Source organism: Scophthalmus maximus, chromosome 7, assembly GCF_022379125.1.
Source record: "Scophthalmus maximus strain ysfricsl-2021 chromosome 7, ASM2237912v1, whole genome shotgun sequence".
NCBI lineage: Eukaryota > Metazoa > Chordata > Actinopteri > Pleuronectiformes > Scophthalmidae > Scophthalmus > Scophthalmus maximus.
Genome location: NC_061521.1, coordinates 5,317,659 through 5,461,837, shown reverse-complemented (window position 1 = coordinate 5,461,837; position 144,179 = coordinate 5,317,659). Strand labels below are relative to the sequence as shown.

At 39.8% G+C, this 144,179-nt stretch overlaps 3 protein-coding genes and 1 long non-coding RNA gene across 8 annotated transcripts; 1 reads left to right on the top strand and 3 right to left on the bottom strand.

Moving 5' to 3' along the window:
• Positions 1 to 2,021: 2,021 nt before the first annotated feature.
• On the bottom strand, positions 2,022 to 8,422 carry LOC118315584 (olfactomedin). The gene is made up of 5 exons (XM_035642990.2): positions 8,266 to 8,422; positions 7,910 to 8,068; positions 7,564 to 7,776; positions 7,288 to 7,420; positions 2,022 to 3,293 (listed from the first exon to the last, which is right to left on the bottom strand). Exons 1-5 carry the CDS (start codon positions 8,299 to 8,301, stop codon positions 2,446 to 2,448), a joined length of 1,389 nt encoding a protein of 462 aa, XP_035498883.1. The 5' UTR covers positions 8,302 to 8,422; the 3' UTR covers positions 2,022 to 2,445.
• A 9,319-nt stretch (positions 8,423 to 17,741) lies between these two features.
• Positions 17,742 to 24,531, top strand: LOC118315315 (olfactomedin-4). 2 transcript variants are annotated; one of them, XM_047333239.1, is made up of 8 exons: positions 17,742 to 17,901; positions 18,012 to 18,134; positions 18,283 to 18,501; positions 19,686 to 19,839; positions 20,834 to 21,061; positions 23,424 to 23,592; positions 23,973 to 24,418; positions 24,457 to 24,531. In XM_047333239.1, exons 1-7 carry the CDS (start codon positions 17,848 to 17,850, stop codon positions 24,406 to 24,408), a joined length of 1,383 nt encoding a protein of 460 aa, XP_047189195.1. In that variant the 5' UTR covers positions 17,742 to 17,847; the 3' UTR covers positions 24,409 to 24,418; positions 24,457 to 24,531. The 2 variants fall into 2 exon arrangements, with proteins under 2 accessions (XP_047189195.1, XP_035498416.1); XM_035642523.2 differs by having other exon boundaries at positions 23,973 to 24,531.
• Positions 24,532 to 30,314: 5,783 nt separating this feature from the next.
• On the bottom strand, positions 30,315 to 107,578 carry LOC118315314 (anoctamin-1-like). 4 transcript variants are annotated; one of them, XM_047333236.1, is made up of 25 exons: positions 107,207 to 107,578; positions 88,241 to 88,621; positions 82,228 to 82,326; positions 81,008 to 81,159; positions 69,726 to 69,780; positions 69,308 to 69,356; positions 65,140 to 65,198; positions 64,696 to 64,734; positions 63,276 to 63,340; positions 61,526 to 61,660; positions 58,116 to 58,276; positions 54,001 to 54,083; positions 49,753 to 49,764; positions 44,285 to 44,359; positions 43,610 to 43,678; positions 43,315 to 43,516; positions 42,481 to 42,592; positions 42,303 to 42,360; positions 40,647 to 40,747; positions 39,386 to 39,528; positions 38,900 to 39,052; positions 38,621 to 38,673; positions 36,910 to 37,094; positions 35,900 to 36,005; positions 30,315 to 34,031 (listed from the first exon to the last, which is right to left on the bottom strand). In XM_047333236.1, the coding sequence occupies exons 1-25, from the start codon at positions 107,309 to 107,311 to the stop codon at positions 33,774 to 33,776; spliced, it is 2,910 nt and encodes a 969-aa protein (XP_047189192.1). In that variant the 5' UTR covers positions 107,312 to 107,578; the 3' UTR covers positions 30,315 to 33,773. The 4 variants fall into 4 exon arrangements, with proteins under 4 accessions (XP_047189192.1, XP_035498415.1, XP_047189193.1 ...); XM_035642522.1 differs by having other exon boundaries at positions 65,140 to 65,195; XM_047333237.1 differs by lacking the exon at positions 49,753 to 49,764.
• Positions 107,579 to 116,948: 9,370 nt separating this feature from the next.
• Positions 116,949 to 119,239, bottom strand: LOC118315529. Its single transcript, XR_004794876.1, has 3 exons — positions 118,940 to 119,239; positions 118,008 to 118,308; positions 116,949 to 117,714 (listed from the first exon to the last, which is right to left on the bottom strand). It is a non-coding gene; the product is annotated as an uncharacterized LOC118315529 (long non-coding RNA).
• Positions 119,240 to 144,179: the final 24,940 nt, after the last annotated feature.

Genomic DNA, 144,179 nt, shown 5'->3' with positions numbered 1-144,179 from the left:
GAGTCTGTAAAAGTAGAATGGGAGGCAGAGCCTTCAGCCACCAGGCTCCTCTCCTCTGGAGCCAGCTCCCAGTTTGTGTCAGGGATGCAGATACCCTGTCTACATTTAAAGTTAAACTTAAAACCTTCCTTTTTGATAAAGCTTATAGTTAGAACTGCTCAGGTGTTTAATAAACCATTTCTTTATTATGCTGTTATAGGCCTAGACTGCTGGGGGAACTTATATCATGAGCATCTTTCTCCCTCTCCTGTTCTCTCCTTCCCCCTCTTTCTCTCTCTTTATATCTCTCTCCTTCTCCCACTTTTTTCAATCTCTCTCTCGCTCTCTCTCTCTGCCCCCATGTATCTACATTACATGTCACTAACTCTGTTTTCTCTCTCCCCTAGTAGATCTGACCCCAGAGCTGCAGGATCCAAACCTTATTATTATTATTACTATTATTATTATTAATAACATCATTGTATTTATAAGTATCAGTTTTCACTAATTATAAGTATCAGTCTTGTAGAAATTAAAGCAACTGTTATACTACCCCCCCATCCCCCGATATGTTTACAATACATGTCACTAACCCTGTTTGTGTTTTCTATCTCTCCTAGTGTATCTCTGACCCCAGAGCTGCAGGACCCAAACCCGTCATTATTATTGTTATTATTAATATTAATATTAATATCATCACTAATAATAGCAACAACATAATTGTGTTTTTTAATTATAAGTATCAGTCTGGTAGAGATTACAGCGGCGGTTGTACAACTGTCCTCTCTCTTTCTTCTCTCCTACTGTCTCTCCTCCCACCCTCTTTCTGCCCACCTCTCCTCTCTTCCTCCTCTCTCTCCTTACCCCAACCGGTCGAGACAGATGACCGCCCACAACTGAGTCTGGTTCTGTCAGAGATTTCTTCCTGTTAAAAGGGAGTTTTTTCTCTCCACCGTCGCCAAGTGCTTTGCTCATTGTGGGATTTGTTGGGTTTTCCCTGTAATACTGTAATACTGACCTCACTATGTAAAGTGCCTTGAGACAATGTATGTTGTGATATGGCGCTATACAAATAAAATTGAATTGAATTGAATTGAATATTGTTTTATAATTGTTCTTACCAATATTTTCTGCTAACTTGGAGGGAATATTATTTGTGACTTATTTACTTACTTGGTAAGATGATTAATTAGTTATTGGGTTGGGTGGGTGTTTGTTTGTCTGTGTGCTGGGCTGCCCTGACGGCTTTTCACGCATGAACATGCACAGCAAAGCCTTATCAGGGAATTGACTGACGTACTGCGGTAACGTATTTTGTAATTTTCCGGTTGCTGGTGTAACCTGTGTTTATCCTCTGCTCATCCTCGTCTCTTTCAACACTATTGTTGTAGTTGTTTTATCTAACTAATGGGCTAAATATCCACCCACCCTTGTTAAGTCTAATCACTTACAGTTCTTTCTCTCTTTTAGCGACTTGCTCAGTAACTCATAGTGGGCTACTCGGACATTCACCCTCACAACACCTCATAGAAACTGTGTCTGCCCGACCACTTCAACTAATTAGAGGTGTGATACATTCAAACCCTATAAAAAATCCACACTAATACAATAAAAGAACCATAAAAATAGAACGATTAAATGTGGATTATTAAATAATAGGTCACTCCCATCTAAATCTTTTAGTGAATGATCTGATATCACTTTGATTTATTCTGTATGACTGAAACCTGGTTACAGCCAGAAGAATATGTTAGTTTAATTGAATTAACACCTCCCTCCTATAATAATTCTTATATTCCTCTGACCGCAGGCCGAGGAGGAGGGGTAGCAGTAATTTTCCAATCAGACTTATTAATCAACCCCCGACCCCGAAATAGCTTAAACTCATTTGAAAGCCTAACTCTTAGCCTCATACATCCAAGCTGGAAATGTCAAAAAACAGTCCTGATAGTTGTTGTATATCGTCCACCACGCCCTTACTCTTTCTGAGTTGGTGCTTAGCACAGATAAAGTCATTATAGTGGGTGATTTCAACATTTATATGGCTGTTGCAAACATGCTTTTATTAGACTCAATTGGTTTCATTCAACATGTAAATAAACCCACTTACCCTTTTTAATCAAACCCTCGACCTCGTTTTTACAGATGGAATAGAAATTGAAAAATCTAATAATATTTCCCCGAAACCCTCTGTTAGATCACTTCTTAGTCACATTTGAATTCTCAATTATTGACAACACTGAATTTGGAAAAAAAATTCTATTACAGCAGGTGTCTATCATAAAAACTCAAAAAACAAAAAACTTTACTCCCACACAAATTGACTTTCTTGTTGATAGGAGAGCAGCCTCATTGAGTACCACACTCAACACTGTCGCCCTTCTGAAAAAGAAGATAGTTAAACAGAGAAAGATAGCTCCATGGTTTAATGCACAAACAGGTGGCATGACAAGAAGCGAAGTCAGATCAGAAGTGGCCCTCAAAAGCCAGTAGATATCCATCGTTGTACATGTAGATTTGTCTGTTGGTAGGGTTGTAGCTCAGACTGGCCACTCCTTTTGCTACCTTCTCCAGTCGCAGTGCTAGTGAGTTGTCCTCATTGCCTGTTGCTGTGTCAAAGGCGTAGAAGACCTCCTCATGGTATTCGTCCAGATAACGAGTGGCATACAGCACGCCACACACCATGAAAGCATTGCTCACTGCCTTTTTGAACATTCTCGTCTCCCAAGTATGTGAGACATTGAGTGTCTCACTTTCACTGTCCCAAACTAGCTGGGTCGCCACTAGGTTACCATGATTACCAACGGTGGCATAGATGGCCCATAGTCCTGTCTCATCTGCTTCCACATCCACATCGCTATTGGAACGACAGTCATAGTAACAATACGGGAACTTGTTGTTAAAACCCACTCCAGTGCCTGGCAGTGTTACCCGTTTGACGCTGTTGGTTTTGAGGTCATAGCGGCAAACATCTGCAGAGCGGTAACAGTGATAGTACAGTGCTTCACCATATAGGACAGCGCTGGGACCCTCGATAGCATTGGCATGGGTGTGCGATGGAGCAAAGGTAAAGTCCTTGTGGTTGGCAGAGACCATGAAGTCGTCATAGTTTTGGTATACACGCAAAGTGTTTCCCCAGATGTGGCTGTTGATCAGAGGTTGAACCCAGTAGCTGGTCTTCTGCCCCTCGCTGTCCATCTGGGCCTGTTTGCCCCATGAACCAGAAATGTAGCTTTTTCCATGGGGACTGACCTTGGTCATGACAGGCTCGCTGATGTTGGTGACCAGACCCTTGAGGCAGTACCTGCCCTTGCCTGGAAACAGAGAGAGATGTAAGGGGTCTGAAGATTGAGAGAAGTGCAGTACAGCCTAGACTGTCATTACATCTTTCTTCCAAGGCCATAGGATTGTTTTCAGAATATAATATTTACAATATACCATTATACAATAAATGGTATATTGTAAATTTTATGGCATAGCATTTTTTTATTATAATTAAACAATAGAAACTGAATTTGAAATTTTGTATTGTTCTTTCCATAGTAACACATACAAAATAAAATTCTGCGTAAACCTTAAACCTTATATTGTTAATACACTAACCCCACTTAAAATCCTTAAGATTATGATTTTCTTTGACATAGACCTAAAATAAATGATAATACATGTATTTATCTATCTTTATATAAAGATCACTGTGCTTTACTGCTTGAACTCTAGCATAATCAACAAGCATAATCAACATTTTAAAAACACCTCTGTATTTTAGCAGAGGTAAAGGACACTGTTTAAGATAATTATGTATTAATCAACCCTTGACCTAAACATAATTTTAATTCATTTCAGAGCATAAGTCTTAGCCTCATACACCCAAGCTAGAAATCACCAAAAAACTGTTATTGTTATTGTATTGTATTGTTATTGTTGTATATCGACCTGGCCTCACAGCTAAAGTGATTATAGTGGGTGATTCGTGCTACATCTACATTCTTGTAGATGTTGCCAACAATGGTCTTAGTTCTGCATTATATTCACGAATAGACTCAATGGGTTTTATTCAACATGTAAATATACCCACTCACTGTTTTAATTACACCCTTGACCTTGTCCTGACATAAAATATTATTATATATTTCCTCAAGACCCTCTGTCAGGCATTTTTAAATTCGCAGTTATTTACCACACAAACATTCAGATAAAATTTCTTTTACAGCAGGGTTCACAGAAAACTGTTAGCAAATTAATGGAAGAAAATTCCATTGGTGTATGCTCCATTGCCATGCGTCAGTACAATTCAGCAATGCAATCAAAACTTTACTCCTACAAAATGATTTTGATAGTACAGGAGTCTCATTGAATAATACTTCGACTCAAGATAGTTAAACATAGGGGGATAGCTCCATGGCACAATGCACAAGCACATGCTTTAAAGACGATTTTACGTATGTTAGAAAGGAAGTGGCATTCCACGAGCGTAGAATATTTTCAACTAACCTATTAATCCTGTCACCCGGACGGTAGTTGGGGAGCAGGGAGATAGTTTCTCCGGGGCCGAAGCTGTCTGCTCCGGGACTAACCTCTTATTTTCCCTCCGACAGCGCAGTGAACAGACACACAGAGACTTCTGTGTGGAACCGAGGCTTTGCTGCATTTATTATTGGACATCAGCAGTAACATTAGCTGCACATCTGCTGCTAGCATGCACACTGGACTTCTAGCTGCTCTGCTCCTTTTCTCTCTCTCTCATGTCGCTCTCTCACTGCATGATTACTCACATACTCCATGCGCTGCCCCATTCACAACAGAAGTTACGTCACTCATACAACAAAAGCAATAGCGACCTACACTGAAAGCGTATCACCTCCAGTCTGGTCCGAGGGCAACGACGCACCGAGTTTGTTTTTTTTGATCAGCTTAAACTGATCCCAAACTTTGGACACTTTCTGACGTTTCCTTCCGCCTGTTTCATTGTTTTCACTCTCTTCATTCATTTTATGATCTTCACTGTAGCTTCCACAGCAGAAGCGGTGCGATGGTAAAAATTATCTTTGCGGAAACACAGTGAGCAATACAACCTTAAATTACATTGATTAAACAAAGCTTCATCGAGGCAAAATTATTTGCTTTTTAGTAGGGCTGTGACTTTATCGCGTTAATTACGATTAATTAATTACAGAAAAAATAACGCAACAAAAAAAATAACGCATTTAATTGCAAGTTATTTTTGCACTCCAAACAGCACGGAACGTTGCTCATTGCACGAGTTCCTGGCCCGTAATACTGATGCACATGACACAACATGAGAGAAATGGAAACCGATGAGAAGCATGATGAGAAGTTGTTGCTGGGTTCGGTGGGCGGACATTTTAGTTTTAAAAAACTACCGAGTGGAAACATGGATAAAAGCACAGTTGTGTGCAAATTGTGCAAGAAAGAATTTGCCTACCACCGGAGCACTTCCAGCCTCCGCTACCCCATCAATGCCAAACATGTTGCAGCTAGCACAGACAACACCCCCAGTTCGAGCAGACAGTGTCGCCAATCCACACTCGACAAGATGACAGTGTTCAGAGCCAAAATGAGTAAGTCCACGATTGAAAAATTAACAAACACACTGGCAAAGTGGATTGCAGTAGACTGTTGGCCACTCTCGGTGGTAGAAGATCAGGGGCTAGAAGCGGTGCTACAGATAGCGTCATCTGACCCAACTTATGAACTGCCATACAGAAAGACAATTTCAAACAAAATTCCTCGGCTTTATGACACTGAAAAGCAAGCGAAAGTAGATTTATTGGAGAAAGCCGAGTGTGTTGCTGTGACTGGGGATCATTGGACCTCGGTCAGCAATACAAATTACGTCGGTGTGACTGCACACATCATTGACGTCACTGACAGGGAATGGCATCTTAAGTCTTTCGCCCTAATCGTGCAGAAGACAACCACCAGGCACTATGCTGAAAACTGCGCGGAGCAGTTTCTCTCTGTGGCAAACTGCGCGAAGCAGCCCTCTCTGTGTTCCTTTTAAAAGCTTTTTGAATTGACTATTTTTTTTAAGATTAAGATCTAAAAAAAGGAAGAAAAAAAAAAGGATTTAATGAATTTGTACAGTAATAAAAAATAATCCTTTCTTTAACTGTCCATTGCAGATATGTGACTGAGCTTCTTGGAGGTGAGATTTATGTCTCATGTTCTGTGGTGTTATTTGCTCTCCGCCACCTGGACCGCACCATGGAGGTCTCTGATGAGGACCCAGCCTACATGGTGAGGTTTAAGACTGCCTTCTCAAAGGATCTATCCCAACGTCAAGCAACACTCAACCATGAATGGCTCAAGTTGGCTACAGTACTCGACCCACGCTTCAAGAACTTAAAGTGTCTACCTAAAGGAGAGCGAGTAGGAGTGTGGACCAGCCTTGAGGCACTGCTCCAAACAGAATCCAAAATTGCTACTCCACAGCCCACAGAGGAGCCAGCAAAGAAGAAGAGACTACTACTGTGTGCGTCAGAGTCTGATTCAGATGATGATGTGGGGCCTAACAGGGCCTTGAGCCACTACAGAGCAGAACCCACAATCAGCGAGACAGACTGCCCACTGCAGTGGTGGTCAACTCATGCAGGGGCCCATCCACAACTGTCTGTCCTGGGCCGCAAGTAATCGAAATTACTCAAGGGATCGTTTCAGCCCCTACTGCACTTGCAGTGCTATGTGGTGCGGTTTGATTTACAGAACCCACATTTTTTTCGGCACACACAAAAGCGACAGCTAACGGACAGTGAGGAAATATTTGCTGACTTTTACAAAACGAGTATTGCTTTAGAATTGCTTACTGCCCCTTTAACAGTCTACATACCAAAGGCCTTTAAGGTGGCAGTAGATAAACCTAAGATTAAATAGCAGACCCTAAAAAAAAAAAAAATCTGTCGCTAACTATGTGATTATTTGCACAGAAATAGTTTGCTTGAACACCATCGTGAAAGAAACAACACTGCTGAAGGTTACCAACAACCGTCTCATGGCCTCAGACAGTGGAAATGTCTGTGGTGATTTGGAGCTATACAAATAGAATTTAATTGAATTGAGAGAAAAAAAACATACAGACATTGTTATTTTTAAAAGCCAATACCATCAGTGGTACCGCATACAAGTTTTTTATTTTATTTTTTCCCATCAAGATTCATAAGTCATTACGTTCCTGGAGACAGTACAATATCCAAACTATTACTTGCCTCGCCTAACACTGAACCTTACCTAACCTAACTGTAACCTAAACTTAACCCTAATGCTAACCACTCACGCACACACACTTACCTCTGAAGTCTTTTGGGATTGACTTGCAGGACTCTGCAGTGTTCTTCAGGTAGCGGAGTTTCTCTTTGACAGTCTTGATGTTAATTGTGTCTGAAGTTGTCATCCTGTCAATATCTTTACGCAATTTACCCAACTAACAAACATGCGCACACACACACACACACAGAACATTATATTTCTTCATATTATTATTGTCATATCAAAAAATATCATTAAGGTGATATTTTTCTGTTTTAGATTCATGAAATGACACTATAACCACACATAATACTGTACCTCTTTGGAGAGTTTCTGTGTTTTGGCATTGTTAAACTGACTGTGGATGGCACTGACATCTGTTTCCAGCTGAACGAGCTCCTGTCCCAGCAGGCGCAAAGACAAGTCAGAATACAGGCCCTGGTAGTGCAGGTACTGGTAAGGCTGCAGCCGGGCCGTCACATTCTTAACCAGAACCTGGATCTGAGGGAGAACCTGATGGGACAACCTCACCTGTAAGGAGACAGAGGGAAACTGAATTTTTACACTTTCCCTACCTTCCCATAGTCACGACACATGCAGGTCATGTAAAGTGAGGAGTTTGAAATTTTGATAGTTATCATAATAATCACAGTTGTTGTTCTACCTGTTCCTGGAGGTTGCTCAGAGATCCTTCACAGGACATAACCTGCTGCAGCACAGCCTCGTACTTCACAGCAGGGAACGACCACATGTTGGAGTTTACCTCACACACACATGAACCGTTGGTCTTCCAGCCCGACACACGTTGAGCCTTGCCATCATCCTTTACTCACATATAGATGATATATAATATAACAATTAAAATATATAATAACACAAATGTTGTATACAGAGAAATGACAGTTGCAGAAGGATTGTAAAGAGACTGCAACAACAAAAAGAACCCCACGAAAGTCACAATGTCATAAAGTGCTATAATTTCCAATTGTATCCTTTGTAGAAGAAGAATATGTAACTCACAGTAAATGTCAGCAGCAGCAAGAGCAGGATCAGCATGTTTAGAGCTGGAGAAATGAACAGTAGATGGACAATGTCAGAAGCTGTTTGTACTGGAATGACCCTCTTTTCTCTCAAACACTCAATCACAGAAACACAAACTTTGATGAGTCAGCCTTAAAACCACTTACGTGGATGTGAAACTCAAAAAATGAGAAACTGGGGAGTTTCACAATCATTGACATTAACACAGGAGTGCCCCTTTCTTCATGCAATGTTATTATTCCCCCTTTGCAATATCCTCCTAGTACTGTTTCCTCTTTTAAAATGATTTGCAAGACCTCATGTTGACATTAGACATCAGGAACATTAATAAATATAAGCCCTTCCTGTTTTGTGAGTTTCGCCTCTCTGTCAGACCTGGATTCTGTGAACTGTGTGAAAGCATGAGCCCCGTGCTTCACTGTAGCAATCAAAGACTTCGATTCCCAGCATTCAAGTCAGGAGTGCCATAGATAGTTAGTGCTTGTGTGTTTCCTGCATACAAAGAATAAAGGTCATTACCAACTGTGCCAGTTTTCCGGTGTGCAGCATTTATAACCTCACCTGTAACAGTACAATCTGGCCAGTCATGGACCCAGCACACATCTTTTTGCCACAGAATCGTATCGAAAGGATTGAGGATGTTCTCCAGCAGCAGGCTAACCAGAATGCCGTCACCAACATCCAGCAGGCAGCAAATACCAACGCAGAGGTGCTTATTTCACTAACCAACCAGATGCAGCAGCTGACAGCCACCCTCACTCAGCCAGTGGTTCCGACTCCACTACCAGAACCTCCTGCTCCCCACCCCCACCACCCAGAGACTTTTCCCGATATTAGGGTGGGGACTATAGAAGGCTACGCTGGGGACACTGAGACTTTTGGCCCTTTTTTGAAAAACTGTTCATTGCTGTTTCACCTACAGCCCCATGCGTTTCTCTCAGAGGCAGCCAAGGTCGCCTTTGCCATCACCCACCTGACAGGAAGGGCTCGACTCTTGGATACCGCTGAGTGAGAAAGACGCTCTCTCTTCTCTTTCTTCCAGGCATTTTCTGAGGAGCACTGCAAGGTGTTTGGTATGGGGGCCTTTGGTGCATACGCAGGAAGAGACATGATAAGTACGCAGCAGGGACACCAGACAGTGGCAGTATTCCCCATTGTCTTTCACACCAGATCCTGCCAGATTGACTGGAATCCTCCTGCTCTCCGCGACGCTTTTCTCCATGGTCTGGCTGAGTACATCAAAGATGAGCTGGTATCGTACAACCTCCCGACTACGCTGGATGACCGAGCTAGCCACCAGAGTGGACCTCCGTTTCCAGGCTTGGAGACGGGAGAAGAAGAAGTAAAACCCTATCAGCCACCAAACTCATGTTCGACCATGTGGGTCCTTCTATGCTGGGCCGCAGTCTGAACCCATGCAGCTTGGCCGCATCAGTCTAACTCTACAAGAGAAGGATCGGCAATGACAGGCTAATCTGTGCCTATACTGCGGTCAGCCCTGCCACTATGCCTCCGGCTCATCCGCAGGGGCGGGCTTCTTTTTTGTTAAAAAGAAAGATGGGACTCTTCGATCATTCATAGACTACCAGGGCATGACATCACTATCAAGAACCACTACCCACTCCCTCTCATCTCCTATGCCTTTTAATTGCTCCAGGGGGCGACTATCTTCACGAAGCTTGACCCCCGTAGGGCCTATCATCTGGTCAGGATCCGAGAGGGCAAAGAGTGGAAAACCGCTTTCCATACCCCTGCTGGACACTATGAATTCATGGTCATGCCCAGGCCCGGGCTTACCATCGGGAGCACCGGGTGGCCTGATTTTTTTTTTTTAAGTAAATCTTGTGAACGCAACACTGTGGACTGCAGGACTGCCAACAGGGTGATGAGATGGATGGTGGGCAACAAGCGGAAAAAAAAAAAAAACGAGCGGCGGGCACAAACTGTCTAGTGATTTTCAGTGTACACGGATGGATTACAGTTGGAGCGGTCCTTCTCAGCTTGCCTCGGCAAGAGAAAGATGGACAGAGGAGCGACCAAGAAGAGGAAGAATGGAGCAGAGGGGGAGAGAGACAGGAAACAAAAGGTCCTCGCAGGCGATGCTATATAATAAATAATGATATAGCCTAATCTGTAACCATTAGTCCTCTAAATGGGCCGGTATGTCTACGTTTTACTCTTTGGCGTACCGTTACTTTTTCTTGCGTACCGGGGCTTCCCACAAGCTGCCGGTGCTCTGCATCTCTCGCTCTCTTTCTCCCTCTGTCACGCTGCCCTGCACGTACACATGTGAATAACAGTGAGGGGGAGGAGGACGAGGGGATTTGTTTATTCAAAGTTTGGTGAAGCTCGACTTAGTACATAGAACCCTCAATGGCTAAACTGGAGAATCAGCTGTGTCGCCATTGTCATGAACGCGCTGTTGTTGTGATGACAGTATGTCTTACGTTGCTGCCCCAAAGCACTGATCAAATGTTTATTGCAATCAATACTCAACATAACGTGTCCAAACTCAACACTGCACTTAACTGGACCCTTAACAACAAACATGTCAAGATGATTGGTTCTCAAGATATGACTGACTGACAGTCTGAAAATGAAGTTCATTTCTTTGAAGAACACAAAACATGATAGTGGAAATTAAAGGAAAATCATAATACAGACAGAATTATGGAAATAATGATGTTTCAAAATAAGCTACTTTCGCCTCTTTTATGTAATAATATGTGCGTGGGGCTCAGTGTCCATACAACACATATAGGTTGTAAGGATATGAATAGTGGTGATCATCATTCTCACCTATGTGTCTTAGATTTAATTATTTACTACAGCACACAATTGTTTACTAGTACAGTATCAATTTCTTATATATCTAGCCTCCTAAATTTATGTCAAAGTTCACCAGATTGATGGATTTAACTTTAAAATTTACTAAATTTTCTTCAGTGGTTACAGTGGTTCTCACATTGGACCGACATAATCAGCTGTTTTTGGGGGCCCCAGCTGTAACTTTCTCTCTCATGCACATTTATACCTTATCAAGCCTAGCCTCGGTCATAATAGTCTTGCTCTCAATTAGTTTGAAAAATGCAAACTTTGGCTGTTTCCTTCTTGACACTCCATGAGTTTGCTGATCTGCATCTCACGTCAGCCCTGAGCTCTCCAGAACTTTCCTAGCATCTTGTCTCTAAAAAAATTAAAGTACTTAAAAGGGAAAAATTAAAACAAAAATCCAATATTCACTAGCAGGTTATTTTCATTTCATCATATTATTATTTTTATTGAAAATATATTTAGGTTAACATAAAGTACTTGGGCACTTCTTATTTTAATCATTCAGTAATTGAGTTGTTGGCACTCACATTCAAACGATTAATAGTCTTTTCTTGTTGGACCACTTTTGTCATGTTCCACATGATTTTGACTTGTTAGCAGTTCCACCCACTAAACTATGTTTGAAGCCAAAATAGGTGAAATAATAAAACATCACACAAACCACAACAGGATGAGAAAAAAATGACAACAAGATAGTAGTAGTATACGTATGGTAATTTTTTTTTTTTTTATCCATTCTTGCAATAATGGAGAATTGCATGTACTACAGCTCTCACTATAAGCTTTATCAAAGAGGAAGGTTTTAAGTCTAACTTTAAATGTGGAGAGGGTGTCACAGACTGGGAGCTGGTTCCAGAGGAACCTGGTGGCTGAAAGCTTTGCCTCCAATTCTACTTTTACAGACTCTGGGAACCACAAGTAGTCCTGAGTTTACAGAGCAAAGTGATCTATTGAGACAATATATAGAACTATGAGCTCTGTAAGTTATGATGGAGCTTGATTATTAAGGGCTTTGTAGGATTTTGAATTATATTCTGAATTTTAGAGGAAGCCAATGCAGAGATAACTAACACTGGAGAAATATGATCTATTTTTCTAGTTCCTGTAAGAACATGTGCTGCAGCATTTTTTGAATTAACTAGAGGCTTTTCACAGACTTGTTGGGGAATCATAACAGTATTGACTTACAGTAGTCCAGTCTAGAAGTGACAAACGCATGGACTAGTTTTTCAGCATCCTTTTGAGATAGGATGTTTCTAATGTTCTTGATATTGCGCAGGTGAAAGAAGGACATGTCCTGGTCAGAAATAATTCCAAGGTTCCTCACAGTAGAGCTGGAGGCCCAAGGTTATGCCATATAAGTAATTATATCCTCAGATACTGCTTCTCTGAGGTGTTTAGGGCAGAGTACACTGACTTTGGTTTTTGTCTGAATTTAGAAGTAAAAAATAAAAACATATAAATCAAGTCAAGACAGTTCTTTAGTTTGTCTACCTGATTAGTTTAATCTGGCTTTATAGATAAATACAACTGGGCATCATCTGCGTAGCAATGCAAATTGATGTGGTGCTTTCTTATAATATTGCCTAAAGGAAGCATATATAAAGTGAAAAGTATTGGCCCCAGCACAGAACCTTGTAGAACTTCATGACAAACTTTTGTTTAAATAGAAGATTTGTTGTTAATGTAAACATACTGAAATCTATCAAAAAGGTGAGACCTAAATCATTATAGTGATGTTCCTTTAATCCCAATGTTTTCTAGTATCTGTAATAGAATCTTGTGATCAATGGTGTCAAATGCAGCACTAAGATCAAATAGGATGAAAATAGAAACATTTAACTACTACAACCTTAAAGGCCTGTGATACGTAGACTGTTAATATAGATACATTGATCTGATTTAATATGGAAATATTTATTAAAGGTAATACATCCTTAAATAGCCTTAAAATAACTGTTGCTAGCCAGTTATGTGACTATTTACACAGGAATAGTTTGCTTAAAGATTTTCAGTCAGGGTTTAGAAAACATCATATTACAGAAACAGCACTGCTGAGGGTGACCAATGAACTTCTCATGGCCTCAGATAGAAGACATGTTTCTATTCTTGTCCTATTAGATCTTAGTGCTGCATTTGACACCATTAGTCACAATATTCTATTACAGAGACTAGAAACCATTGGGATTAAAGGAACAGCACTAAAATGATTTAAGTCTTACTTATCTGATAGATTCCAGTTTGTTAACGTTAACAACAAATCCTCCACTCATACAAAAGTGAGTCATGGAGTTCCACAAGGTTCTGTGCTGAGACTGATACTTTTCACTCTATATATGCTTCCTTTAGGCAATATTATTAGAAAAAACACCACATCAATTTCCATTGCTACATAGATGATACCCGGCTGTATTTATCTATAAAGCCAGATGAAACTAATGAGGTAGACAAACTTCAGAACTCTCTTAAAGACATAAAGGCCTGGATGACTTAAATTTTTTACCTCTAAATTCAGACAAAACTGAGGACATTTTACTCAGCCCTAAACACCTCAGAGAAACATTATCTGATCATATAGCTACCTTGGATATAACCTTGGCCTCCAGCTCTACTGTGAAGAACCTTTGAGTTATTTTTGACCAGGACATGTCCTTTGAGTCGCACATAAAACAAGTCTCGGGGACAGCCTTCTTCCACCAGTGCAATATCAAGAACATTAGAAACATCCTATCTCAAAAGGATTTGTATTTGTCACTTCTAAATCCTACTACTGTAATTCATTACTGTGAAAAGCCTCCAGTTATCCAAAATGCTGCAGTACGAGTTCTGACAGGAACTACAAAAAGATATCCTATTTCTCCAGTGTTAGCATCTCTACATTGGCTTCCTGTAAAATTCAGAATAGATTTCAAAATCCTGCTACTAACCTACAAAGCCCTTTATAATCAGCCTCCATCATACCCTACAGAGCTCATAGTTCTATATTATCCCTATGGATCACTTTGCTCTGTAAACCCAGGACTACTTGTGGTTCCCAGAGTCTTTAAAAGTAGAACAGGAGGCAGAGCCTTCAGCCACCAGGCTCCTCTCCTCTGTAACCAGCTCCCAGTTTGTGTCAGGGTGGCAGACACCCTCTCCACATTTAAAGTTAAACTTAAAACCTTCCTCTTTGATAACGCTTATAGTTAGAGCTGCTCAGGTGTTTACTGAACCATTTCTTTATTATGTTGCCATAGGCCGAGACTGCTGGGGGAACATGAGCATCTCTCTCCCTCTCCCTCTCCCTCTGCCCCTCTCTCTCTTTCTGACCCCATGTATTTACATTACATGTCACTAACTCTGTTTTCTCTCTCTCCTTTTGTATCTCTGACCCCAGAGCTGCAGGATCCAAACCCATCATTATTATTATTATAAATAACATCATTGCATTTATAAGTGTCAGTATTTCCGTAATTATAAGTATCAGGTCTGGTAGAGATTAATATACAACTCCTCTTTCCCCCGATATGTTTACATTACATGTCACTAACCCAGTCTGTGTTTTCTTTCTCTCCTAGTGTATCTCTGACTTCAGAGCTGCAGGACCCAAACCCGTCACTACTATTATTATTACTATTATTATGACAATTATTATTATTGTTATTACTAATAATAACAGCAACATAATTGCATCTATAAGTGTCAGTATTATTTAACTATAAATATCAGTTTGGTAAAGATTAAAGCAGCAGTTGTACAACTGTCCTCTCTCTCTCTCTCCTCTCCTCCTGTCTCTTCTCTTCTCCTCTTCCTGCCCACTTCTCCTCTCTCCCCCATTTCTCTCTTCAACCCAACCGGTCTGAACAGATTGTCGCCCACAACTGAGTCCGGTTCTGACAGAGATTTCTTCCTGTTAAAAGGGATTTTTTTTCTCTGCACAGTCGCCAAATGCTTGCTCATTGTGAGATTTGTTGGGTTTTCCCTGTAATATTGTAATATTGACCTCACTATGTAAAGTGCCTTTAGACAATGTATATTGTGATCTGGCGCTATTCAAATAAAATTCAATTGAATTGAATTTTTCAGAGGAGCAGTAAATTTCTTCAGTGATAATTTTTGGTGCTCAGAACAATTTCACCACTTTCTCTTCCTGAATCCTGTCACCACAAATATTACACAAGTATCCCTCTAAGTTTAAAAAGCAAAGGAACAGATTAGTCACTGCTTTCCTTCCTCATCCATTCCTATCAACATGTCTCACCCCTGACCTCCACTGTGTATCAGCAGCACCACAGTTGTGACTGGTATCTGAAGGAAGCATTTGTTTCCAATGATGCACCAACTAGTAAAACATATCATAAGCCTGAATCAGTTTGATTGTCAGATGAACAGTAATGTATACTGTTCATTGCACACATTAGCTCAAGTTTTGAATGCAAATTGGTTTTATAATCCATCTACTATGAATTTGTGAAATGGCGAGTACCTGAATATTTTTCTTCACTAGATTCATGTTACAGCATTATTCACCAGTTAATCTTCAGATTACAATAGATATTACACATCGTGTGATCAACTCTCAAATGTCCATCTCGACTAGCTGTACCATACTAAAATACAACTTAAGGGTTAATACATCAGTTTTACACCCTCCCCCTCATACTATATTTATATTCTTAATTACCCTGCGTGTGTAGACAATATTTTGCCAAATTTGGAGCTAAACAGTCAATAAAAGGTCAAAGGTCAATACAAATATGGCAAAAAAACCCCTTCATTTTCACAAATTAAGAAGTCACATATAAATAAGTCAAAAATAATATCATTCATAGTTCGTAAATGTATTTTTCCCGGTATCTCTCCATCCTATAGGACTATGTACATGAGCTAACGCTCATATTATTATACTTCATTAGCATTGCGTAATTAGAGTTTAAAGCAGGGTATACACGCTAAATTAATCAAGTGAGTCAGTATATAGCTGAACAAGCTGAAGACAAAATATGGTATGGTATATTGTCAATTTATTAAGTTGGTTGCGGCTCACAGGTTAGCAAACAGACAAGGAGCAACATTAGCTTCCATGTGGTGTGTTTCTGGTTATTTTTATTATTACTAATAATAACAACCACATTATTGCATTTATAAGTGTCAGTTTTAATTTTGTAATTATAAGTATTAGGATGGTAGAGATTGAAGCTGCGGTTGTACAACTGTTCTCTCTCCCTCTCTTCTCTCCTCCTGTCTCTCCTCTCCCCCTCTTTTTGCCCACCTCTCCTCTCTCCCCCATTTTTCTCCTCACCCCAACCAGTCGAGACAGATGGCCGCCCACAACTGAGTCCGGTTCTGGATGCTGCCACACTGTTACTACCTTTAGCCTCCCTAAGCAGTGAAAACTAACATTTATTTTGCCAAAATGTTACATTTGATAAAAAAAACATGGCTATGATAAACGTTTGAGAGATATTTTGTTATATATATTTAGCTGTTAACTAAGCTTAGTAAGCTAATGCTAACTTGAGCCCGTGCTTCAGTTGTGGGATGACTGAATGGTCAAGGCAAATGATGAGCAACCATCTTGTAAGATTTCTTTAGGAATGCTTAAGCTTTTTGTAATATCAAAATAATGATTTTTGAGTGCTGCAGTTCTATGTAAAAAGTGTGAGGTGCAGGTTGATAAGACTGATAGAATAACTCTTTCTGCTTATGTAGTATGTTTTTTCTAAGTGTACTGTATTTGTGTAATTAAACCTAAAAGGAAACAGCCTCACTACATTCCTGGAGAAAATAGATTCAAGACGGCCCTTCCTCCTTTGCATTGAAAGTCTGCAAAATCATAACACATGAACTGAATGCTTTTATAGTAGGTTGTACTGGCAACACATTGTACTCTGACACATTCATGCATACTGTATAGAAAAGTGAAAAGTGAACATACTGTAATTTTCACAGACCAGCTCACATTTTTTAGACCCCTGATCAGCAATATTTCTACTGAGAGTGAGAGCATATATTGTTTCATTAATGTATTTCTAAGATGTTTGTGGTGCACATGTTTTAAAATAAATGTTGTCAACCAAACCTCTTTATTTCAGCAAACTTTATTTTGAAATTCATTAGAGCTATAGTTACACCTTGCAATGTTAAATATAGTAACACTTGAATAGTTAAAAAAGAGGCTCTGAGAGAGTTTATATCTACCACTACATACAGGTGCTGAGAACAAATAACACTGGTTGGTGTTGAAAAGTGTTAAATTTTGACTCCAAAAAGAATTACTAATTACACTAAATTAGTGTTAAGATACCAACACTCCAAAAAGAGTTAGAGTAACACTTTGTGGTGTGGACCCATATAAACAATTTTAAAGAGTTGAAATCAATTCTGACAGTGTTAATTTGGGTATGCTGATTTTGCTGTTTTTTACATTTTATTTCAGTAAAGAAGATGAATAAATATCATACCACTGACTTTACTGTAGTGTTAACAAGTTAATTACAAAAGGCTTTTTCCATAGTGATCGCATTTCCTTTCACAAAGTAAAAGAAATTCGCAGTTTCTGCAATCCCAACCACAAGGAGGAAGTGGTCAGGTGTCCTGAAGCATGATACGTCATGCCCACACGCACACACAACAAAAACACTGGCATGTTCACTCACATTCTGAGTTTAGTGGGATTGTTCTCAAGCTGCTGCAGTCAAACTGTGCTCAGGGCTAGTTTCCTTTACCTCTGCTCTTTGATCCATCATGATATTGTATGTGATTGTTCCCCTGTGTACTCTGTTCACCATCACCCAACAGGTAAGAAAATTTGTGATACTTATATTAATTTGTTAATCAATGAGTCAGATTTACTTATGATTTTTAGTCTTTCTTTTTTTTCATGCCATGTTAACTATTCTTGATTTCAGGTGACTTCAGCGGATAAGTGTGTGTGTGAGTTGACTAATACTGAGCAGGCATTCCCTCAAGACAAACTCAGTACGGTGGAGGACAATGCATTAAAATGCAACAGTGAGGTCACCGACCAGAAGGTAACTAGCCCTTTTTTCTAATCCAGAAAAAAGAAGTGATCCTCCCTCCGCAGCTGTAAAACTGCCTCAGGCTTGACTTTTGCTATGTGAGCAGTCATGCTAATAGTGTATCAAAGTAATCATAGGGTCTACCTGCTCTTCCCTGCAGACTCTGGAGTTGGAGAGTCTGCTGCTGGGTTTGGACCGACGTCTGCCCCAGCTGCAGGAAGACGTGTCATTGCTGGAGATGGAGGATGATGGAGAGCTTTATGGAGTTCTCAGCCTGCAGGTGATAGAGAATGAAATGAAGGACATCAGGCAGCTCATCGACAAACTCAACAGCACCACCTTGGGACACCAGCACCTCACTATTACCACTGCTAAAAAGGTAGATTTACTTAAATTTTATTTAACGCCAAATCACAAAATACATTATCTCAAGGCGCTTTACATAGTAAGGCCGAGACCTGACAATATTACACAGAAACACAATAGTTCCCACAATGAGCAAGCTCTTGGACCGAACTCAGTTGTAGGCAAAACATCTGCCGCGACTTGTTGGGGTGAGAGGAGAGACATGGGGGAGAGAGGAGAGGAGGGTAGAAAGAGATGGAAAGAAGAGAGAGAGGTAGAGAGTAGAGAGAGACCAGGGACATTTACCTAACATGCTGCTCAATGTTTTTGGTAGTTTGGACTTTTACTGCACTGTTTTACAGGATCTATGCAAATCTGTAGAAGTTAGGACAATGATTGTAACATTTCCATTCTCACAGACTTATGGAGGTGAAGAGCCTTTCTGATGTGTAGCAGTTTCATTGCCTCCTTAAGTCTCCATTCATCCATTATCTGCACTGCTTTATCCATTAAAGGCTGCGGGGGGTTGGAGCCAATCCCAGCTGACATTAGGCAAGAGGCGAGGTACACCCTGGACAGGTCGCCAGCCTATCACAGGACAAACATACACAGACAAACAACCATTCACTCTCCCATTCACACCTATGGTCAATTTAGAGTCTCCAATTAACCTAACCCCAATCTGCTTGTCTTTGGACTGTGGGAGGAAGCCGGAGTACCCAGAGAGTACCAATGCATACAAGGGGAAAACATGCAAACTCCACACAGAATGGTCCTGGTTGGTTCAAACCGGGATGCAAACCCAGAACCTTTTTCCTGTAAGGCGACAGCGCTAACCACCAAACAACCTTGCAGCCCCTCCTTTTTGTTGTTTGTGTCTTACAACTCATTGTGTTGCTATAACAGTTCAGAAATGTACTTTGGGGGAGGCTTTGAGAATGAAAAGCAGATCATCTACCAGTCATTCATCAACCTGATGTCAAAGTGAGATACTGAACTCTATATTGCCCCTGATGATGAACACTCAGTTTGTGAGCATGCGTGTGCTACAGAAGCGTGCAAAAGAGGAGCGCTGTTTGAATGTGTTGGTGTTGGTGTTTGGGTTCGGAATGTTCTCTCCTTTTCAATGTAATGGCCAGTCCAGTTTCTCAGATGACAGGTGATGCAGTTGGTGAAGTCAAAAAATTCTGTGACGTCTGCTGTGCTGCTATCTCTCAGCTGGAGGACCTGAAAGCAGAGATGAAGGAGCTGGAAAAGTACGACACCATGCAGGTGGTGAAAAGACAAGAAGCCAACCAACGTCTGAAGAGAGATCTGGACCAGTGTAGAAATGGACTTCACCCCATCATCCAACCCACTCAGCCCCAACACAGTAAGTCTCAAAACCATACAAAAGGAACATTAAGAGACAATACATAGTATAAAAGCCATAGTTTGTACTGGTATGTTCAATTTATGATAATTTACACCTTTTGTGTGACAGGGTCGACAAATGTTAATGTAGGGAGCTTAAAAGTCAAAAAAAGTCAAAGTCAAAACCAGGCTATACAATGCAGCTTGATGAGATTTCTTTTTACTTAATTTCAACTTCAGCGTAACCACAGAAATTAAAATAATAATAATAATAATAATAATTATGGGGCTGCACGGTGGTGTAGTGGTTAGCACTTTCGCCTCACAGCAAGAAGGTTCTGGGTTCGAAACCCGGTTCAAACCAACCAGGGCCTTTCTGTGTGGAGTTTGCATGTTCTCCCCGTGTATGCGTGGGTTCTCTCCGGGTTCTCCAGCTTCCTCCCACAGTCCAAAGACATGCAGAATGGGGTTAGGTTCATTGAAGACTCTAAATTGACCGTCGGTGTGAATGTGAGAGTGAATGATTGTTTGTCTCTGTATGTGGCCCTGCGATGGGCTGGCAACCTGTCCAGGGTGAACCCCGCCTCTCGCCCAATGTTAGCTGGCTCCAGCCCCCCCCCCCCCCCCCCCCCCCCCCGTGACCCTTAAATGGATAAAACGGTAGACGATGGATGGATTGATGGATAATAATAATAATAATGATACTCCAGAAAAATCTGATACAAATAGACCTTGACCTTGAGCATAATTACACCCAACCATTTTAGTTTTCTGTAACACAGGCCCCGTTCATACCTGGTATTAACATATGTCCTGAGTAATCAAATCATCAGTGGACAGCTCGAAAGGGGCATTCATACCGGACGCAATGACATTTTAGCTTCTTTTATTTTTAATTAATAAAATCTTTTTTCATTTTAGAGCTGTGTACACTGCATTGATTCACTCAGCCCCTCTTTACATACATTTCCATAATTTCTTTCTCTCTAATTCATTTTACATTTCCCATTCAGGTAACTGTCCACACGGTGTGTTTGTGAATATCACTGGGCCCAGGGTGTACACAGCAGGAGAGTTTCCTGGTTCTTACAAGTATGGCGCTTGGGGTCGGGATCCCAAACCAGAGACGGGGAAGGAGAGCTGGTATTGGCTGGTAATGATGACCTCCAGCAACAGATACTCCAACTACGTCCGCCTTTACTCCAGCCTTAGCTCTCTCATTGTTGGGGTGAGCATCCCAGGTAAAGAACTAGCCATAATGTCAGATAATGTGGGCCCTTGGGCAAGACACATAACCCCTTAATTGCCTCTGATGGTTGTACCGGCAGCGTATGAATGTCATACCAAAAGCGTGGTATATAGCAGCGCTGTATGAATGTGTGTGTGTGTGTGTTTGTGAATGGGTGAATGTGACTTGTACTGTAAAGCACTCTGAGTGGTCAATAAGACAAGCAAAGCGCTATGTAAATACAGTCCATTTACCATTCTAATGGACAAGAGCATGTATCAAAACCTTACAGGACAAAATATCGATTCACTGAAGTACAATTATTTTTTATAACATTTTAGAATCGCCATGATGATTCCAGAATCTTAATTTAATTCAATATTTAAATGGAGCTAGTCTTATAATGACAAGCAACTTACAGTTAGCTGACGAGTTTACCGCTTAGTCTGTTAGTATCAGCACATTAACCTGTAAGACGTGTGGTGAGATTTGTTGAGAATGTCTACTAATTGGCCCTGGACATTTCCAGCATCTGCTGAAATCAAAAATCCAACATGACTTCTGATATTGAATGTTTACTGCAGAATTGGCTTTTTTTAACCCAAAGCTGGGGCACCCCAAAAAATTACAAACCAAGGAATTTATAATATATTTCCTAACACAATTTTTACCAGGGGGGTGCAGCACATTTGGTGAGTATTTCAGGCAGAGGGACAGTATGTGGATAAAAATGTACAGTGGTTTACTAGTTTGGGGGGGGGGGGGGGGGGGGGGGGGGTTGGGTAATGTGTATAGGGAAAGTGACATCTGTTTGGCATTATATGTAAAATACCCCCCCCCCCCCCCCCAATTCAGTGGTAGGGGAAACACTGGTTATTCATTTTAATTGCATTTGTTGACTTTTCCTTTAAAAAAACATACTACTAATATGCTATACTATACTAATGATTACTTTAACTTAATGATGTTGTGCGTGGACATGGTAATAGTACCATTTGTCTAAGCAATATAGTTAATCAGTTATGGCTATCAAAATAATACCATATTAACATAAAAAATAATAATAATATTAACTTTAATTAATATCAAAGATCCTTTGGGCACCACCCTCAAAGGAAGGGAAATGATAGCCAATCAATTGATGCAGTCTCATTTACAATATACTAACTATCAATTTGGAATTCTGATTGATAATTAATTAATAATAATTACCACCAAAATCACCACCTTGGTAGTTGGCTGAGGTTGAAGGATTTGGAGTTCTACCGGTCAGAGGTTGGCAATACTCACACTTATGAAATATTAAATAGACCAGACTGCATATCGAATACCATTTATTTAAAAGACAAGTCAAATCAACAATATCTAATCCAACAAACAAAATATATACAAGTCTGAGAGTGTGTCTGTGTTTGTGTGTCTGTGAGTACACAGACTAAGTTGTACTAAAAACACAATTGCGGTGAACAAAGAAACTATAAAGTGGCGGCATCAGAGGTGTCGGCTCGGCCACATGCTGTGCTTCTTTGATAAGGCCAATTGTTGCAGTCAGTCTGTTAAAAGAGGGTGACTGACGTTAGCACCCTGTGACTAACCCTCTTTTAACCTGACACTTAAAAGAGGGTTAGTCACAGGGTGCTAACGTCAAAATAACCTATTAATAGATATTACAACAACATTAAGTGAACACATTGACTCAAATCAATACAGTACACATACAAGGTTAAACAGTCCTATGCTTAGCTGTGTTGCCAAGTCCATGAAAAGAAAAAGAAGAAAGGTCCTTTTGGGGTGCTGTTTGTGTGTCCAGAAAGATGCAGCAGTCGTGATTTTGTGGTTTCAGCTTCCTTTTGTGTCCTCCACAGAGTTAGAGCTCAACACTAACTCTGATTGGTGGTTTCAGATTTTGTGTCTGCCACTGATGTAAAACCAGACTGTCCAGACTTGGTTGGTCCTTTGGAAGGCTCTTGCGTCGCTGTCTGTGGAAGTTGCCACAGTCTGCTTCGGCAGGCCTGCATAGAGTTCAGGATCTTCAGAGAGCAGAGGCCTTTGGAGGTAGAAGAAGGAGATATTGTCTCCTTGAAGTTAGAGGCGAGAAGAGACTTTACCCTTCAAGGAGACATGAGGAAAGAGAGTGAGAGATGAGTGCGCTGGGGTTTTATGGGCTTGACGACCCTCTGGGGTCTGGGGCACATGGTGACCAATGGTGGCTGGAGCTTGGAGGAGAGTTCACACCCAAGGTTTGATAAGTGAAGCATTCTGGAAATCAGAGTTTTCCAGTCTATTCCTTTGTCTTTGGAACAAAGGACCAAATGGTTATGTCCTCCATTTTGTGAGGCACTACAATGATTACCCCTTTTTTTCCTTTCTTTTAGGCAATGTCCAGATCCACCCCACTAACCCAACCACCAACACCATCCAGGGCCCAAATGTTGTTTTGTACAGCGGGGCCTTGTACTACAACTGTTACAACCAAGATGCTATTTGTCAATTCAACCTCACCTCTAAAACTATTACCAACTTACAACTACCAAAAGGCACCAGGTTAGATGCACATCTTTGTCTTTCGGTTCATTCATAGTTGAGTCAATGTTTTATTGATTAGAGACCAAATACATTTTCCGTTGAATAACTTTTACAATTAACAATGCTAATAGGAATAGGAAAAAGCTTTATAGTTATGGGTGTACAATTGTAAATATGTAAAATCACAACAGAACAGTGAGTCCATGGAAGTGTAGTTTTGTCGTAAGAAGTAAGAATGATATTTTTTTTAAATTTTGCACTTAACATACATAGGCATATTATGCGTTGTATTTACATTTAAATTCCATACAGTATATATGTGCATATCTGTGTGTTGAGAAACCAAAAAATAAAGATCACCGACCCAACAACATGATTTCTTTCCTCTGTTTTGTCAGATTTAACTCAAAGGGGAACTTCTGCCACCTTGATGAATGCTACCCGTTCACAGACCTGGACCTGGCAACAGATGAATCTGGAGTCTGGGTGATCTATACCACCACCCAGGACTTTGGCAACCTGGTGCTGTCCAAGGTGGAGGAGGGTGAAGATCTGATGCTTGGCCAAACCTGGCACACCTCAGTGTACAAGCTGGGGGTGACCAACACCTTCATGGCCTGCGGCGTGCTCTATGCCACACGGTACATCAACAAAGAAATGGAAGAAATCTTCTACTTGTTAGACACCGTGACAGGGGTGGAGAATTTCAACGTTGGAATCTTCATCAAAAAGATGTCTCCCAACATTTATGCCCTCAACTACAGCCCTGTGGACCAGGAGCTACATGCCTACTGTGACTCCTACATGGTCTCATATAAGGTTTTGTTTGAGTAAATGGATAATAGTAATAGTAATTTTAGTAATAATAGTAATAGTAATAGTAATTTTCCATAATTCGGTACATAATGAATCCATCAATAGTGACTAGCACAAGCAAATAAAGGCTACTGAAACATGCTTGTGAAGACTCATCTGAACCTACCAGCTGCAACTTCCACTATCACACGCACAATACAGTCGAGTAACATAATTTTGACCTTACTCTCCACTTGACCTGGCTCCTTTAAAAGGTATTATTGTTTTCTCTGAACCCAAATGGGGGTTTCTTGCCAAGAGTTTTAGCAATCTTTGCTTCATCAAGACAAGAGGTTATAATCGTAGAGTGTTTAAAAATTGCCATGATGCCAAATACTTAAATAAAGAGATAAATACAAAGTTGCTTTGCAGAACACATAAAGCAGAGCACTTTTGCCCCGTGGCCTTAAATGAAAACAACCTTCAAGTCTGGTGTTTAAATAAAATCTTAATTGATTTGCATAAGCCTCCTGGGACTTCAGGCCTAGGTGGAAACGCAGACAACAATGGGCCACAGGATCATTTTAGTTTCTGGAAGAGTAGTTCCAGGAACTAGATCCATTGGTGGAAACGCAGCATAAATTCACATTCACGTTTTAAAGTATATAAGAATATAAGAATCTTTTTGCAATAGTTTCCATTTTATGTGACCTAGTGACTCCGAATACATACTACATATTATTACTACGCTGCCTATTGTATGACTATTTGTTATGGTTTTCCTATGGAGTAATTGGTGGTGATAATGCACCTGAACTTGAATGACAATACCTTAGAAATGAGAAAGAAGAGGGAGATAGAGAGCTTATAGATAAACAGAGCACATGGAATAGGGGTTTGTTATTTAAGATATATTCACACCGAAAGTCCCGACCAAGGTGCGAACCAAGGCACAAATTCTTTGCTAAATTGTATACATTTGATTCAGTTAGTTAGGGGTTCACATTGCAATTTAGGGAGACCACTAAAGTTTGTGTATCTGACGTAAGTGTGTTGTCAGTTCAGCGGGTAGTAGTCTTTCCAATGAATGGAGAAAATTAATGAGCTGGTTAATTTGGTAAATTTTCGTTGCTGCTATCATATGATAGTTTTACTACCAGGATCACCAACTTCATGTACAGTCCTCAACCCTAGTTGAAATGGATCAAATGAACTTCATCGTTCAAACATTACATCCGAATGCAAAGATTGTAAGCAATCCTGCAAAAATTGCAATGAAATAATTTGTCTAGGAGTCTAGACAGAGGTGCTTCATACAGGTGCCTTTTGAAATGAGCTTTAAAATGTGAGCCTATTTTTTGTTAGGCTAAATCAAAAATCAATTTGCATGAAATGAAGGGGGCTCTTGTCAACTTTGATGGATTCCCTGATATTTCTTGTTAATGACAGTGGATCTATTGCCATATAGTCATTTATGCTGCGTTTCCACCAATGGATCTAGTTCCTGGAACTACTCTTCCAGAAACTAAAATGATCCTGTGGCCCATTGTTGTCTGCGTTTCCACCTAGGCCTGAAGTCCCAGGAAGCTTATGCAAATCAATTAAGATTTTATTTAAACACCAGACTTGAAGGTTGTTTTCATTTAAGGCCACGGGGCAAAAGTGCTCTGCTTTATGTGTTCTGCAAAGCAACTTTGTATTTATCTCTTTTTGTTGTCGACGTTGCTGGCATCCGTATCCAGGATAAATGGCAGGGGGGGGTTGGGGGGAGTGAGAATGGGGGTCTCCGTCAATCCCTCCTGGAGAAAGCTGAAGGCCTGCTAGCACTCTGGCGTCCAAATGAAGCCACTGTCCTTCTGGAGCAGGTGGTACAGCAAGGCAGCTGTGCAGGAGAACCCGCGCACAAACATCCTATAGAACTAGGCTAGGCCAAGAAAGCTTTTCAGCTGACGCTGGTCAGTGGGTGTGGGCCAGTCTCTCACTGCCTGCACATTCTCCTCCAGGGTGCTGATGCCATATCTCCCCAGTCTGTGCCCCCCAAAAGTGGCACTTTTCGGGGTTGAGCTTCAGACCCGCTGCCGCCACTCTCTGTAGCACCAGCCGTAGCGCTCCCAGGTTCGCATGGAAGGACCTCCCGTGAGCCAGAATGTTGTCCAAGTAAACAAGACATTCTTGGCGGTGGATGCCAACCAGCACCTTGTCCATTAGTCTCTCAAATGTGGCTGGGGCGTTGCACAGGCCAAAACTAAGGACACGAAACTGCCACAACCCCCCACTTGTAGAGAAAGTAGTCTTTGGTGAGGCCGAGGGGCACCTGCCAGTAGCCACTGCGCAAGTCGAGTGAGGAGAACCATGATGTGAACCAGCCACCAGATCCAGTGACTCCTTTATGCGGGGCAACGGGTACGAGTCTTTCCTGGTCACAAAAGTGTCCTTGAATTCACACAGAACCCGCCACAGCTCCTCCTGTTGCCATTTCTCCAGTCCATCATAGTTGCACTCCCATATCTCCCTCACCGCCGACACTCTATCCACCTCCTCCATTGTGGAAGGCTGGACCATGGGGAGGGGGTTGCAAAGAGCTGAAAGGGTGGGGGAGCTACTCCGTTGAGCACCTGAGCCCAGCAGTGAGGGGCTATTGCTCTTGGCTGGTGTGGTTGAAGTGCACTCTCGAGTCTCAGTGTTTTTCACAGCCAGTTAGTGGGGTCTTGGTGTTTGTGTGGGGGATGTCATTTTAACAGTGGGGTCTCCAGGGAAGCTCAGCGTGTTATCCCCTAGGTCCAGCAGGCAGCGTACAAACCTCAGGAAGTCTAATCTCAATATACAGGAGTCCTGCACCTCTGCAACCCACACAGGAAAGGTCACGGACAAACCCCCCACATTTAGAGTCACTCTCCCCTTCCCTCGCATAGGGGCGAGATCCCCAGTAACTGTCCGCAGCTGCACTGTAGTCTTTTCCCATTGTGTCCCTACCAGAACAACATCAGGCCTCATCAGAGTTGCTGTGGAACCTGTGTCCACGAGGGCAGTACACAAGGTTCCAGCGAGGGTGGTTGGGACATGACAAATCCCCAACATGAGTCCAGCCCACCACTCCATGGTGTGATCTGCTTTCAAGGGGAAGTAGAGCCCAGCTCCCCCGTCTGTGCTGTTGGGCTCCTCCTGTAGGTTATGATGCAGCATGGGACACCACGCCAAGGGTCCATATCGCCCCAGTTTTACGGACCCCTCACCATTTCCCTGGTCTCTTGCGTGTTTGCCTGAAGATATGCCCGGGTTGGCCACACCCCCAACAGACCAGGGGGCGTTGGCGGGGTTGTGTGGCACTGCGGGGTGGTTGCAGTGCCACAGCCTGTATCAGTTCAGTCACTTCATCCACCCATGCATGCCTCTTACGATCCGGTCTGCTTTCCACTGCAGTTCTCATCACAGGGCCGCTGTCTCTCAGACCGTGCTCTGTTGTTCCCACTCCCACGATCTCTCTTTCCAAGGCCAGCTGCAGTGCCTCTCACAGGGTACAGGGGTCCACTAGTTGGGTCTGAATGCGCGGCTCTCTGGGGGTTATAGCCTGCACAAACTAGTCCCTGGCCAACTCACTCTGCACTGCGAGGGGCATGTGGGCATATGCCCTCCTTGAAAGCGTTACAATGTCATTGGCCAACACACATAGCCACTCTCCCGGTTGTCTGAGCCTGCCACACAGCCCACCACTGGAGCTAGCTGCTAGCACACCAGCTAGCTCTTCTACTTCTGATACCAATTGTAGCATCCCGTCCAGGACCGCTGTGTGAACAGTAAATAGGCGAGATGGTTTCCTTGCAATGCAAATTGAAAAGCCTTTTTATGGTTACTGTCAGACGTAACCAAGCTGTACAACAGCTCTCGAGTTTCTTGTCCAGCATGAATCCGGGACCAAAACAACAGCGTCAACCCCTTGGCGTCACTTCCTTAACTCTGCTGATAACCAACCACAGGCACAAGCACATTGCACATTTAAAAACCTTACATCCACGCATTCCTTGAATGTAGCTGAATCAGATGACCAAAGCCACGCCCATTTCCGTAAAAAAGAAAATCACAATCACGACATGCGCAAAACCTACTTTTTAAACTCCTCGTAGGGTTTTCTGCCCGATCTACATCACTATTTTTCGCCACAAAAATCAGTATTTATCAATAAACTACTGTTTCTAATTTATCCTAGGCCGTGCGTTCGATCTGCATGAAACTTGGCACATAGCATCTCCAGACAGAGCTCACAAGAAGTTATTAACAGAATTTTGCTCCATTCAAATATGCGGAAATTACTCACAAACAAATTTGTGTAGCTAGCTGCCAAAACAGCAACTTAAGCATATCTCGCCCAAAATGAAAAGCTATCAACTCAAAACTTTAGATTCTTGTTTGGCATGACACTGAGGTTGGCCAACAAATTTACCGAAGATTGGAATCTAAGGCATGCTACAAATATAAAATTGTGAATATCGCATTAAGGGCTTGTGCAATTTTTATGAAACTTAGAGGGTACGATCTAGGGCCACTCCTGAGGCCACGCCTACAATGGTGTACTGATTGGTCAAATGGCCGTGGCCTATTGCACCCCAAAAAATGCTTTTTTTAGATTCACCTCTTACACTAACCTAAACGACTTCAAATGTCCAGGGTACATTTACAATGTGCCATACACCTGACATACCAATAATAATGCATGTGGACCACTAGGTGGAGCTATAATCAACGCAGACGCGTTTTGGACTATAACTCCCATATTACACATTGCACATTTAAAAACCTTACATTCACATGTTCCTTGATTAAGCTCAATCACATGACATAGGCCACGCCAATTTTCTGCAAAGGATTTTTTCACATAATTGCAACATGTAGAAAAATTAATTTTTCAAACTACTCCTAGGGTTCCTGCCAAATATGCCTGAAACTAGGAAAATAGCATCTCCATTTGGCAGTGACAAAAACTTATCAAAGGAATTTTGCTTGGTTAAAAAATGCGCAAATTACGGACAAACACATTTTTGTAGCTAGCGAATGAACACGAACTTTAGCATATGTAGGCCAAAGTAAATGTTATCGATGCAAAACTTTGGAACCAAACTCTTGACCAAATTTGGCAAAGATCGTCCATTAGGGGGCGCTACAAATACGAAAAGATTATATTTTCATGAAATTTTTACGAAACTTGGAGGGTTTCTTTCGCCAGGGGAGGGGACTCGCCAGGGGAGGGGACTCGCCAGAGCTTGGACCTTGTCATACACTGCTCACAGTTCTAATTTGACTTTTTCTCATGACCAGAACATGACGCGGATGTGACTACATGAACTTTTAAATACAAAGACTTCACTAAGTCTACTTTTTTAATTGATGAGACAAGAAAGCACGCTTCACCTCCGCTGCTGCAACTCCTTCCTATAGGGGAAACACTGTAAATACAACACATTTTGTTTACAGCATTCTTGTTTTTCCACATTCTGATAGATATTAATTACACAATTCACCCTGGATAAACTAATGAAATACCTGTTACATCATTCATTTCATGAAACTGATTGGCAGTTTTTAGTACAAAATCTTTACCAGATGTGATTGGCTATTTTGCTCTTTGATATTCATTGTGGATGGTAGAGCTCTTCCACTGCGAGGCAACTCCATTCACTCAGGTTAACAAATTATCAGAAATCCCCCCCCAAAAAATGGCCAATGTCACAGAAAATATACCATGAGACAGTCAATCTTTAACTACAGAAACTCAATTTTTTTTCTTTAGGCCTGCATCCACTAAAAATATTTTTATAGGTTGGTTATTCAGTGATATCAGTGTCTGTACCATGTGGGAAAACATGCCTGCCTTGCCACATTTTGTGCTGCATTATGGTAAAAAGTGTGTTTGTGGTGGGCCTACATGCATTAGGAAATTACACTATCCTGAGTAAAGATGCAATACAAATACTATATTTATTCAGAGTTAACATGGAAACTCCATTATTACTTTAAGCAGGAGAGACAGGGTCATAGCTTTATCACAGTACAAGATGATGTATTACAAGCGGCATCACAGCAATTACAATTCAAAATAGTTTTCAAAGTCATAAATACCTAGTTACAGATGCAGGCAAACCATATACTTCCCAGAATTGAGAGCTACTACAAAGATACAGTTTAAAGCTTGATAATGCATGTATTACAAAACTAACTAATGAAGTAATTCTTCTAATAATGAGACATTGTATGAAGCTAAGGCACTGTAATACACTGTGCCAATTCCCTTCATACTTCTGTTGCACTGCTGTGACAATACCAGCATTTATTTAGTGGGTTTCATCTTTGTGGAGCCAAATATGAAGCAAAAATGGAAGTAAGAATCTTTATGCATATTTTTTTATTCTACAATTAATAAACAAAAGTCTACCAACTTGTATGTATGCTGTATCATGACAATAAAATAAATAAGACATTATCTGGATGCCTTAAAAACATGATCAAAATAATTACGAACACTAACCGTTTCAAATGGTGGCCTAATTGTCAACTCAACTACTTAGGGTCATGCAAAACATACAGGCTAAATGAGCACTGTGGCTTTGGTACACAACTCAAGTGAGCCCAGAAGCCTGCAAGCTGGTTTGATTTCATTGGCTGCAATTCAAAATGTGTGGGTAGTGTCAAAGGCAGTGACTGTATACAAAAACTGATATCGGCAGGTGCCAATCTGCATTGAATTTAGTACTGTACTGTTTCAGCAGTGAGTTCATACAGTCCTGATAAGCCACGAGGAAAAGGTGTCAGTCAGTCGTGCCCTATACTACTTAACTTGGTTGCATGTAGCGGTAGCAGACTGCAGAAATGCAAAGACTTCATTTAATCCTTAATGGAGGAAAGAGCATGGATTCCTCACATAAAGCAGAAAGGACAACATGTGTCATAGACCGACATGCTAGCAAAGTATCATTCTCACCTGTTGTTTAAGATAATGTTGTTTCCCACTACAGCTTTCTGTATATCCCTCTGAATACAGCACAGAAAAGTGTAAGTGATCACTACAGTAATACATTGGCATGAGTTTCAACTACTGTGCTCCAGGTGCAAAGTTACTTTTACTGTATTTTTTCCCAGTATTCAACAGATGCTGTTTTCATTGCCCCAGTGACTTCAGCATATGGAGCTTACAAATGGGTGACAACTGGATGAAGGAGACAATGTCACAACATGCAGTGAATGAGGATTAATCTGGTGCAGGTTACAATCCTTACATTGCTGCCACTAAAAAACACATTTTCATAATAAAAAATGCTGGCTCTAATGTTTCATACACATATGCTTAAAGAAAGAGGAATAGGCCTACTGCTAGCTGATTTTTAACAATAAATACACAACATGGGAATCTACTGTGATGTATACTTAACTTCAATTCATAGAAATAAGTTTTCACCTAATGTTGTAGATTTTGTAAGAAAAAACCCTTGAACAATGGTGATTTGTTAACAGTATTATGTTTTAGCCATTTCTAGATAGACGAAACAGTTACTCAAAAAAAGTAAAGTTATCACTCCTACCAAGCTGGAAAGTTGTGAAAATGTGGCTATGCCTGTTTCTGCTGTTAGTTATTGTACAGTGATCTTTGTAGCTCCACAGCACCATGTGTATCATTGTTTTGGATGCTCCCCCTGTTTCACTGCAGGAAAAAGGTCACGCTGGCACTGTGGGACCAAGAGCTTTGAGTCAGGGCAAAGAAAACCTCAGCATAATGCTCAGGTATGGCAGCAGTGTAGCACAAGACACGTCAGATGACAGTCAAGTGACAATGGAGCTCACAAATTATTTTTTTTCCAGCTCCAGCATAAAACTGTGTTTACTATAGAACTTTACCAATAGTGCTAGGAGATTTTGAGTGTTTCTTCCCTCTGCATATACTGTAGTATTTTTGAGTTTTCCATTATTTTGTCTTGTGCACCTTTAGTGCATGGCGCACTAAAATGATGTGATATATATCTAGTTTAAGTAAAACAACCAGCATTATTTTCCTCCCAGATATTAAGCTCCAGGGTACATATAACTATTGAACTCAAGTGTTGATTCACTTAGCTTACTCTCCATTGGCTGAAGCATTAGTGTCCAGGCTGCCTGCCTCTCTCTATCTTAACACTCAGTGTTGTTGAAATCATTTTTTTTTTTTAAATTTCTTTATTTGTTTCCATCGATCCCACATCCTTGACTACACATTTTCTTTGATTTCTTAAACAGAATGATTAATGGTGTGACACCAGACACGACGTGAATAACTCTTTTATTTGGGGTGTGACACCTTCTTAAGTCCGTAAATCGTTATTCCAAAGATGTAAGATCTCTGGCAGTCTCAACCTCAATGTATGTCAAAAATCATGTTGTGCTTCATCTTTAAAAATGTAGGGTCTATTTGGGAATAATTTTTTTTAGCTGTGTCTCTGTTAGGTGTTGGCACGGTGGTCCAGTGGTTTACACTGTCGAGTCACAGTAAGAAGGTTCTAAGTTTAAATTCTGGGATTTAGACTTCCTGTGTGAAGTTTGTGTGCTCTCCCTGTGCTTGTTTGGGTTTATCTGGGTGTGGTAGCTTCCTCCCACAGTCCAAAGACATGCAGGTTAATTTTAAGTGTGAATGTGAGCATGATTGGCTTAGTCTCTATGTGTCAGCCCATGAGGGTATTCCTACCTTTCGACCAATGCCATCTGGGATTGACAGTTTAAAGGATGAGCAGGATAGTGAATGGATGGATGGTTCTGTTTTACGTCATGCTACCATGATATAATGTCTACCATTATGGTTTTAACATCGACAGCCTTGTCCAATGATTCCCATCTGCTAGTGAGGTTGATAAAATTCCGTGCTAATGGAAATGATCAATTTCACATGTTTACTAGCAAGACATCATATTTCCCTACATTGAAAATCTCCTCACCCTCAGTGGCTCAGAGATACTGTGAACCCCCCTCCAACTTTGTGCGTGGGTGCATGCATATGTGTGTTTTCAAGTTCTTGAGGTTTTGTCCTTTTGTTTTTCTCTCTTTTGCTTTTCCTTATGTTATGTGTACAGTGTCCCATAATGCCATTATTTCTACTGCTTTGTTGTCTAATGCTGTTTTTAAGAAAATAATATATTTCATCCCCACCAAAAAAATACACATTTAAAGATTCCTGTACACGTTCATATTTCGGACTACACATTTAGATATTGTTCTACACAATTACAAATATGTACAGTGTTCCATTGCTCTCCACACACACTGCAACACATTTGGCCCCACTTTTACTTTCCTCCCACTTGTCAGCTCTCCCAGTTGTTGGAATGTTCTGAGCAAGAACACAAACACAGTTTAGGATTTAAGACTGAACCAAGAAATCACTGGTACGAGCATTAGAAGCTCTTGGTGCTGTTGTTGTTCAGTCCTGAGCGTGGGTGGGCCATTGTGCAGTTATTGTTGTTGTTGCTCCTACTGCATTTCTCCTTGCCTCCTGTAGTGACTCTGCTCTCAAGGATATGGACCTTGCCTTGCTCCTCCTTCATGAAGAGATCCACCAGTAGAATCTTCTCTTTGTGCATCTGGAGGCTGATGTCCTTAGGGATGTCTGGAATTAGCCAGTCTACAATGTCGTTCATCAGCAACACAACATTCTAGTGAAGATAAATGAAAGATAATTATTTTTTTGGGCTTTGTGTTGTTAAAATGAGCCACAGTAAGTTATGGATTAAATGTGATTTCAAATGCAGTCGCCAAAGCTACACTATATATAGTAACATATGTAATGTACTTTGTACTATGGAATATGTGAAGTTACAGAAAATGTTAAATAACCAAAGTTTGTGGATGGTAAGATGCCAGAATAGTACGTGTGGTATGTCACATTTAGATACAAAATGAATCCAAAAATGTGAAAATGTTTCTTTGGTATTACACAATAACATCGCACACACTTAAGTTAAAAGATACTATATTTTTGACTAAGGCTGCGTTCACACTATTACTTTTCATTTGAAAATGAAAATTATCCCTGTCAAAGCATTTTGGCTTCATATCAGAAATAATCTCTGTCCATTCTCAGAGAGTGAGATGAGAAACAGCAATGAAGGAAAATGAGAAGAGATTTCTTTTTTTGGATCAATGACGAGATGGAACTGTTTTCACATCGTTTTGCTCTCACCGCTGGTAGTTTATTCATGATTGATGACAACCAGTCAGGAGGCGAATGTGGGTGTCTATATCATTGAGCCAGCTGCGTTTTTTTTCATTTTTAGGCTATTCAAAGCTCTAGAGTGGTGTGGACATCAGGTGTTAACTTGGCAAAAGTGATGTGTTCAAATTAAAATGTATTAGTGTGGACATGCCTTCAATGTCCATAACTGAAAATAATGAAAAGCAACATCTGCATCATTAATGAGCAGTAGGGGGGCTACCAGGTTCTTCCTAACGAGTCACTGCCACTAACACCCCTCTGTTGAATTCACATGTTCACACAAAAATCTGAAATTAATTTACAGCTAAGTTTAATTAAGTCATAAAAATAATAATGGAAGGAATGATTAGAAAAAAATAAAGCACAACAGTGGTAGTTTTCATTAAATTTCCTAAAATGATATTGTAGCAAAGCCAATTAAAACAAGTTAAAGCGCGTGTGCTCACTCGATCATGATTGGACCAAAATAATCATGTGACACATGCAGTTGGAAGACAATGAATTGTAGCGAACAATATTGTGATTTATATGTGTTATATTGTTGACAGTGCAATGTAAAATGTGTGAGTGAATGAATTCTTACATTTGTAAAGTAATGACAGTTCAACAGGCTGCACCTGCAGCAGGTCAGGGTTGGGGTTACATGGTTGTGTCATCCCGTATCATGATACCAATTTGTGGATGTTAGCATGGTTTGTTTCAGAATCACTCAAGATGTGTAGTGTCCGTTTTTGGCCATTGTGCTGTTTAAAGGATGTTTTTAGATTGTATTCAGACAAATATTGAAATTTCCGTTATGATTCCATTTCACTACTACCACATACAATTTGAAATGTGATAAGGGAGGTCACTAGATGGCAGCAAAGCATCAGCATACTGCGAGTAGTCTGATTCCCTGTATAGTGATATCATGACTACATTCTCTTAACCAAGTTGTATTTGCTGCCTTGACCCTATTGTATCATTAATGGCCAATCTGTTCTGAAATCTTGTTTCTGTGGCTGACATTACAAAAGTGTATGAAGTCTTCACTGCATGCTCAATGACAGAGTTGACACTGAATGTGCTGTCTGGAGGTTCAGTCTGGTAGCCAACAGTGCTTGGACCGGGATGGGAGGTTGATAAGCAATGATCTGACTGCAGAACCATCCACAACAATTACACACAGATACAAAGCAACACGTGAATGTAGCGCATGACCCAGATCAGCATAGTTGGGGCCTCATGGCCTCACTGACCAGGGCAGAGCTGCACACATATATTTAAATACATAACAATTAAATAAATCTCTATTATTTGCTGCCTTACCTGGAAAACAATGACAAAGGCCAGTCGCACTGCCAGCACTGCCCAGAATTCCTTGGAGATCTCATATGGAGTGGCTGACCAAGGAGGTTCTCTGTAGTCCTTATACCTTTTAGAGAAGATAAAAATGTTTTCAAACTTTGGTTCCAAGTCTTCATAGGGTTCAGAATGCTGGAGCTAGAATTTTTACTAAATACAAAAAATGTGGACCACAGCCATGTGCAGTTACATCTGCTTGCAGTGCATCAATTTAGAACAGGACATAGTTTTCACCAACAGTAATGATTCTTTCTGTGACAGATTTCCCTGATAACAGAAAGTGGGATCACTGCGGCCATGCAGTGGTGAGTGAAGAATATGTCCTGTGCCATTTTTGCCCTTTCTCTTTTCAAATAAATAGTTTTTTGTTGTTGTTGTGTTTAAAAAAAAAATCATTATGACATTTTTGAGTGCCTGATATTGTTGTATTTCTTTCCGCTTTAAAGTATCGTCAATAAGACCAAAAAAGCGCTATATAACTACAGTCCATTTACCATTCTGTTGAGTGTCAGAGAGGCAGGGTTCCTCCAACAGGATTTTGGTGCACAAAAAGGAAAAGGGACCAAGAATAAATGAGAAGAAAAACATTGGACCGTTCAGAAGTGGTCTGAAACTGAACAGGGAAGAGTTGAAACTCCCCATTAAACCTGAGAGAACTGGAGCAGTTTGCACAGGAGGAGTTTTGCCAAAGTTCCAGCTGAGAAGTGTAGGTCTCTCTAAGAGCTACTAAAAGTGCCTCATTATGTTTGTATAATTATGTAAAATGTATAATATTTTGTCCATGCCCATTCATTTGTTGTATTGTTTACAATAATGTTAGAATGAAAAACAAGAGTAAATAGTGTGTTCTATTAAGATGAGATTATTATTATTATTATAAGAGGAAGGGTAAAATCGTTTAGACCATGTCTTGATTGATATTTAAAATGTTTCCTGATGAAATTGAAAACTGTGAACTGAAATTGATTCCCCACCTGCAAATCTCAACGGGGTAGCCAAGTTGCAAAGGATCCATGGTTTCTTTGCCGTCCTGGAAGTGACTGACATTAAAATAGGACAGCGTATGGTTGACAAATCCATGCATGGAGCCATCTGGGCTGTACATGTACTGGTAGACCATCCGAGGTATGAAGTCTGACGTGAAGGAGATGACAAATGCCTAAGAATTGTGGTTGGGGACATAGTGGTTGGGTGGGGGTTCAGAGATCAGAGAGAAAAATGAAAGTGAGAGGAATGTGAATAAATATTTCTTGTACTGTATGTGAAAAAAAAAGAAGTAACAATTTAAGTTGTGTCCCAATTCAGGGGCCACATCCCTCAAAGGCTGAATTTGAAAAGCGATTGCATCACAGCAACAGAACTGAGACTACAAAGGATCCAGGGAGTGTATCCTTTTTTGCCCCACATATTCCAGGATTCATTGTGCTAATGAAAAATCACTTTTCTAAAAGAGCACAATCCAAGGAGTACACTTTTAAATTTAGGTATCAGACTACTCGATCAAACGATAACAGTACAAATGTTGAAAAACTAAGGGGCCTTAAAACCTCAAATTTTTGTGAATATATTTACGTGTTTAGTTATGTGACGGATAATGTAAATAGATATTCTGTATCTCCATCGTTCAGTTTGGCCTCTGCAGTGTGAAGGTTGTGGCGCCTGATTTTGGATAAAGCCATAGTGTAGAGTGTAACTGAAACCACCTGGACAACTGGACTAAAGTGTTTGAGTTGAAGACGTTCTATCACTCATACCGAGGCTTCTACTGGCTGGATTCTCAGTAAGTGAAACTCTCTGCTCTTAGCATTGTCCATTCATTGCTGAGACAATGAATCAACGGAAGTAAATGAGTTCACAGTCATCATGGCAGATTCAACAGAGCCACATGAACACAGGTGTGAATTGAAGTAAAGCCAACTGAGAATGGCGCTGTGAATAGGTGGGCTCAGCACACTTGAAAAAAGCTAGTTCATATGCGTATTGTTCAACTCAGTTCCTATGTTCAAAATGAAAAGGCAACATTAGATGACCTGACAAACAATTTGAATCTGATTCAGGCCCGTGCACCATGTCTACACTGCCTACTGTACGTTCCCTTTAACTCTTCTAGAATACAGTGATAGTAGCACTTTAAAATCTAGGCATGCAATATATCCAGCCTCATGAAATTCAACATACTCTTCCTGCCACCAGGAAATGCAAATGCTGAATTTTATGAGGTTGGATGATACTCTGTATGTTTACAGTGAGGGGTCCCAAGTGCCAAGGCCTGTGAATGATCTTACTGTGTTTCACTTCACACAGTGGCTGCACAGGATAAGAAATTATAAGCTGTCACACACAGGACTGCAGATATTTTGTGGCTTCATTTTTGTAAAGTGGGACAAAGTAGGGATACGTCATCCATTTATATTTATAGTCATTGGTGTAAACAACTAACTAATATTACACAGTTTCAATTGAAACGTTTCACCCTGGCTCTGAAGCTAAACTGTTGGGATTTGGCGTCCCGGGTGTTAGTGGGTATTCACATCCATATTTGAACAGTGTGGGATTCATGGACCCTTTTGTCTGCCCATCACAGCAATATTTCAAACCCAGTGCCCTTGAGTACTTAGCCAAAAAAAAAACGGAATACCTACAGACATGTTTGATCATAAATCAATACATTCATGTGTTACTTACATTAATGATGACAGCCACTTTTGCTACTCCTCGTAGTATGTTGTACCATATACCTGTAGATATAACAGTATGCATCAATTACTGAATATCAGAAACAAGTCTGGTTTCTTTTCGTACAGTGAAAAGAAGATATGTCTTCACAGCTTGTTGGTCTTAAGGAGCAACTTTATAGGACAACAGCAATGAGATTTCACCAAGATCTCCCTGAATCCCACACTATCGAGTATGTCAGTGCATTTCATGCCTTTAATTAGCTGCAGTATGATGAATGTAACTCACCAATGTCTTTGGCTCTTGCTGCCACAGGTCTTCGCAACTCGGCCACAAATTTCTTAGCATCAAGCCGTATTTCAATGATGTTGTTGAGCAGAGCAAAGAGTGGAGCCAGTGGGAAGGATGCCACAAACAACGTAACAAAACCAAACTGGATGACTGGACACAGAGAAGGACAGATGAAAATATTAAGTTATCGACACCAACTGTTAGCTTCATATTGGCTGCTAACTAGTGAGGTGCATTTGATTTATACTTGATGCAGGCGATAACAGGAATCCCACAACAGATACTGAAAGGTTCTCTAAAGGTGGAATAATCTATTGATACTATGCATTTCTTATCATATTCAGTGTATATATCCTCAGGGTTTGTATGTGTGCTGGAAATGTAAATAGAAAATAAACAAGGTGGCTCGGACTGAACCAAAAAACACTATTTCACCCATGGAATGTGTGTGTGTGTGTGTGTGTGGTACTGTGTGGTACTGACTCATTTCCATATATTCAGGTGTTAACCCAGCAAATGGTTCCAGAAAGTGGTCCGTTTCATATCTCATTAGCTTCTTCTGTCTCTCTTCTTCTTGAAAAGTACCTTGCTTTGACCGAACGTAGCGAATCAGCTTCTTCAGCTTGCTGAGGAACACACAACACACACACACACGGGAAAACACAAGGATGCACACATTTCTCTCTTCCTTGTCGTGGTATTCTAATGCTGGACAGGAAAACATAAAGTGGCTTCAGTAGGTATTCAGACACTTTTTCCTCAAATGTATTGTTTTACAGATTTAAATTTGACAGTTTGGTTGAACCATTGATGTTAGAGACTTGTATTGAAGTGACTCCAGTGTTGTCTTGGCAGTTAGCCTCGGGTCAAGTAAATGGACTCTATTTATTAGGGATGGGACAATACCACTTTTTGTGTCCAATCCAATAGTGATCCTGCAACCTTCAGTATCTGCCGATACCGATCAGACACTAGTCCAATATCTTTTCCCCAGTCGTAAAATAAAATATTAATAATGCATTGTTCAGGATGCATTTTGCGGAATGTAAGCATCTAAAACATACATAGCCAGCAACATGACTGGGTTATGGAATACTGCTGTTTTATTTCTCACAGAATTTTTTGCAGAATTCTTTACGGTTAGCACCATTCAAACAAGCAAAAACAAATTGAACTGTAAACTGTTAATTGAAAAATAATAAATTAACATAGAATTGATGCCGGAATGTATAGGATCAGATTTTACTTCTTATTTTATATATATATATATGTATATATATATACATATATATACATATATATATATATATATCTGGCATGTATTTTGGAACGTCATGGGGATGGAGGTTGTAGAGCAATTTAAGGTGCAGGTGTATGTTTTCTATTATTTCACAGCATCTTTTACTCTACTCAAATTGCTAAATGGGGAAAAATATGCATATTATTTACTTAATTTATATAAATACATTTTATTTTTCTTTATTATTATTCATTGCTTTACCTGTGGCTGAATAACAAAAGGGATACTGTCATAAAGAGCATCGTGTAAATCTAGGCCATGTCTTGGTTGCAAGTTGCGTCACATAAAATTGTCTGAAATTTGCACAGAATTTATGAAGAAAGTTGCTCTGTTTCAGGACTGTGATGAATATGAAACATTTTAGTGCTTAAGCCTTTGTTCGTTAAAAATGTAGCAGTGATTTTCACATTAATGCTTCATGATTTTTAAGTCATGCGTACTTACGGTACTCCAATCTCAAAGAGGTTGTTCTGAATTAGCTGCTTTCCCAACATGGTGATACTCAGCTGGATGCACAGCTCCATCAGACAGCCTCCATGAGTACACTGTAAAACAGTCCAAGTTGTGTTATAGTGTGTCCTACAGGGAGCATAGTACTTGAGACGACAAAGTACTATGCTCCCTGCTATTCTGTGGATGCATATCCTGCATAATACACATAGTGCATGCATAGTGTGTGTTGTAGCAAAAGACCCTAATGCTGCTGCACCAGCTAAGTGTTATTTAGTTTCACACAAGCCAGTTACAATCTTAATAGCCAATCGTACTTCGGTGCAAATCAATACACTACTTAAAAATGTTTCAAAAACAAAGATACTGTGTTCTCAATCAGGACTTGATTTTTGTGTGGTTGTTTATTTGTTTGTTTATTTCAAATGCAACGATACAAACAAATATGGTTCACATAGGAAGAACTTCAGTTATTCACAATCTAGCAGCTGGAGCTCTGGCTGACTGTGTATGCATTCCCATGCAAGTGTTATTCAAATTTATTAAAAACTCCAGACATGTTTAGGCTTATATGGAAATCCATAAAGGAATTTTCTTATTGTTCACCTCTCTCATTCCTGCCCACCATCTTCTTTACAAGTATAAATAAACATGATTTGTGTTGACTGCAGTGGCACCCAGAATCCATATGGAAAATCATTATAAACTTTGTAGCTGACATATCACAGTCTGATTTTCTATGTAGAAAATGTACAATTATATTTCAACAAGTATGAGGAAAACAAGCAACTCTCTTGTTGCTTGTTTTCCTCATACATATATTAATTAAACAATAGAATAGTGTAAAAATACCCTTTCCCACATATCTGAATATAGACTAAAAAAAAAAAATGTTTCTCATTGATTGAATCGAACAGTACCCTGACATAACAAACCCCTTCATACAATAAAGGTAGAGATACGGGCTACAGTGACTACTGCTGGCCATTTATCTTAATGACTTGTCAGAAAGTCTTCCAACTCATATGATGAACTCATATGTGGTAAAAAAAAAAAGACCAAAATCGACCTAAAATAGCGGCCCACCACAACTTTTTCCCTCAGAAGATCTTGGGGTTCAAACACATGGTTAATGAGCTTGTAAAGGTAAGGGTGATGGTTAGGGTGACGACATGGCAGAAAATCAGCACAATTACTTTACAGAATATAAGGAAATCCATTTAAATATACAAACTTGATGGACTTACCAGGCCCACCGCTTACCGCTAGTGGCCATGTACATGACTACCACTAGAGGTCTACTGTTTTTATAACGACCACATACGTCGTAATACGCTGTTTCAAAAATGACATAGCTTGTCGTATGAGTTGGAGGACAGGCTGAAATTGATGTGTCTCAGTGCACGATTATTTTTTAGGAAAAATGCATAATTTCTTTAGCAGTTTATATTCATGAAATATTTCTAAGATTGTTCCAGAATAACAATATAAACAATGTAAAATACCTTGTTGCCACAAACCTATTCCCCAAAGTAAGATTGAGCATTGTAAATGTCAATAAAGTGGACGACAAGGATGTTTAGCTCAATTCCCATTGTGTGGTTGAAAAGGATTTTGTTTGCAGATAATTTGTAGAAGTATAAACTTTACCTCTTCCATTCTGTAGGACTCAAACACATACAGGTAGCTGCCTGGTCTGCCTACCAGTCTAGAGTGGAAAACGAATGAAAGGCTTTGAAGTGGATATCAAGTTATGAAATATTTTTGCATATATTTAAACTATATGAGCGGTTAAACATATTCAAATGAGATATATTATGTTACTTACCTTCCCCTGAAGAAAGCGATGTAGATGATGGGGGTGAAGGCATTGAAAAACTTGAGGATGAAGGTCTTGAAGATGAGTCGTTCCTCAAAACTTTTGTCTGTTTTAGGAACCTCTAAAAGTGAACAGTGAATTTATTTTTCCGATTATTTTAACTTTCAATAAAAAATAGTTACCTCTGAACTAAGGCCCTCTGCCATCAAGCCCAACAAATCACACACTTCTCTCAAAGATAAGAACAAGTGAGACGAGATGTTTGCAAGTTATTCAGCTGTGATTGGACTGTCTACGGAAGCCATTAGAAGGTAGTGAGAATTTAATTTTTGGCTAGGATCATTTGTTTATTTGTTTTTGGAATACTCGGGACTCCTATTAAGAGTCTGAAGTGCACCACTATCTAAGTCTGAATGGTACAAAAAGCATTCATGTCTTTTTCCAGGTTTTATTCTCTGTTATTTTTTATCAGTGAAGGTTTTCTGCCAAAGATGATAAAATAATGTTGTAATAACCGAGACAATAAACACACTATCTGAAACAAACTAATAACAAGAAATTTGAGTTTCCATTCAGGAACTCATTGGATATGGGCCATAAGTCAACATTTGTCCTTTGTGCAGCTCCATAAAGTAACCTTCCTAACAAAATCAACATAAACCAAATTTCATGTACTGTATGCCCCTTTTTGCTGTTGCCTCAGATTTGGACAAAAATGCAGACGGTTGTTTCATTCAGGGACTGTTGGGCCATGTCGATGTTATAGGTACAGTATGCACTCCATTCTCGTGATATGACAAATGACCTGTTTTCCCAGTTAATTGTCAGAGCCGCTTAACTTACCTAACACAGTGAGCCATCGTGCCACAGCGCCGTACACCTCGTCCAGTATGAGGATGACCACCAGGTTGATGATGGCTGCTGTGGTTTTAACTGTCAATTGGACATGGTTCCGTGTGATGGGATTGGAGCTCATATGGAGAGCGGCTTTGGTGGAGATCCGGTAGAGGATCACACCGAACACAATGGCAAATGTAACACCAATCTGACAGTGAAAAGGTTTGCATCATTATAAAGTGAATGTGGGACTGAGGGAAAAGGAAAAGTGATTCATCAGTGAGGTACAATATTTTTTCACCATTAACAGCATCATGACAATGTTAGTCATGTAGGCAGGAAGGCGGTCTTGAAAGGTGAGCTTTTCCACCTAAAACAGACATACAAACATGTTCACAACAATTGCAGCATACAGATTTATTGAAGTGTTTGTGTGTGTGTTTGTGTGTGTGAATTATGTTATTTCAAGGGTACTTCTAAGGAGAAAACACACCTGTGTTTTAAAGGGAATGGGAGATGGTACTATGATTGGATTATTGCAGGTCACGCCCAAAACACACCCATTAATTAATTAATGGACTAAGTACAACCCCTTTGAATCATGAGCCTGCTGCAGTGATGTTTTTTCATAATGTGGATCTGTGTCTGTCATGTTCCATTAGATCTTGAATGGAAATCACAGATACATGGAAAAATGCAAACCACTGCTAGAGGTTAAGTTGTATTTGTACAATTTATCAATCCCTTTATCATCAATACCAGCTCAGCTTTTAAATGGCAATGAGGGGCTGGACCCTGTTGCAGCTATTCACACTACTGTATATGTAAATTGCAAATTAAAATTGGTCAGATGTATACAACCAAGTAACCAAACATGTAAGACTGAAGAACACGCAAAAATAATGTATCTGATGTAATATAAATGACCAAACACAACGTGATGGATGCAAATATGTGGAGCCTAACATGTAATTACCTTGTGCTGTGATTTCTGATCTTTGCACATGGACTTCTGCATCACCCTGAACTCATATTCAGCCCTGGGGTGGTCCTGTGGTGGTGACACAGACAGAAACGACAGGTGAAAGTGAAACATATAGAAAAGCTGTTGAACTGAAGTGGGATTAGCAGATGGCTAAGCGTACAAGGGCTGCCCCCTGAAAGTCGTCTGAGCATTAGTCGATGAGAAGAATCTTACAACCAGGTACTGATTGGTCGGTTGGTGGAAGTAAAAAAAACTAATAAATGGCAAGTTTTCATCAGGATACTTTCATGTATAACCTCTACAAACAAGTGTGTTTATAATATTGTAATGCCTTTCAGGGGGACTGGAGGCTAATTTTGAGGAATGTGTTGTGCCTCAGAACTGTGGTCTTGTGTCATCTGTAGGTCCTACTGGCATTGTGGACAGTTTATTTTTCTTTCTTTTTAACTGCCTTGACTTACTTGGACTGGAAATTCCAATCTTTAGTCTGATGAGTTTGACATTCCACATCAACAAATTGAGATTACATAAGAGATTTAAATTAGTAAGCAATGTTCATATTGTAAACAGCAGACCTAAGATCTGCTGTCCAAGGGCCTCATTGAGAAGCACAAAATGTGCATTGAGTTCCAAATGTGTCCTCCATGCTACCAGTTCTCCTTCTGTTCGCCAGCTGTGATGACTCGTGGCTGTCCCAGTATCAGCCTATCAGGGACAGATCCAGTGACTCTGTCTCTGTCCTGCAAGTGGCTTGCTGTGCTGTGATGACATCACATCCAATGCACTTCACTTCAGCTGAAGTCAGCCTGCAAAAAGTCCAAAGCCCGTCCTCTTTGATTGATTGAAAGTGGCAGCAAACTGTCATCTCCATTTTTGTGGATGTAATCTTAGCTTTAATTAAGCAATGAGCCACACCCCAAATTCTCTAATTGTAACTCTCGGATCAGCAATACCAATTCTGACGAATGAGCAACACATTTGGATACAACTAGTCTAGACTAAAAATTAGTCGCTGAAACAATATGAGCCATAATCTATACTTAAGCCTTAGATCAATAACATAACCATTTTGTTCAACAAGAGTATTTTTGTCATAATTATTAAATAGAAAATGACTTGTCCTTTTTTAATGGCACTTAGTACTGTATATAATAGGGAAAAATGTAATGTAAAAGCATACACAATCATTATACAAGTAAAGATATCTGGGTCATCACCATCACCAAATTCTCTAAGGACATTTTTCTTTCTGTGGGTTAGGGAACGGTTATTAGTAGTGTTGGGAAAGTTACCTAAAATTAGTTATTAGTCACTAGTTATTAGTAATTAGATACTTTACCAATTATTAGTTTGTTGGTTTCAAATGTCGCCTCCACACACTGCTAAAAACCCTCCTACCCCTGAAGAGTGGCAGCTGTTTTCTCCCACAGCTCCAACAGTCTAGTACAGTTATACTCACCACCCGAACCACTGCAAGTTTTTTATCAAACAGATTTTATAATAAACATCAAGGTGATTGACTGTAATACAGTGAAGGGAAGATTCAGCTGGAGTTAAAGTGAACAGAGGAAAAGCTTGAGGTGAAAGCTGGTTGATAGAAGCTGCAGTCTGTGGAACCTGGGATTTTTCACTAATGAATTATGTAGTGAAAATGTGTTAACACTAGTTAATGGATCAATCAAAGTTTTGGATAAACATTGACATGTTTGCACAATTTCTGACTTTTTGACTTTTTCAGAAAGTGTTGCTTCATCATTCTCCAATACATTTTTGACACTGCAATTTGTGTTGTTGTACTGGACAGAAATGTACAATATATTTGTACATTGCATACGTTTGATCATCTATGGATGAATTATAGATTTTGTTGATTTTTGTAGTGAAAGCAGTTAATACTAACCCTGCAGCATAAACATAAAAGACATGCCTTTATTTCTATGTTAATGCCCTGTCAATTTTTTATGTCATAAACTTAAAAAAATGGAGAGATGTGCACAATACTAAGTCAGTACTAAGTAACCCCCCTTTGGCTGTGATGAAGTCGCAGGTAAGGTTTCCTTCACATTTAGACCTTGTTTGTTCACCACCACTCCTGAACATGCTACACCTTCCTGCAGCTCCTCTTTAATAACATGGGGAATTGTCTTTGCCTTTCAGCTCAGCAGACCTCTTGTCTCTAGCCCTTTAACTGTCATGTCTTAATGACACGAACAGTGCTGGAGTCACTTTGACATATTTTTTATTGGCCTGCTTCGTTGCATCAGTTAACCTTTATTTTCAGACCATCAGCCAGTTGCTTGGAGGAGGTAATGATTGTTGAATTTCACCACATAGAGTAAATTTATCAACTCTACAAAATGTGGCCAGCTGACAGTTTGTAATGACGGTTCTTGAACTGCCTTAAAGCTCCTAACAGGCGATTTAAGCCTAATGAGTTAATAAAGTTCGAATTGTTTCAGAGGGGGTTATAATTAAATCTTTTCACTTCATAAATCAACAGAATGTGTCAGAATATATACAAGGGTATTATTATATTATACCATTCTCCTTATTTTGTGTCTCTTGTAAAGGCATGTGGTTTGCTTGCGTCTGTCCCAGGCTCCAGTCAGTGTGGCTGTGTGAGAGAGAGAAGCAGCAGCGATCATGTGAGCAAAGTGACTCTGATATGAAGCACACATGAAACTCCTCATTCCAAAGTATAACCTTTCGCAGCTGAGGTGTGATAGAGTGTTTCACAGTAAAACACAACAGTGTTGTGGGAGAATTTGCACTTATGTGTGTACACATCATTTTTACATGTAACCCCCCATACATTGGGATGCTTTTTCAATGTAAAAAAGCACCAAATATAATGTTTAAATCCAACAGTAGTTTAGTTTTCCTTATAACATCTTACCTTATAAGGTAGTGTACACATGGTTTTCTAGTGTGATGTACAATGGTTCAGATGAGAAAATAAGGTGAGAGACAGAATCTAATTAGAAAACAATAAAGGTTTGTTAATTTTCCAGTTCATGATCAATCTTTCTGATTCCTGATTGTTACGTGTCACAGCACAGGTTGTGATCAGAGCAAATCATTTACTGTCAGGTCTACAGGATTTAATCACCACTGAGTCTGACTGTATCCACCATCTAGCTACTCACACAGAGCTCCAGACTAACCTTTTACATTGGTTGCACCGTTGCGCATCACTTTTTCATTTGGGTGAACCAACACATAATTTAGGTACACCCAAAAAATTTCTCTACGCCTTTTGGCTCCGCAATAATACACCTTTAATACCTTTTTCTTGACAGTTCCCATATAAATTTGTAAATTTATAGACACATTTTGTAAATGACTGTAAAGGAATAAAGGTGCTTTTTCAAGAGGATGATTTGGGATCAAAATTTTGTAAATGGTAGCTTATCTTTTGCGATGTTATAAGCAGTGTTAAATTTTATTAACATTTCTGACTCGAAGCAGTGAGGAGAATAATGGACAAATGTTTTGTTTTCCGGACTGTACACACAGTACATAGTTGAACATTGTTGAACACTGAACAGGTCTATTTTGAACTATTAACTAATATAAAGTACATGATGTTGTGTGTTGAGGGATGGGACTAACATAAAGCCCATTAAATAAATAAAATAATCCAACTCAATATGTACAGACAGACTGACCTGGTTCATAGTGAAAAACCTACAACTCTTTACAACAGTAGAGTCAAGGGCTTTAGGTATCACAGTGAGTTGACTTTCAGTTTCACAAATTTTTGTGTCGCTGCCTTTATTTGCAAAACATTAGTTACACTAATAGCAACGAGTAACGATTTTTTGATCGGTTCACTCACTGCGCCATCGCCAAATGGAGCAGGTTTGCGTGTGACAGATGGTGGGAGCTGGCGCCAGTGCTGCCACCGCTCAGACGCTGCTAACGTGGCAGTGGTGCTAATGCTCTGACGCTGCTAACTCTTTCAGCACCGATAACATCTGAGCTTATCGGTTCTACGGTCTTTCATAATATTGCCACAAAAAAAAGGGATGTAGTTCCCTGGTAAACGAAACACTATTTTTCCAATCTTTTTTCTCGTAAATTTGCGATTTTAATCTCAGAGAATATCCAAGTTTTTTCTCGTAGATTTGTGACTGTAATTTCATAGATTTGTGAGTTTTTTCTCATAGATTTGCAACTTTATCAAGTAAATTTACCATTTTAATCTCATAGAATATCCGAGTTTGTATTCTCGTAAATTAACGATTTTAATGTAAGAGACTCAGTTTTTTTGTGGAATCCTGCTGAAAATTAAATAAACCAACAGAAAGGGGCAAAAACATAACCTCTTTGGCGGAGGTTATAAAGGCATTACCCACAACACAGGTGCGCTCAGCTAGCTTTCAACCAGAACTCTGCTCCTGGTGTGGTTACGTATGGAACAATGCACACTGAGCTCCATGGGTTTCAATTTTAACCAGCTAGCTCATTTGGTAGTGCCGGCTCCCCATGTTCTCAGGCTTAAGTCCTCCTGCAGCGGCCACAAGTTCAGTTCCGTCCCCGCCCCTTTATTGCGTGTCTTCCCCACTCGCTCTCCCTTTCACACTAACAGCTATCCTGTCACCTGTTTTTTTATCTAAGTATCCAATTACATTTGGGTCCTTGAAATTTGGACACTATGTATTAAAAGGGAAATATCTCCAACACAGTTCTCTGACTGATGTAAAACTACTCATATCAAAGCTGAGACTCTGCACTTTAATGTAGTGTCCATTATTGTATCTCAAACTGAATGGGCTGAACCTCAGAGCCTGAACAACATAAAATGTACAACTGTCCAAATATTTATGGACTGTACCAGACATTTTTACCTTGTGCATACGCATAGCTCTAATGTTGAATCTGCACTAAGGTGTATGCATGGAAGAAAACCCGATCGACTATTACTGTTTATAACAAATTACCTTATGAGGTCAACTTTGTGTGCTCTGTGTTGAATTTTTTTCTCTTTGTGCACTGTCCTTAAGAAGAAGTGGAATAAATTAAGAGATATAAATGTGTTGTTGTTTTTTAAGTGCAGTGGTGATATAAATCACAGTTTTGTGAAGCTGATGATAAAGATTTGATGAAGTCTGGCACAAAAATATTCTTATTCTGTTCTGTTTACCTCCAGTATTCCTACACTGAGCTTTGAATCACAATCACTTTTGCACTTGTTTTCCAGATTTGATATTGGGCGTCATATTTTTGTTTAGAAGTAAAAATTTTGTTCACTTATTGATCTGTTTTTTTAATGTCAGATGACATTCTGATAGTGTAAAACCTCAGCTACAGTGTGTTGTACACTGCATTTGCAAAGACCATTTATAGTAATGTATGTATTTTGTGTGAGTTGTTATGAGAGGTTGGCAGCAGCAGCAGCAGAAATTCAACAAAGAGTTAAGAAAGAAGTTTATCTAGAAATAGGAATTCATCCAAACCTTGAGAGCTTCCTGTAAGAAATCATCCAGAGAGACAGAAACAAAGGAGGGTGGGGTAGGGGATGTCTTTGTTAGTAAAACAACAAATCAGATTACAACATTGTTTTCACAGCATTTTATTAGTATTGAGGAAGAATTGATCCCTCTGGTGATGGAGTCTGGAGATGCCAGGCTACAACAGGATTGGAATGACACAGCACTGTTATGCCACTGGTAATCTCACTGAATTTCCAATTGAACATCCAAATAAAGTAGGTGTGTCTCTTGCTCTCTAAGATGTTGTTGTTTCTTTATCCCCAGACCTCACCAAGTGTATGAAATATATGACCTCATCCACAATATGATAATGTGAGCTTAAATTTAAAAAAATGACCATTCAAACATTAGTAACACTGCAAAGCATCAAAATTGCAACACAAATAATGATAACAGAGACAGCACAAAAAAGACATTAATGGGTTAAAAAGGATATGTTGGGTGAGATGAAAGAAAAATAAATAAAATAAAATGTAAACATCTAACAACAAAGGAATGAAACAATGACAACTACCACTACATTTTATCAAGAGTTCTTTTTTGTTGGGACCCATGTTGTATACCAACATACACAAGTTTTTATTGTGTTTTGCTGTATGTTCTATATGGAGGACCCCATCTATTTAATGGATTAATACATTATTGTAAAATAAAAATATGCATTAATACATTTATTTACAAAAGTATCTATCAAACTATAAATCAATCAACTATGTTGCAAAGTAATTTATTATTTGACATTTCAATGGGGAATTAAAAGAGGAATGATTAAAAATAATTTACTAATGAAATCCATAAATAAATAGTTGAAATTAATTAGGCATTTACAAGTACAGAGAATTATCCCATTGAATCTATTGCTGCCTTTGTCTTCTTTAAGCTATATGGTGACTTATTTTCTTTGAAGGAGCCAATCCCAGCTGACATTGGGCGAGAGGTGGGGTACACCCTGGACAGGTCGCCAGCCTACCGCAGGGCTTCATACAGAGACAGATGTGTAAATGTTGTGTTTACTTGTTTCTGCTGCCCCCAAATTGCAACACTGTGTAACACTTGGTTATGGCCACAAGTGTTTCCTCAAATTCAAATTGTAAGATTATAATACGGAGAGTTGTCATATTCCCTCAAAATATTTTTGGCCAATGTATTTATTCATTATTATTATGAATCTATTGTTTCCAGATTCTATAATTCTGGTTGCATTAGCCTTTATCGATGCAAGGGTTTTCAGAATGTCACCAAGCAAGAATATTTGGAAGGTTGATATAATTGTAGCATGTTTTTATTTGCATGCAGTGCAGTGAGACTTGACTTTTAGCTCCCTTGCTAGAGTGCCCATCCCCCAAGCTTCAGGAGTTCGAAGCCAACCGTGATACATGATAGTGTATGATGGGCCGTTAGGGACATTATCCAGAATTACCTCACACACAAAACTGAAACACTCTCATGCACACAACTGAAACGCTGTCACGCACACAACTGAAACACCTTCCTGTTCAACTGAAATGCCTTCCTGTTCAACTGAAACGCCTTCCTGTTCAACTGAAATGCTCTCACACACACAACTGAAGCACTCTCACACAAACACACACACAACTGAAATGCTCTCTCACATACACAAATGAAACACTCTCACATACACAACTGAAATACTCACATACACAACTGAAACATTCTCACACACACAAATGAAACAGTCTCACATAAACAACTTCAACTACTGAATTCAGCTAGAAGGTCCTGGCACACATGCCAGACTTTTATTTTTGGATTTTTTATCTGCATTTAACACTATCCAGCCACATGTTTTAGTGAGGAATTTGCTTGTTGATTTTAATTTTGACATAAGCCTTTCAGGGCTCCAGACAAAAAAATGTCCTATAGTCTGCACAATGTATTCTTTACACAGCATGTGCCATGTCCAATATGCTCCAATGTCGTTACCATAAATACATAAATGTCAAAAAATTGCTCTCACACAGTTCTCAAATACAAAACCTTGTATCAAAGAATGAATTTATAAATTACAATAATGACATGAAAACAAATAAATGATAAACAAACTTAATATTGCATATCTTCTGTGATAAATGAGGAGGATTTGGTTCACTTTAAAATTATAAAAGAGCTAAAAGGAACAACTGGAACAAGAAGAACTATAACGGATGGCCAACCAGTCCAGCATAAAGAGCCAAAAAAATCCCACACCATTGCAAAGAGCCTCATGCAACTTTCAAAAAGAATCTTTGTAGGGTTCAGTGTTTCCTACAGGATTTTGAGAGACTATTGTGGTTGGACATCAGACCCTGTAGAGGGATCCGGGTTCAATCTCCCCCAGAAGAAAATTTTGTACAGTCCAAAGTTAAATCTTTGATAGCAATTTAGGAGGCTAGATCATACATTTTCACTATTGTAAACAGCTGTGTGCTGTAGTAAGGAATTTAATCAGAAATCCAGCCCACAAAGCAGGGCTCCAGATGGCGACCAAAACAGTCCCCAATGGGACAAACTTTTTGATTATACTACCTGTTTTTTTCTGCTAGTCGCCAGTGGCGACCATCCACAGACAAATATACAATACATACAAATAAATAATTAAAATAGAATCGGCCACATGTTTCATTTGTGTTACCGGCTAAACTATCATCTCCTCGCACCTGCATCTACCTGCCCTTCGTGAACGGGTTTGGTTTTGGTTTCACATACATTACCGTTGGTCTGTAACGTTACCAGCATTAAATCAGGAAAATAGCGGGAGTGCTGGTGTCAGAAGAGGAGAAGGAAGCGGTTAGGAAACTGCAGCAAATATTAAAAAAACTAAATAAGGCAAAGACACTGCCACATAAAGTTTAACTTCACCGGTATAAAAACTCCAGATCATCCAGCAATACAGACAGCGGCGGCTCTACGTTGGCTTCTCCGCTGCCGTGTTTGTCTCCTGTCGCTATTGCGCATTCCTGGGAGGACGGTTTAAAATCCTCTTTCATTTTAAACTTTGAAGTGGTATCATGTGTTTTATTTAGGCTATTTCGATGTAATTTTGTTTGACAGAGTTTTAATTTATAAGTTAAATGTAGCTAACCACATAGTTGGATAACGTTGGCCATAAAAAGAAATGCGTAAACGAAAATCATTAGATTACAATAATTTAGCAGACGCTTTTGTCCAGAGCGACTTGCACTAAGTGCATTCAACCATGAAGATATTACCCAAAAGTGCAAGAATCCATATAGAGGACATAGACATTTGTCAAATAGGCAGAAACAGCTTCAAGTGCTCAATTTAGGGTTGTTGTTTTTTTACATACATGTGTTTATGGTAACAAGATTGAAGCATAATGGCCATGGCACATACTGTGCAAAGAATACATTGTGCACACTATGGATGCAGGGCAGACAAAGGCAGACAGTACAAAGGATTGTAAGGGAGACATTAGACATTGTACTCTGACATCAATTTAATGTGGTTCCTAGATATTTTTTTTGTGTGGAGCCCTGCAAGGCTTATGTCAAGATTAAAATCAACAAGCAATTTATTTGCTAAAAACATGTGGCTGGATAGTGTTTCAATGCAGATGAAAAATCCAAAATTAAAAGTCTGGCATTGTGCCAGGACCTTCTTTACAGGAAAGTCACATTCACCCATTCACACAGCGCTGCTATTTACAGCGCATTTTTCTGTCACATTCATTCACATTCATCGTCAGAGGCAATTTAGGCTTAACTGTCTTGCCCAGGGACACAATGACATGTGGACTGGCGGAAGCTGGGATGGAACTGCCAACCTTCGGGTTGGTGGACGAACGACTCTATCTGCTGAGCCAGAGCTGCCCAGAAATGTATGCATGTATCAGGTGTATGTTAGAGTGTTTCAATTGTGTGTATGAGATCATTTCAGTTGTGTGTGAGAGTGTTTCAGTTGTGTGTGAGAGCATTTCAGTTGAACAGGAAGGCGTTTCATTTGAACAGGAAGGCATTTCAGTTGAACAGGAAGGCGTTTCAGTTGAACAGGAAGTTGGTTCAGTTGTGTGTGTGAGAGCATTTCAGTTGTGTAGGTGAGAGCATTTGTGTGTATGAGAGTGTTTCAATTGTGTGTATGAGAGGTATTTCTGGATAATGTCCCTAACGGCCCCTCATAACCCCACCCCCCACCTCTGCTTTTTTCACAATCATTGTCATTGTCAGTGCTGTCTGTGATTTCAGCTCCACTCACCTCTTCATCTTCAAACCCAGTCAGGTCCCACTCATAGTTCAGTCTCATCTGCCTCCTCTTCCAGTGCTCCATGAACATGGCAGCTTTGAAGCAGAGACAAAGATCAGACAAATACACAGAGGCACTCAGACACTGAAATTCATTTCAGAGAGCATGATTCGACTAGAGATACTGACACCTGGGTCATAGGTGCAATTTATGATGGGTGCTCTAAACATTTGAATCCCCCATGCCCACAAATACGAAAATTGTTACCATATGGATTTGTAAGAAGTAGTCAAATGCATACATTTCAGCATCTTAGGAAATTAACAGCATCATATATAGGCCAAGTGCACAATCCAACTCAAATCTGACACCACAATGCCTGTGGGACACCATGACAGGCCGCATTAATCGGCCAAACAAGTTATAATTGTGTATCTATTTTTATTGTTACACACAGAAAGAAAGCAGTCAGGTCCATGCAGTAAAATACAGTAGATCACCACATAGGTCCACAAAGCCACTTAATTAGGGCCCAAGCAACGACAGTCTGGAGGCTGGCAAAGGCCCTATTGGAATGGTTCCGATTATTATTAGGGCCCGAGCACTGACAGTCTGGAGGCTGGCAAAGGCCCTATTGGAATAGCAATTAATCGCGATTTTTTAAAATTTGCTTAAAGTTTGATTCTTTGCCAGAGGGTGTGGCCGCGACGGCGCATCAAATTTTGATGTTTTGCCATGAATAAGGAAGTTGATCTTGATCAAAGGTACATGGTCCAATCTGAACCACACTTCTCAGGCATGATAAGAGTCTCCCCTCAACACATCTACATGTAAATATTGACCGAACGCCATAGCGCTACCTGATTGGAACAGGAAGTGACATGTTTTATACTTGTACCTCCTCTGCCTTGCAGGTTGACCAGATCCACACCAAACTTGCTCAGACAAGCTACAACATGTTGATGATGTGATGTAGAGAAATATGTGACTTTTTGTCAGACGCCCTCCCCGTGGGGTAGCAGCAAATTTTGATGTGCTGCCATGAAGCATCAGACTGTCATAACTCATCCATATATGTTCATATCTTCACCAAATTTCTCAAAAATGATAACAGTCCCACCCCCCTCAACACATTTACATGTCAATAATAAACCATGGAAATAGCGCCACATACTGGCAAGAGAAAGTTACAAGTTTTGTACTTTTATGTCCTCTGCCTCGCAGGTTCCGCAATCCATTCCTAATTTGGTCAGCTTATTTTTGAGACGTTGATGATGTTTTGTCATGAAACTTTTGAAGATTTAATGAACGCTGTTACCTTGGCGATGCATTGTTTGCCATCAAATACAAATAAGACACTTGGCAGACATGTTGAGTGGCAATTCCTGATGTATTAAATGGCTTTTTAGTCTAATTATGTCAAAATGGTTCCATACAACATTTCAAAGTCAAGGCCCCAAGCTTTAAATATGATGTAGATTGACGAAATTTTGTAGGCACGTTTAGCATGTTAGGACAAAAAAGCCTATGGCAGCCATTACCCCAGACCAACAGGAAGTTGGCCATTTTGAATTTAGTGTGCGAATTTTGTCCAGTTTAAGTCTAATTGAAGGGGTCATACTTTAACAAACCCCTCCTAGGTCGTTAATCAGATCTCCCTCAAACTTGGCTACGAAAAGACCTCACCGATTAAACACTATTCAAGGTTTGAGTCTAAGTCGAAAGGCGCGACTGTGGCGACACGATTCACCATGAAACAGGAAGTTGGTTTTTAACGGGTTAGCCAGACCCATCTCAAACTTGCTCAGAAAAGCTTCAACACTTTAATGTGATGTAGACAAATCTGGGAGTTTTTGTCTGACATCCTCCCCGTGGCAGCGAATTCAAAGTTTCCCGCCATGAATATCAGAATGCTAACTCCACTCCAAGTGGTCATATCTTCACCAACTTTCTCAGGAATGATAACAGTCCCACCCGTCAACACATTTGCATGTCAATAACGTCACCTATTGACAACAGAATGTATTACTTATGTGACAAACATCATTTGATTTATATGTTGCACTGAATGCATTATGTATGCAGGCACGGGATGTGAAACTTGCAACAAATCCCGACTTGCGACACGTACGTGAGGGCCTGCTTTACACTGCTTGCAGTTTGAAAAACTAGTATTACATTTGGATTTGTTTGCACTCACCATTGTCAGAAAGTGGCCAAAATAAATACTAGATTGAACCCCCTTCACGCGACGCTCTGATTGGAGGTTAGGGTTTGGTAACAGGGGACTGACAGCGAAATAAGAAATCACAGACCCTTCAGTTGATCCAATCTTAGCATCAACCGTGAAGTTTCAGTTTACATTTAGCCCATACTGTATGCTGGCACACGTGTGTGCTTGTCAATGTCTTTGGCCGATCGAGCCCCAGAGCACCCATGGAATCGGCGCCTATGACCTGGGTGACCAGGTGCAGGACAGACAGGTGGTAAGGACAACAGGTACAAGACTGGTTGGTTAAAGTGAGGTTGAAAAAAAAGGACAACAAACACTGGATGTTCAGGATCACTCGTATTGAGGGACTGGTATCTTGGTCCTGGGTGAGCCCAATGTTTTCTTTTCTGATTTTTTCTAATTTCAAGGAGGATCCCATTATCATTGATATTGCAAATTACAAATTACAATTACTTACAACGAATAGAAAATAAAATGAATGAGATACAGTGTGCAGGGTTACAGCATATGGTCAATAATTGGTGTAGTATAACTTAGTGTTGCTTCATTCTGCTATTACTTCTTCTCAAAAAGGATTGACTGCATTGGTCAGAAAAGAAATGAGTCGTTTCAATCTGGATCCAAGTGAGTTATTTGTATGCCACTGTATCATACACCAAGAGAGATTGTGTGCACCATCATTGAAGCTCAATGCTGTGATGAAAATTGTTGTTTCTGCCATTTGCTTTAGCAAAGGCAGAGGACTAAATAGCAGCCAGTTTAGGAAGCTACTGGGTGAGCTGGAGTAGCAGAGCTGAATGTCGAGCTCAAAGGTCCTAACCAGCTTCTCAGCTCTCTTTTTTCAAATGTTAAATCATTTGAAGCTAAGCTAAAGCTGTGGCTAGTGCAACTGGAAAGGGGAATCACTGCGCACTTTCCAACTCTGCAAGAACAAAAAACAGCTGTGACACCTGAATATGCTGATGAATGTCCAAAACTCCTTCAGGCCTTTGTAGAGAGAAAAATTCAAATTGGCCACAAAGGTGGCATGATCTTGATGTTATTTCAATTAATTTAAAAAGGCCATAAAAATACATTGTGACCTGTGTGTCTTAAAATTTCAATGAGAGGTTATGTATTAATAATTTAGTATGGCCCCAAAACGGCCCTTGATAGGAAAAAGGTTCCCCACCCTGGCTGTAATAGAACAGTAAAAGAAGTAGATGTTGCAAACTGAAAATGAAACAACAGATTATTTGGCAACATACCCACACGACATGCTGTATGCTTGGCAATGGAGAGATAAAACATGTTGTTGTTATCATAGTACTCTCAATTCAGTTGACATTAGCAATGTGAATGCTGTCCAGAGACAAAGACAGAGAAATGCTCTTCTGATGCACGTAGAGACAGCAAGGGAGGGCATAAGACGACGGGTCTTAACAGGCATCAAAGACAAGATGTTTACAAGATCAGAGATTGAAGTTCTGCTAACAGAGATCCTGAAATGAAGGTCTTTATTTTAGTAGCATCAGCAGTGGAATTAAGTGACAGACTAAAGCAGAGCTGTTAATACTGTACTCACTGAAATAAAGAAGAAATGGTTCGATATGAAAATGACTTAAAAAAACAAACACTCATCACAGCAAGGTGATCGATGGCTGCAAGGAGGTCAAGGTGAAGTCTAGATCACTGATATGCATTAAAAAATACATGACATAACCGGCGATGTTGAACAGACATGTTTTATGCTTTTGCTGATGCTGGATCAGTACACCGTTGTTCATGCAATATTATACAATAAGTAGCATGTTAGAATTATTTGACATGTCTTATCTGTTGTAAAGCAGGTTACCACCAGTTGAATTGAGGCACGTCAACATATTTTTGAGTGAGCTGCCGTGTGTCCACTCACCCCAAAGAGCCATGAATATAGAGAAGAAAACAGTGGCTGGGTTGTCAAACAGGTGGCTCGCCCGAGCTGTTCCACAGGCAGTGCTGAGTTTCCAGTAGCTGCACACTCTATCACACAGAGGACACATGGTGATGTTGTTCTTTGGGTGGCAGATCTCCATGCTGGAAAACAACACACACACACACACACACACACACACTCATTGACATAATGTGTTCCCATGCCCCTTAGCCTAACCTTGACCATCACAATTAAATACCTAACCATACGCCTACACCAGTGCAGTCATTTAAATTAGTATAGTCTTCTGTGTTTGTCATTTTTATGACCTGTGTGGAATGGTGACGTATGCATTTTAAATTTTTGTGGCTGTTTGGACATCTTGAGGGTATTCATTTCAAACTCCTTCATGAATATAGAGAGGTCTGACAAAATAAACTGGTTAATTCTTTTTTAATAGGTGTAATTTGCAGTGCTAATTTGCTCCGTTGTCCTTATTCATCCATAATTGCGTGTGTAAATACCCATGAAGAACAACTGCAGCTTAGTATCAGTGTGAGATGAATGCAGAATTGGGTCTGTGCCTTCCACGTAATGCAAACTCTCAGTTCCATGATTACAATGCTGCACTATTAGCTTCACATTCAAATAATTGACAAAAGATTTGATTTAAAATTTTTTTTAAATAAAATGAAAAATTGGAAATGAAGCACTATACGATGTATGATTCACCAAACATAAAATGCACAGATTTATGAATATGATGTTCTTGGCACACATGCTCATGGATAAAACATCACTTTTGGACTTATGTAAAAGGTTTTCACTGTAAAGGGAAGAGCAGAGGAATTCATCAAATTAATTGAACTGGAATGGACAACACGTGTCATCCAATGTACTGAAAACCTCTCTCTCCTTTCCACCCGCCTCTACTCTTTCCCCCATTTCTCTCTCACCCCAACCAGTCGCTGAGTCCGGTTTTGCTCGAGGTTTCTTCCTGTTAAATTGCAATTGTTAAAAGGGAGTTTTTCTCTCCACGGTCGCAAAGTGCTTGCTCATTGTGGAAACAATTGAACCTCACTATGTAAAGTGCCTTGATATGATGTATGTTGTGATTCAGCACTATACAAATACAATTGAATTGAATTGAACATTGGTAGTTCATGTAAACAGAGCACCACTTTTTATAACATTGAAACAATTCATGTTAGATTGTTTTTGATAACTTGATTCATTTCTATAACTACGTTTGTTGCTAGAAACATTGAGAGGTTTGAACAATTTATGATACCTAAAAGCAGTCATCATTGAGGGCTTATTTACTTTTTATTCATCCATGCTGGAATGTGAATGTCACTCCATGCTATCTTAGAGGGAACTTGCTTAATTTTGTACCAGCCATCAGTTGACCCTTATCATTTCATACAATACAAAAATTTACCTTTTTCTGCAATGCAGATCAACAATATAGATTCAGGACACAAGTACATTGTAGAATTAATTGAAATCCTTTTGGGGAATTTTGGGGGACTGTACAATTTTAAAAGGTTTAGTAAAAGTCTAATTAATCTGTTTTTAGCAATTAAAAAAAAAGAGAAAGGATCTTGCTGTTGACCATTCTATTTCTAATTTCTAATTAACGTTGTTTTGTCTCTTTTTTTAAAATTTCAAAATACTTATTACTCATTTGCCCTCTAGGTTTCGTTTAATTTTAATACAGTGTCAAGCTTGAAAATGGTTAAGCTGAGCTGTTAGATTGTGTTACAAACACATAATGTCATTGATTCTTGAAACATGATTTGTTATTTAACAAATCATGTTTAAAGAATGCTTAATGAATTGATTTGTTTTTGGCGATTCATTTAAACAGAAAAGAAAGGATCCTAATGCTGACCATTTTATTTCTCACATTATCATGGATGTTTTTCTATTTTTGCTCCTTTTTTTGATTCTAAAACACTCATTACCCTAATGCTTTCTGTGGCCCAATAGTTCTATACAGTGATGAGCTCAAAACTTAAAACAAAAGCTGAGCTTATATATTGTTTTACTAAAACATGATAACAGGAAAGCATGTTTTAAGTGGTTTCTTCACAAAGCCTGTTTAATAGCTCCTCTACAGTGTGTGCATGAGTGGTTTAAGTCCCTGTTCCAGTCATTAGGGGCACTGCTGAGTATAGATCTACACTCACAAACTTTCTGGTCCCGTCTACATTTTAGCAATTGTTGAGAACAAAATGACGTTCAATGACGGTCAATGGAAACCAAAATCATCAACCCATTGATGGTAGGATTCAACATCACACCAAAAATCAAAGTAGAAAAATTTGAATCACAGGCATATCCAACTTGAGTGAAATTTATCAAGGCAACTCATAATGTGAGTCAGTAGTGACTATGGCTCCTGCATGCCTGTATGCACTGCCAACAAAGTGTGGGCATGCTCCCGATGAGTCGGCGGATTGTGTCCTGGGGGATTGCCTCCCAGACCTGAATCAGGGCATCAGTGAGCTCCTGGACAGTCCGTGTGAAATTACTGACCTGTGTTCTCTGATGCAGACAGGCGGTCTGCTTTGGCTTACTATGTGGTTGTGTGCTACGGTAATACTCTGATATTAACACTCCGTGTCTGCAGCAAGTGCAAATATGTACCGGCAAGTGTGTCATAATATCCTGTGGATGATGAGAAACAGGTAGAGGAAGGAGAGGAGGCCCTGTAGTTTCTCAACTCTGGTTCTGAGTCTGGTTCTGTCAGAGATTTCTTCCTATTAAAAGGGAGTTTTTTCTCTCCACCGTCGCCAAGTGCTTTGCTCATTGTGGGATTTGTTGGGTTTTCCCTGTAATATTGTAATATTGACCTCACTATGTAAAGTGCCTTGAGACAATGTATGTTGTGATATGGCGCTATACAAATAAAATTGAATTGAATTGAACTCATTAATCAAACTGTTTCCTTCCCCCTCTCTGTTTTCATTTCATTTCATCATTCATGTTGATTTCATTCAACTTTTAGAATATTAAAGTTTACAAAAGTGACTTCTTCTGTCCACTATTGAGTTTTAATATCTAATTTACTTCAAAAAGTAATAATTATATCATCTATCATTACACCAATATTGGATCAGGCCCTATGGTTGTTGTTTTTAAAAAAAAATCTTATAAGGATGTAAAACAATTCTATTGACGTCTTTTCATTTCATATTAGATTTCTTTGCAAATCTTCCGATCACCAGGGTTGGCTTGCAAAATACTACAATAACCAATGAGAAGTGCTGCCCAGTTTTCTGCACATCAAGCAAAGGCAAGACACAATCAGTACAGTGACAATCAATTTGTCCAATCAAAACAACTCAAAGACTTCACTTATTTTCTGTGCCCTTAAAATAAAGTTTGTGTGTGTGTTTGTTTACCTTGGTATGTTATCATCGACTGTTGCGCATCCATACAGAAAGACAATGACCCCCACTAGAGAGGCAGGAATTAGCATCTGGGTATACAGGCCCAGCCAGGCAAAGTACAGACCAATCTTCTCCCCAAAATACTTCCTACACAACACACACACGCGATACAAATTTGTTCAGTTTTTAAGACAGAACTTCCCAGTTGACAAATGAGTTACACTGATGTGCTTGTCCAGTAAAATGATTCAGATTAAAACAGTGTTGCAGTGAAACACTGCAGGGGCTAAGCTGGTGTTGTTCCAGCTCATGTTGATACAAGTAAATAAAATCAAGGAAGTCCAGGTGGAGGAACATTAAAAATGTAAAGGCTTATTAAATCAAATGATCAAATCTAATCAAATGTATTTATAGAACACATTTAAAAACAACAACAATTGACAAAAGTGCTGCACATTAAAAATATCCCAAAACCCAAGAACAAACAACACAAAACAAAAAATACAATGACTAGTTTAACAGATAAAAGACAGGGAAGAACAATCGCTAAACTGAGTTAAAAGCCAAGGTTTTAAAGACAGTTAGTGTAGGGGCCAGTCTAACGTGCAGAGGCAACTTGTTTCAGAGTTTGGGGGCTACAACCACAAAGGCACAATCTCCCCTTTGCTTCAACCTTGACCAGGGGATGACCAGGTCAGCAGATCTGAGTGACCTTGATGGGATGTGGGGTTTTAAGAGTTCAGATAGATATGTCTGAGCTAGCCCATTTAGTGACTTAAAAGCAATCATTAAAATCAATCCTAAAACATAAAGGGAGCCATAAAAGGGAGGCCAGTATGGGGGAAATGTGCTCACGCTTGCGTGTACCTGTTAAAAGACGAGCTCCAGCATTCTGGATCTGGCTAATGCCAGCATAAAGGGCATTACAATAGTCAAATTAGGATGTAATAGAAGCATGTATAACCCTTTAAAAAATCCTTTAAAAAACGACTTGACCTTGGATAAATATCTCAGCCTAAAAAAAACTGGATTTAGAGTTAATCTGTTTGTCCAATTTAAAATCACTGTCAATTATCACATCCAGATTTTTAACAATGGGTTTTACATTTGTTCCAGGGAACACAGATCCGTATGAGGGGGCACCAAAGACATCACTTCATACAAACATTAGTACTTCAGTTTTACTCTCATTTAAGTTTTAAGAGTTTAGGGCCAATTACATTCATGCATCCATATCATATTTTGCATTGTTGAGGAAAAGTTCTGTGGAGAAATACTGCTGCACAACTGTAGGGTTTTTCTTTGAAGATTGAATTGTTCATGTTGACATTGATAATACATATCACGTATTTAAAGGGGCATTATAGTTTTGCCCACTAATTTAATATGTTACAAGTTTTTGGCACCATTTGCATAATGGCAGACCGCAGTCTTTAGCTCCCATTTCCTTGTGTAAATTCTGTTATGTCTGGATACCTGTAATGAATATGTAAACTCTTAGTCCCTACATATAATACAAACACTAAAATTTAAAACATGACACCCAGACAACTTAATCATCACATATTCAAGGCCATGTGCAATGACATAACCCATTAACTAATGGAAATTGTTAAAAAAAAATGAAATGATTTACATTTAAAATATGTACAATTTGATGTGCTGGAACTACAGTTCTTAAAAATAAACACCCTTTAGGAAGGTTATTTTTACAATACAATGACCGATGACTGATCATTTACCTGCAGCAAAACGTACTTACCGCACAAGTCCGATGGGCTGGTACTTGTAGAAGACACCGTAGTTTGCCCACTCCTCATACAGAAGCTGAAGAAAACAATCATCAGTGTCTCTGCTAACTCATTAATTCAAACGTTTGGTAGAGTTCCTTTTCCTTTTCCCTGACAGTGAACTTGTGATCAGATCTGCAATGACTGACTATTTTTGGCCAATTGTATAAGCCCTATTTTAACAATCTAACTTCATGGTCTGAAATGTTGTAATTATAAATGTGCTTGATATTTAGTTTGTGTGAAAGTCCACCTCTTTTAGTTTCATGGTGGAAAAAACATCCCTGAGCAATCACTCCTCTGCTGCTTCAAGATGTCAATTCCCCCAAATGTGCCTGACCACACTACATTTTAAGACTAATACTATTTGCTATTTAAAAAATGTGGGAGCTGGATGAGAATTGATACCTGTGTCGGTCTGAAACTAGCAAAGACATTTGCATCTCCCTTAGTGCTGCTGGGAGTAATATAGGACCATATAAGTCAAAAAACTTAAATTGCTCTACATGTAATTAAAATATTTTGTGAATTTTCTTGTGAAAATTCTACGCTTTGGTGAGTAGATCCCACATCAGTGGTTGTGGTATTTAGATTTTGTTTTTGACAACAATGGCACAGACTGTAAATAAAAAATGGACGCGTCTCCATTTCCTACCATGATAATTGTAAATGGACTGTATTTATATAGAGCTTTTCTGGTCTTACTGACCACCCAAAACGCTTTACAGTACAGGCCACATTCATACAGCTTTTTTCTATCACACATTTATACATTGCTGGCACAGCCGCCAGGGGCAATTTAGGGTCTCAACCAAAGACACCTTGGCACATTTGCGAGGAGCCGGAGATCGAATCATCTACCTTCTGGTGGTTAGTGGACAACCTACTCTACTGCTACGCTAGTCAGCTACTGTGCAGTAGTGATCATGGTATGGTATCTTGGTCATGCTAATACACATGCTCGACCTATTGCACGTCAGTATCAGCAGTCAATCATGACCATTTGCCTCGTTTTCATGGCCTCAAATAATTTAAAGTTAGAAAGAAACATATCAGAAAAACAAACATACATCCGTGTGATAACAACTACATGAAATAACAGAAAACATTATTTAGAAATATAGACCAAATGATTACTTTGACTTTTTAGTTTGGTCCATATCCATTCCACTAACATCGGGCAGGCAAAGTTTATGATCTATACTGCAGCCAGTACCCAGGAGACGATTGAGATGATTTGGCTTAACTTTTGGGAAATGTCATCCAGCTTTATACAGTGAATGGTACAGAGGAATAAGACACTGTATATCTGCCACTGGAAACCCACACACAGTACTTAGTACATAGTACTTAGTATTGTTTTCTGAGTAGACTAAGAGAAAACTCTCTTACCTTTCTGTCATTCGACTCTGCAGTCTCCTTAATATCACCCTGAAAGGAGGAAGTACAGAAGCGTGATGCTTTCAGAATAACAGCTCAGAAATTTCAGAGGAAAACTACTTTTTTCCTCTGAAAAAACTCTTCATATAATAAACTCCTTAATTCACAGCAAAACCCTTTTTCTCCCTCAAGGAATGTATTTGCTTTTATAGGGAAGATAATCGGTTCTGCTAGTTAATGCACACTATAACAGGAGACTACGTGCCAGGATTTGATCATGTAGTATGGTTTGTTTGTTTTTTAAAGAAAAAGCTACCTACTTAGTGCCACCATCTTTTCATTCCAGTGATTACAAAATATGAGCCAGATTACAGCAGCTCCAAAACAGAGTATATGGACATGATGTGGAACTACCACCTGGGATAATCTATTAGTATCATGGTTGGTATTACTCACATCATGAAGAGGGTAAGCTGCTGTGTAAACACCGCTACCCAGAAGACTGGTGATACCTGCTGAGACAAAACAGAGGCATGTGTTAATATGTGATATATATCTTTTTTGTGATTAAGTTTCCATACAATTAGATAGGTGATTATATATTTGGATACTGAAACAGAGTTTAACAACTGGAATGAGCACATACATCTGCCAAGGCCCACTAGTCCCCTCATGTGTTTTATACAGATCTGCAAAAAAATGCACACACTACTAGATATCAGTTCCCTATATATTACTTTTTTATGCATCATTTCGTCTACCAAGGAGGATAAGTCTGTTTATTTAATTATTTTTTGAGGGGTTGTTTGTTTGTCAACAGAATTGAACAAAATCTACTGAACGGATTTCTACAAAACTTGGTGGAAGGATGATAAGTGGGCCAGGAAAGAAGCCATGAAAACTGGGCGTGGCATTTTTTAAATCTCTTTCTTTAACATTGCGAGATGGTGACATTTTTAAATGTTTTTTTACATTTTCACCAATTTCCCAGGGAACAATGAAGGACAGTGTGTAACAAAATGGAATTGTTTAGGCTGCATCCTAAACTGGTGGGGGCTCCATGTTGAGCAGTCCCCAAACCCGGCAGGATGGAGCTTGTCCACTGGGTTTTAGGATGTACTGTGATGACAACTCCCTTCATCATCATCATCATCATCATCATCATCATATCACCTCCCAGTTCCAGCTCATTTGTGTAGTTCCACATTTCGGGCAACCCTTAATGGATAAAGCAGTGTAGATAATGGATGGATGGATAAGGTCTTAGCTCAAATAGTCACTAATACAGTCGTTTTCAAAGTCGTAAGATCGCTGTACTGGTTATACTACACAATGTGCTGTCTTCTAATTGCAGGCTTTCAGTCGTTGTGCTGTTCACACAATGTGACTCATCAGAGATTGGGGGCCACACACTATGTGATCCTTCACCAGGAGTAATGTCTCCAAAGTACTTTTTGTCACGAAAATACACGAGAAGTGACACTGGAAAATATGCAATACACGTGCAAAACAGGAAATAATGATTGGCCGTTAGGGACATTATCGAGAATTACGTATCATGCACACAACTGAAACACTCTCACATACACAACTGAAATGCTCTCACACACACAACTGAAACACTCTGTGTTACACACACTCACACACACACACACACACACACAAGCACACACACAACTGAAACGCTCTCACACAGACAACTGAAATGCTCTCACACACAACTGAAACTACTGAATTCAGCTAGAAGGTCCTGGCACACATTCCAGACTTTTATTTTTGGATCATCTGCATTTAACACTATCCAGCCACGTTTTAGCGAGGAAATTGCTTGTTCATTTTAATCTTGACTTAAGCCTTGCAGGGCTCCAGACAAAAGAATGTCCTAGTGTGCACAATGTATTCTTTGCACAGTATGTGCCATGTCCAATATGCTTCAATCTCATTACCATAAAAAAAATACTCTCACACAGTTCTCAAATACAAAACCTTGTAAAAAAAGAATGAATGATTAAATTACAATGACAAAATGAAACAAATATATGATAAACAAACTTAATATTGCAAATATTTTGTGATAAATGGGGAGGATAAGAGAAAGCTATGAGGAAATCATTCTTAAAGACAACTCTGTGCTGCTTTTCACATTTGGTTCACTGTACAATTATAGAAGAACTAAAAGGAACAACTGGAACAGGAAGAACTATAACAGGGATACATAAAGAGCATAAAGCATAAAGAGCCAAAAAAACCCACACCATTGCAAAGAGCCACATGCAACTTTCAATAAGAACCTTTGTAGGGTTCAGTGTTTCCCATCGGATTTTGAGAGAGTGGACATCAGACCCTGTAGGGTGGTCTGGGTTCATGCTCCCCCAAAAGAAAATTTTGTACATTTCAAAGTTAAATCTTTGATAGCAATTTAGAAGGCTAGATCTATGGATAACTTTACACTAATGTAAACAGTGGTGTGCTGTAGTAAATAATTAAACACAGGTTGTATGGATATGAATGATGATCACCAACATTAATATCCTGAACGGGTTTGGTTTCGGTTTCACATACATCACGGACGGTCTGTAACGTTACCAGCATGATATCAGGAAGACAGCGGGAGTGCTTGTGTCAGAGGAGGAGAAGGAAGCGGTTAGGAATCCGCAGCAAACATAAAAAAAAACAAGGCAAAGAAGTTAAACTTCACTGGGAAAAAAACTCCAGATTATCCAGCAGCACAGACAGCAGCCACTCTACTTTGGCTTCTCCGCCATCGTGTTTGTCTCCCGTTGCCGAGAGGACGGTTTAAAATCCTGTTTCATTTTACAACTTTGAAGTGGTATCATGTGTTTTACCTAGGCTATTTCGATGTTATTTAGTGAGACAGAGTTTTAATTCATAAGTTAATGTAGCTAACCACATAGTTGGATAACGTTGGCCATAAAAGGAAATGTGTAAACGGAAATTATTAGATTACATTAATTTAGCAGACGCTTTAGTCCAAAGCGACTTACAATAAGTGCATTCAACCATGAAGATATTACCCAAAAGAATCAATAGAGTACATATACTGTACATTTATCAAATAGGCAAAAACTGCTTCAAGTGCTGATTTTAGGGTTGTTGTTTATTTACATTTATGTATTCATGGTAACAAGATTGAAGCATATTGGACATGGCACATAAGAATGCATTGTGCACACTATGGGATGCAGGGCAGACAAAGGCAGACAGTACAGAGGGGAAAGAAAGATAAGGGAGAGATTAGACATTGTAAATAATTATATTATGGCTCCTGAAAATTTCATTTTGTCACATCCAGTTCCCGCTCTGTTTGTTTGTTTCCCTGACTTCCTGTCTGTCTCTTTTTCAGGTCACTGGTCTTCCTGTCTTTGTCTGCTTTCCCGCCTGCGTGATTAGCCTCCCTTCCCTAATGTGGGTCACCTGGGTGTAATTGTCTTCCCCTGTCCCAGTGTACATATACTCACCTGGTGTCCTTCAGCAGTTGCCAGATTGTTGTAGTACCTTATGTGTCTCACTCTCCCGCGTTATCCGTGTTACCTTCCCAGTGTGTTTTTGTAGTATCTAGCCCGGATTTTGACCACGTCTTTTGCCTGCTGATTTTGTTACCTTCGTCTGTGATTGTACTCGGTACAATAAAACTCCATTACCTTTTACCCTCTGCTCTGAGTCGTGCTTTTGGGTCCACTGAACTCCATGACACATTTGGCTCCTAGATTTGTTTTTATCTGTAGCCCTGAAAGGCTTATGTCAAGATTAAAATCAACAAAAATTTCCTCGCTAAAACATGTGGCTGGACAGTGTTAAATGCAGATGAATAATCCAAAAATAAAAGTCTGGCATGTGTTCCAGGCCCTTCTAGCTAAATTCAGTAGTTTCAGTTGTGTATGGGAGAGTGTTACAGTTGTGTGTGTGAGAACGTTTTAGTTGTGTTCGTGAGAGTATTTCAGTTATATGTGTGAGTGTTTCAATTGTGTGTGAGAGTATTTCAGTTGTGTGTAAGAGTGTTTCAGTTGTGTCTGTGAGAGCTTTTCAGTTGTGTGCGTGAGTGTTTCAGTTGTGTGTGTGTGAGAGCGTTTCAGTTGAACAGGAAGGCATTTCAGTTGTGTAAAAAATATCAATAAATTATATTTGTACGACTTAACTTAAAGGGGGCTGAAACAAACCCTGCAAATAGTCAGCGCGATGATTTGTTCAGAAACATAGAAAAGGCAATGGCAATGGCATGGTTAATAATGTTTTCACATAACAGCTCACACTACAGGAGATGGGCTCACAGACACATCCAGATATTTATCCTGCTAGATATCTGGCAGAGGTCAACGGGGCATCGCCATGTCACTTTGATTGCGTTGCTGGTACCTCACACAGGATTTGTTGGCGAGTGAAAAATCGTGCTTAGAATTGTGTAGTGTGAACTCGACACAGGCAGCACAATGAGGAAATGAATTAGCTGAGGGACTGTGAGAGGGGTTTGGACTGGATAATATATTATTAAATATTAACATCTGTTCCAGAAGATACCATCATCAAGCACTACACAGGGAGTATATTTAGTACTTGAAAGACTCAATATTGTTGAGCAGTAGGAGAGGCTGAGATCCAGACTTACCCATGCTGTACTTGGCCTTGCATTTTGTTCTTTTAAGGATTTCAAAAACCTAAGATGGGAACAAAGAACATGACATGCAAATTGTAATCACCATACGGTGGAAGTGGAGGAATTACTCAAAATATCCAAGTGTAATTTTTAACCATTAGAATAACCATGGCAAAGCCAACATAATTCCCCATTGCTTCTGTTAAAATTAAGTGATAAAGCTAATATTTTAAAAAAGTGCTGTAAATGCATATGTAGGGACTGAAATAAACCTCCTATACCATAACTGCAGAGTACCATACTGTCGACTGTGTAATCTTACTTTTATTGGGAAACTGAAAAGTAGTGAATGATGATATGTGAGTGATGATACATGTCTTCCTTCAGTGGAAACGTTGGATAAATCACAAAGAAGCTTCAGGGGACTTACTATTGAACTCCTGGTTTTGCTGTCAAAGAAGTAATCTTTGTCTGAGAGGTCAAACCTGTTAAAACAAACACACACACACACACTTATTAGTCTTTCTCATTACTATTCAGATATGTATCTAAATAATAACTAAGATGTTCAGTTGTTGTTGTTAAACTGTTGTTACCCTGAGCTGGATATTGTTTTCACCTGTGTGTGTGGTGCGCGTGTGTGTGTGTGTGTTCAAAATAACTGTCATAGTTGGAATTTTCCCCAATTCAGTGGGAATTGTGCGTTGGTGGATCTTTAACCTCCTTCCTTAACTTTAGGAGCTGATCAGCCTTGGGGGGTAGACACATTCACACGACTGGTGTTGAGATGCGATTTGCCTGCTGTTGAGAATTGTACGCTTAACGCATGAATACAAAGCAAAAGTTGTATATACTGTGTTTATGAATCCTGCCTGTCTGCAGGGGATGGTGAAAATGTAATGCCTGTTATAAGGGGCCACAGATTAAAACCAATTAAGGTTTAAGGATTTCTCCTGGTGCTGCTGATGGTCGGTCTGACCTGTTACAGGAAGTCAATGTGTTTGCGTGAGAGAGGGAGATAGAAAGAGAGCAAGTGACAGCAGGGCAAAGAGCACAACGTTATACAATGAAGCAATGGTTCAATATAATGAATAAGGGATCTTGTATGTTGTGTAAAAAAAATTGTATCATAATGAAAATGTTCTTTACGTATAATGACCGTATAATTTAAAGTTGTTTTCAGACACGCACACAAGTTTGACTTTTACAGAATACAGCAGGAGTTTGTCTGAGTCAGATGCATTCACAATAGCAGGACATTTTCCAGAACATTCAGGTGAGGGGTAGAGTCTGGGTAGAGGGCCCACTTGCTCACCTTAAAATTCGGAAATCTTTATCACTAACAAGGACCACACCTCTCAGTTAGGAATAACAATGTTTATTTAAGTGTACGAATATTGAGACGATGTAAAAGAGAAGAAGGAGGGGGGAGGACAGGATGAAAGGTCGAGGGATGAAATGATGAAGGGTCAAGAGAATCAAGGGATGAAATAACGAAGGGTCGAAAGTATCGAGGGACGAAATGACGAAGGGTCAAATGAATCGAGGGATGAAATGATGAAGGGTTGAAAGCATCGAGGGATTAAATGATGACGGGTATAAAGAATCGAGGGATGAAATGACAAATGGTCAAAAAGGACTGAGGGATGAAATTACGAAAGGATCGAAAGCATCAAGGGCTGAGGAGATGAGATGTGGTTGAAAGGATGAAGGGATGAGGATGTAGGATATGGGTTAAGGATGAATGATTATGTTCTGTGGTGGTGAGACTCTGGATGGGGGTGGTGTCTCTTTGTTCTACGTGTTCACAATGGTACCCCCAAAAAAGCTTTGATTATGAGGGACTGCCCAGAATATGACTCGGGGGGAATCCGGATCTGAATAGAATCTGGCGGAGGTGGTGAAGGAACCAGAAACGAGTGGCCACTTTGCCTGACTCTGAGTCGAACAGTGTTTTGTGGGGTGAGGCTAGGCTGGCTGGTCTCAGGTTGAGATACATAGTTTCTAAGGTTTTCTCCATAGCTATGATAGGGGTCAGGTAGCCTGAGCATAGGGTTATGATGCATCCTGAGAGGAGGCCTGAGGAGTAAGTGGTGAGCGTATTGGTGCGGGACGTGGTTCGGCTTTGCAAAGACCTTTGAGGTGCATGCTGATGTGTGAGTGGGAGGTAGCTGGACATGGTACACCTGTAGACAGTTTTACTAGGAAGTTTATTCCACTGAGGTAAACTTGTACGGTCAAAGTTTTAATCTTGAGATGTGGATGTGCGTGATGAAGCTGGAGAAGGTCAGTACGTCAAGTGACGGAATGGGATGTTGAGGGAGGTGTGGAAAGCTTTTAAGCAGTTCCAACTGGTCATATAAGATGAGAGCGTACGGGGAGCGATGCTACTGAGGATGGTGGCCAGGAAAACTATTTGCGGAGTTAGTTGAAGAGGCTGGTGCCAATTGCCTATATTGGCTGAAAACGGTGGAACTGGAGTTGAAGGGGGTCAGAGGCTGGTGCCAATTGCCTGAATTTCTGGAAGGAGAAGCGAGAGAGTGAGTCAGCAATGGAATTTTTATGACCTGGGATGTGGCTAGCTCTAACGAACTGGTTCTGTGCAGAAATCAGAGTGAGCTTCCACATTAACTGCATGATGTCGAGGCAGTGCAACTGTCCTTTGTTTATGATGTTGACTGCTGCACTGTTTTTGGAGTAGATTGCGATGGTCTTTTTGGACCTTCATGCCCCAAAAGAAGGGCTGCAATGATGACTTGGTGCTGTCAGGGAATTTTACACTGTGAACCTGTTGATCTGGGTAGCTTCGGACAGGGAGTCGAAGATTTTTGGGCTGCTCTGGCACCTAAAAGTCAAGCGCACACTAAAGTAGTATGCGCCATTCCAGAGGATGCCGAAAAGGTGCCAGTAATCGAGGTGAATGGGGAGGACCTTGCAGGAGCTGGTGATTTACACTTTGGATAGCCAGGCTCCTTGGCCTGCGATGCGAATGAGGATGGTGGCGTGGTCTTTGGTCATGTATTGCATGGAGAATTCTGGGCTGAGGATGAGGCTATTAATGCTGGGGACTGGGGAACCTTGGGGCACTGAAAGAACTATTATGAGTCTCTTTTCTCGTGAGTATGTCCTAGTTGCTATGAAGATGGGGCTGACCCTGAAAGTGGGGCGGGAGAACAGACCAATACAATGAAGGATTCTTCGACTTCCTTATTTAGGAGTGTGTCTACAGTGTCTGGGTCGGATGTGGCTGATTGCAGGATGTGGCATGCGTATTAAGTATCTGGCATGCCTTGGTGAAAGCCATGAGTAAAGCCGTGTATAAGAAAATTAAGGAATTGCCGATCGGGGTGTTTTGTTTAGAGAGGTGGCTAATGTAGTACTGTTAATGGGGGTTTATGCTGTACTAACAAGGGTTGAGCTTGGTGTGGTTGATGGAGCAGGTATACCTGGCGTGGGCTCCACCGCAGAAGGAGCAAGTTAGCAGGTCGAGACGCTGCACCCAAGTAGTTAAAATTGTCTCGCTTTGGTAGAGGACTGGTCTTCCTTTCCTGTCTACCCTTTCAGGAAGTGGGCCGAGAATGGTGGGGGTGCTGCGGAATTTGTGCTAAAAGAAACTACTGGGGTTCTGATGTTTGGAGCTGTGGTGCGAGGAAGGGGAGTGGTGAGGGTGCATACTGAAGCTGGGTGGGATAGAGTTTGAGGAGGATGTGATACAACCTGGCCCATGAGAGGGGCTGCAGTAGAAGGCTGGACGTCGTGGAGAGGAGACTGAGGCGTTACGTGTACGTTGTATTTCATGTGGCGCACTGAACCCGGAAGTGCTCTGGAGGGTTGGAGAGGCATGATGTCGTCTGGCTAAGAATCGGAAAAGAGCTTCAAGAGCTTGGCTTTTCTGTCAGAGCGGTGGAATGGGGTTTTTTACTGGCAGAGTGCATTCATCAAACGCTTGATGGTCCAGTCTGCTATATTTAGCGGCAAGGGATGACTGGAGTGTTGTCGAGCCCGTGCTATGGTTGCTTTGCCTGTCATGCTGGGTCGAGATGTGTCTGAGCGGGATCTTCCCCTGCTGCACGGAGTTGATGGGCAGACAACGTTTGAGTTGCGGGAGGATGAATGTTGACTCCCGAGCTTGCTCGTGTGTCACTAGTCATGTTAGAACTGAATCAAAGAGCATGTATTGCATGGAGAATTCTGGGCTGAGGATGAGGCTATTAATGCTGGGGACTGGGGAACCTTGGGGCACTGAAAGAACTATTATGAGTCTCTTTTCTCGTGAGTATGTCCTAGTTGCTATGAAGATGGGGCTGACCCTGAAAGTGGGGCGGGAGAACAGACCAATACAATGAAGGATTCTTCGACTTCCTTATTTAGGAGTGTGTCTACAGTGTCTGGGTCGGATGTGGCTGATTGCAGGATGTGGCATGCGTATTAAGTATCTGGCATGCCTTGGTGAAAGCCATGAGTAAAGCCGTGTATAAGAAAATTAAGGAATTGCCGATCGGGGTGTTTTGTTTAGAGAGGTGGCTAATGTAGTACTGTTAATGGGGGTTTATGCTGTACTAACAAGGGTTGAGCTTGGTGTGGTTGATGGAGCAGGTATACCTGGCGTGGGCTCCACCGCAGAAGGAGCAAGTTAGCAGGTCGAGACGCTGCACCCAAGTAGTTAAAATTGTCTCGCTTTGGTAGAGGACTGGTCTTCCTTTCCTGTCTACCCTTTCAGGAAGTGGGCCGAGAATGGTGGGGGTGCTGCGGAATTTGTGCTAAAAGAAACTACTGGGGTTCTGATGTTTGGAGCTGTGGTGCGAGGAAGGGGAGTGGTGAGGGTGCATACTGAAGCTGGGTGGGATAGAGTTTGAGGAGGATGTGATACAACCTGGCCCATGAGAGGGGCTGCAGTAGAAGGCTGGACGTCGTGGAGAGGAGACTGAGGCGTTACGTGTACGTTGTATTTCATGTGGCGCACTGAACCCGGAAGTGCTCTGGAGGGTTGGAGAGGCATGATGTCGTCTGGCTAAGAATCGGAAAAGAGCTTCAAGAGCTTGGCTTTTCTGTCAGAGCGGTGGAATGGGGTTTTTTACTGGCAGAGTGCATTCATCAAACGCTTGATGGTCCAGTCTGCTATATTTAGCGGCAAGGGATGACTGGAGTGTTGTCGAGCCCGTGCTATGGTTGCTTTGCCTGTCATGCTGGGTCGAGATGTGTCTGAGCGGGATCTTCCCCTGCTGCACGGAGTTGATGGGCAGACAACGTTTGAGTTGCGGGAGGATGAATGTTGACTCCCGAGCTTGCTCGTGTGTCACTAGTCATGTTAGAACTGAATCAAAGAGGGAGGAAACGGAACAAGGGAGCTTAGGTACTTTCCGTGCAGTAATGAGGTGTGTTTGAGGCATTGTCCCTGTTCCCGAACTTAGTTATTAAACTTCATTAAGTGGGTTGGAAGGAAAAGTTCCATCCGAGAAGTTCAGGAAAATGTCCGGACCTCAGCGCATGTCAGAAAGAGATTAAGAGTCATTCATATTTTTAAACATTTAAAAGTAAGAAATACTTCTGTATTAACAGCAGTCTGTCTATCAATATATTGTGTAAATGTTTTAGAGACTTTACCCATAAAAGACTACAGTTGATTGAAGCACTGTGAAACTTAATAAGTAATTGATATGGGATCATTCAACAAAGTATCTAATACCAAAGCAAACAGAGTGAAATTGACATACATTATCAGAGGTATCAGAGTTATAATCAGAAACAGCACTACTGAAGGTTACCAACGACCTTCTCATGGCCTCAGACAGTGGATATGTTTCTATTCTCGTCCTTTTAGATCTTAGTGCTGCATTTGATACCATTGATCATACAATTCTGTTACAGAGACTAGAACACATTGGGAATAAAGGAACAGCACTAGAATGGTTTAAGTCCTACTAATCTGATAGATTTCAGTTTGTTAACGTTAATAACAAATCTTCCATTCATACAAAAGTGAGACATGGAGTACCACAAGGTTCTGTACTGGGACCGATACTTTTCACTTTATATATGCTTCCTTTAGGCAATATTATAAGAAAACGCCACATCAATTTCCATTGCTACGCTGATGATACCCAGCTGTATTTATCTATAAAGCCAGATGAAACTAATCAGGTAGACATACTTCAGGATTGTCTTAAAGACATAAAGGCCTGGATGACTTATAATTTTTTACTTCTAAATTCAGAAAAAACTGAGGTCATTATACTCGGCCCTAAACACCTCAGAGAAACATTATCTGATCATATAGTTACTTTGGATGGCATTACCTTGGCCTCCAGCTCTAATGTGAGAAACCTTGGAGTTACCTTTGACCAGGACATGTCCTTTGACTCACACATAAAACAAGTCTCTAGGACAGCCTTCTTTCACCTGCGCAATATCAAGAACATTAGAAACATCCTATCTCAAAAGGATGCTGAAAAACTAGTCCATGCTTTTGTTACTTCTAGACTGGACTATTGTAATTCATTGCTGCTAGGATGCCCCAATAAGTCTGTGAAAAGCCTCCAGCTAATCCAAAATGCAGCAGCACGAGTTCTGACAGGAACTAGAAAAAGAGATCATATTTCTCCAGTGTTAGAATCTCTGCATTGGCTTCCTGTAAAATTCAGAATAGAATTCAAAATACTGCTCCTAACCTACAAAGCCCTTAATAATCAAGCTCCATCATATCTTACAGAGCTCCTAGTTTCATATTATCCCAATAGATCACTTCGCTCTGTAAATGCAGGATTACTTGTGGTTCCCAGAGTCTGTAAAAGTAGAATGGGAGGCAGAGCCTTCAGCCACCAGGCTCCTCTCCTCTGGAACCAGCTCCCAGTTTGTGTCAGGGATGCAGATACCCTGTCTACATTTAAAGTTAAACTTAAAACCTTCCTTTTTGATAAAGCTTATAGTTAGAACTGCTCAGGTGTTCAATAAACCATTTCTTTATTATACTGTTATAGGCCTAGACTGCTGGGGGAACTTATATCATGAGCATCTTTCTCCCTCTCCCGTTCTCTCCTTCCCCCTCTTTCTCTCTCTTTATATCTCTCTCCTTCTCCCACTTTTTTCAATCTCTCTCTCTCTCTCTCTGCCCCCATGTATCTACATTACATGTCACTAACTCTGTTTTCTCTCTCCCCTAGTAGATCTGACCCCAGAGCTGCAGGATCCAAACCTTATTATTATTATTACTATTATTATTATTAATAACATCATTGTATTTATAAGTATCAGTTTTCACTAATTATAAGTATCAGTCTTGTAGAAATTAAAGCAACTGTTATACTAGCCCCCCATCCCCCGATATGTTTACAGTACATGTCACTAACCCTGTTTGTGTTTTCTATCTCTCCTAGTGTATCTCTGACCCCAGAGCTGCAGGACCCAAACCCGTCATTATTATTGTTATTATTAATCTTAATATTAATATCATCACTAATAATAACAACAACATAATTGTATTTTTTAATTATAAGTATCAGTCTGGTAGAGATTACAGCGGCGGTTGTACAACTGTCCTCTCTCTCTCTTCTCTCCTACTGTCTCTCCTCCCACCCTCTTTCCGCCCACCTCTCCTCTCTTCCTCATTTCTCTCCTCACCCCAACCGGTCGAGACAGATGACCGCCCACAACTGAGTCTGGTTCTGTCAGAGATTTCTTCCTGTTAAAAGGGAGTTTTTTCTCTCCACCGTCGCCAAGTGCTTTGCTCATTGTGGGATTTGTTACAGGGTTTTCCCTGTAATACTGTAATATTGACCTCACTATGTAAAGTGCCTTGAGACAATGTATGTTGTGATATGGCGCTATACAAATAAAATTGAATTGAATTGAATTATACTGTATGTTTGTTTGTTTTTCAACACCTGGACCATAAATACTAGAAACATCACCATGTCTTATCAACACAAAAAATAAAAGACCTCCCATAATCCAATATTTGTTACAATCATTATACGGGAAAGATTTTTGGAAAAACCAGGAGAATTTTGTTCGTTAAAAAACTCTAATTGATCAACAAAGTCTAATTTCAAAACAAAAACGGTTGTGAACACTGACAAATTTCTCTCTGATTGTCTAATCATAACGTTAACAGCATATTCAGAATACAAAAGCAGTTATAACACACGCTCTCACACACTCACACAACATGAAGATAATTTTCAGAATACAGAAAAACGGTTACAACACACACTCACACACACTGACAAACATACAGAACGTAAATGGCATTTTCAGAATACAGAAGCAGTTATAACACTCACTAGCTCACACACTCACAGACACACACACACACACACATAGAGAGAGAGGGGGACAACTCTATTCAAGGTTATATTTGATACTTTAAAGTCATTTAATGTCAAGTTTCATGTTAAACATTTAGTATGTTTATCTTCAATTCTCGCATCACAGAGGAATCTCATATTACCCTCACTCGTCTAAAACGTCACATGACATGATGACACTTGCAAAAAGGGGGAAGTGGCAACATATGATACTGATATTGATGTTCTGTTTTTTGTCACATGGCTGACTGGTGGCGTTGAAAATAGCTGATGTGGAAATTGTTGGTCCTGCAGAGGCTGATACACATTGTTAGATGTAGTCAGAGCTCAAACAACAACCCACATATTGATTTCACAACTGTAAAGACCTCTGCATCACTCATCATAATCTGCAAGGATTGATTGCAACAAACAAGGACAGGGTTCTTTCATGGGAACTCATGCAGTCACTCATGAATCTCATGGCTTTATTGGTTGTAGGGCCCTGTCTTCTGAGCTTCTCACTCTCACACCCATTTACTTGACATGCAGTGGCTTTAGAAAGTATTCACCCCCCTTCACTTATTGCACAGTGAGTTTTAGAATGGATATGAAATAGATAATCTTAATCTTATAAAACAAATATAGTGCCTCACAAAATGGAGGACTTGACCATTTGGTCCTTTGTTCCAAAGTCAAAGGAACAGACTGGAAAACTCTGATTCCCAGAATGCTTCACTTATCACACCTTTGGTGTGAACTCTCCTCCATGCTCCAGCTACCTTTGGTCACTGTGTGCCCCAGACCCCAGAGGGTCATCAGGCCCATAAAACCCCTGCGCGTCTGTCTTTCACTCTCTATCCTCATGCCTCCTTGAGGGGTAAACTCTCTTCCTGCCTCTAACTCCAAGGAGACAACATGTCCTTCTCCTACCTCCCTCAGGGGAGCAAAGGCCTCCGCTCTATGAAGATCCTGAACTCCATGCAGGCCTGCCTAAGCAGACTGCTGCTACTTCCACAGGCAGCGACGCCAGAGCCTGCCAAAGGACCAACCAAAGCTGGAAAGTCTGGTTTTACATCAGTGGCAGACACAACGTCTGGTCAACTGATCAAGTTCAGGAACCACCAAGCAGAGTTCGTGTTGAGCTCTAACTCTGTGGAGGACACAAAAGGACACCAAAACCACACAGCATTATAGCTGCATCTTTCTGGACACACAAACTGCATCCCAAAAGGACCTTTCTTCTTCTTCTTTTCCATGGACTTGGTCACGTAACTTGGGCATACAGCATAGCATAATGCAGCACGGCTAAGCATAGGAATGTTTAACCTTGTAAGTGTACTGTATTGATTTGAGTCAATGTGTTCACTTTAGGTTAATGGGACTTTTGACTTAACCCTCTTTTAACCTGACCCTCTTTGTCCAGCAACAAATGGCCTTATCAAAGAAGCACAGCATGTGGAAGATGCCACGTGGAAGATGCCACACACACACAAACACACACACACACATTTTGTTTGTGAGATTAGGTGTTGTTTTTTCAACTGATCTTTTAAATAGAGATTTAATGTTATTAAATATGTAGTCTGGTCTATTAAATATTCCATACGCGTGAGTATTGCCAATCTCTGACCAGTAGAACTCCAAATCCTTTAACCTCTGCTAACTACCAAGGTGGTGATTCTGGTGGTAATTATTAATTTAATTATCAATCAGAATTCCAAAATGATAGTTAGCATATTGTAAATGAGACTGAATCAATTGATTGGCTATCATTTCCCTTCCTTTGAAGGGTGGTGCCCCGAGGAACTTTGATATTAATTAAAGTTATTATTTAGTATTAATACTTTTTATGTTAATATTTTATTATTTTGATAGCCATAACTGATCAACTATATTGCTTAGACAAATGGTACTATTGCCAATGTCAATGCACAACACACATGTTGTGATTTTTTTCCACATTATCTAAACTCTCTTAAACAGAGAGAGCTGATGCTGATCTGTTCTAAGAAAACTCTCATTTACAGAATGATTTGGACCCTTCATTCAAAATTTTGTAGAAGCCCCTTTGACAAGCACAGCTTTAAGTCTTCTTTTGCCTGTTTTTCCCAGTTGGGCAGTTTATCTAATTCTTCCTGACAGATCCTCTCAAGCTCCATCAGACCAGATTTGAAGTGTCTGTGAACAATTAACCCCAGTTCTCCACAGATGTACTAATGTTCTATGGATTTTAAGTCTGGATCACTCGGGTACAATTGGAGAAATGGCCAATAACCACTCCAGTCCCATGTCACATAGACTCTGGAGCCGGTTTTCTTCAGAAGCTGCATTCATCCTCCCATCTATTCTGACCAGTCCAGGCATGAATACTTATCTAAATTTGCACAATTTCATAAAGTGTTTGTTTTTTCACTTTGTCATTATGGGTTAATGAGTTTAGACTTATGGGCAACATTGGCAAGGTAAATGGACTGTATTTATATAGCGCTTTTCTAGTCTGATCAGCCACTCAAGTCACATTCACCCATTCCCACACACTCATACAGAACTTCTAGATGCAGAACTTTTACTATCACACATTCACACACTGACTGTCTGGTGCAATTTGGAGGACACTTCTGCTTACTGACTGGGGGAGCAGGGGATCGAACCTTCTGGATAGTGGAAGACCCGCTCTTTATCCCATTTTATCCATTTACTATTAAATCTACAAAACTGTGCAAAGGTGAATTGGTCTGAATTCATTCTGAAGCCACTGTAGATGGAGGCAGGATCGGTAGGATGCTAGTGTTCACTTGGATCCCATTACATTACATACTGTACTGTACAGTAACTGTGAGGTGCTACACATGCTCTCTCGTTTTACCAGTTCTTGAACCTGAATCTGATGAGATTGATGTTAGGGCTGGGTTATAAAAAAAAATAGAAATTCATTACATATGAATTTTGTATTATGTAATATATATATAGATATATATATCTATATATATATTGGTTATGTATTGCGCAGGCACTGTGACACGGTATAATATTTAATTGGTTTTAATGTTCTACCTCAGATTTGTAAAATGTTTAAGCTGTTTAGTAAGTGTTTATCATTGACTGCCCTTAAACTTGAAAGAAATAATAATGTAATATTTGTTGTGATAATTATCAATATCAACTGATATGAAACTTTTTATCTTCGTAAAATATTTGGCCATATCGCCCATCCCCAATTGATGCTGATCTGTTCTAAGAAACTGAATCCTGGTTCAGCTTTTATGTTATTTTAATTTGTTCTCAATCAAGTAAAGCCTGCTCAGCGTAAATCTCCCTTATGAAACACTGTCTTTAGAATCACAATTTGTATACTTTATTTATTGACAATCACATTACAAGTGTCCACTTTTTTCCATAAAATTGTGACAGGTTAAAGTGCACTTACAGGTGTTGTTTTTCCCTGGAGAAAGTATGTGACAGATGTTTGATGTTCTTGGGCTGACGTTCCTCAACATGAGGGTGGAGAGGCTCCAGAGCTTTACTGACCAGAGAGCTGATCTTTTCCATGACCCCGCTCGACTGCTTGACTTCATACACCTAGAAATCCCCACAAAACAGACACTTCAATCAAGATCAAGATTACATCAAACCTGTGTATGTGGTTACTTATGCAATGAGTTTGAGTTATTTTTTCTGGGAAATGTGAAAATGTCCAATAATATGCTATTTTGCAATGTTTAAGAAAGTGATAGGCATTTTGTTTAATGGGTTTCTTTCTTGGCCAATGTCGCATCCTTCCACCAAGGTTCATGAAAATCCATTCAGTAGTTTATTTTGTAATCCTGCTGACAAACAAACAATCAAACCAACCAACCGTCAAACAAACGGGTGAAAATGGAAGCTCCTTGGAGGAGGAAAAAATACAAAAGAAAGGCTACCTCCTTTCATGATACTCTGATTAGTGGTGAAACAATGCAAATGTAATAAAGTCACAATGCTTTCCTGCCTCTTTGTCATGAAGTAATTCAGCATCCAATTAATTTATTAATCTAGGTAATACAAGTGTAAATTGTAATAGCCTTGCAGGTGGAGATCATGCAGATGCAGCAACATGAGGAAGACTCTCTTCCCATGACTATGCACTCAAAAATAAAACGTGCTCCATCAAAGTGGACACATTGTTTGTGCACGACGAAAATGAAGAAATCACCTCAAAAAACGCAGAATTTGGAAACAGGGTAAAACCACAAGAGGCCTTAAGCCTTATAGTTTAACCTGGAATCAATTTCAGGCCAAAAGGATCCTTGCTCAGAGGTAAACAATGATACAAGTATAGCACGAGAAACAGCAAGTCAACAATCTACAGCAAAACTATTTAGGTACACTGAAGGCGTGTGCGTGTGTGTGTGTGTGTGTGTGTGTGTGTGCATGTGTCCGTTTGTTGTCACTGGTCAAGGTAAGGGGAAGTCTGTATGTAATAAATGTAAGTCAATGTTAAGTTCTGAAGGATGACCTGCGAAAACACAAGTGACACCCCCTGAACACTGAATATGAATGGTTAATGATACTGTTTTGGTGCAGTGCACATACATGCAGGCAGTAAAAAAGTTGTGTAAGTTGACAGACGGACAGACAGAGAAGATGGAGAGAGGTCGGGGGTACAACCTTCTTGGTGGGCATTTTCAGCTTCATGAGCTCAGCCTCTCGACAGAGAATGTTCCAGGGAGCATGAATCTTCACAAAGCCTACCCCTGGGATCTTGGCCTGTAAAACATATATAACATACAGATGAAGCTCAGTTGTATACGACATACTGTATGTTTAATCATCAGCAATACAAGACAGAAAGTTTAAAAATGAAAATGTCAAAGACTCAATTTACAATTTAAAAAAGTGTGCCCTGTGTTCAGAAATAGTCCTAATATCCAACACAAACCCAAATTTGTAAAGTGAACATTATTACATCTGTGAATTTAAAAATCTGTACAAAAAATATTAATATTTATTAATTTTGTTATGTGTGTATTTGTAAAAACTGTTGAACAGAACTTGCACAAATTGCTTCATATTTGTGTGTGGAATTGAACATGGATTTGTGAGTACCTTACATGTTAAATGTTACTTGTTAAATTTAACATGTTAACTGTCACATGTTGTATGTTAAATGTAACATGCAAACAAGGTGTAACAGTCTCTTCAGGATTAGAGTTTTCTGTGGGAGAGATAAACAGTTTTTGCTGTGGCCTTGTAACTTAGCAGAAATTGTAAATGCAAAAAAAGATACATGTGCACAGTAAAAGAAAGGGATAACCCAAAAAGCAGTTAGTTTATTATTTAACATCCAGAATTAACATTTTACTGCTTACACTCAGAATTAATGAATGTGACAGTGTAGACTGAGTCATGTTTCCACCTGCTGATACTGAATTCTTCCTCGTAAAAATGTATTAAGCCTCTCTACAGCACTAATTTGTTCTGCCAGTGGTCACCAAAATGTCATGGGCCTCATGCAAGACCATGTTCGTATTCTTATCCTAACTATCTTGTACATCTGTTCGTACGAACAGGCCACAAACATAGCAAATTAGCACAATCAACACCCCAAAAATACCATACCCTATAATGTTTTGCTTCCTGCCCAATCCCAGGAAGATTTAATTCATGAAAACTTCATTAAAGAGTGAAAAGAAGTTCATGAGATACGAGTTTGAAGTTCTGTTGTCAGAGATCCATAAATGAAAGTTTATATTTTAGTGACTAAAGCAGAGCTGTTAATACTGATTCACCTATGAGTCACACTGTCACAGAAATAAAGAGGAAATGCATTGATATGAAAATGGCTTATTGAAAATAAAAAAACACGATTGATTGATGAATGCAGGGAGGTCAAACTGGGGTTTATAAAAATATGTGCCATAATCGATGATGTTGCACATGTTTTAGCTTGTGCTGGATCGTTAATTGCAATATTATACAATATGCAGCATTTTATAATTATTGAACCTTTCTTTTCGGGCGTGAAGAGCAGCTCACCACCAGCTGTGTAAAGGCAGACATCAGCTGTCTGATTTCTGCCTTAACACGTCTGAACAAGTCTCTTCATAAGAACGGTTCTTGCATGAGGCTTCACACGTGTTTGCAATGGGAGTTTGTTTGTCCCCCTTGTGGCAAGGAAAATAGGAATTAATCTATCCATCTTTTAGATAGTGGCATCCTCAGGTCAGCCATTTCAAGTCACTGCTGTAGACAGTCTTATTTTCTATTTATACGCTGGCATCAGGACATCTTATACATAGGCAGAATATCAGTTTACAATTTTACGTGGCTGATACTCAGATATATCTAAGCTGCAACCCTGCAAATAGTTTTACAGAATCTGTCTGCCCCCTAAATTGTTGAAGACATTGAGAAGTGGATGCCTCCACACTTCTAATAGATAAATATAAACAAAGCCAGAGTCATGCCCAAACGTGTCTGGCAGTTCTGTTTACTTGTGAAAATGACCTCAGTCTATGTCACTCTTGTAAAATATAAAACTTATAAAACATGTTATACTTAACAGACTTATGTATCTTCCACAACCTAAAACTGTTACAGCAGGTATAATAAAGAAGACAATTTCCTTGTTTTTCTCAGGTGTTGCAGCTCTTGAATTAATGCCAGTCTAATAGAATATATTAATAATTGTAAGAGGGCAATATAGGGTAATATATCTGCTTGTTCAGTTGAAATTATCTTGTGACACTGTAAAGTCAAGTCAAGTAGAACTTTATTCACAAGAGGCAATTGTTAGTGCAGCAGTAATCCAAAAAACACAAGACACACAACACAATTAATTAGAGTATATAGTCTGTGTTAAACTGCTAAAAAGTATCATTAAATACAATTAATAGAATAAACCAGCCAAGCCATATTTACCAGTAACGTTAGGAGGTGAGGCTGGTATTACCTTTGTTTCTTATTGGAGTTTAGCATTGAGATGGCTGAGGGTATAAAGGAGTGTTTATATCTGTTGGTTTTAGTTAGTGCAGTGATCCTCATTTTTCCAAGTGAGACGCCCTAGCAGAAAAAAGTCAACAGGCGAGCCTCCACAAAAACAAAATCCACTCCTGCCTAATTTGTTATCACCCTAATATTTGGGATGAGCGGAAAGCATGCATTTAAGTAGAAAATTGGGGTGTAACGGTTCACAAAATTCAAGGTTCGGTTCGATACGGCACAGTGGCGTCACGGCTCGGTATGTTTTCGATACAGCAGAAAAGAAATTTCCTTGATTTAAATTTTTTTTAATTTATTAAAACTAATTAAGTTTTTTTACTTCATACAATGATGGAGCTACAGTATACGTGACCCATCTGGGTTGTCTTCTTAGCAGCATACAAAATAAAAGCAGCTCCTTCTAAAAAATAATGTGTAGTATTGTAGTAGTTATGAACAAATACAAACAAAAGAAAAGTACAAAAGAAACATCTTTTTATAAATGGAACTCACTTTTTTTGACTAAATTTCAAGTCTTTTCAAAAGAAAGATGAGAATGTCCACATTTTCTGTAGCTACACAGATCTACTTGATGTGACAATGTCACCTTCAGTGGAAAATACCCTCTCACTAGGGACAGACGTTCACAGCCAAATAACAGTTACTTATTACTATAGTTTGTAACGTGTGTATTGCTCCTTGTTTTCGTCTAATTCCACCTATTGACACGGTGATGTCGGCGTAAATGAGTTAACATGTCTGAAGTAGTCCCACCAATGTAACCTCTTGTGTAACAGATGTGACAAAGAAGTTGTTTTAATTGCATTACTTACCATGTTGCAACGAGCTGGCTTAGCGCAGCGTGCCTCCCGGCATGCCTTACTGGAGAGCAATGTTTTGCTTTGGGGAGGGGAGGAGCAGACAGCACGCTGCAGCTGCCTTATGTAGTGTGGGCTGCCTTGTTGAGCGCAATGGCTCTGAGAACATTATATTTTTGTATTTAGGACAACAATGAATCGTTGGGTTTGTAGCGTGTGCTGAACCGAAAGCCCCATATCAAAGGGTTCAATATAAATGCATGTATTGTTACACCACTATTGAAAATATCTTTGTACTCATTCATATCACTGAATCTTGATTTAAACTCCCCCCTTAGCACCCTCTCCTCAGTCATCCGCCCACTAGCTGCAGCTGTGAAGGGGCTTTGGATCCGTCTGTGACTTGGACCAGCAGAAGTAGAGTGTACTTTCACTTTTACTAAATGTTTCGACGAAATGGTCGTGTTACTGCCTTTACTAACAATTTTTTTTTTTACATTTGTGGCAATGAGCATTGTCTCCATTGATTTTGGTGAAGTACAAAGGAACTTTAGACCACTCTCTGCTATCGTATGTCTGCGTCTCTGTATGTGCTCTGTATCTCCCCTTTTCTGCCTCTGATTGGCTCAGACTGTGGTATACTGAGTTATAGGCCTATATACCTTAGCATTGGGTTGTTTCGGTCATTGGGTTGTAATATTATTATTACTATTAAAATTACTTCCAAAAAAGATTATACGCGCGCCCTTCACACGCTCTCATAAAGGCCACTCCATCTCAAAGTCCCTAATTTTTGTCCCAGTACATCCCACATGACAGCATGCCTAGGAAAGAGCGACGGCTGGCAGCATATTTGGGAGCAGAGGCCTGTGTAATGTCTTGTAAGTGTTCTATCAGGTCTGATGCCATTTGCTGTCACCATACAGCCCAGGAACTTTAAGCTGGCTTGTCCAGGTAGTTTTGCACATTTGGCACACCCCTCAACACTGTCGCCATCATCTTTTGGAATGCTGCCTGGGCTGAAGCAAGGCCGTAGGGGACTCTACAAAACCGAAACAGCCCTTCATGTAATATGAAAGCTGCTAAATCCCGACTGTCAGGATGCAGCAGCACTTGATAATAATCACTCTCTGGATCAACAGTCGAGAATACAGTAGCCCTTGACAGTGAGGAGAGCAATTTCTCCATGTGAGGAAGAGGGTGGCAGTCAACTATGATTGGTTTGTTGGGCTCTCTAAGGTCTATACACATTTGAATTCCTCACAATTTCTTCTGTGTGACCACTAACTTTTGATGCGCAGGAACAGCTGTCAGGGAAACTTTCACCTGATGCATGAAACCTATAGCACATCTAACAGTTACAGGTGAAGCTGGCTGTGTGGTAACATACCTCACTGATGCTTCAGAGGACAGGGAAGAAGGTGATGCAGATGGCGGGTACACAGTGTTGCCCTCGATTCGCAGATGAAGAGCATCTTTTAAATCCCTTGCCATAAGTGCAGTCCCTGAGTCCATGACATAGAAGATGTCACAGACTTAACTGTCTTTGCTGCTTGAATGTCCACTGTGCAGTGTAGTTTGTCTGGAATTTTTGTGCCATCAACTACCAGGAGTGTGTATTCAGGCATTTCAACCTCTCACACTGAATGAGTTTGCAGAGACTGACTCACTCGTCGAAAATTAATTTTTTTTACTGCAATTTTTGCATGTTGCTTACACTACTGGACATTCACAAGAATTGGAAAGGTCTTTTTCTGAATTACAGCGGAAGCAGGTACACGTAGCAGAGGCTGGGGCATGTTTATGAACTGATCTTGCTGTCTTGACGTGTCTGCACAACATGTACAGGCTTAGCATGCTCACTAGCTGATTCAACCTGAGTAGCTATTGTAATAGCTTCGGCTAACGTCAGTGATGGTTTTAATAGCAGTCTCTCCCTTGGGGGGGTTGTACCTGACCTTTCAAGAAAGGTCAGGATTTAGATGACTGTTCATTTAGATGATGTGTGCTGTTCAATTCATGTGATATAGGATTTTTGCAATTTAGTTTTATTTGTGTTTTGTCAATATCATTCATTCATTCATCGTCTACCGCTTTATCCATTTAAGGGTCGCAGGGGGTCGCTGGAGCCAATCCCAGCTAACACTGGGCGAGAGGCGGGGTACACCCTGGACAGGTCGCCAGCCTATCACAGGGCCACACACAGAGACGGACAACCATTCACTCTCACATTCACACCTACGGTCAATTTTAGAGTCTCCAATGAACCTAACCCCATTCTGCATGTCTTTGGACTGTGGGAGGAAGCCGGAGAACCCGGAGAGAACCCACGCATACACGGGGAGAACATGCAAACTCCACACAGAAAGGCCCTGGTTGAACCGGGATTCGAACCCAGAACCTTCTTGCTGTGAGGCGAAGGTGCTAACCACTACACCACCGTGCAGCCCTGTCAGCAATATGTTATAATTAAATTTGTATAGGTAGTCATTTGATTCTGTATTTTATTTGTATCTATATGCTACAATTTTATAGTTTTTTTTTACTTTTAGTGTTGGGGGGGTGTCATATATAACAGGAAATGTGTACTGTGCAGCGCAGTGTAAGAAGGACTGCAAACACTGTGACCCGTGACACAGCAATAGTTTCTCCATGTTCACAATGTCCCTCCCTCATTATCCATTTCGCTTAGCTTACTTCTTATTAGATTCTACTTTATATCATCAATCTATCATAACATAAGTAACTGTAATAACAATATAATAATGCAGTGTTAGCTTTTCAACAGAATGGAAACAGTATTCGAATAACAGACACAATGAGAAATAGATTTCAGGTGAAGTGTTTCTAGAAAGACTAAATGGATAAAGATGTAAACTCACGTCTTCGTCTTTCTCCAGCTCCAGCCCCATGTCTCTCAGTTTGCCCTCAAATTCCTCCCTCCTGAACGCCTTGTGATCTTCGTGGCCATTGACGGTCTCTCCAGGACAGCCCAGCTCCACGTCGGCCACCGCTGATGTTGAGCCTTTCCCCCTTTGTGCTTGGTGATGTCGAAGACGTTCGTCACGGCCCTGGGGGCCACGGCGTAGGCTGCGGGCAACAGCATTCTCCGTCAACAGGTGCGCTGAGTGTCGACAGGAGCGCCCCCCACCTGGCTTCTTTACAGGGTAGGTGAGGACATAGTCAACACGCCGCTGACCATCCTGGAAGTAGAGGCCGTGCTGGCACTGGGTGTTTTCCTCTGGGGTTAGAGCCTTCAGGAGCTGGGAGAAAGCACAGGGGGACACATGTAATGACAGTCATGTATCATGTTTCATGGATGCAAAATTTTGATTAATTAGTTTTTTGTTAAGAGTAGTGTTTCCCCTATATGCATCCAGTTGCGGCGGTATGAAAGATCGTAGTATCAATAAGCTCCGACGTTATCGATGCTGCTAACGGTATTGGAGAAATGAATGCATGCGACTGTGATGAATTATCGCTATTCCCAATCCCGAGGAAAGGTCTGTGTCCGTGTACTGTGCAGGGGGCATGGCCAGCTGCGCTGACACATGGAGCACTGACAGACACATACTACTCTGTGTGACGATGCAGAGTTAAAGTCTATTTGTAATTCACCAAAATCAATAGAGAAAACGCTCGTTGACAGAAGTGTCACGATTATATTGCAAGTAAAGACGTAACACTAGCGATCTGTCGAAACATTAATTAAAAGTAAAACTGCACGCGTGCTTCACCTCCACTACTACAACTTCAACTCCAAACACTGAAGATCGTAAAAAATATCAAGAAGACAAAGTAAAACTTTCCACCTGCAGATAATGTAACACATAAACGCTGCCTTAAAATAGGGTCGTGTTTAACTGAAAGAGTCCACATGAACACCTCCCTCTCATGGAATACAACACCTCAGGACTTAAAAGTTCTAAATTCACAAGTTGTGATATTTTGGCGCATTCCATGGAAATGGGGCGCTGTAGCTCAGGATGTATAGTGTCGGTCTTCCACTAACCCGAAGGTTGATGGTTGGAACCCAGATTCCCCCAGGAGGCAGGTGTCTTTGGGCAAGACATTTGTACATTTGCCTCTGACAACTCAGAGGCAAATGTACAAATGTAACAGAAAAAGTGTGGTGTGAATGTGACTTGTCCTGTAAAGCGTTTTGAGTGGTCAATAAGACCATGAAAGCGCTATATAAATATTGTCCATTTACAAACAACTGACAGCTGCAACTGTTCCAGCTTTCTAAATCTGTTTGTATGAACGGTCCAAGCCTACAAACCCCTGTATGTGCAGGGGAAAGAAAGAAAAGAAAAAAAAAGCATTATTATTGAAATTTTAGCCGCAATTCAAAAGAAGGGCCTTAGATTTGGAGCAATGACATGTATATATATATATATATATATTATAATTAATAATATATATTTTAATTAATAACTAATAAATTACGTCGACCACTTTGATTTACTTCAAATGTTCACTACTGAGATAAAGATGTTCACGTTTCCTGTAATGTTTTAAACCTCTCAGAGATTTTTCAATTAGCGGATGCTCATTCACTTTGTCTCATAGGCAGCGGGAAATGTAAAGTACAATTCTACCAATGGTGTTGCACTATTCCACAGATGAGCAGGTGCTGGTGGCTAGACAAGACAAGATAATTTCCACGAGATAACCAACTGAAGGAAAGGGAGAAACTATAAAAGCATAATATGTCTTCTTTAAGGATTTCATTCACAGCTCTATTAATATCCCTCGTAACATTCTATTCTGCCTCTTTCACATGAACAAGCTTGTAGCTTGGAAAGGAAAATTCAGAGTTAATTGAACCCAGTTGAGAACCAGCTTCATGATACAGGTTATCCAGGACGGATAGTTGTTAAGTTTCCATTCAAATGCAACTGAATTTGAAGAAGTAAGAAAAATCAGATTACTGCACATTTCCCTTCTCTGTTCCAACGCAAATATAAGGAGTTGTTTTGTGAAGATAAAGAGACGTTAGCACTAATTCTTCAGTCATATGCCATTAAAGCCATTGCAGAAGAAGAGGGTGCAACAAGATGACCCTATTAAAAGAAAACCAGTCGAAGAATGAGGAACCATGTCAAAAATAGAGGCAAACCAATAAAGATTTTCAGTGATGCCAACACTGATGAAAATGGGGGGGGGGGCATTTTATAGTGACATATCAGACTGTCAAACCCTGATGACAAAAAAAAATGTAATGGCTTGATATTTTCTTGATACTTTACATTTTAACCATAATAACTATGAATGGCAAGCATAAACATTGAAACCGATATGTCTGTGAAAGGCTCATATCAGCCAATCTTTATCCGCCAACTGACAAAACAGTTGGCTCAAATAGAAAACATGATGAAAATAATGCTTCCATGTATTGATTTAAGAAAAGAAGATGTATGTTGTTACTCAACATAGATATTATTTTCGTAAGGATTATTAGGGCCCAAGCTCCACTGACAAAGTCAGGGCGAGGACCTATTGTAATTGAGTGAATTATTATTATTATTATTATTATTATTGAGACACTTAATGTGCTCTCCGACCTGCCCGAAAATTTGCACACGCATCAGAAAAGGTGAATTATTTGATAAATTTGATATTTTACAGATTTCTGGCATGGGCATGTTTAAATAAGTCAATAAAGCCCATTACCCCATTCCCCCTGGCTTAACATTTGATGTAGATAAACAAAATTTGGTAGGGACGTGTATCATATCAAGACCTACAAAAATAAAAGGTTGCCATTACCTCCCAACAACATGAAATTATTTCACTGTGCAAATTTGGACATTTCCGCACGTCATACTTTAACTAATTCTTCTGACACACTTCACACCAGCAACTTCAAGTTTGGTGTGTGTCATCTCAAGACCTATGGGATCAAACAATACTCAAAGCTTAAGATTTTTTATGTCAATGAGTGTTTTACCTGGCATATATATCTTCTATGAATCGAAGATACATGGTCCGATCTGTGCCAAACTTCTCAGGCATGATAACAGCCCTCAACACAATATGTCAATAGTGACCGAAGGTCATAGCACCACCTGCTGGAAGAGGAAGTGACACTTTTATGTCCTGTGCCTTGCAGGTTGACATAACTCGACCATTTGTAATCATATCTTCATCAAATTTCAGAGGAAGGATAACAATCCTGCTGTCAACGCATTGGCATGTCAATATTTAGCCACAGTTATAGCCACCTACTGGCAACAGGATGTTACAATTCCTTTTCTTTTATGTCAACTGCCTTGCAGGTTCTCCAGATCCACCTCAAATTTGGTCAGTTAAAGGGGCAGTAAACAATTCTAAAGTAATACACGTGCTCTGAAAATCAGCAAATATTTCCTCATGGTTGCTGGCTGTCGGTTCTGTGTGTCTGCCGAAAAATAATCTGGGTTTTCGGCTCAGCCCTTACTCTGTAAATCGAAAACAAAAAAAATGGTGCGGACCGAACCACACAAAGCAACACTGTGAGCGCAGTTTGTAAACATCACTCTTCGACGCTTTAAGAGACGTGTTACTGAAACTCTGTGGTTTTGGCCTTGTGGTTTTTGCGTCGGTCTCCCGTACCGGAGATTGCCGGTTCACTGCCCGGCCAGAGCAGTTAAACCACAACAACAACAAAGAGAGACAAGTTTTCTCCAAAATCGCTTACTGCCCCTATAAGTTGTGAGATGTTGATGATGTAATACTGTGAAACATTTGTTGATGTATTAAACACTGTTGCCATGGCGACGCATTGTTTGCCATTAGAAACAAATATGTTTCAGGGACTTGGCAGACATGTTAAGAGTGGCAATTCCTGATGTCTTGCTTTTAGCAATGAAAAGTGCTCTATAAATGAAATTTATTATTATTATTATTATTATGTCGGAAATGGCTTTTTATTGTAATTGTGTCAAAATGGCTCGATAGCGCCCCCTAAAACTTTTCAAAGTCAAGATCCCCACCTTTAAATTTGATGTAGATTAACAAAATTTGGTGGGCACGTGGAACATGTCAGGACCTAAAAAAAAGGCCAACCGGAAGTCGTCCATTTTGAATTTAGCCTGCAAATATGCTTGGTCTAGTGTTACACTTTAACTATCTCCTCCTAGAGGATTAATAGTGGCAACCCCATATTCGGTCGCTGTCATCTAAAGAGCTTGTTGATTAAAATATATTTGTATTCCATGGAACGCCATGGGTGTGGCTTTGTGGCAAAGATTGATGTTGCTCCATGACAGCGGACGTTCCTCTGCCTTGCAGGTTTACCTTATCCACCTCAAATTGGCTCAAAAAAGCAATACACTTTGATGATGTGATATTTTGCCGCCATGAAACATCAGAATGCATCACATTGTCATATCTTCACCAAATTTCTAATGAACAAATAACAGTCCATGTCAATATTGAGCCATGGTCATAGTGCCACCTACCGACCACAGGAATTCAGACTTATGTGACCAACATAATTTATGGAATATCAAGTGAACATAGTCAATGTAACTTAACAATTATGGTAATGTTAGTAACTTCCTGCAACTGAAAATTTCAGCAAACATTAGCCCAACTAGCCAACTTATAAAGGCTGCACAATAGCAAAGTTGTCATCGATCATAACTTTATATTTTCATGTGTTTTAAAATCTGCAGTTTTTCTCAAGTCTTAACTTGGTTTTTTGGGGAACACCAGTGGGTTTGACTAATACCTGGAAGAATCCTCATCCTTCCTGAAGTTCTTGTGCTATGTATATGTGGAAGAGATGCAGAGTTGATAATGTAGCTGGTATGGTATACCCACATATGCAATGCTCTACTCCAGTAGACACATATAATGTAATGAAAATAAATAAAAAAGCACAATTTCTCTTTAAAAGAATATCAGGCAAGTTGTGCACCGTCAAACTCTTCTGACCTGGAATAAAGTGTCAGCTGCAGTCGTTTGGCTTAAAGTGTCTCCTACTCAGTGCTACTCTCCATGCCTGTCTTACTGTACCATGAAGATATTAAACATTTTAAAGGTGATCATTTAGGGCTATTTTTGATGTTATTTAGGAAAGATGTATCAATATCTGATGAGAAGACTTCTAAATCAAGGTTTGTTTCAAGCACACAAGCAACGTATCAACAGCACAGCTACAAACACGTCAACAACCAGCAGTGTAGAGAGTGGCAGTGCAGTGGAAGCAGCCACTGAAGTAGCAACAGGAGTTGCCCCTCTACCATCCACATGGTTCTCTAATCCATAACAAACAACCAGCAACACATCAAGCACAATTAAATATTTTTTAGCTCTAATCCAACACTTAAAGTAGAAGTAGATGTATGCATATAATGAAACTTTTGACCTAATCTGGGTGCAACATTTTGCACTATTTTGTGGTGTCAATGCTGTCTGTTTGTCAACTCAAGTTGTTTTGTTTTGATTTGCACAATACGGTCAATGAGCTGATTGACTTCCTACCCCACAGATGAATGTTCTTATTTTTCTAATTTTCTGTAAAGAATTTGTTGAAAGTGGATATTTGTCGAGTGATTTTTTTGGGGGAGGTAATTGTTTTATATTGATTCAGTCAGGTTAGATACAAAAGCAAAGTCTACTTACAGACAGTTGTCACTTTAAACAATATAACTTATTTGTTTACTTCACTTTATCCTTCTGCTATTATGAAACATGACTTTTTTCTTTTTTTAAATGTATGTATTGGTTGAAATATGTAATTTAACACATCTGTAAGGTGCTGGAACATCTTGAAAAAACAACCTTGAAAATGCATGAAAGCAGCAACATTCACCCCGTTGTTCCCTTGGTTGCCCGAGGGAAGCCAAACACTGTTCATGTAAACACACTGCATTGAAACAGATCTGGATTCAAATCAGCATAATATCTCTAAGTTTCTAAAGAGTTGATGTTAAAAATAAGAAAACCAGCTGCTCTGCTCTGCGAGGAGCTCCGTGCACGGTGCATTGGCGCAACCGAGGGGACTACATTTTGAATGTTGCTGCTCCATAGCCCCTGCAGCCTCTCGGAGTAGCAGCGCTACGGACTTCGCCATCATGCATGACGTGAGTCAGGTAACAGGTTCCACTTAGCGCTATGGAGCTTGTCGGCCTCTGGCAACAGATTCCCAAAAGGTAGCCTATGGTGTGTCGCGTCCTAACTGAAGACCTGCCTTGGTGAGAGGACTGACAGATTTCATTTTCAAATCCAAGTTCTAAGAGCGTAGTAAATTGTAAATTGTAAATTCAAATGACTGGGGGCGGACACACCTATTTCATTTACATATTGTCCACCGAAGCCAGGTTAAGTCTTTGAAAATGAAAAGTCAAATGGAGTTTGCAATTTTATTTTCAAATGGTTAGAAATGCTTTTAAATTTTAATTGTGACCTACATATTGCTTGCTTAAATTGAAAATCAGGCTGCATTGTTTATATAACATTTAGATTTGAATCAAATGGAGTTTTCATTTAAATTTTCATATTGCTAACAAATTGCATTATCAAAGACATTAAAAAGGCAAATTTTTGGAAAATTATAATAATATTCTGGCATAACATATTAATTTAATTAATTAAGTCCCCTATAGGCTTCCATACATTCCTAAAGTTATATGATGCAGCTTAGCTTTTTTTGAATGTATGCAAAAGCATTACACTTTACTTAGCACCAACAATGAAACATTATAATAAAGAATGAATCATTATAGATACATGAATATGTACTTCACTTTACTTAACGCATACAATGAGGACCTATGATACTGCATAGAGTATTATAGCGTACTATGAGTCCTTACTACAGTGGATATTTGAGGTGTGTATAGGTAGCCATAATGTATTATAAACCCATCAGTCAACCTCTCGTTTATAACTAGTCAAAAACATCCATAAGACACTTGAATTTATAATTCATTATAGGTAGCATCTATAGTGTTGTGACTGCATCAGAATCCATTACCTGTGTTAATGAGGACAGTTATGAAATATTATGAATGCATTATAATGCACTACAATAATGCACTATAGATATGGGCTTCATAGAAACTGTATCTGGTTAAGCTGAAAGGCATAGGGAGATCCTCTATCATTGAGCAACATCAAACTTGAAATGTCCCGAAATTGAACACAAAAATCTAAATGGGCTACATTCAGGTGGGCGGAGCTAATGGCTCCCAAATGGTTTTTTGCAGGTCGTCACATGATACATGTGCCTACCAAATATTGTTCGTCAACATCAAATTTAAAGGTGGGGGCCTTGACTGTGAAATTTTATAGGGGGCGCTGGCGAGCCATTTTGGCACAATTTGACTACATTGGCATTTCAGACATCAGGATTCGCCTTTCTTAACCCGTCTGCCAAGTTTTATGAGATTCTAAGCATCCCAAGTCCCTCAAACACACATTCATATTTGATGGCAAACCATATGTCGCCATGGCAACACCGTTTAATACATGGTCAAAAGTTTCATAATATGACATCAACAACGTTTCACGACTTAGCAGATCAAATGTGAGGTGGATCTGTTGAACCTGCAAGGCAGTGGACATTAAAGTACAAAACTTGTACTTCCTGTTGCCAGTAGGTGGCGCTATAATTGTGGTTAAAAATTGACATGTAGATGTGTTGAGGGCAGGACCATTATCATGCCTGGGACGTTTGGGTCAGATCGGACCACGTACTTCAGATTACAAGCAACTTCCTGTTTCATGGCGAAAGATCGAAAGTCGTCACACCGTCACGCCCTCTGACAAAAAATCTGGATTTTGATAATTTTTCATGTCGTAGGTGTTTAGATGACACAATAAATTTGAGTGTCAAAACGGCAAAAATTTGACTTTGAAACAAAATGGCCGATTTCGTGTTGTTTGGAGGTAATGGCGGCTAGAGGCTTTTTTGTAGGTCTTGACATGATACATCTACCACCCAAATTTTGTACATGTGGTATAAACGCAATGTCGGGGCATCAATTTAGGGGGCGCTATAGACACATTTTGCCACGCCCATACAAAAATTAATTTCCCAAATATTTGTTGATTTGTTGCAGTGAAAAATGAGAGACCTGCAGAGAATAATAATAATCCTTACAAATACAAGAGGGCCTTCACCAGCCTCCTGCTAGTTGGTGTTCGGCCCCTGATTAAAGCTGTAATCAGAGTTAATTGGGCTCTTGCCCAATGCTTATTGGATGCTGTCATAATGCATTATAGATATGGGCATAAAAAGACAGAAAGTGTTCCCAAGTTTTTATAATTGCACCTTGAGTGACTGTGTTTTTATCTAATATTACTTTAATCGCCATATTATCACAGGAGAATCCAGTTCAGTGTACAGAAAATAATGTTTCATCAAAGCTTTGTTTGAGTTCAAGTACACAAAAAGAGAGATAGTCCATTTCATTGGTGGCAGCTGCTATGCCCAAAATGGCACTTCTTAGTAAATTCTAGATGTGACATGAATGATGTTTGAATTATAAACTGTTAACTTAATAGAGTAATTATCCTTCCAATGTCTACTTATAACCTCTGGCTGCAGACAGATCAATCTACAGTACACTCATATCCGAAGGGAAACTCCACCCATTTCACACTTGAAGATCAGTTTATTTGTCATTAAGAGCAATGAAGAAAACATTAACATAGCAGCTTGAAATGATGATGATGATGAGTACTGGCTGTAGTACTGCGGTAACGTATTGTGTCATTTCCGGTTGCTGGTGTAACCTGTGTTCATCCACTGCCCATCTTTCTCTCTTTAAACACTGTTGTTTTATCTAACTACTGGGCTAAATATCCACTAACCCTTGTTAAGTCGAATCACTAACAGTTCTGTTACTCTTTTAGCAACTCGCTCGGTAACTCACAGCGGGCTACTCGGTCTTATCTCTCTTTATTGTAGCTCACCTACTTAGCTTAGGTAGTTAACCTTAGTAGCAAACTATGGCTTCTCCCTCTCCTGCTCTCTCTTGCTCTGTGCTTAATGTTTAGTTACTCCTATGCCTCCTTCAGCGATAATGGTACATGTAGAAAGTGTAGTTTATTTGCCCGATGGAGGAAAGGCTCAGTCTTTTGGAAACTCGGCTCTGCACCATGGAGAGAAAGACATTAGCTGTAATGTTAGCCAGTCTCCACTAGGCGGTGGAAGCCGCTCCAGTGTAGCTTCTTTAGCTCCCTTTGCAGCTCACCAGCAGCCGAGAGGACAGGCCGGCTGGGTGACTGTCTGGAAAAAGAAGCATAGTCCTAAACTGAAGCCCACGGTTCACCACCAACCACTTCACGTTTCTAATATATTCTCCCCGCTGAGCGACACTCTCGCTGAGGAATCAACTCTGATCAATGGCGACTCTATTCTGAGGAACGTAAGGTTAGCGAAACTAGCTACCAGGAATGTAAGGTTAGCGAAACCAGCTACCACAGTCAAATGTATCCCTGGGGCTAGAGCAGGGGATGTTGAATCCTATTTAAAACTGCTGGCCATGGATAACCGCAGTTATGGTAAAATCATTAAGTGCCAATCGGAGGTCACTAAAGTGAATATTGTTTTGTGTGTACCTATGCAAAAACTATGTTGGACTCTGTAGTTTTCTCTGGACCCCTGCCCAACCTCACTAGTAATGACATGTATAGCCGCACATCCTCATTAAACCGCTGGTTGTCGAGGTGGTGTCCAGTTAACAGTGTCATCTTCATAGATAACTGGCGCACCTTTTGGAGAAAACCTAGTCTGAGGTGGAGAGACGGCATTCAACCTACTTTGGATGGTGCAGCTCTCATTTCTAGAAACCTGACTGAGTTACCTAGACATTCAACTTATTATTATATCAGACTGACCTAATGCGATGACTGACACTGCTTCTCCTTGGCGAGGCATCTGATGTCAGGTGGCAGTGATGACGATGCTACTCGCAGCTGGTTTTCCAGGTTTGGGTCAGTCAGTCTTGAGCGGAGCTGAGTCTTTGTAAGACTCAGTTTTAGAAAAGAACTGCTCACAGCCGTAGGTTGTCCCAAACAGTGATGCAAATTTCAGTGCATGTCTCATCAGAACAGGAAAATCCTCCACACGTAGATACAGTTTGTAGAACTCAAGCAAAGGGACATTGTTGTATCTACCTTTGAGCTCATCAATGCTTTGCAGCTCAATAATTTCGAGCTGTAGGTTGTCCGGCACATCAACTCGGTCTTATCTCTCTTTATTGTAGCTCAGCTACTTAGCTTAGGTAGTTAACCTTAGCAGCGAACTATGGCTTATCCCTCTCCTGCTCTCTCTTGCTCTGTGCTTAATGTTTAGTTACTCCTATGACATTCATCCCCACAACACCCCATAGAAACTGTGTCTGCCCAACCACTTCAACAATCTAAAGCAAAAGTAAATAAGAAAGGTGTGACACATGTGACACACAGGTTTTTCAATTTCAGCTTTGGAGTTGGTAAAGCAGAAAAAAGTATTGCAGCTAGAGAGGGGGATCTATTTCGAATTCCCATCCTTGACCACTCTGCCCCCTAGATCGAATGTTACAAGACCAGTAATAGAGCCGAAAGCAAGGCAACCCCATTTTAGGTCTTTGCAGAAACGCTTTCTTCATCCTCTGAATTTTTTTATTCCAGATAAATTGAGATATGGCTGCATCTAGTTTGTTAAAAAAGGCTTTGCTTATTAGGATAGGGATGCACTGGAAGAGAAATAAATATTTTGGTAAGAAAGACATTCTCACAATATTAATTCGACCCGCAAGAGAGATTGGAAGATTTGAAAATTTTGAATAAATCATTTTTTTGTTATGTATTTTATCTTGTTGTTTCTTATTGTCTTAATTCTCTTAATTTTGAAAAATCTGTTCCTGATGATTTTATATTCACTGATGTTAAGTACTTTAAGCAGCATGTTATATTACGAAGGGTGATACATAAAATAAAAAATAACTTATTATTATATCAGACTGACCTAATGCCATGACTGACACTACTTCTCCTTGGCGAGGCATCTGATGTCAGGCGGCAGTGCATGTCTCCTCAGAACAGGAAAATCCTCCACATGTAGATACAGTTTGTAGAACTCAAGCAAAGGGACATTGTTGTATCTACCTTTGAGCTCATCAATGCTTTGCAGCTCAATAATTTCGAGCTGTAGGTTGTCTGGCACATCAGCTGGTTCCACATTGAATGGTGTTGCAAATATGTTCAGTTCCTTTTGTTTACCTTTCAAGTCCTGCAACCTCTCCCCAAAGGCCTGAAGGAGTTTTGCACATTCCTCAACATATTCAGATGTCACAGCTCTTTCTTGCAGAGTGGGAAAGTGCAGTGATTCCTGTAATAGAAAATATTCTATATATTGTGTTACATATACTTTATACTGTGTGATTCGTAGTTCTATATCGCGTGACCTGATTGCTTATGTCTCCTTTCACATTCCTCCTCTACCTACCCCTGCTTTCACTCCTCATCCCCTGCTCTTACCTTGACCTCACTCCCATTCCCTGTTCTCCCCTCTCTCCCATTCCCTGCTCCCATTGTCCCATATATCTTTCCCATTGTGACATATATCTTTTTGCAGCACTTCACTGCTTGTGGGCAGGCTGAAAACAGACCTCAGCACCAACACTCTTTCAGATCAATACTTGTTCAGACTGCCCTGTGTGCTCTGTGAAACCTGTTTGCCTTCTGCTCGAAACGTCTGTGGTCCTCATCAGGATGCACTTTCAGTGATGGCATTTGGTGGGGGCCGAATGGTAACCCTTTCCTCCCCAAACACTTTTTTGCTCACTTTGCAAAGTTGACACATGGGTTAGACCATGTGTCAAAAGGAGGAATGTGAAGGGAGACATAAGCAATCAGGTCATGTGATATAGAACTACGAATCACACAGTATAAAGTACATGTAACACAGTATATAGAATATTTTCTATTACATTCCCCTTTCCAGTTGCACTTGCCACAGCTTTCGCTTAGCTTAAAATGATTTAACATTTGAAAAAAGAGAGCTGAGAAGCTGGATGGACCTTGGACCGTGACATTCCGTGACAATGTCCACCGTGAAGGCCAAATTACACAGCCACTTGCTTTCTCTGAGTTCCACGACTGCTTTCCCCTTCATCTCCATATCTGTTTTTTTCTTCCCTCAAGTTGTAAAACCGTGCAAGCATATTTCCACAACTTAGCCACCAGATCTCCATACTCCGACTCCAACTCATCCAGTAGTTCCCTAAACTGGCTGCTATTTAGTCTTCTGCCTTTAATGAAGTTTATGGCAGAAACAAAAAATTTAATCACAGCATTGAGCTTCAATGAAAGTGCACACAACCTCTCTTGGTGTATGATACAGTGGCATAAAAATAACTCACTTGGATCCAGATTAAGACAACTCATTTCTTTTCTGACCAATGCGGTCAATCATTTTTGTGCGCCAACCAAGGCTGGGGCTCCGTCTGTCGCCAGGCACCTCAGTTTGTGAAACTGCAGGTCAAATTTGTTTATGGCCAAACAACTTGCTCAAATAAATCCTCACCTTATGTTGTGCAAAGAGAGCATTTCCTCTCTGATATCAAAATCAGAGGTGATCCCTCGTACAAAAATGGCTAGTCGAGCTGTTTGTTATGCCCATTGTCTCATCACAGGCCAGAGAGAAAAACTGTAAATCTCTTGCGGTGTCCTTCAATGATTTCTCAATGTCTTGTGCCATGTCAGTAATCCGATCTGAGACAGTTCTCCGAGACAAACGGACACTTTGGAACAGATTTTTGTTTTTTGGGCGCGAGCAGCTCCAAAGCAGCAACGATGCACTCCTCACAAATTCACCATCGGCATGAGGTTTTAACTTCTTTGCAATGAGCTCCCTCACAACGAACCTAGCATGCGTGGTGTTGTCCTGGTCAGCTTGTGGCCGGACAAAACCGCTTGTTGGCCAGCCAAACTCCGCCGAAGAGTGGCAACTTTATCCGGGCGTGCTTGTCCTTGCTCATCCAGTCTGGCAATTTTTTGTGGTGTAATGACGCTCCAGGTTAGCCTTTTTCATCACAGTCAGTGTGTCCCCAGACACCAAGTTAATTTTTATGGGGTATATTAATGTATAGCCTCGCCGAGCGGATCAAACGGTCTCGCGGGCCGTATAGGCCTGATGTTCCCCACCCCTGGTTTAAATGATCAACACCTCCCACTTAGAATAATACTCATATTCCTCGGTCCACAGGCCGAGGAGGAGGGATAGCAGCAATTTTCCAATCAGACTTATTAATTAACCCCGACCCAAAAATAGTTTTAACTAATTTGAAAGCCTAACTCTTACCCTCATACACCCAAGCTGGAAATGTCAAAACCAGTTCTGATAGTCGTTGTATATCGACCACCAGGCCCTTATTCTGAATTTTTATCAGAATTTTCAGATTTTTAATCCGAGTTTGTACTCAGCACTGATAAAGTCATTATAGTGGGTGATTTTAACATTCATGTGGATGTTGCAAATGACAATGTTAGTTCAGCTTTCATTTCAACATGTGAATAAATCCACTTAATGTTTTAATCACACCCTTGACCTTGTTTTGACATATGGGATAGAAATTGAAAATCTAATAATATTTCCTCGAAATATCACTTCTTAGTCACATTTGAATTCTCGATTATTAACTTCAATTACAGCACGTGTCTATCAGAAAATTCCTGAAGTAATTTCAAGAAAATATTCAAACGATATTCATTCCGCTCTCATGTGCCAGTACAATGCTTGATAGTATCCAAAACTTTACTCCCACACAAATTGACTATCTTGTTGATAGTAGAGCACTGTCGCCCCCTCTTAAAAAGAAGACATTCAAACAGAGGAGGACAGCTCCATGGTTTATGCACAGACACGTGCTTTAAAACTCACGTCACGTAGGTTACAAATGGAGGTAGCATTCCAATAATCAAGATGATTCTTACTTAGACTGGAAAAATAGTTTAATTACATATGAGAAAGCCCTCAGAAAAGGCCAGAACCACATATTTTTCTTCACTAATAGAGGAAAATAAAAACAACCCCAGGTTCCTCTTCAGCACTGTAGCCAGGCTGACAGAGAGTAAAAGCTCTACTGAACAGTCTATTCCTCCAACTCTTAGTAGCAATGATTTCATGAGCTTCTTTACTAATAAGATTATTACCATCAGAGAAAAAAAAATATCAGCTTCTTCCCACTAAAAGCACAGACTCACTGTAGCCTCATTTACAGTATCGCCTAATTTACATCTAGACTGCTTTTCCCCTATAGATCTGGCTGAGCTGACTTCACTGGTCCCTTCATCCAACCCAACAACCTGTCTTTTAGATCCTATTCCATCAAGGCTATTTAAGGATGTATTACCTTTAATCAACAGTTCCATATTAGATCAGATCAATTTATCTTTATTAACAGGCTACTTACCAAAGGCCTTTAAGGTGACAGTCTGCTTAAAAAGCCGACAACAGACCCAGATATCTTAGCTAAATATACACCCATATCAAACCTCCCCTTTATCTCTAAAATCCTGGGGAAATCTGTTGCTAACCAGTTATGTGACTATTTACACAGGGATAGTTTGCTTGAAGACTTTCAGTCAGGGTTTAGAAAACATCATTGTACAGAAACAGCAATACTGAAGGTTACCAATGACTTTCTCATGGCCTCAGATAATGGACATTTCTATTCTCGTCCTATTACGTACCTTTTTCGTCATCATACTTTGCCCAACTGCTCGGAAACATGTCACACCAGCGACTTCAAACTTCATGCGTGTCATCTGCACATCCCTGGGATCAACATAAAAAAAATCCTGACTTTTCACCAGAGGGCCTGGCCGTATTTTTGATAAACTTTTAACCTCCGCCGAACCCTTGCCGTCAACCAGGAAGTAAACAGGGAGTGGCTCTTCATTTCACATGCATTGGTCCGATCAGTCCAAAAATTCTTAAGCATGATACTAGTGCGGCCCTCAACACATCCTCATGTCAATATTGACCACATGCTACAGTGCCACCTGCTGGCAACAGGAAGTAGCATGCTCTACACCCGTGTCCCGTGCGTGCCAGGTTCACCACACTGACCTCAAATTCAGTCGTTTAGGGCCTCAGTGCCATATCACAAATGCTGTTCCCGTGGCAATGCTGTAATCGCCACCAAAATATGAATAGATGTTTCAGGGACTCAAAATACTTGGAGCTTCATGAAAATTCATACACACGTTGACAGTGCCCAATTGTGGTATCTGAAATGGTTTTTATGGGTGATTGTGTCAAAATGGCTCCATAGGGAGCCATAGCACCCCCTAAAACCCTTAAATCTCAAAGCCCCCACCTTTAACTTTCATCTACCCAAACCAAATTTGGTGAGCACCTGGAGCATAGGAGGATCTAAAAAAAAGCCTCTGGGAGCCATGACCTCAGACGTACACGAACACAGGAAATTGGCATTTAGTGTGTGAAATTTGACCTCTTGAGCAAAGATCGTCGCCATAGCGACCAATTCAGACTTTTTACCTAAAAATGGTGTGTTTGAAGGACTTGGGATGCTCGGAATGTCACGAAACTTGACCATTGAAAATCGGCCATTTTGGATCCAGCGAGTACAACTTTGGTGCTCTTTGGGGCATTTTTTCACATCTTACTATAACGAATTACTCCAGCAACACCTGCTACCAATAGGAAGTAGCATGCTGCCCTCACCCATAGATTTTAATTAAAACCTAGATACCGGATGTCGCCCAGACAAGATGGCGGCGCCAATCATTTCAACGAAAGTTGCTCATCCAGCGCATGCGCCAAAAAATTTTCTGACTTCTGCGTTACTTCCTGGACATGGGCCTACTGATTCTGCGCAGTAGCATCTCTCCCATCATGCCTCTGGGTGATGCGGACGAGCAAACCGCGTTCTGGATCTCGCTCTGCGCGTCCATGAATGCTACGTGATGCTACGCTACATCCGATGCTAGCGTCTTCAGGGATGTTTACTCCGACTTCTACGGGACTCGCCTCGGATGTGAAACCGCGGATGTGTGCAGACGGCAACAGCGACCGACAACAAAGTTCAAGTGAGAAGTAAGTTTATCTTAAATCGCTAAAATTGTTGATTTCATGGTTAATACGTGTTACCAGTGAAAACAAGTCACTGGATTCTCCACAACAAACCACAACCAGACAAGAAGAGTTCATTCTGTCTCTGTCATTTTTATTGACACACTGATGCTGAGTGAGTGAGTGAGTGAGTGTGTGTGTGTGTGTGTGTGTGAGAGAGAGAGAGATAACTACAACGTGCTGGATAAAGTTATTATTGGGTCTTTATAAATACGTTCTTTACCTGTTTATATTGAGCAGTATATTTGTATGACATGTCTTCAGTGTTAATGCTGATATGTGTCATGGTTCCCCACAGCTGTCTGCTGCTGTCAGTGCTGAGCTGAGTTAATCATGCAAGCCTTCTCTTAAGTGCAACACCGGCTCCTCCAACAGTCAAATGACCTGTCAGGACTTTATTTATTTATGTTGCATCATATCAGATGCAATGTGTTGATTTAAACCAATGATACACTCATATTTTGTCTTTGATTGTTTGAGAAGTCTTTTAGGAGCGTCACCACTTTGATCCACCTCAGCTTTTTGATTTCACTTATATTTATAAATATCTTTATTTTCAATAATGTCACTGTCAATGACCAAACCGTATTTAAAAGTATAACATTTAAAAAAAGGTGAAGAGCCACAAGTATTTTGTCCATTAGACAAGCTGATGAGCATGTCACATGTATGTTTATTGTATGTGGACTGAAGTACAGCAAATATGATCTGTTCATGATGGATTAAAAATGAATTAAATCTTTAATGACGTGAGTTTCATTTGGGTTTTGTAAGTTAAACTCAACATGTTAATGGTGATGAATAATTTATATTTTGGATGTTTATAGTTCATTTGATCTCACAACATCATCAGACTTCCATATGTAGATTTATTGAAGGCTGCATGTGACTATTATGAAACAGTTGAGAGTCCTGTGCATGGCATGTTCACCCAAATGATGCGCCCCTTCGATCGCGACACACTCCGCCGCCCCGCGAGTACTCGGGCCTGTCCACAGCTGCTTGCAGCTTTAATTATTATTATTATGCTTATTCTTCCGTAGCGACTATCTCGTCTCATGGCGTTTGAGGTTCGTACACTGTTTAAAAAAATCACTTGATGGTCAAAAAAATCACTTGATGGTCAAAACTCGTCTAAGCTCTATCATATTGCAGTGCTTTATATAAATTTTAACATGAAAATTTGACTAAAAACTGTCCTGTAGGGGACCAACGATGCGGGTCGCTGCGGGAGTCCAAGAGTCTTGGTGCTTGGTGCTTTCTTTGTTAGGCCTTTGACATTCCAGAAGACCATGCTTTCACTCTGAGATGACATGCAGACCAAAATTCATTTACCCATGGTGCTCACGCACAACAGGGCCAATTATGCACCTGACAACACCTCATTTTAACAACAGCACACTGGACAAAAAATAACAACAGTGTCGGTCCGAAGTGAGCATCGCGCTTTGTGCAAGGTGTAAGATCGAGTCCTAAATGTCTGAACATAAATAGTAAAAACTCAGTAGAGCACATACCTTTGGTAAGGCCCAACAGTCCCCTTAACAATCCCCTTACTATTTGGACTGGTGGATAATCAAGCAGTAAGATGACTGGCTTGGATAAGCAGTGCCCAGCACATGACAGGGGGGTGCCAGTGTGCTACTCATTTGTTTTCCAACTGAACCCAACCCACATGTATACCACAAGTTTGGATATGCGAATACAAAGTAGTGTTTTTTAGAACTAGCAACCAGAGACCAGCATTAAGGAACAGTACTGAAGTTACTTAGACTTCACAAGAGAGCACACAAGCACTGGGGAACATTCCTCTGCATATACCCAGCGTCACAGTTAGATATTTAGCAACTCAAATGATATCTGTGTATTCAAGTGGGCCAAAAATAGTTAGTTATTTTATGTTGTGCATCATCATCAAATGTCAGGCGAGTCATGTGATATGATTCACAACTTGGTCCTGACCACTTGTTCTGGCTTACAAAGCTTTTAGGTGGAAAAGGAGACCAGAATCCACACACAAGTTAGAATCTCATTTGTGAATACAGGTGTTTAATGGTGGAGGCCCCAATGTCTCTTTCGTTCTTTTTATGTTTAATCCAGCCCCTATTTTATGGGCTCTTTGCTGCCCAGACCACCAGTGAAGGGACATCTGGGCCATGGAGGTCTGGGCAAAAAAGCCCAGTTAAGTGCAATAAGCAGAATTAACTTTGTTTTGATCTTCCATGTGGACTGAAGTAGCAGTGATTGTGCAATACGATGTCAAATCAACAATAATTTGTTTGGCAGCTGGAATAAATGGACAATGAACACAAACAATAATGGAACAGCTTTAGTCATGTTTAATGGAACAACAGACTGGAAAATGTGTTGCTGTATTGAGGATTATTCATCTTTTTTTGTACCATTTATTTGCACTTCATTCTGACTCTGTGCCAAGTTTTATTATCCTGTACTCCATGTTTTTATATTTGTAATATTTGCTAATGTTGAGATCTCCACAATAATTCCTGTTTTGTGGGTTTGTGACCAAACATCAGACTGACACACCAGTGAGATTATTAAGGTTTACAAGCTGAATTGTGGCCCTTAACCTAAAACAATCTACATATTTTGACCCTTTTGACAATATGACTTTCCCAAATCCCAATGTACTTCCTGTCACAAGTACCTTTGGACAGTCCAAACTGTGTACAACTGATTTCCTTCAGTGACTCTGTATATCTCCCTTTCAGTCTCTGCATACTGTGTTGCTCATGGAAACGCTCACCTTAAACTTGCCATGGAAGATAACATCTCGTAGAAAATGTGGAGCCTGTTGCTCAGATCCAGGGGTCGGAGACAGGTTGACTTCCACTTCTGCGTCCTCTGTCATTGTCCAATCCCCTCAAATTGTGTACGGAGATAAACTGATGTGGTGAAGAGTCGTTTGCAAGCCGAATAGTCCACTTTGTGCTCTTCCTTTCTCTGTACGTCTGCAGCTCCTGTTTGAAATGACTTGTTATATGACAGTGTTTGGTGTTCAGAGACCCCTCCCTCTCATATGATTTTCTTCTTACTTGCCACGCTTCTGTAGCTTTGCTTGCCTTCCTTTAAAGCTCTGTGAGGAGCTGGGAATCTGTCTCAGTGTGGAGTGGCTGAAGTGAGCCTGCTGCCTTGTTACTTGAGAAGCCTTCTGTGAGCCAAGATCTAAACTTAGATAATGATAAAACTCTAATGAACCTCCCTCACTCCCAATGTCTGCTCAACTGCAATCACAACAAGATAACCCCCATTCCACAGCCGACATCTTTCTCTCCCTCCCTCTCTTTTAGAATCACTGCAGATGGCTATTAATCAGTGCAAGGTCAAATGTGGTGCACTTCGCTCAAGAACTGAAAACATGCCCAAACAACAGTCCTAAGTCAACAAAAACGTGTGTGTGTGTGTGTGTCTAACATCATCTGCAGACTGAATGAATTGATGTATTAATGGTAAGCTTTAGTCAGTGAAATTTACGACGATGGCAACTGCAACCGCTGCTGCAGTGGACACCCTGTGAAACACGTGGAACTTCTTCTGGACCACCACAAGTTACTGTGCTTCAGTGTTCGCCTCATTCTCCACCCATCCACTGTGGAGTAACATTGCCTGAATGTTGTGTAATTTCTTTTCTTATGAAACTATTGACCAGTACCAAATAAAAATATCATGGCATGCTGTGTTCAGTTATTATATGTTCTGATTTGAAGGAGCAGGACCCAAATGCAAGATGCGAAATAAAATTATAATTTTAATAAATTGAAAACAAAAACACACTTGCAGTCTCAAACGGTTTACTCGCTTTTGGAGCCAGCCTCAAGCAGGCATCTAGTGAACTGCAGTTTATAGCACTTCCGCATTTGCTTCATTTCTCAGCCTCAGAGTTGGCCCCTTGGTTTCAACGTGTCTGTTCTGTGTTCCTTGATGTCTCCTGTGCCTTCTCATAGAGTCCCATGTTAAAATGCCCAACTTTACAGGAGAATTAAAAATGTTTACAGCCTGGTTCAGAAAACGGTTTCATCCCAATGGCTGAACTGTATGCCAGGAACACTAACCATCACATGTAACTTCTGTTTAGTTAACATTTATTTGATTTAATTTATAAGAATCAAAATATAGTGGTGCAAACTAACACTAATACAAATAAAATAAAAACGTAATTTTTAAAACGTAACAAATATTTATTTCAAACGTTGTACCAGTGTTATTCACCACATGTAACGTTGGCTGGGACGACTGGTACCGGAGCGCACGTTACCGCAGTCAGCCGCGGCTAGCCGGCTCGCACTTAGCCTAGCTTAGCTCCTTAGCCTCAGCTAACTGGGAAGCTTCGACGTAGGTGATGACGTTTCAGCGACCAGTCTGCATTCGGCCCACCTCTATGTTCATATTTTGATTAGCCGGGTAAGAGAGGAGTCGATCCCCGCCAACATGGCGACGGCTGAGCTGCTGCGGAACCGCCCACTTTGGGCTTCAAAACCGGCCTGCAGAAACCAATGGGTGACGTCACGGAAGCTACGTCCATATTTATATACACTCTATGGTTGAAACCAGGGCAGGAATCTAGGTTGTCTAGGTAATCACAGATGAACTAACAAAGACAAAGGGAAGCACAGAGACTAATGCTGCGTTTCATTAGTGGTTCAACATGCCCTCCTTCACTTCACCTCAGCCCTTGGTATTTCGTGACCGCATATGTCACACAGGCCACTTAGAGAGCAGAGGGAAATAATGAGAAATACCTTTAGACTCATTTCAATGAGACAAAGGCGTTTTCTACGGATGACTGAAATACGTCGGCCCCTCCGTCGGGGGGGACTGGGACACAGATTTGTCCCTGTCATGATTCTGCCACTTATCAATTATTCATCACCATTAACAAGTTGAGTTTAACTTACAAAACACAAATGAATCTCACGTCATAAAAAATTTAATTTATTTTTAATCCATCATGAACAGATCATATTTGCTGTATTTCAGTCCAATCCTATGACAATGTTGGCCTGAGTCGAAAAGAAAAGGAGCATGTGACAGAAGGGTGATTCAAAACTGGTGCGCTTTTCACTCCGCTGCTGAACAGACATTTTTCCAAGGACAAGACCGGGGTCAGAAACATGAGAGCTGAGAAAATGTACCTCCAGTTCTTAGGTTGATGTTTGCTGCATTATTTTTGCGCTGCATAATTTTTGCACCTTCAAATCACGTCATTACAGGAGACAGCATTATCAGTCTGTCAGTCACAACTGTGTTGAGCAGGGTCACAATGACAATATGAAACAGCCTCTTGAAAGTGGCACAAGGGTTGGCTCAGTTTGAGTTTGGGTGCTCACTGTGTCCCTCCGTGTTCAACAACCAGACAAAATACTGTATGTAGAGTTATGAGCTGTGAGCAATATTCATATTTCAGACTTTACCATGCCTCCAATTAATAAAATACATTTACATAATGAAACTACATTCCCATAATGTTTGTGTATTATTTTTAAAGATGGTTAATTTGCCATACCAACTGCAATATTTTATAAGGTTATCATTAAAACTCACACTGGCAATTCTGATAACTTAAATGTCCTTTGGTGAGACACAAGAGGGCACGTGCATCATTCAATGGACCATGGACAGTCTGAAGACAAAAGTGACACTGATGTGCTTGTTTTTCTGTATTTTCAACAAAAGAAAGGAAGTAAATACATTATTTCAAATGTATGCATGTAAATCATTCATGCTTGCTTCTGGAAGTCAATATGGGTGTCCAAGAATGGAGCAATAACATGCCTCTGCTTCTCGTTTGTGTGCTGACATAAACAAATGAAAAATGTTTGCATTGAACAAAATCCTAGGGTTGCTAACTGAAATTTTCTTTCTAGAGACTGCCTGCCTTTGTGCCATGATGTTTGTAAGAATAAATGAGTTGTCATGGTCTCCCATCTCAGTTATATAATCAGTTGTGTTTTCTCTCTTGTTCATTAATATTAACATAAATGAGTAAAATGTCAAGCCTCAAGAGAGCAGCAATAGGCTATATGGTCAGAACTTGTCCTTATGTAAAAAAAACAAACTCATTCAATTTAACTCAGAAGTTGGATGTCTGACCTGGGAATTGCTTCACATCCTGGTTTACTGTGATAAAACACACATCCAATTCATTGAGTTTATTCCATGGGTTGTTGGCAGTGGGGTTTGTTCTAGCCAAGATTTTAGCCCCTGTTAGCAATTCAATGTTATATGCAATACAAGACAAAACAAAACAATTGCAAATTATGTTTAAAAGATAAAACAGAACTACAGCAAAAAGAGCCAGTGAATTCCAAGTGTGCACACTTTTTAGTTGTATGGCATTTGTATGAATGTGATTATGTTTTGACTTTGGGATATTTTTATCCTTTGTGTGCACATTTTTTAGATCATATATCCACGACCAAATGATAATCGATAGCCTGAAGTTAATCTAAAATGATGATGAATCCATGAACTTCTGTTTTCCGTAACCAGAAAAAGTACAGTATATCAATTCAACACTTCAATCAATTCAGTTTCAATAGAGAATATCTTCTTTAAGAAAGGGGCCTCAGGATACATTTCTGGGGTGAGGGGACATTCATTTTCTCCTGTGGGAGAAGTCACATAGCTTTGGTACATTAAGCTCTGGAATATAGACTAAATACAGTTTGATTAAATGACTTCATTATTGTTAGTATTAACTTTTAGTGAGGAGCTCAGGAAACTTGTGACGTTCTTCCTCAAGGCTAATAAAAACTGGCCAAACATAAAGCTTGAAGTTAATTCTGTGTAGATTTTTCTCTGTGAAGCTGTTCCAGGAAACTGTTCTTTCTTCCTCATTTGTTTACTTTGAGAGAACTAAGATCCAGAAAATTTCTGTACAACCTCTCATTCCTGACACTTCAAGCCCACAAGCTTATATAACACGGCAGCAACATCCGCAGTCAAGTGTATTTTTAGATTTAAGAGTTAAAAAATATACAGCGGATCAAGCAAAGGAAAGCAGGGACCTTGTAGCACAGGCTCCCAGGGGGCATGACATGTGTCTGACTCGATGGTGGGAGCAAGATGTAGGGGTCGAAGGTCAGTTCTCACAGGAAACAGAAGGAAGTGGTGTTTGTGTTCACATGCTGAGACTCAGCTCTTCAATACAATGGCCAAAACATTATCAGTAAAGTTTTACTCTTCATCATAAATGCCTCTATATACAAAGAATGTCTCTTCATAGTGTGGCATGGGGAGACTCTAGGGGAGGAATCGCCACCATAATCGAACTATCTGACTACGCCACATGGGGACTTCGACCCCAGGAAATGATTTATTTCTACCTTGACTAGCACCCCAGTTATACAATGGCTACAGAGGTTCACTGACTGAAGCGAGACAAATGTGGTTCCAAAAGAAATACAAATTTATTGATGATTAAATCATTGATGACTGGAAGTGCCTGTAAAGAGGATGGTTAGAAAATGTATATAATTAATCAAATTACAATGGAAAATGTGGAAAAAGTGCTGCACAGTGGTGTAGTGGTTAGCACTTTTGCCTCACAGCAAGAAGGTTCTGGGTTTGAATCCCGGTTCCAACCAACCAGGGTCATGCAGAGGACATGCAGAATGGGATTAGGTTAATTGGAGACTCTAAATTGACCGTAGGTGTGAATGTGAGAGTGAATGGTTGTCCGTCTCTGTATGTGGCCCTGCGATAGGCTGGCGACCTGTCCAGGGTGAACCCCGCCTCTCGCCCAATGTCAGCTGGGATTGGCTCCAGCCCCCCCGTGACCCATACATGGATAAAGCAGTAGATGATGGATGGATGGATGGATGGAATGTGGAAAAAAGTTTATTACAATATTACTTAGCCATCAAAGGTATAAAAAAAATTAACAAATACACTCCAAGTTGTTACTTAAATTATCAAAGGAAAGGAAAAAGGGGGGAAGTGGGCAGAGGCCAGCTCTGGAGAGGCAGTCTAACAAAGGGTGTGTTCCAGGGGTGCACCAACTTACCAACAAGCAAACACAACTACAATCGTTTAATTGTCAAATTTGCTTAGGAAGTTTCTAACTCCTGAAATGACCCGGAAGAATTTCATCAGCAGCCATGAGAAGAGCTGTTTAGATCCTCTAAATGTTTAGGAGAGTTGGTTCAATGCTTCCTTTCCAATCTCCTTCATCATAGGGTACACTGGACTTTACTATGGAAAAGGAAAGGAGAAATAGACGCCTCACAATTCATTGCGGCAGCAATATTTAACATGATGCGCCATGCACGAACGTTAAAGATTAGATCTGAAGTAGAAGTAGAACAAGTGTATGAATATGACGATGAGAAGAGAAACAATCATTATGTAAGTTACTGTTGCCTATGAAGCCTTTCCATCGTATGCCATACGGTGTCATGTGGATAAATATGAGTGGACAGGAGTGAGAGCAAACTTTCTCAATGTGACAACATTTTTCTTTTACTGTTGTAGCCTAGATTATTGTTTTTATTTCAATTCCAACCTTGGTAATGAATGAATATTTTCACTGTGTTGTGCATGTTTAGCATGAATCAACCCGATAAGAACGCACAGGGCCAAGTCGCCTAAAAGATCCTTTTAGTAGTCCATCTTCAGAAATGTTTAGTTTCACCATGGCAGACACACGTCAATAACATCCACTGAACATAATGACGTAGTTTAGTGTAAGTCGGATTGTCACTGTAAATAGTCCTTCAGTGGTGCTGTTCACATGACTTCAATTTAAAAAGTATATTTCTTTAAATAAATTAATTACCTTTGCTTTTTGTGTTTATTTAAGTTTCACATGAGCAAAATGTGTGAATATTTTGGTAACTTATTATTTTAGATCATAAAATAGATTTTATCAAAGATTACAATAAATTGATTTTACAAAGCTTTGTTTATGGGTTTACTGGGTTTATTCACTACTGAATCTTATGTACGTTATAGTGAATGAAACCTGAAAATATTCACATTTAAGAAGCTGAAATCAGAGAATTTTGACTTTTTTCAGAAAAATCGAAATCGTTGGCAGTTAATTTATTTGTCCCAGCTGGACTAAATTGATTAATTGTTGCAGCCTTGTTGGCTCAAGTTACAGCCAAACAATTTCTGTACAACAGATAAGTGAGCAGTATTGAAGGTGCTCTGCAGTTCCACGGGAATCAACGTCTATGTCCCAGCTGGACAGGCACACTCCAAACCTCTGGAGCTATTCAGTGTGAAGGGAGGAGCAGTTGGTCAACGCATCAAGAAATTGTTGATGTAAAGTCGTCAAAATGTTACTTGTGCATATTAATATAATGAGTAGTGCTGTTCCGTTTTCTTGCCCTCATTTATCCCTTCACAAAGATCTACTGCTTCCTTAATTACTACATTTTACTGCAAGGTAAAATGTAGTAATTAATTACCCTCTCTACTTCATGAACCACAGACACCTAATGTACAAGGTCTCAAATAAGGGCTGTTCTCGAGTTTTCAAGGTGGTCTCAATGGATAATGTCCATGTGGAATAATTATCAGATATTTTTCTTTCATCAACAAATGAGACAGTTTGTAATAATTGTGTGCTGTTCATGTCATGCAGGGAACAGCAGAGAGCAGTGTGCTGGAGGACCTGAAAATGCACAAAATGAGGATCTATGCTTGCCGTGAGCCAGATGTAGTGGGCATCATCATTGAGGCAATTCAAGTGCTTACTGATCTGACCAGAGCATGCTGTCTACTCCTCTGGATAACATATGCCATGAATCTCCAGTATCCATCCAAACCATCCAAAACAAAGACTTTTAATGGGACTCTATGCTCTGCCAAGTTAAATGTATACGCTAAGACACTGTTCTGTAAAGGTGTTCTAAGCTGCACTTTTAACCTCTATGTTTGTTTATTGTTTTTGTAATGAAAATGTTTTAATTGAGAAAAATATACCCATTTACAACCTTACTTACATGTATCAGATTTAGGCATATTGTGAAAATAAAATACCTGTAGTTGTTAGGTATCAGTTCTGTTTTCGGACCAAGTTCAGCAGACACAGATTTCGTAGAGAAGGAAATTAGTTTATTCAAGAATGACTCAAAACTGAATGGAGGATCTGTTAGGTTCTCACCGGTGCAGATTTGCAGAAACATTGGAGCACAGGAATGTCTGGCTGTGATCCAAATTCAGTAAAACTGGTTCAATAATCCTGAAACGTCTGCCTGGAGAGCCAATATTTTATACCGCGAGCGGAGATGAGTGATTTAGCATAGCCGTGCCTGTTTAATCTGGTGCCGGCGAAGATCCACTCTGAAAACCATACACATCTACAAGCATACAACACTTGCCCATTCATACACACCCAAATCATGCGCAACCCACACTCACACTCACAGGTAAAAGACCGCACCAGTGTCACAGACGAGCCGTGACTGTAGTTGTTGCTGATCTTTTGTGTCTCTGGGGCACAGCTGTTATTACTGTGTTGAAAATGTGGAAATTTTAACTCATGATTCACAAAGTAAAATATGCTATACTGTGAATATGAAGATGCTTACCTTTTTGACAATGGTTAAACTAAATTTTTGGGTTGTTTCTCGTAGACTAAACTAAATTTTTTTGTAAACCGTAAAAGACATATTACTGAGTTTTCCCAGCGTAAAATAACAAGAAGTTCACTAAACTTTAAACTTTAAACTAAGCTTTTCTGAAGTCCTATCAATCCTCCTTTACAATATTCCTTGACCTCATGACGTTTTCCATTGAGGTCTATAAAGTAGATTGGAAATACGATAGGGAGGACAATCCCAATCCACCCCATGCAGCCCTTTTCTGTTCGGGCCCCTCAGTTATGGAATGACCTGCCAGATGAGATCAGGAAAGCAAACACACTGCATCTTTGAAGTGGAGTTCCCCAGGGGGAAGGGTTGAAAATCTACCCCTACGAAATGGGACACCCTTTGGAACCAAGGGGCCAACTCCAAGACTGAGAAATGAAACCTATGCAGAAGTACTATAAACTGCAGTTCACTAAATGCACGCTGGAGGCTGGCTCCAAAACAGAGCAAATCCCCATGGCGCCCCATGTTAAAATACCCAAATTTACAGCAGAATTAAACATGTTTACTGCCTGGTACAAAACACGGTTTTGTTCCCAATGGCTAATGGGGGGGACATTTTTTTATAACTCACCCGTTTAAATATATTAAGGTTTGAAATTCTGCATAATTAGGGGTGTGACAGATGATGCCACTGTTTACTATCCGCTGGCAGTGCTAGGTGTCACCTGAGCTAATCCCCAGCCAGGGAACATGACTTCTCGACCGTGGTTTGGTAAGTTGTCCGAACAGAGAAGTCCAAAAAGCTTGCTCTCCTGTTTTTTCGGTAAGTAAAATTATAGTATTGTTCTGAGTTTGCAGTAATTAGCAGGTGTCGGTGCTAAAGCGCTTATTAGCCAGCTACCCTGGGTTTAGCCTCGAGCTAGACTCCCAGCAAGACTCCCAGCTCTGCTGAAGAGGCTAGTGGGATCAACACAACACGACACCTACATGAGCCGGTAAAAAGGCATCTGCGTGTGGTTGGAAAATATGGTCCACCACGTTAAATTTGCCATACCAGCAACGCAATGTTAACGTGACATTAATGCTAACTGTCAAGGTATATTAAGGTGTTTGTAATGCAAGTGTTAATGTCACATATCAGCATTGTTTCAGAAGATACCGTTAATGTAGATTTGTGTTCTTAGTTGCGAACAAGTTTTTTATTGTGCCTGTACGGTAACTTAAAATGCAACAGAAGAACACAAGAAGTTTGATTCATATTTTTTACTACAACCGACACAATAGATAATTACTTCTACAGTTGGGCAAAGTGTCATAACGTTTATTTGATTGTTGGTGTCACTCTAGTGAAAACTAAGCATGACTGTCACATGAAAAAAATATGTGTATGTAATAGACCTGTAACTACATAGGAGCTGACGTCCACCAACTGCATTTCTTTGGCTTAAATATTCTTATGTGATGTTGAACTTTGAAGTAATTTAATATTAATTGTTTTCACATAAATTGAAGTCTGTTAAGGAGATGAATGTATTTTTTGTGTAGTTTTCATTCCAGATGATCCAGGCAGACCGGACCAGTGGTAGCTAAACATGAGGCAGGACTGAACTCGGACTCATCACTTCAGCACTGCCCAGAGATACATTTTATTGCTCAATGGTTGCTATTCTACAGCTCAGGAGACAAAACTGTGACTCTCTTTTCAGTCTTGTTTGAGATTCAATGTTGTCTTTTCATATGTTGCTCCTAAAATTCACTGGGAGAAATAGGTGAGATAGAGCAATAGTAGCAGGAGTCATAATTGAGACTTGAGAGAGATACCTTACTCTATCTCATTAATGGCTCATTTTTTTCTCCTTAGGAAAGAAAATGAGCAGTACCAGAGCTACTATGGAGCAATATGTGAAAAAATTTTGGACACTTTCATCAAATGCTGAAACAAATGGACCCTTTATTTAATGGACAAGTTGAACAACAATCGTTGAAAATGGTCCAGTATTAAAACAATGAAAAGATTATTAAAAAAAGAAAGAAGAAATTGGTCCAGTATTGAGCAAGAACACTGTAAGGCAGCCGCGAACCGGGCTACAATGTAATCATATAGGGCAAATGTATCTGTCCACTGAAAGGCTCAGATTGTTATTCTAAGTATCTGAAATTATGGAAAGGAACCCTACAGAGATAGACCTTTTTGTTAAAGAGTAAGATCCTTTTTGTTTAAACAGAAACAGCTCAGAAATAGCTTTTGCCAAACCCACCAGAATCTGCATATTTCCACATATAAATCGGTAAATGATTTGTGATTGTTGGAAGAGTGGAAAGTTAATTATACAATGATTAAATAACTGTTTATATGAATAGAGTCTGGTCGGTTTGGGGGAAGTAATTTCGGGGATGATTCATGTTAAACAAAAATCGTGTTACTTTTTAACAAAAGGGCTGACCTCTGTAAGGATCCTTTCCATAATGTTGTCTGAGCATGTCAGTGGTAAGACAAGAACTTTTTGAGGATGTTGAAGGTTGCGCAATTGGCCAATGCTGAAATATTTTTGGAACTATCTCAACAAAACATCCATCTGGTTAGCCACATTCAAGAATTCATGAATTCAATTCTTTGTGGCCCTTATGCGGCAATGGTTTATGAAGGCTTTTTTGACCTTGGCTTTCTCCACCAGTGTCCATCCATCCAGTGTGCCACAGCGCATGATGTAGGCTAAAAGAATAAAAGAAAGCCAAAATTATAGATGAATTTCCCTTGCATACAGTAACCGTGGTGTCAAATAATTACTAAATTGTTACCAGGGTAATAGTCAATGTCCAGTTTTTGCTGTACAACGTGTTGCTGGCTATTCAACTATTAAAGTCATTGCCAACTATTCATATAGTGTATGGGCAAATAAATAATGGTAAAATGTTGTAAAACAAAACTTTGAAAAAGTCCAACACACACACAAACACACAATTCTACAAAACAAGACAAATCTACAAAATGAACAATGTACTTACTTTCAATCCCATCAACTTTGGACTTGTCCAGGACTGCTTTCCCTTCTGGCACCTTTCCGTGTTTCCCAAATGCCACTGCATTTTGGCACTCCTCTACACTGACAAATCCGTCAAAAAGAAGATGGAGTAAGCGAAGGCAGTCCTTCCTTGCCTCTTCATGGATTGGTATCGGACAGGAAGAGGCCACTATCTGGATACAGCTCTTGCTTCCCAGATCTGCTTTTTGTCGCCATAACACCAGCCTGAGGTTGTATCTGTTCAACTTTATCCAGAAACCCTAATGCCTCAAGTTGTTCACCACCTGTAACACAGAAGATGAATTATCACTTTCCAGGGATACAGCAATGTTTAAAAAATCAAGAAAGTAGCACTTGAGGTTCCTTAGGTGTTCTCTTGATTCAGTTTGCACAGATGGTTCTCCATATTCTGGTAGTGGATCAAACTCAATGATATAAGTATCTGCACATGAGCCTGAGCTTGTTGAAGAACTCTCATACTCAGATATACTAGCCGGACTCGACTCAGTATGTACAGGGGATGATCTATTAGGTATAGTTGGACTGTACAACATTCTAAGTAAGCTTTCTTCGGCTGTTATGTTGTTTGGGGTTGTTGATTTCTATTGGTTATCCAAATCCACCAAAACAGGCAGCTGTTGCAATTGGTCTGGAGGCATGAGCTGTAGTGTGAGGCTGGTGATGCTGTGGATACTGAGGATGGCTTTGGAAAAGTGTGATTGGCGGCGGAGTGGGTGGATACTCAGGTAGGGTGCACTCAGTCCACTACGGCCCTAACCCTAGAAATTAAATGTAATTTAAGAATTTTGTTATCATAATATCAACTAAAATAATTGGTAAAATTAAGAAATATTTATTTAAAGAAATAACATGAAATTAAAAAGATGTGCAGTTAGATGACAATGATTCATTTACCATCCTGGTCATCTTTGGGTGAGCCGAGGTCTGTTTCATACAATGTCATCTTCTTTGGTGGGAGGTGTGCTCTTTTGGGCATCTCTTTTTTAGAATTTTCCGCTGGGCAATCCATTCTGTGACATAAAAGAATAGCACATGTAAATTAAAAAAGCAGTTCTAGGTAAATTTTTTCATTTCATTAGGTCTCAGAATTTTTGCACTGAAACCATTTGTGACACAGTGCTAAATTTAAACAATTAAAACACTCCAGCATTGATTAACATGCTCAAATTTCGAAATACCAAATGAAGAAACCAAGACCTTGAGGAACAACAAAGAAAGTGTGATTTTGTATTAAAAAGTATATTTGGAGATTCCACAGCTTTTAACTCCATGCAAAAAAAATATACTAAAATAAATTTTATCGCCGTTGTCGCTTATTTGCGTAATTCTTTATTATTATTATCTGGCCATTCTTCCTTCCACTTTCTCTGACAAACCTCATCTGAACAAACACACGCAGAAAAAGACACGCACCACAGACACGCAGGTACACATGAACTGTTGAAGGAAAAAAAGGCAAACCGGAAGGAACGGGAAAGCCACGTGTGTCACACGTGAACATTAACCGTTGAAGGAAATAAAGGCAGACAGGAGTTCCGATGGGGAGGTGGTTGTGCTAACTGCTTAACTGCTTAGCTTAAGCTAGTGTCCAACTTCCTCTTTCACTTTCCATGGCGTGGCACAATAAAAGTGTTAATGGAAAAGCAAATCAGCGCGACGCGGTTTGGCTCGGCGTCAGTGGAAAAGGGCTAATAGTGTTATCACCATATGTATATGTGGACCAGACTCTTCAAAAAAGGAAGAACCCAAATAAATGCCTTCAATTTTTTACAAAATTAAACTTAGCAAAGACTTAACTTACCTTCTTTTTCCGAGAACATATAGTGTATTTCTCCTCCATTCCTCCTGGCCGCTTCGCTCCCTGTGTTCCCCGTACGTTAATCAGCCCACCTTTTAGATTAACCAATCACGATGCAGCATGTGTAATGGACAGCGCTCTTGTCCAATGAAATCTCCTAATGCTGGTTCAAAGTTAACATCTTTTTACGCAGAATTTGTGAAAGTGGTAAGTGGATAAAGAATGATATTGCTTTTACCGAAGAATAAGTAATTCATTGATAGTAATGAAGTGTAGATATGATGCGTTTGATTGTAGTCAGTAGTAGGAAAAAGCTGTTGGGAAGTTTGAATCAGCAAAAAGAGGATATACCCCAATGAAACTGTTATGAAAATAAAAGGTTTATATAGTTAACTAATAATTTTGTTTTTTATTCTATACTCTTTGTAATAGGTTTATCAAAATTGTTTATTCACACAGTCAGACGTGTTCAGCCAGGAATTCTTCATCATTCTCAAAATGCCACTGTTAAACTGTACTTTGTCCATTAAAGATTATTGTTTTTTATCTTCATCTTAATCAGTTTTTTAATAGGAAAAGTTGGATAAATGTATAATTGTCCTTTAAATGTAACACTGTTCAGTCAGGAGATGAATGTATATCATATCTTGTGTATACAAAAAGTTATAAAACTAACTGGTATGTATGTAGTGTGTAAGACTGTCTTTTCTGTCATTACTAGTGTCACCGTCTTTGCAGCTTCTGACACGCATTCAAGCATGAATATTGCTCTTCCAAAGAATTTACATGTGCGTTCAATGGTAGTTGGGTACGTCTTTATTACACAACCTAGCTCTATATGTGTTACACACACACATACAGACGGATGGGAAATTTAGGGAGAAACCAACATTTAGTGCGTTAGCAAGGTTTTGGGCACCACAGGCCACCAGAACAGATTCAGTGGGCCCTTGCCTAGATTCTCCAATTATCTGAAGTTAGGCGATGGAAACCAAAAGATCTGTAAAGAGAGTGATAGAATGATACTGGTCTACAAAGATCTGTAGCTCTGGGGAGCTACAGGAGCATGTTTTGGGTCCTCTTGTCCCTTTATAGGAAGAGGTTACTGCAAATAAAAACGAAGTTGCTCTGAATGATCACCTTTTTGCTCTGATGAAACATTTTTATCCTGATGGGAGTGGTTTTTTCAAGGCTGACAGTGGTTGGAGTGGTCACTGAATGGTTTGATGAGTTCACAGTCACAAGATCTCAACCCAGTTGAAAAACTATGGCTGGTTTTGGACTGACTTGTAAGATTGTGCTCTCCCCCAACATCATCACCAATTAAACATAAAATGAATGAATATTTTTGGGAAAAATGGTCCTCATCCTTCCAGTAGAGTTCAGAGACTTGGAGAATCCATGTCAAGGAGCACTGAAGCACATGTGGTGGTCCAACATCTTACTGAGGCACTTTATGCTGGTTTTTCCTTTTTAGCCTGTCTGTATGTGAAAATATGATTAACTTATTTTATAGTATGGTCCATAACTTATTTGCAGTGGGAAATGTAATATAATTGGGAGAGATAGACATTTTGATTTTGATTGTATGATTGATTTTTGATTGAGTTTTCAAATGCTTATTCATACATAGAGAGGTTATTTTGTGTATGTTGACATTTTTTCAGGCAAACAGTTGACGCTTACTGAATTTGAAAATGGAACAGAGGTACGACTCACGCTGGAGAAGAAGTCAAGAGCCAGCAAAGTACTAGCAAAAGATAGAGAAGAAAGGTGAGAACATTTCAGATGTTTTTGTTGTTATATGGACAGCTGTTATTTATGTTCTTCTCTCAGGCCCAGTTGAGCAGCACCTTTGCTTCTGACAGCATTGCTAAATAATTTTTTTACATCTAAGAAACTCGTTTTGCTTGAAATAAGTTAACAAAGAATATTAATTTACTTGCCAATATATTAAGTACACGTGAATAAAATTATGCAGTATAATACAACAGCCCTTCAATAAAGCCTCCTTCATTGGGATTATAATATTCAGTTTTATTGAGGTGTTGATTTATTTTAATGATCATTTTGTAGGCTGTAATTTGTGGTGCTGTTGAACTGTTCTTAGTGAATAATACTGAGATTTTTTTCCTAATAATTTTTACTTCCCATTAACATACATTATGATTTAAGTTTTGTAACTGTATTATATCTCTCTATTTTCAGGTGCAGACACAAGTAGTGGAGAACACAGGTAACAACTTATGTGTTTAGACTGACAGAATTACGATGGAAAATAAACTCAAGGAGACTAATGAGCCACAAACTCACCAATGCTGCTTTTCAGCATTTTGTGTACGTGACTGACTACAACAAGACAATAAATTTGTAAAATATTTTACAACTGTTTTGTTGTTTTGGTTTCTAGAATCAAAGTTGAGGCCAGATGACTGCTGCACTGAGGGAGTACCTTGTTCTGTTACTCTGGAAGTTGAGGACTTTGCTGATCTGGAAAACCCGTCATCATGAATTCTTGTGACGTCCGTAACTCCAATCTTAATTTTTCCCAGTGTTATGAACACACAAAAGAGACACATGGCACTGGCCTAAATTCAGAATCAGAGAGTGAACTGTCTTATTACACAGATACATTTGTTGATCAATTTGTTGAGGAGGTGACTTCAGATGATGACTTCACATTTTATGATGACCTATCATTTGAGGACGGTATAGAGCTTAACATAGAGTAGGGAACAGGACTCAAACCCCCAAAAAACACTCCACAGTCCACTTTTCAGAAATGCAAAAATTTCTGTCGCAGAGTCTTCTACTCATACTGACATTTGCGAACAGACACAAAATAACAGGAAAAGCACTTAGTGACTTGCTCCCACTAATCACTCTGCACTGCCCCTCTGACATCCAGACTGAATGTCTTTTCAAGAATTTACAGGAATTCAAACATTTTTTTGAAAACTCCTCTTCCTCTTTTACACGTTTGCACAAATATTGTAGTGCATGCCTTATGTCTGTTGAGAGTACAGACACCCACTGTAAATCCTGTGAAGCAAATGTGTTCTCAACTTCCTGTTTCATTGAGGTTCCTATTGAAGCACAATTGAAGTCATTGTTTGCTAAAGAAGGTTTTGAGGAAAAACTAAAGCTTAGGTTTAATAGACAGAAAAAGTGTCACGACAGTATCAAGGAAATATTCGATGGAAATTTTTAAGAAATTAACAACTTGCAATGGGCCTCTCAGTGACCCGAGAAACATTTCTTTAACTTGGAACACAGATGGCATACCCATTTTCAAGTTCTCAAAGTTTTCTGATTGGCCTTTTTATTATGCCATAAATTAGTTAAGTTTTGCTCAACGCACAAAACGAGAAAACATGATATTTGGAAGTCTTTGGTTTGGGGACTCAAAGCCATCACTGTTGACATTCCTTGAACCACTGTGTGACACTTTGAACAAAATTGGAAGGGATGGAATTTTTGTTCAGTTTACAGTAGCTCAAGAACCTTTCATATGCAAAGTTTTTACCTTTGCTAGAACATGTGATCTGCCAGCAAAAGCATTAGTCCTTAATTCTGTTCAGTTCATTGGAAAGTTTGGGTGTCTTAAGTGTGAACAGCCAGGTCAAACTGTAAAGACAGGAGAGAGAGGTCATGTCCATGCCTTTCCTTTTCTGGAGGCAGATCAAAAAGGCCCCCCTTGAAAGAAATTCAACCACCATTTTTAATTAGATTCCCTCGCTCTGTGGCTTCTCACAGAATGTTCTCTAAAGCTTCTGAGAATAGGCCAATTTTATTGTCTTTTGGGCCAGTTGTGTTCTGGGGCATTCTAGCAGGCCTATACTCTAACCGCTTCCTGCTCCTTAGTGAGGCTATCTTCATTCTTCTGATGGAGTCAATAACGCGTGCACAAATAGATCATGCTGAAAAACACACTCTTGGTTTCACTTTGACAAAAGACAAAAATGGGCACTTGCTTCGTCTTATAAATGGGACCCAAAATATACCTGTCCAAATTGTGAATGCTGTAAAGATTATACAATGTCTCCCTAGCTTCAGACAAAACATAAAGCTGAACACTGCAGCCTTTGAGTTCTTGGCCAGAATGACAAGTGACAGTAGTTATCAGGCAAGTAATGTTGTAAGCACTGTCACGATGATTGGGGCATCAGTCAGTCTATGTCTTGAAGTTGATGGTATGTCTCTTGTGGAACAGTTTCTTGGTCAGAGATTACATAATAATGTTGTGAAGGCATATAACAGAGCTCAAATAGGGAAAACTGTTTACACTTCAAAGCAGTACATCAAAGCTAAACAAAGGAACAATTATACAGTGTTATTTTGTGATGGTATGCAGATCAAATATTGCCAGATTGAATTACTGTGTTCTTAGAAAGAAACAAGTGAATGTCAAAATGAGATTAAACTTGCTTTTGTGAATGAATTCTCAGTTGCAGCCATAAATCTTCTACAGGATTCTCTGAGAGATGGGACATGTTTTCACATTGTGAGCTTACTAGAAGTTCCTGTGAAAAGGACAGTAGTTTCACTTGAACATTTTGGGAAAGTTTATGTTTATTGAGTTGTCCTCAATGCCTGGTAATTTCTTTGTTGCACATTTCCCCAACAGACTTGAAAGGGACTGAACATATTTTGAAGTCAAAGAAGAGGTAATTTTCTGAACAGAAAAGCCCATGATTTTTGCAACTAGTTCAGATTTCTTATTGAAAATTTGAAGTCTATGTTGATGGGCAGATATTACAAAGTTTGTATTGTGAAGCGATACCGAAACAAAAACTAGTGACCTCATAGTGGTCTATTATATAGGCATATCTATTGTCACACTAGAGGGACAATTTTGGGCCCTGCATGAGAAGATAAAAACATCTGAATATACTACATTTACACCAGTTATGTGTCAGTTCTGAAAGTGCTTTGGCACAGCTAAAATGCTGTCTTGTCCTTGTCTAAATGGTTGCTGCATTACATGAAAGGGATAATTTTATGAACTTGAAAGACACTTTGAGCTGAGTGATATTGATATACTAACTGGTTATCATCCTTGTTACATCTAGGTTTGTTGTCTAGGAGAAATACATGAGACATTTTTGAGAGCTCTTTTCTAGTTTTCTTTTCCCCGGGGTGACTCCATGTACTCCACATATGGTTTGTAAATAACTTAATGGTCACATTTTTCCCACGGAAAACATGAAAACATAACATTATTCTACGGTGCCCGTAAGCTTTGATAACAATTCAATATTTTATACAAACTGTACTGTATACTCATTGTGTTGGTAGAACACTCTTAAAACTAAAACTAAAAATGTATCACTTGGTTCTTATCATTACATGCACTGTTACACAGCTTTTAAAATATATTTAAATCACACAAACCTGTTCATGCTTAATGTTTTATCTGTAGTGTATGAGTTATGTCAATTAATAGTCAAATTTGAATGTTTAAACTCACATTCAGTCAGTATTAACGACAAAAATATTTAAAACATAAACATAACTTATGAGCCAGAAACAGAAGTTATAGATTAACTCTCTATTTTTAGTGATGGTACAAAACACAAAAAGCTGGACAGTATTAAAATTAAATTACACATTTAATATACAGACTGGGCCTGTGCAAGCGGTAACAGTTCACCTCAGAATGAGCCCAGAGCTGCAGTGTGGTGGGAAAAGGGGATACAATGTGGGATTGATGGGGAGGGGAAGAGCGGAGGAAAAAAAGTGTTATAGCTATAGTTAGTATTTTTTATCAACGATAAAAAACATAAAAATAAACCCAAAATTGTCCATCAAAGGTCTAGGTCTAACAAAGTTTGTCCTGAAGACCAAATTCAATACCAGTGACACTGCCAACTGTAGCAGTTACAGGTCACCTTCAGGTGAGAGAAGTCACAAGGTGCTGGAGGTGAGTCTGCTGCAGATTGTCTTAATGCTGACCAGCCTGATGCTACTAATCTCCCTAAAGTTGTCGTCACCACAGTGGATGATGAGGCAACAGCTGCTGCTCTTCCTCACAGGGAGGGGGAACAGAGTGGAAGAAGGCTTTTCCACCACAGTCCACCAGCCAAACACACAAACTCATCACCACCTCCATGTTGTGACTGTAGGATTAAAATGAATAAATGAGTGTTATAAATGCTTTAGATAATGAAAAATGTGAAGTCCACCATAAAGTGTAGATGTTGATAAGACTGTTATGTCACATCTGTAGGATGAAATGGAACTAAAGAGCTACAACTCAGAGTAAAGATGACAGTCCCTCATACTTTATCTTAGATAGACTACATAACTGTAAAGTCAAGCAGCCACGACTGGTACTTGTTTGTTTTGTGCAGCAAGTGGAAGCATCACAGGTGAACTCAACAACAGCTGATGTGCTTAAAGTAATAAACATCTTGTAACAAATATAAAAGTGCCTTTCTTACAGTCATATTCAAAGTGATAATCTCGTACAGTAATGTCTATAGCAGTACAGGTACACTGTAAAACCCGATAAGTTAATATAACTTAAAATATTTGGTGAAACAGATTACATCGAAATTTTTAAGTTTCACTTACTACACTTTTTAAAGTTACATAAACGCTCAAAATTAAGTTGTTCTAACTCAGTTATTTTACGTGACACAAACTTAATGTTGTAAGTTAAACAAACATTCTAAATTAAGTAGTGGTAACTCTGTTATTTTAAGTGAGTTAAACAAACATTCCTGATCAAGTACTTTTTACTTGGTATTTTGTTTTAACAGTTCAAATGTAGCCAAGTATAGTTAACTTAAATATTGTATTAGAGTACTTTAATTATTTTTTGAAACTGATTACATAAATTTTTTTAAGTTGCTTTAACTCAAAATCCATGAATACACATATTTTGAGAAAACATTAAAAAGAAAAAATGTTAACACACAATTCAAATGCACGTCACTATTTATTTAAAAAACAGAGCAAAGCACTCGGAAATGGCCTCCTGAGAAGTGGACAATTTGGACAAAATCCTTATACAGTGCATGCTCAACTCTCAGGATAGACATTATATCACTGAATCCTAATCACTTCCATACATTAAAACACTTATCCATAAAACTTCTTCAAACAGTGACATCAGAAATGTAACTGAATTTCAAAAGTAGTTCAGGACCTAAAAAAGAATGGCCTGAGGAAAGTTTTTCTTGAACCATCACTTCTAGAAGTGGACAATGGGTACATTGTATCACAAAACCTGTACACAGTTTTTCAAAAACTGTACAGAGCCTAAAAAATGGCTTCAGGATTTTTTTTTCTTAAACTATGATTTCTTTGAGTGAATAAAGTTATTGTATTTGCCACATGGCCCATGAACACCGTAGTTAGATAACAAAGAGTATTGCAGTATAAACAGTGGCAAAATCTTTTCCATACTAGTTTACACATCCATACAGTAAAACCCTCCATAAAACTTACTTTAAGTTGAACAGTAATACTTCTCAATACATCTATAAGATGTTGAAAAACAATAAAAACCCCAACTCACTGTGTGTGTGTGTGTGCGTGCGTGCGTGTGTGTGTTTGTGTGCGTGTGTGTGTGAGAGGGATGTAGCGGAGCCAGTCAAGGAAAGTGGAAAATGTCAGTGTCTCTCTGCTTTTGCAGGCTGTCCTTGGTCAAACTGAGCATGCACTCCGATACACATCCATACAGTAAATACCTCCAAAAAACTTACTTTAAGTTGAACAGTAATACTTCTCAACACATCTATAAGATGTTGAAAAACAAAAAACCAACTCCTCTGTGTGTGTGTGTGTGTGTGTTTTAACCATCATCTCCTCGCAGCACATGCTGTGCACTTTGCCTTTGTAGGCTTTCAACAATGAGCAGCTCTTATCTGTGAAATGTGTGTTTTTGTGTGTGTGTGCTGAAACGTGGTCACCAATCCCTCTCTGACACTTTTTTCCGAACTCCTGCCAAAATGACAGTAGTACATGTGAATATGAAAAGTCAAATAAAAGGACCAACTTTGTCAGCTTTGTTCACACGTTAAGATTACTCCACTTCCATCAGGTGATTTTTAAGGCTCAACACCCTAGGCTTCAACTTTCCATCATCCAGGGTAAAATCAAATGTGTTGGCAAAGTCTTTTGGGTAACTTAGATGCAGGCCATAAATCAGTGCAAAAAGCATGACAAATGCATCAGGAAATGTGGTGAAGTTACCCTCAAGCACAACAGCAGTCCTGTCTGGACAGAAAAATGACTTCTTCCTCACTGACAAAATTAAGCTTTTGATGACACAAGGACAGCTCATACTTTTGCAAACATTTTTTTTTAATTCTAAATTTAACTAAGAAAAAATAAGAGAACTTTCTTCCCAAGCCACTGAAACAATGTAACTCTTTGAGAAAAATAAATAGTTGTTTTCCAAGATCAACTGACCAAAATTCTAATTCTAAACTATTAATGACTCACCTCCCACTGCTTCAGAAATCTTGAGTCATCCTCCTGTAGATATGCTGGAAGTGCACGAAGGACAGCAGCATGTCTGACATGGATGTCAACTTGTTCCTTGAGCATGAGAACATATTCTTGCTTCACTTAGGATTCTTAAGATCGTAGCCACACAATACTATCACAATAAAGAGCTCTCTCATGTCTGAAGAAATGAGAGTTTCAGTTAAACCAAAATCAACTGTAATATTACTATCAGTCACTAAGAAGCATAATCAACTAACCTGGAGGTCATAAGTGCGAAAGAGCTGACCCAGAACATCAGCTACTTTCCCTGTGCGTGCAGCTTTCTTCCTGAACAAGCTCTGAAGACGGGGAGCATGTCGGTCAAACTCTGCATAGAAGTGGTTCTTCAGGTTGATGTTTGCAATTCTGTGAAACTCGGCACAGACCTGCACAAATATTAAATTACTGTTTAAGTGAGAGTGTAGTGTATATGTGGCCCTGTAGAAAGTTTAAATTATATATAGACAGCTACCAAACATGCTACGCTATTGCCCAGTAATTTCACACAGTAATGTGTCAGATTTGGGGAAAAACATGCAGATTTTAACACTGCCAAATCATATGCCATGGTTGTAAAACTGTTAAATTTATCACTGACAGTCACACAGGAGAATTAAATGTAATACATCTGATCAAATAGGTCGACTTAGGAAAATATTTTCACCTTTGACTCTATTTTAAGCCCAGCGTTCCAGGATCTCTCCAACAGGTAGGTCTTCATTGATGACCTCTTTGCGCCGCAGGGCTAAGGTAACAATCCACCATCTCATGTTGTTTTAAATGTGTCCTGAAATGACTAAGAAGACTTTGATCATTAAACGGCTGCTTGAATCCACACAGAGGACAAATGAATGACACACGTCCCACCTGATTTTCATTAGGCTCAGGTGTCTGACTATGTAACCTATATAACCGTGTTAGGTGAATTTTCAATGCATTTACTGACTGAAATGTGTAGATACAGTCATCATACAGACAAGGCAAAGGACTGACTGAGGAAACATTGCTATGTTGTAAACGATAGTGTTCAAGCAACTGTGCACTTTTATCGAAGACTGCAGCACAAAGTTTGCACTTCCAAGCCATTGGGAAATTAAACAATATTATCCCCAATCCAATTCACAACTCTAACATGCATAGTGAAAACAATTATGAACAGGTTTTTGATGATTTTCAGTGTTGTGCATTGATTCACATTTTAGTAACTATGCACAACATACCAGATAGAAGACTCCGTAAATCAGTCAGTTGCTTCAGCTTCAGCCTTAATAAAAAAGAAGATTGAAAAGTTACTTAGGTTGCAACACATTCACAAAAGCGCTATGGACAATAAGTTGTAAGCATTTAACACTTACAACTTAGCTTACATTACAGGCATATTATGAAATGTGACAGAGAGCAGGCAGCCAATGCATGTTTTCCTGAAGCTTTGCTATATTCCAAACTAGTTAAACAAGTTAATTAACGTGAATGCATTTAACCTCTGTGAAAAAATAAAGTCCTTAGTTATCCATAGAAAGAAAAAAACCTTCCAAATGTCCTTATATCAATAGACAAAGATATAAACAAAAGGCTCTCTCGGATCGAGAAGAGACCTTACTTTAATTTTTTTCCTTAATATTATTTATAAATGTTTAAATCCTTAGCCTAACATTATTAACTGTTTGGAAGTCAGGTTACGACGTACAGACCGGGGACATTGGACTTCACCGACTGTGATAACGTTAGTTATTTCCCACACTGATTACAAGCCTAAATTATATCGTTAACTTGCCTTACAAAAATGCAGAGCACAATGGTAACGTTACAGCATTAACGTTATTGCATGAAATTAATGTAACATTAAAACCTCTTTGCAAACTATTAACTCTCCTTAAGCATGCACAGACAAGTCAGGCCGACATTTTGTGGTATCATTTGTAAAAAAAAAAAAAAAATCCCCAGAAAACTTTTACACAAAATACACTTTCCACTTCAAGATGGGGAAAAAATTCTAAATAAACTAGCTTCCACTTTTTAATTATTTTTAACATGTGACGATGCGGATATTAGGCTGATAAATAGGGCTGCAACTAACGACTATTTTGATAGTCGACTAGTCATTGATTATTGAAACGATTAGTCGACTAATGGATAATAAATCACAGTGAAGTCCAAGAGTATCACTTTTTTCTTTAGCACTACAGTAAAATATTAATGTTCAGTGTTTTCAGCAGCGGGTACTCCGGTACCCCCCCTGGGGGGCGTGTTGCGTTCAGCGCTCCGTCACTGTTTCTTGTTTCTTCGTTTCAAGTACTTTTGCGAATTAAGGACATTTCATAAAATTCTGTAGCAGAGGCGGCAATAATTTAGTCGCGGCCTTCCGAACGTAGCGGAAACCATGACGTTAAAAGCCATGACAACTCTGTCTATATATAGCTAGCTACTTAGCTAACAAGAAATATCAAGCTAACCAAGTTGTGTCCGCATCGTCCTGACCTCCAACACGCCTCCTTGTGTTTTACCGACGTGCTCCCGTGATACGAGCGGTGTTATATCACTGATGTTTACCTGCCATCACGATGCACACGCGGCTCCCCGCAGAGACAGGAAGAAACCGAAACATCTCGCTCCGTCTAAAAAATTATGCTGTTCAGCGCCACAGCGGGAAAAAGCCGTGTGATGACGTAACCGACAATAATCGACAATTAAATTCGTCGGAGACTAAATTTGTCATCGATTTTTGTCGACAACGTCGACTAATCGTTGCAGCCCTACTGATAAAGTGTTAAGCTTATCTCACCTCAAATCGCATTCCCTTTTCAAATGCATGAAATAACTGCTGACAGACTAAATGCATTTGATGCAGAAAATAATAAAACGCAACAATAAAACATGGTGCTAAATCAACACATAACTCACCAAATTATCCTTTAGCTTCGAAATATACTTTTTCCAAGTTGTTCACAAGTTGCAATCTTCTTGTCGCATTTCTCTTCCACTGCGAGCAGCAGCAATGGCAGGCTTTTCCACAGGCTCGGTGAAGAAGCACGTACACACGTGCATGACGTCAGAGGGATAACCTAAACTATTTGAGTACAATGACAAAAATAAATTAAAGTGGTTGAGCACTGTAAACTTAAAATTACAAATTTGTTCTTATGACTCGGGGTGGAAATAGAGGTGAATTAACTTTTATAAATGTTTGGGTTAACACAACCCATTTTCTTTAACAAGCTTTTACTGTTCGGGTCTGAATCTTGGCTCCCCCAAAGGCTGTGTTGTTTCTCCCCTTCTTGCTCGGTCTCACCCTTCCGCTTCCTGGGCACCGTCATCTGCCAGGACCTCCGGTGGGTGCTAAACATCAGCACCCTCATCAAAAAACCGCAGCAGAAGATGGACTTCCTGCAGCAGCTGAAGAAATTCAATTGCCAAAGAGAATCATGGTGCACTTCTACACAGCCATCATTTAATCCATCCTCACCTTCTCCATCACAGTCTGGTACGCTGCTGCCACTGCCAAGGACAAAGCATACTGCAGCTTATAATTTTTTCATTTGCTCTACAGAGAAGGTGATCGGCTGCAGTCTGCCATCCCTTCTAGACCTGTACTCTTCCAGGACTCTGACCTCCCCCCTGGACATTATGCATAAAATTATACACACACCCTGCTCCCTGCTCATTACACAGCCTTGACTTTTTCCATCTCCTCCTGAACATCCTGCACAGCTGTAAAATCTCAGCAACACATTGCTCATTCTTTTATAGTTTTACTTTTTATAAATATTTTTTATTGTACAGTTTACTTCAATTTATTTCTCTTGTACTTACAGTGTTTGTGTAACATGTTTAAAATATGTCCTTGTTTTAACATATGAATTTCACCAAAGAGTTTGTTGGTTCTGTATTTCCTGCCTGTGTGTACTGTCTCCAGTTGTGTGTGTGAGCGTGTGTGTGTGTGTGTGTGTGTGTGTGTGTGCTTGGGGGGGGGGGTGTCAACGTGATGACATATTCGTGATGACATCATCGGGTGCGGATGCGTAAAACACTGCTCTTATATGATGGGAGGAGAGCCACGCATCCCAGAAACACGGCTCACAAATGTACATTTTTGTCATTTACCACGTTGCTGAATAAAAAAAGGTCAGAAACCCAGTTCTGACTCCTTAGATTCCAAAGTAACCAGAACACAACACAGAGAAAAGATACACAGGTTACACTTGTTTAAGCCTCCTTTATTTGCCTATTTTTTTAGAAAGAAGAAGACCATGTTTGTTATGCACCAGTCACCAAAGCAAATTCTTTTTATGTGAGAACCTACTTGGCAATAAACAAGATTCTGATGCTGGGTGTAAGGGTTGTTTTGACACTGTATGACAGATGGATCTGTCATACAGATCTCTCTCTCAGTGATCACCTGTGAGAAGAAACTGCTCTTGTCTCTGGATGTAAGCAAACATGAATGCATTGAATGTACAGTACATGTTTGAGTACATTTTTAAAAAAGGTTTCTTTTAAATTAAAAACCTTGTTGCACAACATATTAGCTTCAAAACGTCTGCTTTTTAATTCATTCCTAAATGCAGATGATCAGTTTTGATTATAAATGATTCATACTTATTTTATATATATATATCACACTGGACAGACAGCGGAGCTCCTTCTCCAATAGACTGATTCAGCTTCGCACTCACAAAGACCGTTACAGGAAATCTTTCCTGCCACAAGCCATAAGACTCTAAAACACCTCACTGCTGTCTGACAGATAGACTCTGTTTAAGATAAACAGTAAACATAAATCCCGGCACATTTGCACCTTAATGTTAGCATGTTCATCTGCACACTAGTGGTAACTGATTGCACAACTGCACTATTTCCACTGTTAATGTTTCATGTAAATTCTTAAAATGTATTATTCTTATTCTCTATTTTTTTTGCAATTCGTATATTTTTTTATTTATTTTTGTAGATATTGTATATATTTTTAAAGTGTTCTGTGTGAAACATTTTGCTACTACACTGGAATTTCCCAGCTTGGGATAAATAAAGTATCTATCTATCTTTTTATATATATATATACATATAGTCTAGTGGCAGGAGCAAGGGAAGGGGAACGGTCGATAACGCCACCTGGGGGAATTTCGCCCCCAGGAAATTATAGAAAAATAGAAACAGGCAACACGGGTTCGTTACACACAGGACAGACATTGGGTTCTTAAAATTAATTATTTCATTTGATCAAATATACCCTTTTTTTAAAAAACAAACATTTAAGATGATTAAACAATGGAAATTGTGAGAACACACCACCACCAGGAGATTGGGCTGCCGCTCGTGCCGGCCCACAGCACCTGTTCAACAAAGAAAAGAAAGGAAAACAATCACTCAAAACATAACACTGGCAGAAGTTGCACAAAGAAAACAAACAAAACCCAAATACACAGACACTTAAATCATTTAAAACAATACCACACAAATCTTAACACTGATCTAAATACAATTTTTTTTTTTATAAATAACCAAATTATATACTACCAAATAAACAAACAAATAAAGATCAATTCAAAACAAATGAAAGAACCTGATTAATCAAAGGAAGGTATTCTTATTTGCTGAATGTTGGTAGTTGGGTTTTGGGCATCGAAAAAACATTTGTGAAAGTGAAAGTCAACTCACTGTGACCTGGTTCATAGTGAAAGACCTACAACCCTTTAAACAGTGGAGTCCAATGGCTTTAGGTAACAGTCTGTCTGTACATATTTAGTTGTGTTATTTAATTTATTTGATTGGCTTTATTTAAGTCCCATCCCTCAACACACAACATCATCTAATTTATATTAGTTATTTGTTCAAAATAGAGCTGTTCAGTCTTCAACAATGTTCAACTATGTACTGTGTGTACAGTCCGGAAGGAGACAGCACACTCCCCTGTGGAGCTCCTGTACCACTCACCACCATGTCAGACAGAACATGGCCCAGTCGTACGAACTGTTGCCTGCTTGTCAGGTAGTCAGTGATCCAGGAGAGAGTGGATGCGCCGACACCCATCAACCGCACATTTACATAATGTGTTAAGAAATTGCAAATGTATATGGGAACTGTCAAGAAAATAGGTATAATTGTTGTATTATTGCGGTGCCAAAAGGCGCAGCAAAAATTTTTGGGTGCACCTAAATTATGTGTTGGTGCACCCAAATGAAAAAGTTAGGCGCAACCAATGTAAAAAGTTAGTCTGGAGCCCTGCATCCCCACACGTGACCAAACAGCTCAGACCACAGTTTAAGCTCTATGGACCCATGTCATCCAGCCCTTTGGTTGCCCCGAACGGTTCCACTCCGACCACGGACCAAATTTAGAATCTGCGCAAATGAGACAATTGTGTGATACCTATGGTATAGCTAAAAGCCACACTACCCCGTACCACCCTGCAGGTAATGGCAGTGCAGAGCGTTTTAACCCTTTAACTACACAACTAAGAAAAAAGCATTGGAAATGTTTTTTGTTTGCATGTCTTTGTCTCTTGGGGCAACAATAACAACAATCCAAGGTTTTTTTTCCTTTTTTTTTCATGGTTTTTTAATTATGGGCCTCTACCAAACGGTAGAGATGTCACATCATGGTAATAGTACCAGTATACATACAAATACCAAAAATATTAGAAAATATAGAATATAATGCTTACTTCTAAAACAAATAAACAACAAAAAATGCTTTGGGGCATTGTGGTTGCATTTGTGGTTTTCATTTCAACTAGGGAAAATGCAAAAACCGAAAAAACATTGCATTTTGCGACAATTTCACACTTTGTGGGTGGTGCAATGGCACAACTATTGGCAATCAGATTCAGTTCTGATTGTTACAGTGCAACATATTGCAGGTTTACTTTTTTTAAAAAGCCTTGAAAATATCCCAATAACACAAGAACATATTTTTAACTATTTAATCTATAAACACATCTGTAATAAGGTGTGCAACAGCACAAATAAACTGCTTATCAGTTTGACTTCAGATTTTTTGCCTCGGAACAAAACATTGCTAGTTTGCACTCAAAAACTGGGATGAATCACGAACCGGGCAACATTGCATTGTGTTGTGGTACAACGGCACATGTTTTTTGGGCAGGAGATCCACTTTATCTCTGATGGTATGCTTCAAAGCATTCCTGGTTTGGATGGGGATTTGTTGACCTGGTTTAAGCTGTGGGCGACTGACAGGTGGAATCTTTTCATAGGCATTGGTTTCACTTGCAGTGGGCCACAGTCCCTCTTATTGACCAGCCAGGAATTTGCGATGCACAGCTCAAGGATGTAACCAAAGAGGGGAAGGTACCACCATCTTGACTTTGCTGGGGTCTTGTACAGGTGTACCAGCATGTCAGAAAGATCAATCCCTCCCATATGCTCATTGTAGGCAGGGATAAGTGATGGACATGGAACAGCAATTTTTTGCACGGGACTCTTTACTTCACCGTTTAACCGTTGTAAGAGGCATGATACCACAGGCATTGCTCAGAAGAATGACACATTTGTTGTCAAACCATTTGACAGCAATCAGCCCTTCTGCAGACCTGTAATCACATGCTCCATGCCCTTTCTGCATCAGCTCTTTGTCTATCATCAAGGGCGCTCCTCCGATGCGATTTGCTTGGACAGTGCCAATGCACTTGACACCCAGGATGGCATGCAGGTTCTGGACCAAGTTGAAACTTGTGAAGAAGTTGTCACAGAATACAACAGAAAGCCGTGGCTGTGTTATTGTTTTCCAAAGTGTTGTCACCACTTTGGCCCCTAGAGGTAGCAACTGGTCTTGCTCACTTAGGGCAACATTGAACAATGACGATGCCCCTTGATATAGTAGTAGGTCATGGATGATGCCGGATGAGCTGGCCCGGCAGAACAATTCAAAGCCCCACTTGTCTGGCTTTTTGGCAATGTATTGGCGGAGAGTGCCAGTCCTTGTGCCTCTATATGCGACCATAACCTCATCCGCACTGTGCTTATAGGTGGATTGGATCAGGAGACATTGCTCACGAAGCATCTCAGAGAGAGGGCGGACTTTGTAAAAGCGATCTGGACTCTCGTTGCACTGCTGATTATCATTGAAATGAATAAACCGGCGTAACAGCTGGAATCTCTTCCTTGGCATGATATCAGCTATCACGTTGAAACGGGATTCATGATGCCAGTAGTCCTCCAGGGATCGGAAGTTGAAAAATCCCATGAAGACTAGGATTGACAGGAAATCTTCAATCTCTTCAGTGCTAGTCTTGACTGAATCCCCCAACTCCTGGGCAGAGTACAGGTTAGTATGGTAAACAATATGTTCAACTATCTTATCAGTGAAGAGCATTTTAAAGTACTGGAAGGGTGTTTGTACGGCCTCAGGGGGTTTAAATCTGGAATCTAGAACATGGAATTCCTCAACGTCTTCATGCTTCCAGATTCTCTTCGTGCCTTTGTTTGTGTCTGCTGGTGAACTTGAGTCAGGAGTGCTGTCTGGCTCCTCCATGGAAACCGTTCTCAGGACATTTTTATCATGGAATTTGTAGTATTATAAGTACTAGTATTATTTCCACATATTTATTCTAAATATTTAACATTTTTACTTAGAAAACTCAAAAAAATCTAAAATCATACTCATGATGACATTATTCAAGCATATTTATGAAAATATAAGTTCATAAAATGTATAACGTATCATATTGACCGCAGTGATTGATCAGAAGTTTTTATTTCAAACCAAACATTACATTTTTATCACATTAGCTTGATTTGCTACCTTTAGCATTAAGTGACAACTCAACCATTTGGTAGAGCATGTTTTAAAAAAAAATAAAGACTCCTACATCAGGACGCTCTTTGTAGACTACAGCTCCGCTTTTAATACGGTCATCCCTCACAAACTCACCCATAAACTGTCTACACTTGGACTGCACCCCACCCTCTGTGACTGGCTCCTGGACTTTTTACTGGGAGGCCCCAGCAATCTGGTTGACCAGACCATAAAGTTCCATGCCCTTTCTTAGTTGCTGCAGCATTGGAGTCAGTCTTGTTGTAGAGGGCAAAAAAATAGCACTTTGGAGAAAAGTACTCAAAAATGAAACACTAGTTTGAAAAATAAAAACCTTTAACAAAAAAATGACAGTTAACTTTCTTACCGAATGATGCTTTCTTTATTATCCAACTTGTTCTGGGCAGTGTATCCACAGTTTACTATGTTCTCAGCCAACAACATCAGAAACTCTGTATCTGACACATTTTCAACCTGAAAATGTTGAATGTTTAAAGAACCAAGAGAAGCCAAAGGTGGTAGACCTAATGCATATCTTACAGTGCTAGACAGGTTCACCCTGTTGATGAGTAGCAATGATTCCTGATCTGCTACATCCTCTTTACAAATCCGGCTTAAGTCCACCGCTCCAGTGCAGATGAAATTGTAGCACCACTCATTAAAAAAAGCAGGAGCTGGGCCATCTTGGGCTAGGTTGACTCTAATTATTTCATCAATAGTTCTGTGTGAATACATGCATAAATAAGTCTCAGTTAATATAAAAAAATACAGTGTGCACTACATATAGTACAGTTCCTTACATCGAGTAATGTGCAACACGTGACCAACCTGAAGTTTTCGTTATCAAGGTCTGTCAGAGAGAACTTGGGATTTTTACCCTGGCTCCCAGGTCCTTCAAAGAATCTGTTTTCAATACCTGAAATCATAACCTTAGGCAGAAAACCTATACTCAGTTTTAAGTGATCTGTTTTATTGATTTATACCAGGACCAAACCAAATAAGTCATGGACAACTTACAAGTCAAAAATTCTTTCCTTAGCGCTCCTGAATCAACACCGGCCTCACCAATATGCACAACCTTGAGAGCACTTGCAGGAGATGCAAGCGCAATACATTTACCGTGCTTAAAGAAGAGGACAGAAAATGTATAAGTCCTAAAATAAATTCTTATACACAGACATTGTAAACATTCTTGTTTATCAGACCCATTTAACAAAGAAAGGGCTAGCAAAAGAATTGATGAGATTACAGATTTAGTGACTAGCTAACTACGTGGATTGTATATGTAGTGCTTCACAAAATGGAGGACCTGATCATTTGGTCCTTTGTTCCAAACCACACAGCACGACTGCTGCATCTTTCTGGACACACCCCAAAAGCACCCTAAAAGGACTATTATTCTTCTTTTTCACGGACTTGGTAACGTAACTTGGGCATACAGCATAGCATAACGCAAGACGGCTAAGCATAGGAACGTTTAACCTTGTAAGTGTACTGTATTGATTTGAGTCAATGTGTTCACTGTTGTTGTTATATCTATCAATAGGTTATTTTGATGTTGTGACTAACCCTCTCTCAACCTGAAACTCTGTCTTGCAACAAATGACCTTATCAAAGAAGCACAGCATGTGGCCCAGCCGGCACCTCTGATGCAGCCATTTTGTAGTTTCTTTGTTCACCGCCATCATGTTTGTAGTACTTCTTAGAACCTTTGACCTTTAAGGTAACCTAGTCTGTGTACTCACACAGACACATAGACACACACACACAATCTCAGACTTATATATATTTTCTTTGTTAGAAGAGGTTAGATTAAATAAATGTTATTAAATCTGCAGTCTGGTCTATTTAATGTTGCATAAGTGTGAGTATTGCCAACCTCTGATCGGTAGAACTCCAAATCCTTCAACCTCTGCTAACTACCAAGGTGGTGATTCTGGTGGTAATTAATGATTTAATTATCAATTAATCAGAATCCAAAATTGATAGTAAGCATATTGTAAATGAGACTGAATCAATTGATTGGCTATCATTTCCCTTCCTTTGAAGGGTGGTGCCCTGGGGAACTTTGATATTAATTAAAGTTATTTTTTAATATTAATATTTTTACTATTAATATTTTATTATTTTAATAGCCATAACTGATCAATTACATTGCTTAGACAAATGGTTATTTTACCAATGTACAGGCACAACATAGATGATGTTGGTTATGTATATGAATGCATGCAAAACTAATTTTAACCTCATACTTTTCTGGTGTGCATACTGGAGTTTCAGCAGACATACATGGACTGTTGTCTTTTGGCACTGTACATTCAAAGCTGTACATGAAACAGTTTCAATAATCACACCATATGTAAAAAGCATGACGAGAGCAGATAAAAACAGATTACCTCTCCCCACAGAGATTAGGATGTACTGTTATCTCATCTTCTGGAAATTCCTTAGTGCAAATTGGACAAACCACCTGGAATTTGAAATGTTACAAACAGCTGAGACAAAGATGATTACTGGTCCTAAACTAAACTGTAGTAATTTTGGATTGTAGTGATCTGTTAAGATGGTCTTGCTCTCCACAATGCATATGTCAGAGTACTGCAAACATACAAATATAAAATAACAATTTTATAAACATTATGTGTTTTGTCATTTCCAACATTCTTAACCCCCAGCCCCCCACCAAAAAAAATGCCCTCACCTCATCATCAGTAACCATTTTTCCTTTGCATGTCTTAACATGTACTGCAAGCATCTGCAGAGGCATCACTTCATTACACTGGCAACAAAGTGGTGAGAGTCAGGAGGCAGAGGACATGTGTCTAATGTCTCCTGAAGTGGCACTATGTAAAGAGTGCCTTTGCCCCCTCCTGAAACAGCTTTCAAAGTTGTGACAGAATACCCCTCTGTTTCTGGTTGAATTACAGGGAGCTTTCTTCAACCACTGCCGACTATATTGAGAGGAAGAAAACAAAAAAAAAGATGTTTATTTTATTGATGAGAAAAAGTACTGCTAAAAACTAGTAATCTTTGCAGCATTAGCAATCCTGCAACCAAATTGAATTAATGTTGGAGAGTGGGATGTGACAGACAGAAAATACAAAACAAGACAGTAAATAAAAAACAATACACGAAAACCACAATGGTATCCATGCAACAGCCATCCTCCAAAAAGACCTTCCATTTTCAGAAACGTTTCAGCCAGGAGCCTTGAAATCTTGATTGAAGTAAAGGGGGAGAAAGAACAGTACAGGAAGGTCTTTTTATTACTACCTATCCAAGAAATCTTATAGATAATTTGCAAGATTCATGTAAATAGTTGTTGCTGAATGTTTTGTCTAATTGAAGAATCTTTTACTTTCAAAAATGTATATCTCCTCCTTTTTCAAGAAAATCAAAACTGGGAGGACTAGGTGAGTTTGCATGGAATGACCCCAAAACAAACAAGTGGACTGAAAACTGTACATCTATGTGGTCACCATCCTCAGGCAGGTTTACAGTTTTCAAGCTCCTCAGCTGGCAAAGTGTGTGTTGAAAGAAAACGTGTATATGCAACTGGTGGATTAAAGGCCTCCGCTGCAGCTGCTGCCGTTGATTCAACACCAGAGACCTATTTCCTCATTCTGGAACTCCTATCTCTGGACAAAATAGAGATAATCAGATATGTCAAAAGTGAGAACTCCCCGCCAGTGACGGCATGTTCATTAATCTGCCGCCTGTGGCACTTTCATGTCGAAGAACCTCATGCTAATATACTATACTACAATACTAATATTATTGAATATTACGTTTTTTTAATTTCTGGTGTTAATTCTCTAAAGTCCTTGCCTGAGTTACCACCGCAGGTCCCCTGCGCTCTTGTGTAGAATGAGGGAGAAAACAGGGGGGGACCTCTCCTATATGATATACCCACTGACCCCTACTATTTGTACTAAACTTTCAAAGGAAAACATCTGTGACCCTGTTACAGTAACTGCCCTATACCCTTACTCTCTGGGGCAGGGACCTATTCTCTGGTCGGTCAATTTTGTTGGATGCCTCCGGTGTAACGCGGGGGGGGGGGGGTTTGAACCCAAGAGCAGTACACCACGGAGAGAGTTGGCAATGTCCTTTATTGCAGCAGGTTGGCAGAGAAAACAGGCTAAAGGCAGCTTGTAGCGTATACCAGGCAGAAGAGCAGGCACCCAGGAGCAGTCCAGACGACCGGGGCGTAACACAGCTTAGAGTCTGTAAGATGAGGCAACCCTTCTCCCTGTTCTCTTCGGTACAGGGAGAAGGCAACCCTTCTCCCTGTACCGAAGAGCAGGTACAGGGAGAAGCCAGGCCGCTGAGGAGACAGGCAGACAGCGCTCCAGAAACACACTGACAGCGTCATGTGGGCTGGCATATAGATCTCTACTGTCAGCTGATGTGCTACGTAGTGGCGGCGCTGGACCTCATGGCCTGTCTGAACTAACGGTATGCTCAATTTCAGTCAGGAACATTATAGTCAGTATGAATTAATTCCTATAATCGCAATTGCTTATGTTTGGCGGGGACCTCCCTGCCCTTCCACATGCACATGTGGAAAGCCTGGGATAGGAAGAGCACACCTCCCTATCATTCCATGAGCCTCCATGGAAATTGATGCAGAGAGAGCAGCAATTAAAACACCCTAGCGTGTGCAGATTGAACACAGTTTCTCCTGTTGCTCCCAGCTCCCTGAACAGTTTTCTCCTTTGACCATCATATTTCTTGCACTGGAGTAGTAGATGCTTCACTGTTTCCTTGTCCCCACACTCACACTTTCCATCAGGATGTTTTCCAATCAGAGCCAACCCAGTCCTCAGCCCACAGTGCCCAAGCCTCAACCTGGATAATATTACTGAATCTTTTCTTTTGCAACTAAATGTGCATTTTTCTTTTCCTACTGTTCTCTGTATTGAAAAATATGCCCTCCCCTTCCTTTCATTCTCCCATGCATTTTGCCACGTCTTTTACTGATCTATTTATTATTTCTGCAAAATATGGTAACCCAAGTTAACTTGTACTCTTTCCTCCTGCACCGCTTTCTTTGCCACCTCGTCTGCCTCCTCATTCCCCTCCACCCCCATGTCTGCCGACACCCAGAGAAACCCCACCTCATACCCTGCCTTGTGAAGTCTGTACAACACCTGTAATATTTCTGCAATCAAGTCAGGCCTGGACTTGGATTTAGATTCTATAATCGAATGTAATGTTGCTGCTGAATCACTGCATATGATTGAATACCCCTGTTTGTTTTCCTCAACCCACCTTAATGCCCATAGAACTGCCATTATCTCTGCTGTGAATACTGACGTGATCTGGAATCCTGTGGCCCTTTTTAAACCCTATTTCAGGTATGCTTATGCCAAAAGCCGTGATCCCACTCTCTGGATCCTTTGACCCATCAGTATATATTTGTAAGTTGCCCCCCCATTTTAGGCTCTCCTGGACTTTTACCTTCTTCACTACAGCCTCTGACATTTTCCTTTTGTTGGTATTCAGAAAATAAAGGTTAACATTGGGATCTGGGATCAACCATGATGGTACAGCTGTGCGACATACTGGTGGACATACATTAATATGCATAATGCCATTACTTTGAGTTTTTCTGCAAAGTTTGTTTGAGCTTTTCTTGATGTTCCCAAAAACTTCCAGTGTTGACTCAACCGTTTTTTGTTTCTTAGTGTATCAGTCAGATCCTGCCAAACGCCTTTAGAGTATCAATAATTTTCTCACACTTCAAAGAAACCATCTCAATATGTTTTTCCCCTGTCATTCTTTGATCTAACCATACTCCAAGAAATTTGAAGTGTTTCACTTTTTCAAGGGTCTTACATCAGCTGCTGAGTTGGCATTTTCTTCTTGTTTCCAAACACCATGTATTTCGTTTTATCTATAGAAATTTTAAAACCCCAATCATTTGCCCACTCAGTAACTATCTCCAACGCTCCTTGGACTTGGCAAAAAATGTATGGGAGGTTCCTCCTTCTCTTCCAGATGGCCCCATCGACTGCAAATAATGAAAAATTTTAATTATTCCCCACTCTATTAAACATACCATTGACCAATATATTAAAAAGAACTGGGCTGATCACACTTCACTGAGGGGTTCCATTCTCCACCTAAAGCTCCTCCGACAGTTCACTTCCAATCCTCACCTGTATGGACCTGCTACATAGAAAGTTCTTGATCCAGTTTAGCATTCTTCCTCTGATTCCTGAATCGTACAGTGCAATTAGCAGCCCCTCCTTCCAAAGCATGTCATAGGCTTTTTCAATGTCCAGAAACACTGCTACAACTACTTCCTTATTAGCAATGGCTTTCTTTATGTCCATGTCAAAACTTAAACAGATAATTTTTAATTTGGATTTTATTTTTTCAATTGTTTTCCAAATATTTCACATCTCCTACTCCTGTTGACTTCACTTACATTATTGGGCTATGTACTTTTTAAAATGCTTACCCAACATATTTGCTTTTCCTTTATTATCTACAGCTTCAGCTCCATCACAGTGAAGGACAGGGATTGCCGTCTGCTGAAAGACCCCTGTCATTCTCAGACTACATTCCAAATTTTTTTTATGGGCTGTGATTTATCACAAAAATTCCTCCAACTTTGTCTTTTTGCGTCCTTAATTGTCCATCTGGCCTTAGCTCTAAGTCTCTTATATTCCATAGCATAGCTCTCTAATAGTTGTTTCCTTAGCCTTTTATAGGCCCTATTCCTAGCTCAGACAGCATGGCTACATTCTTCAGTCCACCATGGAACCATTGTTCTTCTTTGGGGTACTTTTTTCTTTGGAATATTCCGGACTGCAGCTGACCACATTACCTTGGTTAGAGAACTATTCCAATCATCTACCCCTTCCTCACTATCTTTTGATGACACACCCTTATTAACCTCCTCCTCAAACATTATCCAATTAGCTCTATTATAATTAAGCCTCAGGGAGAGATTAGCTGGTTCCTCGATTAAACGTCTCCCAAATTTACAGATTATAGGCACATGATCACTTCCAACTGTGTAACGGTCCATTGTCTCCCACCTACTGATAGATGCTA

Bases quoted from the DNA above. Each gene is read 5' to 3' on its own strand.
- LOC118315584 (XM_035642990.2), bottom strand. From the start codon at position 8,301: ATGCTGATCCTGCTCTTGCTGCTGCTGACATTTACT. The intron at 7,777-7,909 runs GTAGAACAACAA...GTCTCCTTACAG, and splicing joins TGAGCAACCTCCAGGAACAG to GTGAGGTTGTCCCATCAGGT. The intron at 3,294-7,287 runs GTAAGTGTGTGT...CTCTGTTTCCAG, and splicing joins AATCCCAAAAGACTTCAGAG to GCAAGGGCAGGTACTGCCTC.
- LOC118315315 (XM_047333239.1), top strand. From the start codon at position 17,848: ATGATATTGTATGTGATTGTTCCCCTGTGTACTCTGTTCACCATCACC. The intron at 18,135-18,282 runs GTAACTAGCCCT...TCTTCCCTGCAG, and splicing joins GTGAGGTCACCGACCAGAAG to ACTCTGGAGTTGGAGAGTCT. The intron at 18,502-19,685 runs GTAGATTTACTT...GCTATCTCTCAG, and splicing joins CTATTACCACTGCTAAAAAG to CTGGAGGACCTGAAAGCAGA.
- LOC118315314 (XM_047333236.1), bottom strand. From the start codon at position 107,311: ATGACAGAGGACGCAGAAGTGGAAGTCAACCTGTCTCCGACCCCTGGA. The intron at 63,341-64,695 runs GTAAGAGAGTTT...TGTTTTCTTCAG, and splicing joins CAGAGTCGAATGACAGAAAG to CTTCTGTATGAGGAGTGGGC. The intron at 34,032-35,899 runs GTAAGGCAGCAA...TATCTTCACTAG, and splicing joins CCTTTGTCATTGTTTTCCAG to AATGTTGTGTTGCTGATGAA.